At 37.0% G+C, this 137,358-nt stretch overlaps 25 protein-coding genes, 1 non-coding gene and 1 pseudogene across 44 annotated transcripts in view; 16 read left to right on the plus strand and 11 right to left on the minus strand.

Annotated features, from left to right (window-relative positions):
- On the minus strand, positions 3,717-6,586 carry LOC18774314 (zinc finger protein JACKDAW). Its single transcript, XM_007208391.2, has 3 exons — positions 6,032-6,586; positions 5,492-5,888; positions 3,717-5,300 (listed from the first exon to the last, which is right to left on the minus strand). The coding sequence occupies exons 1-3, from the start codon at positions 6,183-6,185 to the stop codon at positions 4,211-4,213; spliced, it is 1,641 nt and encodes a 546-aa protein (XP_007208453.2). The 5' UTR covers positions 6,186-6,586; the 3' UTR covers positions 3,717-4,210.
- On the plus strand, positions 12,835-15,545 carry LOC18775331 (NAC transcription factor 29). The gene is made up of 2 exons (XM_007206162.2): positions 12,835-13,822; positions 14,255-15,545. Exons 1-2 carry the CDS (start codon positions 13,358-13,360, stop codon positions 14,858-14,860), a joined length of 1,071 nt encoding a protein of 356 aa, XP_007206224.1. The 5' UTR covers positions 12,835-13,357; the 3' UTR covers positions 14,861-15,545.
- LOC18773140 (syntaxin-71) lies at positions 15,399-17,990 on the minus strand. The gene is made up of 9 exons (XM_007207284.2): positions 17,661-17,990; positions 17,330-17,455; positions 16,878-17,040; positions 16,671-16,756; positions 16,467-16,535; positions 16,339-16,383; positions 16,182-16,244; positions 15,979-16,055; positions 15,399-15,750 (listed from the first exon to the last, which is right to left on the minus strand). The coding sequence occupies exons 1-9, from the start codon at positions 17,814-17,816 to the stop codon at positions 15,735-15,737; spliced, it is 801 nt and encodes a 266-aa protein (XP_007207346.1). The 5' UTR covers positions 17,817-17,990; the 3' UTR covers positions 15,399-15,734.
- On the plus strand, positions 21,359-28,740 carry LOC18774246 (probable E3 ubiquitin-protein ligase RHG1A). Of its 17 annotated transcripts, none has more exons than XM_020566945.1 (11): positions 21,359-21,491; positions 22,179-22,290; positions 22,574-25,086; positions 25,249-25,285; positions 25,384-25,617; positions 26,171-26,339; positions 26,500-27,261; positions 27,339-27,745; positions 27,907-28,005; positions 28,092-28,229; positions 28,364-28,740. In XM_020566945.1, the coding sequence occupies exons 6-11, from the start codon at positions 26,240-26,242 to the stop codon at positions 28,505-28,507; spliced, it is 1,650 nt and encodes a 549-aa protein (XP_020422534.1). In that variant the 5' UTR covers positions 21,359-21,491; positions 22,179-22,290; positions 22,574-25,086; positions 25,249-25,285; positions 25,384-25,617; positions 26,171-26,239; the 3' UTR covers positions 28,508-28,740. The 17 variants fall into 17 exon arrangements, with proteins under 17 accessions (XP_020422534.1, XP_020422531.1, XP_020422532.1 ...); XM_020566942.1 differs by having other exon boundaries at positions 22,574-24,906; positions 24,991-25,086; positions 25,384-26,339; XM_020566943.1 differs by having other exon boundaries at positions 22,574-24,860; positions 24,991-25,086; positions 25,384-26,339.
- LOC18772021 (polyubiquitin) lies at positions 29,912-31,716 on the plus strand. Its single transcript, XM_020566058.1, has one exon. The coding sequence runs from the start codon at positions 30,123-30,125 to the stop codon at positions 31,497-31,499; it is 1,377 nt and encodes a 458-aa protein (XP_020421647.1). The 5' UTR covers positions 29,912-30,122; the 3' UTR covers positions 31,500-31,716.
- On the minus strand, positions 34,624-38,800 carry LOC18774032 (MLO-like protein 6). The gene is made up of 14 exons (XM_007208227.2): positions 38,220-38,800; positions 37,820-38,122; positions 37,397-37,513; positions 37,255-37,315; positions 36,978-37,066; positions 36,781-36,855; positions 36,589-36,683; positions 36,390-36,439; positions 36,094-36,134; positions 35,802-35,975; positions 35,663-35,698; positions 35,505-35,572; positions 35,350-35,410; positions 34,624-35,253 (listed from the first exon to the last, which is right to left on the minus strand). Exons 1-14 carry the CDS (start codon positions 38,340-38,342, stop codon positions 34,822-34,824), a joined length of 1,725 nt encoding a protein of 574 aa, XP_007208289.1. The 5' UTR covers positions 38,343-38,800; the 3' UTR covers positions 34,624-34,821.
- Positions 48,476-48,547, minus strand: TRNAP-AGG. The gene has a single exon. It is a non-coding gene; the product is annotated as a tRNA-Pro (tRNA).
- Positions 50,313-54,532, plus strand: LOC18775171 (annotated as a pseudogene).
- Positions 55,957-59,815, plus strand: LOC18774656 (MLO-like protein 3). The gene is made up of 15 exons (XM_020567544.1): positions 55,957-56,264; positions 56,373-56,430; positions 56,507-56,793; positions 56,881-56,997; positions 57,105-57,165; positions 57,725-57,813; positions 57,921-57,995; positions 58,079-58,167; positions 58,262-58,311; positions 58,420-58,460; positions 58,545-58,718; positions 58,822-58,857; positions 58,948-59,015; positions 59,124-59,184; positions 59,310-59,815. The coding sequence occupies exons 1-15, from the start codon at positions 56,142-56,144 to the stop codon at positions 59,604-59,606; spliced, it is 1,626 nt and encodes a 541-aa protein (XP_020423133.1). The 5' UTR covers positions 55,957-56,141; the 3' UTR covers positions 59,607-59,815.
- Positions 60,016-61,733, plus strand: LOC18774269. The gene is made up of 2 exons (XM_020567545.1): positions 60,016-60,672; positions 60,951-61,733. The coding sequence occupies exons 1-2, from the start codon at positions 60,403-60,405 to the stop codon at positions 61,575-61,577; spliced, it is 897 nt and encodes a 298-aa protein (XP_020423134.1). The 5' UTR covers positions 60,016-60,402; the 3' UTR covers positions 61,578-61,733.
- On the plus strand, positions 64,874-67,912 carry LOC18772634 (peroxidase 21). The gene is made up of 5 exons (XM_007207805.2): positions 64,874-65,202; positions 65,376-65,524; positions 65,637-65,825; positions 66,606-66,771; positions 67,425-67,912. The coding sequence occupies exons 1-5, from the start codon at positions 65,124-65,126 to the stop codon at positions 67,829-67,831; spliced, it is 990 nt and encodes a 329-aa protein (XP_007207867.2). The 5' UTR covers positions 64,874-65,123; the 3' UTR covers positions 67,832-67,912.
- LOC18774756 (L-type lectin-domain containing receptor kinase VIII.1) lies at positions 70,757-73,797 on the plus strand. The gene has a single exon (XM_007204901.2). It carries the CDS (start codon positions 71,145-71,147, stop codon positions 73,284-73,286), a length of 2,142 nt encoding a protein of 713 aa, XP_007204963.1. The 5' UTR covers positions 70,757-71,144; the 3' UTR covers positions 73,287-73,797.
- Positions 75,714-77,930, plus strand: LOC18771964 (DNA-binding protein S1FA). Its single transcript, XM_007207468.2, has 2 exons — positions 75,714-75,884; positions 77,480-77,930. Exons 1-2 carry the CDS (start codon positions 75,831-75,833, stop codon positions 77,675-77,677), a joined length of 252 nt encoding a protein of 83 aa, XP_007207530.1. The 5' UTR covers positions 75,714-75,830; the 3' UTR covers positions 77,678-77,930.
- LOC18774419 (protein IQ-DOMAIN 1) lies at positions 78,164-81,743 on the minus strand. The gene is made up of 6 exons (XM_007205069.2): positions 81,524-81,743; positions 80,664-80,766; positions 80,246-80,569; positions 79,891-80,112; positions 79,383-79,502; positions 78,164-79,192 (listed from the first exon to the last, which is right to left on the minus strand). The coding sequence occupies exons 2-6, from the start codon at positions 80,736-80,738 to the stop codon at positions 78,497-78,499; spliced, it is 1,437 nt and encodes a 478-aa protein (XP_007205131.1). The 5' UTR covers positions 80,739-80,766; positions 81,524-81,743; the 3' UTR covers positions 78,164-78,496.
- Positions 83,568-86,423, minus strand: LOC18772129 (probable beta-1,4-xylosyltransferase IRX9). Its single transcript, XM_007205356.2, has 3 exons — positions 85,445-86,423; positions 84,626-84,854; positions 83,568-83,975 (listed from the first exon to the last, which is right to left on the minus strand). Exons 1-3 carry the CDS (start codon positions 86,146-86,148, stop codon positions 83,823-83,825), a joined length of 1,086 nt encoding a protein of 361 aa, XP_007205418.1. The 5' UTR covers positions 86,149-86,423; the 3' UTR covers positions 83,568-83,822.
- Positions 87,260-90,144, plus strand: LOC18772400 (pentatricopeptide repeat-containing protein At3g53360, mitochondrial). The gene has a single exon (XM_020566103.1). It carries the CDS (start codon positions 87,421-87,423, stop codon positions 89,698-89,700), a length of 2,280 nt encoding a protein of 759 aa, XP_020421692.1. The 5' UTR covers positions 87,260-87,420; the 3' UTR covers positions 89,701-90,144.
- LOC109949788 (DEAD-box ATP-dependent RNA helicase 57) lies at positions 90,079-94,545 on the minus strand. Its single transcript, XM_020566104.1, has 12 exons — positions 94,364-94,545; positions 94,137-94,275; positions 93,927-94,048; positions 93,740-93,831; positions 93,443-93,539; positions 93,166-93,246; positions 92,855-93,087; positions 92,456-92,650; positions 92,288-92,378; positions 91,694-91,816; positions 91,110-91,260; positions 90,079-90,588 (listed from the first exon to the last, which is right to left on the minus strand). The coding sequence occupies exons 1-12, from the start codon at positions 94,442-94,444 to the stop codon at positions 90,254-90,256; spliced, it is 1,740 nt and encodes a 579-aa protein (XP_020421693.1). The 5' UTR covers positions 94,445-94,545; the 3' UTR covers positions 90,079-90,253.
- Positions 94,944-99,959, minus strand: LOC18773678 (importin subunit alpha-9). The gene is made up of 11 exons (XM_007204936.2): positions 99,655-99,959; positions 99,009-99,228; positions 98,639-98,792; positions 98,179-98,281; positions 97,728-97,912; positions 97,304-97,383; positions 97,031-97,181; positions 96,237-96,318; positions 96,055-96,113; positions 95,661-95,975; positions 94,944-95,384 (listed from the first exon to the last, which is right to left on the minus strand). The coding sequence occupies exons 1-11, from the start codon at positions 99,707-99,709 to the stop codon at positions 95,220-95,222; spliced, it is 1,569 nt and encodes a 522-aa protein (XP_007204998.1). The 5' UTR covers positions 99,710-99,959; the 3' UTR covers positions 94,944-95,219.
- LOC18771999 (lipid phosphate phosphatase gamma, chloroplastic) lies at positions 100,499-103,598 on the plus strand. The gene is made up of 2 exons (XM_007205792.2): positions 100,499-101,519; positions 103,248-103,598. Exon 1 carries the CDS (start codon positions 100,832-100,834, stop codon positions 101,498-101,500), a length of 669 nt encoding a protein of 222 aa, XP_007205854.1. The 5' UTR covers positions 100,499-100,831; the 3' UTR covers positions 101,501-101,519; positions 103,248-103,598.
- On the plus strand, positions 104,405-108,001 carry LOC18772796 (protein POLAR LOCALIZATION DURING ASYMMETRIC DIVISION AND REDISTRIBUTION). Its single transcript, XM_007207098.2, has 4 exons — positions 104,405-105,189; positions 106,261-106,721; positions 107,190-107,430; positions 107,549-108,001. Exons 1-4 carry the CDS (start codon positions 104,748-104,750, stop codon positions 107,656-107,658), a joined length of 1,254 nt encoding a protein of 417 aa, XP_007207160.2. The 5' UTR covers positions 104,405-104,747; the 3' UTR covers positions 107,659-108,001.
- LOC109949457 lies at positions 108,931-110,550 on the plus strand. The gene has a single exon (XM_020565038.1). It carries the CDS (start codon positions 109,393-109,395, stop codon positions 110,380-110,382), a length of 990 nt encoding a protein of 329 aa, XP_020420627.1. The 5' UTR covers positions 108,931-109,392; the 3' UTR covers positions 110,383-110,550.
- On the plus strand, positions 113,511-114,545 carry LOC18774412. 2 transcript variants are annotated; one of them, XM_020566601.1, is made up of 3 exons: positions 113,511-113,760; positions 113,844-114,019; positions 114,206-114,545. In XM_020566601.1, the coding sequence occupies exons 1-3, from the start codon at positions 113,637-113,639 to the stop codon at positions 114,224-114,226; spliced, it is 321 nt and encodes a 106-aa protein (XP_020422190.1). In that variant the 5' UTR covers positions 113,511-113,636; the 3' UTR covers positions 114,227-114,545. The 2 variants fall into 2 exon arrangements, with proteins under 2 accessions (XP_020422190.1, XP_007207782.2); XM_007207720.2 differs by having other exon boundaries at positions 113,607-113,760; positions 113,847-114,019.
- LOC109949733 lies at positions 115,163-115,855 on the minus strand. The gene has a single exon (XM_020565854.1). The coding sequence runs from the start codon at positions 115,853-115,855 to the stop codon at positions 115,163-115,165; it is 693 nt and encodes a 230-aa protein (XP_020421443.1).
- On the minus strand, positions 115,949-116,431 carry LOC18774671 (uncharacterized mitochondrial protein AtMg00310). Its single transcript, XM_020565856.1, has one exon. It carries the CDS (start codon positions 116,429-116,431, stop codon positions 115,949-115,951), a length of 483 nt encoding a protein of 160 aa, XP_020421445.1.
- On the plus strand, positions 117,911-120,510 carry LOC18773609 (cell number regulator 8). Its single transcript, XM_020566309.1, has 3 exons — positions 117,911-118,392; positions 119,483-119,685; positions 120,051-120,510. The coding sequence occupies exons 1-3, from the start codon at positions 118,080-118,082 to the stop codon at positions 120,288-120,290; spliced, it is 756 nt and encodes a 251-aa protein (XP_020421898.1). The 5' UTR covers positions 117,911-118,079; the 3' UTR covers positions 120,291-120,510.
- LOC18772543 (mitochondrial import inner membrane translocase subunit TIM14-3) lies at positions 134,253-136,637 on the plus strand. Its single transcript, XM_007207443.2, has 3 exons — positions 134,253-134,444; positions 135,020-135,198; positions 136,102-136,637. Exons 1-3 carry the CDS (start codon positions 134,442-134,444, stop codon positions 136,256-136,258), a joined length of 339 nt encoding a protein of 112 aa, XP_007207505.1. The 5' UTR covers positions 134,253-134,441; the 3' UTR covers positions 136,259-136,637.
- Positions 136,792-137,358, minus strand: part of LOC18774394 — a 4,069-nt gene continuing 3,502 nt past the window's right edge. For both annotated transcript variants that reach the window (XM_007207316.2, XM_007207315.2), the window contains exon 7: positions 136,792-137,358. This exon is cut by the window's right edge and continues 209 nt beyond it. In XM_007207316.2, the coding sequence (XP_007207378.1) occupies positions 137,337-137,358 (22 nt within the window). In that variant the 3' untranslated portion in view covers positions 136,792-137,336.

Consider the following 137,358-nt stretch of genomic DNA (forward strand, 5'->3'; position numbering starts at 1 on the left):
CTTATTGGGCCTATGTAAGGCCTCAATAGTTTGTTAAACCTGATTAAGTCAAAGTTTCCAACAAGTTATCTGAGACAGATACTGGTGTAACGGGTGTATGGAGTGTAGTGTACTTCACTCCACCCCAACATAAGTTGCTAGACCCTTGTCTGACTTGAAACGGTCACTATGATTATTGTTAGACTGTTAATCGAGATTATAAACTATCTGTAAGAGAATACTATTGGTATTAGAAGTGTAACGGATGAGAATGACGGTGTTGTTAGCTTCACCGCCAAGGGCAAAGTAAGTAATTTGATCATTTTGGTCTTAAAAGAGGAAAAAGAATCTCTATGTTCTTAGAATAACATGTTACATGTTCATCATGTATAAAGGAAATACTGGCATTATTTCAAGAATCAAGAAGTTGTTTTATAAGTTTGTGCTCAAAACTTGTTTCATAGCTCAAAACATGTTATAAAAGTAATAGAATGTTTACTTGAAATCAACACCTCAAACTTGAAAAGGGAAAAGCTCTCGACCCAGGTCTCAAAAAGCTGGTCATGACAAGTACCAATAAAAAGGTCAAACTCATTACACGATAAAGTTGTGAAATTGTTTTTAAAAATCGTTTTCTTTTTGTGTTGGTGCAAATTTACAGGACCATTGGGTTTGGGGGATTAAAAGTTGCAGCATTCTAAGCAGACTGCCCTTTCCATCTCCCTAGTCCCTACTACGAGTAGGGCTCTACCCCAAATTATTAAACAAAAGAAACGAAGATAGGGGAAAGTCAAAGGTCTTGTTTTGGTACACAGTGCCCTGCAACGGTTTCATAGATAGGGCAACACTAGTGCCCTAGGAAAGGACCTTTACCTGAAAATAAGGGTCACCATTCACTCACTCTCTCACTCAGTCTTTTCATTTCACCCGAAACAATATTGTCTGAGGAAACATTTCTTCATATCGTCAACATTTCTGTTTTGGTGTTTTGAGTTTTTAAATTTTCCACGGCAGATGATATGATGAGATGGGGAATATCAAACAGGTTTGGTTTTTGGGATATCAACGACGTTTTCATGATGCTTTTTCCGAGGATCCCACGTTGGAACCTAAAATATTCTCATCTATTATTTAATTTCCAAGGTTGTTGTTAACTATATGGACTTTCTCTTATATGTGGAAGTCTGGATATTATTATCGTGTAAGTGTCAAGTATTTTTTATTGGATTTGGATCTTCAGTTTTGATTTTTTCTGCCATAATTTGCTTTATTTTTGTTCTCCACACGCCACCTCATTAAAATTTATTCTAAAGGACTTAAAAGTTGACACATCATTCTTCAAGCAAAAATTACTCCACCAAACTAATCAAACTTAACGTCATATCCCTTTCTTCTTCTTCTTTTTCCTTCTTCCCATCACATGATTTCTTCCTGTCTATAATCACAATACATTCTAGTTGTTGCAGCGTTTGTTTAGTGGTGGAGCTTTGGTTGTTTAATATTGTTAATATTGAACTCAATGCCACCAGGTATGCTCAAGTGTGTCCTCATAGTCAATAAATATGAAGGAGCTCCTCCAATGGAATGACCTATATGGACAAGGTGGATCCATAAAGAAAAAATCTCTCAACTATTTTTTATATATATATAAAATTTCTTTCCTTTATGTGTGTAAAAGTCCTCGTTTTCTTTTTTCTTCTTCATTCTGCTTAAAGGTGTGGCAAGATGGGATCTTACATAGATATCAATGGAAATCCCATTGATCATGTTCCCATCTATCAAAAGAACAAAAAGCAAACTTATTTCCCCATATCCTTTGATGTGACGAGGGTGGTTGAAGAGGAAAAAAAAATTCCTTCGTTGTTTTCCTGGATAAAAGAGGAATTACGTTTCAAGACCTGGATATTGGAATTGCTTTGTAAGGTCTATTGACTGATGAGTTATGGTTATTTTCTCGAATCAATGGCTACTGAAAGATATATATATATATATATTATTTTTATAGAGGAAAGAGAAGGGATTGTGATTACATAATTTTTTGAGAAACGAAAGCTTGGTGAGAGATAAGATTTTGGGGGCAAAGGCACGAAGAAGATGTGCTAATAAGAAGGTAGGAAAAAAAAAAAAAAAAAAAAAGGGAGACGATGTTAAGTTTGATGTTAGTTGGGTTAAGGGTATTGTTGTTCTTTAGGAGTAATTTTTTGTTTGAAGAATGATGTGTCAACTTTTAAGTCCCTTAGATTAAATTTTAATGAGATGACATGTGGAGAACAAAAGTAAAGCAGATCATGGTAGAGAAAATCAGAACAGAGAATCTGAATCCGAAAAGTATTACCCCTTCCAATATGTGTACAGTAATAATGTTCTAGAAGAACTGATTAACTATATATCTCAATTTCTCATATACATATTGGAAAGTTTTAATAAAAATATTAGAAATAAATTAAATAAATGAACACCAACAAGATAGGAAACTAGTTTTGTAATGGCTGAAAAGTGAGACCTAAAGTCAAGCTCTCTTGTCATGGGCTTATCTTCATTCCTAAGAAAGTAGATTAAGAGACTATTAAGGAGTCCATTTTCTACTTTGAATTTCAGCAATGCCACTGTGTCAACCCATCATAATGCTAAATGGTCGACAATCATGTGTCGTTTTCCTTATGATTAACAATTACAAATCAAATTAGAAATAAATCAAACTACAATCATCTTTCACATTAGATAACTAGTTAGGTGAAATAACTTATTAAGTTGCATTCATGACTTTAAGATAAAACTTCAAACTCTAAAACACAACGTCGTTAAGTTCGGAACAATATCAATATTATATTTCTCGCACTAGAAAAGAAAATGTAATCAACAATGTGATGAAAGTAGGTTAATATATTGCAACCTTACAAGTAAGCTAGTCTCCAATCTCCCAAATAAAAAATAAAAAAATAAAAAAATCAATAACGCAAAAATGAATGGATTGCTAAGAATTTTGAATCAAATTGTCCACACATCAAGTGAATAATTGCCTAGCGTTGAAAATATATATTTTTCTCACTTGAATTCCACCAAAAATAGTAAAATTGAAGAAAATATCTGCACAATTCAATAGGAGACTTTGAAGATTACCATCCATGCCTCAAATTGTCTTCAACTGTAAATCACGTGAGAGTAAATGTTTTGAACACGAGGTAATTCTTTATAAGAATTCATTCCGTGATTCTACCCAAGCCATCAAGTGGGCAATTGACAATGCAATCACACAGCTGTCCTGGCCCCAATTTTTTGTTTTCTTTTTCCTCTTTTAATTTGGCATCATGATCAATCCGGCGGCATGATCCTAAGCTAGATTCTGCCTACACCGTCACAAACGACTTCTTTCTCTCTCTCTCTCTCTCTTTTTCTGTATATTTAACTACGTCTCAATTGTTTGGTGCACTTGCAGATGTGAGTATAGGGTAGTTGGTTAAGACGTTGTGTTTGGCCTCTGATATTCGAGTTTGATTCCCTCTCCTTAAGTTAGGGTAATTTAGTTAGTATGTCGTCTTTGTCAACCAAAACAGAGAAATTATTACGTGCCCTTGATGATCATCAAATGAATCAAACCCAAACCACCGTTGCATGCACGTTGCCTTAAACAAATTGCAACAAAGCCATCATCTTTAATAATTGTTATTAATTAGTGTCTCCTTTTAACTTTTTAAAGTAAAACCCACCAACGTTGACAAACGGTCAAACCATATATATGATCACTCACGTAGTTTTCTGTGCACTCTGTTCATTTTTAAAAAGAAGAGATTGCAGAGCCACAAAGCCACTGAACCAGCAGCAAGCAGCACCACCACCAGCAGCAGCAGCAGAAGAAGAAAGAAAAAAGGGAGAAAATCTCTCTCTCATCTCTCAAAAGGCAAACCTAAAAAAGGCAAGAATAACAAACATACACAAAAACATAATGACTTGGAGTTTGCTTTTCGTTTTGTCACTTTCAGACATGCAAAAATATGAACATTAATTGGGCCCCACCCCAGAACCCAGAAACTCAATATGATCTCTCTAGCTGTAGCTGTAGCTTTGTGACCACAATTTGCCTGTTGCATCCAGAGATAGAGGCAGCCCCAACTCTCTCTCTTATTATTGATCCATCCATCCCCTTGCGGTCCCCAGCTGAGTTTCAAACTTTTCCACTCGGTCCCGACTCAGTCTGAGTTTGCTTGAACGTGTCAAAAACATTAAAACTCCCCTAGTGGTTGCCAGTGAATTGGCTCATTGAAGATGCAAACTTGGCAAGCTCTTGTGGTGAGAACATTGGCCTGTTGTTATGAGATAATTGATCTGCTGCTGCTCCTCCTCCTCCCATGCCCAAGAAGTCTCTGGTTAGACTGTTTTGATGATCAAGATTTCCAATTGTGCTCGAACCCCGATGAGTGATGTTGTTCATGAGCTGCTCAAGAGTAGAACTTGTGTTTGAGTTTGCACCACCACCCCCTGATTGGTTTGCATTTTGAACAATTTGGTGCAGCTCGTTTGATCGATTTTGGTTCATATTGGAGCTGAAGCTCCTGATCAAAGTGTTTGAAGAAGATGGTGATGAGCTCATTACGTTTACACCCAAGCTGCTGCTGCTGCTGCTGCCTTGGTTGTTGTTGTTGTTGTTGCTGCTGCTTCTGGTTGAACCCAGTTGTGCTGCTTTTTGCAGAAGTGCTGTGGCAGACATTGGGGCTGCAGGCGGCTTTGATAAGCCCCCGCTGCCTACCAGATTACTGTTTCCCTTATGAATCCCACCTTCTTGAATTGGTGATGATAGGGAGAGATTATTTGCAGCACTTGTGGAAGTAGAACTTGAAGCACTGCCTGAGCCAAAAAGATTGATGTTTGAGCTTCCAAAAGTAGACATAGCGTTTGGCGAGCCAAAGAGCTGATTGAGATTGTTGGCTGGTGGCATTTGAGCCATCTCTGGAAAAGCAGTGGAGCTTGATGATGTTACATAAAGCTGATTGGGATTTGCTGCCATATTGTCCATGAGATTCAGCTGATGAGAATTACTATTTGCCTGCTGCTGATTCAGCCAAAGTGACAAGCTTGGCTTCTCATGCTGCTGCTGACGATGATCCAATCCATTGAAATCTTGCCTGATCAAACCTTGGCCATACTGAGAAATTTGAGACACATCATCTTGAACTGCATGACCATTATGCATCATGGTGTTGTTTAACATTGTTTCGTTTCCGAAATTGAGATTGGTTGCAGCTCCAGCAACTGAAGTAGTGAGCCTAGCACTCTCTTCAGTTAGGGCATCACAAAAAGCTCTGTGGGTGATGAAGCTATCTTTCCTGTTTAATTTCCACACCCAAAAAAAAAAAAAAAAAAATTCGAACCCCATTTATTACCCAATCATATATATGGTTGCATTAAATTCAAACCCAAAAACGCATTAAATCTATATACAAATGATGAGCATTCAATTCTTATACATTAACATAACAAAACCCAAAAATAAAATTTTGGAAAAATATATATGTACCTGGAAAAGAGGGTTCCACAGTCACACTTATACTCCCTCGTCCCACAGGTCTTGGAGTGAGCTTTCCAATCCGATTGGACTGCGTATTTCTTCGAACACTTGTCGCACTTCCACTTCTTCTCACCGTGTTTTCTGCTGAAATGCTTCTTTATTCCGGTGAGGTCGCCGAGAGCTCTCGACGGGTCGTGGTGGACGCAGCTCTTCTCAGGGCAAATATATACCTTCTTCTTCACCTCTTTGTTCAATCTTTGCTTCAGTTTCCATGGAAGGTTGTGGCCCCTCCGATGAAGCTGTAAATTCTGGTCTCTCTGGAAGCCCTTGTTGCATATCTCGCAGACGAATCGGTTTGTGGCCATTAGGGTCGTCGGAGACAAAGCAACAACCTCAGCATCTGGATCTGTTCACACAATGAAATCAAATAAAAAACTTAAAACCCATTAAAGAAAATATCAGTACTAGTAATTTGGAACTTGAAGAAGAAGATTATGAAATATTTATAATAAAAAAAAGTGTAAATGAGCAAGCTTGAATATTGCTTGCCTGGTGTTCCTGGTAGATTTCTCTTCTTCTTGGCCACAGGGTTATTGGGATTGGGTTTCTGGCTGCTAGGGTTTGCATTCAGCTGATGTTCTTGAGCAAACCCATCAATGGCAGAAGGGATAATCGAAAACCCATCACCGGACATCATTTGCATATCCCTCCCTCTCTCTCTGGGATTCAGCTCAAAACTGTGACCTCTTGTTGTCTAGTCACCACAAAAGACTAGCTTTGGAAAAGCAACAAAAAGAAAACAAAGGTTTTTCTGAAGACACACTCCGATTCTGCCAAAACCCAAGTCAAGTGTGTTGTTGAGAGGTACTGTAAATTACAAAAACCCTCACAAAAATATAAGACAGTAGAGGAGAGAGAGATGGCGATGATGGTCTGGTTTTTGTTGCCTTTGTCTGTTTGATTTCTAAGAGAAAAAACCAAAACCCATGATGGCTCAAAGAGAATATTTCTAATATATGTGTTTTATCTCTTTTCCCTATAGCTCACCTCTCTCTTTCTTCACTGCGTGTCTTCGTCTTACGCGTATAAGTCTCTCCTTTATCTAGCTCATATCCTCAAAGTCGGTCAGCCATATATTTGATGGGCCACCACCCTCTCTCTCCTCTCTCTCTCTCTCTCTCTCTCTCTTCCCTCTTTCACAGTCACACGTACACAAGAGTGGAAGTGTGTAAGAGGCAGAGTCATGAGCTAGCCTAGCTGCAAGGGAAAGCAGAATGTGTAGGGTAGTGTGCGTTTTGTTGTTTTGTGAGCTCAAACTCCAATTATGTTTACAAATAATATAATAAAGTAAGAATTTTTAAAAGGGTGTGTAAATTGAAAAAGGCATTGTGGAAGCTAACAAAGGCATAGGCAGATCAAAAAGGCTAATCTCTCAGAAAGTCACTTGCCTTTTGAATTTGATCAGCTTTAAAATGATTATTGTCATAATTAAAGCTGGAACAAAATAAGTTAATATTAATATTAACAGAGGCATATTGTGCGTGAGTTTTTGCGTTTCCCGAGATATACACTTTGAGAGGAGAAAGGACAGTCCGTGACACCTCCTCTCCTCTATCGCTCTCTCGCTGGGTTTCCCTGTGGGAGGAAATGAGGGACCCAACAAGGACGACTGTGGATGTGGATCATCTGTGATCATCTGTGATGCATGCTATACCTGCATCATCCACCATCCATTCCATCGTGATCATCATCATGGCGGTGATATATATACGTGTACATCATCATCACATGTTCCTGTCATTGATAGTACTTACTGATCATGATCATCATGCAGTGTTTTCAGATATAGTACCAGGTCACTGCTGGTGCATGGAGCTAGAACACATGTGTATGTAAGATGAACAGAAGATGTTTGACTTAATATCTTGTGATTATAACTTGAATTTGAACTGTTTCATTTGTATAATTTAGTTCCTATTTGGTTTTGAGATGTTTCATAGTTGGGACGTTGGTTATAATTATAACCTTAAATGACATGATTTCTAAATGTAGTGTTATATATTTTGCTTATTTTAAAAGGTTAGCTATGATCTAATCTTTGAGTTTTATGATCTAGATACTGCTGTGTATGGTGCTATATGATTACCTAGTGTTTCATTAGGAGTAAATTAAGTTTGTTGTTTCTTTAAAGAGAGAGATTCAATTATATGACTTAACTTGGAGGGACATATTAGTTAGGGTTCACGTTGCAATATGATCTCATGATTCAGAATTATCGATTCGTTAACAATATAATCATTAGATAAAACTAAAAATGAATTATTCGAATTACAATATCAAAAGCACGCAACGAATAAGGCACCAAAAAAGAATCCTAAGTGATGAACTTCATTAGGTTTCTTATTAACTTTGGATATGGTCAAGCTAAATTTAACCTAATTTTTTGAATTTTGTATTTGAATTCGAACAGTCGAGTTATAATGAGTTCTATCTCAAATTCTATTGGTGAATGATTAATGAGTTTAAGTTGTATGCTCAAAACTCCAAATTCGAATTCATTATTCCAATTATAAAAATAAAAAAAATAAATAATTGAATTGGGGACTTAATTAGTAGGCAAGTTTGTACTAAGCCGCCCTAATTAGTAGGCAAAGTTGACTTGTGTTTGCAATGAGCTTATAGACTGGGCGACCATTTCACCACTCTATATATACGCATTCCAGCAGCTACAAAGCTGTTATTGGCCTTTTTCTTTTCTTGCCTATCGATCATATACGACATTAGTTTAGGTACAGCTATGGAGTTCACAAATTCCTTTTACTATACAGTTTGAAACTTGACTGTGCCACAGAGAGAGAGAGAGAGAGAGAGAGAGAGAGAGAGAGAGAGAGAGAGAGAGAGAGTGAGAGTTAGATTTAGAATATTTCCCAAACAATAAGTGGCCTGGTCTTGCGTGGCAAATGGGTCATTATGTTATGTTGACGTCCTTATCTGAGCTGACTTTGAGCAGACCCACGGTTTCGTCTTAATTTTTTAAATTAAGCAATAATACAACGAAGCTAATGGAGAATAAAATTATAGAAAATCATCAATTAAAAAAAATAGGAAATAAAATACACAATACTTTTGGCTGCATGCATTCGGAGCTTCCTTCCAGACATTTGATGCCATCTCGTCCCACTCCCCATTCGGTATCCAATGTTTAAGTATCTCCAATATCTCTTTCAAATACTGCATGCACACGTATATAGTTATATATATAAATACCCAAAACCCAATGTGTTAGTTCTATATAGATCAGAAACCTAATTTCCGGAGAAATAAATTATAATTTATTTTATTAAAAAAATATAAAGTTTGGATCTACGGTAGGTGGAAGAAGAGAATGAGGTTATTATATCCATGCAGATGTGTGAGTAAGGACGCCCTTTGTATAAATTATTGGCTCATATTTGACATGTTATGTTGTTAGTTTTTATATTTAATGTATAATTTTTATTAGAAATTATCTGATAAAATATTGATTAATACAAATGCGTTATAGGGTTAGAATTTCAAACATGCTATGAATCAAGATGCCGCTTAACACATATTTTTTTGTTTTAATTACAAAAAAGACTGTATGATCATGATCGCACCAAAAAAAAACATGTCTAATGTGAAATAAGAAAACATATCTAATGTCTTGGACCAAGGACATTAAATATTGATGCCTCGATGGTCTTGAACCTATGTACTAAGTACATGTAACTAAACTAACTAAACTTTGTCAAATCAGTTTGCATTAATAATCCAATTTGAAGATTTGTGATATCTATTGAGAATTTCCCATTAATTCTTCTGAACCAACAAAGAGATATAGACAATTAAAATGTTTAATTATGGTCGTCAGTTTTAAACCAAAGATCAAGAAAGACAATGCTTACTCATAGTCATGGCAAAACATCTCATCGAAGACAACCTCCTTCTTTGGGAGTAGCCACCACCACATGGGGCTGTCTCTGGGAAAAATGAATATATATTCTATTAATATGCTTATTTGAATCAGTAGTTGAATCAGTAGCGAAGTCAGGATTTTATGTGTGAGGAGCCTCTCACAGTATATTTATAATTTGAACTCACAATATAGATGAGAAGGAGATTGTATTCGTAATTTTGAACTCACAACATATAAAAAAATCCTGGTTATGATTTTGATTTAATTTTATTTCTTAATTTTAGTTATCAAAACCTTAATGTAATGTAAGAGAGTAGAATAGGAAAGAAAAAGAATAAAAAAGAATAAAATTGATTAAAAATTATTAAAAAGTAAAAGGGAGTATAAGTGGAGAAAAGAGGAGTGGAAAAATCAGCTCCCTAAAAAAAAAAAATCAACTTTTTTCCTTTGATAATCTACACATAAATTGAAAAACCCATTAAAATAGAGAGAATAAAGCAAAAGTTCACAAACTCAAACAAACCATAGGTGGAGAGAACACAATTTAAATAATAATAATAAATAATAAAAACCCCAAACAAACCGTAAGTAGAGAAAAAACAATAAAAAATAAGAGAAAATGTGGCAAAACGTAATTAAATGAATTAACTCAATTGAAACTTGATAATATATTACATGGAGAGTAAGAAAATAAATTAAAGCCACAAACATGGTTGTAAAAGCAAGAAGGAAATATGTTGTGTCCACCAAAAAAGAGAAAAATAAATGAAAAAGACTTAGATTTTTAGAATTTGTGTTTTAAAAAATATAATAATAATAATAATAGGTATGGTAAATTTAAGAAAAGAAGTAGGCATGAAAATGAGGTTCTTGAAATATTAAAGATATCATAAAATATATTAATATACATATATTTAAAAAAAATAAGGAGCGGGGGCCTGGGACCACACTGGTCCCTTAGATTTTGAATTATTTTCAAGGCTACTAGGATCAATTTTGAAATCTTTTTTAAGTGATAATAAGCTCCTATAATCTTAATTAAAATTATTTTTAAAAAAGTAAAAAAAATAGTATTATTAATTAATTGTTACAATCTAGAGCTTAGTTTATACTAATAAAAAATAATTAATAATAATAGTTATAAATTCAGGTTGTAGAGGGAAAATTAATGATATATAAGATCAAGATTCAGGGTATTGAAATTTAATTCCCCACTTGAACCCAAAAAGAGAAAAAAAAAATAATTCCCCACCTGACCCACTTGTGTCCCTCCAAATTTGAATTAAAAATGGAAGAGGGCCAGAGGGCCAGAGATTATTATCTATTCGTATAAAAACAGATATTTGGTTTGTCGGAATTGTTGTCTAGACTCTAGAGATTTGTGGTGTTGAATTGTTTTTGTTTTTGTTAATTCTTCTTGATGCCAATTTTAAATGAAGCTTTGGAGTTGGCTGCAAGCTGTCGGTGTATAGAGAATCCGAATAATGCGAGGTGCGAGGGGAATTTTTCTGCATTCTCTATTCTCACTCATCCGTTTCACAAACATTTCAATACAATCAATAACTATTCATTAATTCCTCTAAAAAAATCATTATTCATTAGTTGCGAATGCGGGTTAGCATATCAGTTGGTCATGATAGTATGTCTGGTCCTTTATCCTCGAGTTCGAATCTCTCTCTTTAAAAAAAAAAAAAAACTATGGGACTGCCCCTCCTATGTATTGACCACAAGATCTTAGCTAATTAACCAGTGTTATTGGGAAAACAATCAACCAAAAAAAATATCTATGTAACAAACACTATCATATCACGTCATCATGCTATTGCGACCGGCTTAAATAACACGTCATCATACAATTCATAAACATTATAAGCCTTTTCTACTTTCTTCCTTTGTTAAAGAATTTTTCGTTGCTGCATGAATTGGTGTCAATATTGGACCCAGTAAAATTTTTAGTCATCTTTGAGTACTTGAAACCTTGTACGGGATGTGGGATCCACCATCTACGAATAAGAAGCAATTCAAATCATAATCAAGCTCCCCTTGGTCACTTCGTTTCAAATGCATATACCTTTACCTTATGCTTTCATCTATGATTAAGAATTAATAGGTAATTAATTAACTTCATAAACTTCTAGCACACATGGATTGAATGAATGGACTGAGGATTGAAGAAGGTAGGTCAAAGTGTGCCACGTTTGGTATCTTTGTCCCTGCCATACATAAACGTAACTCCTCTGAAAGTGATGTTGGTCTTCTTCTTCTTTTTTTTCTCCATCTGTTTTTGGAAATATTTGGCCGCCATGAAAGTGTTGAAGGTCGCCAACAAATGAAGCGCCTCAAAGTTAACGTTCTGAGCCATGAAAAAACAAACCAGAAACCTCGGTCGATCCGATCCATGTGGAAAGAATGTTCATTTCTTGTCTTGAATTGCAACCACTTTAAATTTGTTATGTATTCATAAATTCTAATCAAAGTTTGAGAATTAGGTTTGTGTCTGTATTTTTCGAAAGTTCCATCTTCCACATTTATCAAGACATATATATAAAAGTCATTGTACATAGTACAGGTACGGCTATGAGTGGTAATTTGATTGGGTATTTATATATTTATTATTATTATTATTATGGAATTCCATGAAAATTCAAAGACGAAATAATTGCGCATGCAATCTCTGAAACTTCAAAGGGAAAAACAGGGGACGTGTTGTTGAAAGAGACTCCAAAATGGGGACGAAGAAAAATGGTGACTCTGAGTTTCCAAGGAGGAAAAGACATACAATCGAATCTTGGGGATCAAGTTGGCCTTTTTCTGTCTCTCCTCCTTTCTATAATGTTCTATTTCTTGGAGTTTTGTTATGATCAAGATATGTGGTATGGAATGCAAGGGCTAAAGCCAAAGATAAGACAACATCCCATCAAAACATTTTCCATGGAACTTTAATTTCTTGCGTTAATGAGTGAATTCCTTTGACTCTACACTAATTAAGTCACCTCGATCGAGCGCCATGAATCTGGACTATTTATCATATTGATTCTTGTTTGAATGTGTGATTCAAATTCAGAGTCCGATAATATAAGTATTTATGTGAGAATATAAACATGTTAAAAAGAGAACATGACCCTTAAGAAAAGAGGCTAGAATTGCAAGCCATGTATAAACCTGTCAATGCTAGGAATGCAAGTTAAGAGGAAAAGGACACCTGGAATGCAGTCGAGTGCAAGCATGAAGAACAGTGTGGCAAGTGCTAAATGATTTGGGGGACAAGACAATCTCTCTCAGTTATATTGGCCACCCCCCCTTCCCCAAAAAGGAAATATTGTTGATAATGTTTTGTGGAATGATTGAACCATACATGCTATTTGTGCTCCACATTGCCAACATCACCACCTCAATCATATGCTCTTTGGTGTGCCAAAATAATTCAAACAAATTGAAACACATGAAACATATAATGGTAATTGAAGCAATCAAAACTAAAACTTATCTGATCAAAGATAGGAGATGAACCTTAATATTTTTTTTTTTGTTTATATTGGGAGGAAAGAAACTTTGGATTTTCGATCTTGGGTGCCAAGTAAGGGGGAAAAGGGAGGGCCACAACCACTGTGGTAACCCTGCTCCACAAGATGAAGCTTAATTTGAAGTCTCTGGCTCCTATGCATCTCTGATCAGATAAAGGATATGTGATATCCAACGGTTGTGACCAGTCAGGACAATAAGGTTGCTTTCCCTGACCAAATGTATCATATACATTAACTTCATATAATATATGTTAACAAAATTGTCCTTTTCTGCATGAGAGAAACTCCCTATAAAACAACTGCACAGTGCAATCAAACTTACAAACCATTTGGTCGATAATTTCAGGGCCTCATTGATTCCCTAGTTTCCTCCATCACCAAGGAACAAGCAAGCCTCCTTCCTCCATCCCGAAAATGGAGAGGGAACAACAAACCTCTGATAACATTCAGCTTCCTGCTGGGTTCAGATTTCACCCATCTGATGAAGAACTCATCGTCCACTATTTGAAAAACAAAGTCACTTCAAGTCCACTACCTGCAACCATCATCACTGAATTGGATCTCTACAAGTATAATCCATGGGAGCTGCCAGCCAAAGCCTCCTTCGGAGAAGAAGAGTGGTATTTTTTCACCCCGAGAGATCGGAAGTACCCGAATGGGAGCAGGCCTAACAGAGCAGCTGGTTTGGGTTACTGGAAGGCTACAGGAACTGATAAACATATTTTCAGTTCTTGTGGAACAAAAAGCATTGGGGTGAAGAAGGCACTTGTGTTCTACACAGGACACCCTCCAAAGGGTGTCAAGACAGAGTGGATCATGAATGAGTATAGATTGCTTGACACAACCATGTGGTCTTCAAAGCAAAAAGGGTCTATGAGGGTAAGTTGCTTAATCAATTACTTCATATCCTCACAGAGTACAGTATACGGTAGGTACGGGTAAGTTTCTTTTGCCGATTTGACACGTGATGTTAGATTGTGAATCAGGACCATTGGTTATGTTGAAATTATAAGTGGTGAATCAGTCATGCTGAATCAGACATCATGTGCTGATTGATAGTCTAGCAACATAATAGGCTAGTAATTGATATTCCTCATTCTCTCTCCACCTTTGTAATTGAGCTTAATTATATGGATGACATTTATAGGGTTTCTAGTTCTGAATCCTCTACTGTTGTTTTCTATGTTGATATTGTGCTTATGTTCAACAATCATCGTATTAGGTTTCATTTCATTATTATTTTTCAGCATAAGCAGAGAATTGTACTTTCTTTCGATATTGTTAATAATTCTCTCATTTTCTTCATGACAGTTGGATGATTGGGTGCTATGTCGGGTTCGACAAAAATGCAACGGCAGCAGGAGCATTTGGGAAGATCAAAACAGTCCTCCTAGCTATAAACTAGGTGCCTACACCAAGCAAGCGGATGAGAAATGTTCAAAGGACACAAACCCTAGCATCGAAATGGTCAGAAACTATCTGTACAAAGATTGTCCAATGTTGCCCTACATTTTTGCCTCCCCTGAACTTCCATACACTAAAACCACTTCAAGCATAAGCTTTCTGGGTAGTGGAGACACAAAATCTTGCACTACAATTCACGAGAACGATTCATCCAATAAGAACAACGGGCAGCTTTTAGCTTCTTCCCTTGAAAGTTTGATCAACCCTTTCAAGAGAAAGCCTGCAGCAGAAGGAAATGGACACCACCAGAGTTTTGTAACACCAAGCAAGAGGATATGTAGCAGAGAATATCAGGAGGAAGTTAGCACATCGATTGGCCGGGACGGTTGCTCAATGAATTTCTGGGGAGTAGACCACTCTGGATCAGCTGAAAATAATTTCAATGCAGATCAATGGAGCTCCATGATCCAATATCAAGAACTCAGTCAATTAATTGGCTTTCAGTGCAAGTGAGTAGCTGGCTAGAGCAGTGAAGCTAGGTGTGGATTAATTCCGTTATTATGTAGATAAAGGGATTCAAGATCACGAACAGAGGTCTCCATGATTGTGATTTTTATGTAAATTAGTGTGCAGTTCCGAATTTTCTTCTTTTGGTATACATTTGAGTGCAATTTTTATACATATAAAGAATAAGCATGTAAATTAGTTTGGCGTTTGCTGGATGTAATTAGCTGCAGCATTTCAAGATTGTATGTATATTCGCATATATTCGTTGTAATAAATATCTTGTAGATAGTGGGATGAGAATATAGAAAATTGCTTTACATTTCAACTTCTCCGTCACGTAAAGTGTTAATGTGGGTTATGGGTTTTGTGGTTGTTAGCTTGATATAAATCGTTGACTTATTCTTCATAAGAGTTCAGGTTTTTTATATTCAGTGATTTTCTATTGGCAAATAAGGCGTGGGAAAGCCTACAGAAACTAAATCAAAAGACAGTAATTTAGATACATCTGACAGATGAAAACTAAATCAGGCCCAGAAAGAATGCATTAGTTCCATAAGAAGTTTCATATAAAATCGAAAGGAAGCTGCCAATCCAATCTATTAACTATGGGTCAACAAAGGTTTAATAAATTGAAGTATGGATTCAGATACCGCCTCACAGAGTACCAACAAAAGCAAATTAGAGGACACAACCAACTGCAACGTAAAACTGACTCATGTACTTGAAAAATACATTCATGGTAGTATGAACAGACACTCTTCAACATAAAATAAACAATCAAATAACATATAGCAAGCACCAAACTGAGTCCTCAAAATGCAAAACAATACCGGACAAGCCAACGACTCTTGGAACTGGTCAAACCGCTCTTTATGCCACCTCAATTCTTCAGTACACTGCGAATAAAGATGCCGCGATCAGAATACAAAAAATGACACATCTTGAATAAAAAACGCAGACATGCAATGAAAAAATAATTCTGTGTATTTAAATCTGCATTTTAGGGTTGAAGTAGCTATAAAGTCTTATCACATATAACCATAATCTGAGCAGTGCAATGACATCTAGTTATAGATGTTTGTCTATCTCATCATATATGTTCATTGTATAGGATATGAGCTTACTTGTACAAATACGCAGCAATGCCCAAAATTACACACAGCAATATAATATCAATACAGAAATTTCGGCTGGACCTCAGCTGTAACAAAAACAAAACATGCATTAGATCCAGCAACAAAGACTTTTTTATTTTTTTATTTTTTTTATTTATAAAAAGGACTCTAATGTGCATTTGTAAACTTAAAAAAGCTGCAAATACACTCACCTGGTTGACTGTGTCTTTCAGTCTGACATTGGTATTCTTAAGGTCAGCAGATGCCTTGTCCACCTATTAAGAAGGGAGGCAGCATTTAGTAATATAATTTTGAGAATTCAAACTGAACATCTTGGAAGCAATACTAGGAGAGGACAATGTTTCTCACCTTAGAGTCAATTTCATCCATCAAAGGAACTTGCCTATCGAATTCCTACACATGGCATATGATAAATTAAGTTAACATATGTTTATATATTGCAAATGAGTAAGTAGCATCACACAGAAACAACTAACCTCATTCATATCCTGAGCCATATTTTTCAATGTATCCAAACCGTCTGATATCATATCCAAACCTTGATCCTGTGAGCATGTCAAAATAAATAAAAATGCAAACCAATATCCATAACTCCTGCATCTAACTAGCAATATGCAACTTGCATCCTTTTAAAAGAAATCTCCATTGTAAACAAACACAACACAATATCTATAACTTGCCTGCTTAATTTTCCGCATTTCAAACTCTTGCCTGAATTGACTCGACTCCTCAGATTGTTGGAAGAATTCATTATCCAACCGCCCCTCTACCAAAATACATGAAACACATAAGTAAAGTAAACTGAAAATAATCAAATGGAACTGAGCTGTCCATACATTATAATCACTAAAAAAGCACCAAACAGCCTTCATAATGCAAAAAATTACCCGAATCAAATTTGATTTCAGTACGAGAAGCTGAAGCTGCCCAGCCGCCTCCAGTTTGTTTGGGTGCAGCAGGAGTCCCATCTGGTATATCCTGGATCCTATCTGGCAATGCATGGACCAAGTCATTACGAGCAGCAAAATCTTGGGTTGAAAGCCCTTTCACCTGTAAACCAATTAGCATCAATTATGAATCACGCTGCCTATACCCCAAAGCAATCATGCCGCCTTGTGTTGTATACTAAACAAGCAAAATTGGCAACTTACACACACGCACAGGCATCTCATATACTCTTAAACAATACTAAAATCCCATATACAAGTGCAACCATTTTTCAATTTTTCAATTTTGACCAAAATGTGCTAGGCTACTATCAATTTCTCAAACAATTTGACGAAATGCACAATTACAAATGCGAACATTACCCAAAATCATTAAAACAGTAAATGCTGACCTTCTTTACAGCCAACCTCTGCAACTTGGGAACCTCCTCAAGCAATCGAGCCTTGGTCCTCCGAATCTCAGCATTCAGCGCAACAGCAGATGCCTTATTTTTCTCTTTCGAAGCAATTTCCGCTTTCTGCAAATAAAAAGAACTCCGGTTTCAGTTCAGCACACCATAGAGGTGAAAAACCCTAACTTCACTCAAAAATTCTAGTGAATTTCGTCCGACTACGTCGGGATCAGCTATTAGCCTCTTGAATTTTTCCGAGTTTTCTCAGGGACCAAACAGGGATCGCATGGAGTGAAAATTGAGAAAGAGAGAGAGAGAGAGAGAGAGGGACCTGACGAAGGGCTTCAATGTCGGCGTCTACGGAGGCGTAGAGGCGAGCAAAGGCATCGTCGCCGGAGACGTTGAGATCCTTCTGCTTTTCGACGTCGTATCTGTCGTACTTCTGGCAGATCGCCTCTACTCTTGTCAAGATTTCGATGACGCTCATCTTCTTCTCTGGTTCGTCTCCCTCCTCCTACCTTCCTTTTTCGATTGCAGAGTTGAAAATAAGTCCAAAATCCAGGACCAGAAGATTAAGTTCGATAATTTTTTTTTTTTTTGAATGTTTGTGTGTGGGTGGAGAACCAGTAAAGAAAGCGGTTTCAAAGAAGCAACAGCCAACAGCCTGTGTGAACTTCAAAAATAAATAAATAAAACATATAATTTTTTTCAGGAAACGATATTTGCCTCCATAAAGTAGTTTTTCCGCTATATATATATTTTTTTAAGGAAATATAGTTTTTTTGTTTTGTTTGACGACATTTTCTATTGAGAAGGGTGATACTAAACCCACACACACACTACACGAATGTTAAAATTCGAATCCAAAATTTTATCTGGGCGATAATTTTTTTTATTATTTTAAGAATCAAATAATCCTTCTTAAGAAATCATAATTTTAAATGTTTAATTACTAAATCATCTAATTAACCAAAAAAAACAATGCACGCCAAAGTTGTTTCATTCATGCATAAGGTTTTGAAAAGTTTACTAAAGAATGAAATTTGACTTAAATCATTGTATTGTATCACATTTCAATGTGAAAATAGGTGAAGGGGAAAGCAAAAGCAAAGTCTTGTAAGACTATCTTTCTTGCCAATACTTTTTGTCAAAGTTAGGTCATTCGGGGCCAACTTTAAATTCTGATGCTTTCATATTATAAAATTTTACTAAAAATTTAATTTTACTTGGAACCAAAGAAAAGTAATTTTAACTATACGGGGAACCTCACATAAAATATGCATGTGAGAGAGTTATTATATTTGAAATTAATACAGAGAAAAATAGGACGAGGCATTAGTGGGATAAATACATTAGAATTTTGTTTTTGGTCGAATTTTTCAAATAATTGATAAGTACTAATTTATCCTTGTTCTAGTATAAATTTTTATTTATTTATTTATTTTATAGTACAAGTTATTGGGGGATTTACATAAGTATTATTGAGTGTCAGAAGTTTCGAACCTCTACCCACAAGAATAAAAGTAGAAGAGTTAAACTAATTCAGCTATATCCCACTAATAATTCTACTAGAGGCTTTGTCAACAACAATATCTCAGATCTACAACTAAACCATCATAACCACCACCATCTCTATTTACCCAGCCCCACCCCTAGCCTTCTCCCTCCAAACCCATGTTACCCAGCCCTCTAAAACTCAGAATTTCAGGCGACACATAGAATTTCTGGCAACTCTCTCTCCTACTCCAAAGTTTTCAAATTTACAGACAAAACTTCAATTTAGCCCCCTCTCAGAGACACATCTCCATTGCCGCTGATTGTTTGAGCTTCTTCAACCAAACATTGACTCATCAATTGAGAGAGAGAGAAAGATCGGTGCTGGATAGGGCTAGTTTTTGTATTTTTATAAATGTTATTCTATTTTCTTATTATTTATTATATTTTTATTTGATTGATTGATTATTTATTTTACTTGAAATTATAAGTTTACTCTTATACTGAAACAAAACATTGAATTAAATTCATAAAATTGGCCATTGTAATTAATTCAGATATTAAATTAGTTGTCTTTTTAGTTCGGAAAGTTAAGTTCAATTAGAGTCCTAATTCGGAAAAGTACACGACAATTTACTTTTTACTATTTTGAAGTAAATGTAAAAAGGTACCGTTCTGATTATAAAAAAGAGAGTAATAAATGTAAAAAGGGGCATATCGGAACTTTATGAAAAGTAGATGACGACAAATAGCATTTTTATTAAATAATATTATAGGTGTGTCGGTCTTCCAAAAAATAATATATAGGTGTATCGAATATGTGAGATTGTTATATTATACTAAACCAGCAAGTTATTCGCTCAAATAGACTTCCAAGCAAATGCATGATTCATATTGTTAGTGTACTTTATATGGAAATGTTTTGTATTTTGGGATCACTAGATGCAACGAATTAATATATAAAAGCTGATTTATTTTCCATTTTTACTATTAAACAACAAAAATAAGGGCTGATTTAGCTCGAATAATAGAATTTGAAAATTTCGATTAGTTAAAAAAAATATAATATTCCTACTTTATTAGAGAGGTCAAATTCAACTCGCACAGATGTTAATGGCAATGAGTAAAACTCACATTCCTTTTGGATGAGAGAAAATAATTTGAAATTTAGTTAAAAGTTGGGAATTTAAGATGAGAAATTGACACTTTTCTTGTTTGACAACTTAAGTGAGGAATTTATTAAATACCGCATGGAAAAAATCGTGAAAATTTGGGCATTAAAATTCTGATTTTAATTTTCACCAAAATAGGTGTTATTTCACTCATTTACATAAATTCAAATACTGAAATTTTTAATTGCCAGAAATTGAAATGATGGAAATCTAAATTCCATTATTTTATAATTCTATTTAGTTTTTAATTCTTTCATTCATACAGAAAGGGTAATTATGAAGTTGAAGTGTTTCATAATGTTGTCATCCATATTAGCCCCGTTATTTTCAAGCACATATCTATTTCACAAATAATGCATTAAAAGATAATACTGCCATTATGATAACATTTTGATCTGTATCATTCTCTCACCATAAAAGACTGGAGGTCAAAAGTATAAAAAATTAAATAAAAATAAAGGCTGGAGGCCAGAATTAGATCATCTGGTTTTCTCCACCCCTCAAATCACTTTTTTTTTTTTATACTTGTTTTGATCAGAATATCCATCTTTGATTTCTTCACATACACTGAACACGGGTGCACCAAATTGGTTATTTAGACAAATAAAAAAGTAGGCGTTTCATATACATGCAAGTAAGGTATACGAATACATCATATGCAAAGTTTGTTTGAGATTACACACAACTAACTACCTCTTACTTAGTTGTTAAAATTTTACGCTTTTACATGCAAGCAGGATTAATCGTTCACACGTATGAGTTATTTTATCTATTAATACACATAAAAATTCATAATGCATCAACACTCTTATATGCAAACAAGATCATCCCAAGCTCGTGTGACGGGACGACTACCTCTGGCATCATTACTTTTTAGATAGGTCATTAGTGATATAAATTTAAGATTACAAAAAAGAAGAAAAAAAGAAGAAGAAAAAGAAACGTATGTACAGAGACATGCTCATGCTACACGCGTTTGGTGACCTCAAACTCAAACAAAGACAGCACCCACGACTCGCACTTGCTTGGGAGTGGAAGATTAACTAGTTGGATAAAAAGCACCCTACTCTAATTAAAACTATTATTTTATTATTAGTTAATTAATATTTAATACCTAATGAGCAATGACAAATGATTCTTATCTCCCGCGAAACGCACCTCACAATTCACCGTCGCTTGTCTCACTACGACGTCGTGTTATGTACGTCTTCTAATTTTTTAATTTTATTTAACCTTATTTTAATAATAAAGTAAAACAAAAAGAAAAAAAGAAATACAGATTATGTCGGTATCCGGTAACATTGAGCAGTCCAGACAATTTCTCCTCCTCTTATTTCTGCAAACAACGCACCCAACCGCTTTATTCATCTCTCCTTCCTTCCTCAAGAGCAGAATTCTCTCTCTCCCTCTCTCTCTCTCTCTCTCTCTCTCTCTCTCTCTCTCTACCCCTTAAAGTTTGTTCTTTTTTGCAGAACCAGCCCTTCATCGACTTCGAGGTATGCGTGCTCTTCCATTTTGTGTTACCATACTTTCAGTTTTCCAAGCTTGATCGTCATTTTTATTGTTTCTACGCAATTTTTTATTATTATTTTCTTCACATGTTTTTTGATTTTTTTGATTTTGAGGTCCGATCGTCATTTTCTCGATCAATTCATGTTCCTTGTTTCTGATCATCATTTTCGGTAGTCTTTTGTTGTTTCTGATCATCTGGCCTCTGATCGTTGAGGTTTGTTTGTTTGATGCTGGTGCATAAAATTTGGATGATTTTCTTATTTATTTTTCTGCCTGTCCTGTATTTACGTTTTTCTGATTTTTCGGTAATTTTTCCTTTGTGGTAATGTGGATTGGTGGGTTGTGTAAATATGTTTGTTCGATCAATTCTATTGTACTTGGCGATAACATGTGTATAATGAGCTGGGGCTTGTAATTTGATCATGGTCATGATGATTGATTGTTGTCATAAAATAATTTGTTCTCCTGGTAAGAGATTGAGTGGCGATAGTTTTGCTTAATAACTATTACCATCAAGGCCTCTAATACTGTTTCATAGCAAATGACTTTCAAGCTTTGGGGTTTATATTTTGACCAAGGTTTGCTTGGTGGACGAGGGTCTTTTAGATAATGCACTGTTCGGTCTGGATTACCTTAGCATCGAGTAGGTTTAGATGGTTCTTATTATGCAGGTTTTGGTTTGCCGACGGTGTATCAGTATTGCATACTTGTATTGGGTTCGAACTCGAGATGAACAATATTTAGTACCCAAGTTCTGGAATGATGATATGACTGCACCTACAGGTGAGAATTTCTTGGAGCCATACCTTTCTGAAGTAAACTTAGAAAATTATACAGTTGGACTTTAGCTGTAGCTCAGTGTAGTGGTCGTGTTTCTTCATATTTCTGAGGTCTTGTCTTATTATTCCTAAATATTTTTGAAATATTAGCTTTTATGACTTACTTTAGTTTTGTTTGCAAAGTTGCAGGTTATTTTGTTAAATAATTTTTGCGCCTAGTACTTGTTTAGGGTATAAAGGTTGGGGGGTAGTTCATTTCATGCTCTGAATTATGAATGGTGTTGCAGGGACTTTTTGGTCAATTGGACTTCTGAAAAAATGGATATCAATTGAAGCCATGTCTTATCTTCAAGATTTATTGGCACGATCTTCTGCCATTTTCTGAGAGTCCTAGTCAGCTGTAGTATTCTGAGAGCTACTTTATATGGTACTAACCACTAAAGACTCCATTTTTAACTTGCTCAGGTAGTATTGAATTGGAATTTACACTAAGAACTGGATCCATCCACCTGAGGTAGTGGAGGCCATATTTGAGATGGAAAAAAAGGTTGCCTTGATGGTGATAGTGTCATGATGTTTAGATTGATCATTCTCGACCCTTTGTTTAGTGATGGAAAATGTCAGAGTTCAATGCAGTCTAGTGTGGTCATTGATCTGAACTAAGCACAAGTATGTTCGCTTTTGTGTTTACATTGTACATACTAAGGTGACGGAGAGGCTGGCTAAGGTATAATGCCATGGGCAATTCCATTGACTTCGTAAATGTTTTGGTGGTCAATTCATTCTTCTCATTGCCCTAGTATTTGGAGTTCTGTGATGTTGCTGTATGTTGGTGTTATATAGAGCGGTGAGCTGATGGATATACTGATGATTGTGTGCTTAGGTGTTGTCAATGAAAAGTTATCACGGTGACCAGCTTTTGATACATTGACACATGCCATCTCTGGATAATCTTGTGCTTAGGTGATGGGACTGAACCATGTAGTTTGGTTTGCAATATTTGACGGGCGATGCTTAATTAACAAGTGGAGATTTGGATCTAGTGCCTCTTATCATTAGCCTTGTGGTGATTGATTGCCCGTAAGTAGAGGGCAATCAGGTGCTGATGTTTGTATCACTGAAACACAGAGATTGGTTCCCTAAGATTGGTGTAGGATACCAGGGTGGAGGGAAAAGTTTGGTGTTGCCATTGCCTGGATATTAGGCAGTGGGCTGCTTACTCATTGTTTGGTTTCTTCAGATTGGCGTAGCTGCGTAGGTTATCAGGTTTGATGGCACCCTCGACTTGTTGTACGGTCTTTTCTGTGCTTTCACACGAAGAAAAGTTTCCAGATTTCAGATTTTTGAGAATATCCTGGTTTCTTTTTTTAGGACATCTTCTTGTTGCTGACAAGTCTTACTGGAGAGAATCTTAACAATACTAATATCATGCTTCTTTCTTCTGAGCTCTCCAATCTCATCTTATAGGGTGCAAGTATACCTCTTCTTATAGGGTACAAGTATACCTCTTTATTTGTACTCTATAGCTTCAATTGCAAACTTTCTGAAGACGTGTAAGAAGACAACACCATTTAAGTCTTCAGAGGAAGATTCTCTTCATATTGAGCGAGGGATTTGTAAGTGTAGAAACTTGTTGTAGACTTAGAAGGCTCCAGGTTTAAGCAACATGTATATTTTTTTGGCTATACTAACCTGATCTTGTGGGTTTACAGTTTTCAGAATCTGTATCTAAGTCTTACTTTTTGTAATCGTTGACTTAACCTCAACTTGGTTTTACATGATAGAAAGGTATTGTAGGGCAGCAATAAAATGTAAGCAATGTTTTTATTATTATTATGGATCTATGTGCAATTCCCGGATTATCCTTTCTATTTGACGATTTATATATTCTCTTAATAATATCACAGATTTATTTTGTTGGGTTTTTTAAACATAACTACGCCTTCTCTCTTTTTTTGTTCTAGGGTTGATTACTTCTATTTGTTTCTTCTTCTAACAGAAGCCACACGTTTTATTACGATAGTTATAAATAAAAAAAATTACGTTGTCTTCATTTCAATATTATCATACTGTCGGAATAAAATACCATGTTACTCCTTTGTATCCATAATCTTTTTGACTTTTGCAGCTTCATGCATGACAAGTATTGAGTTGTATACTTGTTCTTCTCATGAATTTTCGTATTTTTCTTTGAGTCATGTTTATGCCTATCCTAGAATTGCCCGTGACTTCCAAGTTTTATATGTGCTGCATGGTGTACAGTTCATCTATGCAGTGATCATCAAAGGATTTTTTGTGTTCCACTCGTGCTCCCATGAACATTTTTCAGCCAAATGGCACACATTTCATTATATTAGTGCTCGTTTTCCTCGGTAATACATTTCAATTTATTTCAGATCCTTTTCTTAATGGTTTCACCACAACACTTGAGGAGTGTCTGGTACTTTTCTGTCTCATTTCAGCCATTGAATACACTGCCTCTGATCTTCAACTTGCCCCTTCTCAGTTTTGGAGAGAGCAATCTTTTCTTGTATGTGAACGGCAAGTCATCCATAGTTCATCTGATAATTTTGGGTAAAGAAGGGTTGAAACTGATAATTTGTGTATACTGTCTCTGAAGGTTCTCATCCATTTATTTATTTATATATCTTACATTTTTCTATTCTATGTACTAATTTTATCTTTCATTCATAAATATCTTCAGCTTTCATCTGGAACATTTCCAACCACCTTGAACGTTTGACCTTGATGTAGAATATGAGCCTTCATAAATATTTTAGAGCTGAAAGTATTAAGAACTGTGAGTTTTCAGAACTTGGAAGCTAGGGGGGATCTGGTAGTGGTTTTTCTGGTCTTAGTTTATCTATTTATGATTCTATAGCTGATATTTGAATTCAAGAAAATGCTAGTGCAAATTGTTATGGTGTGTTATTGAGATTGTTACATCTTTTACACCTGCTAGGTGATCTCTAATCCTGTGATTCAAAGTCCAAACCCAGGTAATGTCTTCAAGGAAGGTCCTGTTTCCATCTTTTTCACTCCTCACTTTCAGCTAATTGTTATGTCTTTACACTTTCCATTCTTTTTTATCCCTCAGAAAAAAAATGGCTCCCTCTATTTTCATTGGAAATGCCATCTTATTGGAGATGAAAGCGAGTGACAAGGGAGTTGGTTGACAATGACATAGGGTGCTAGTGGGTGTGCAATTAGGCTTTGACCGGTCCTCTGGAGCACTATATTTTTTTAAACAGAACAACCTGACTTTTACTTCAATTTTTGGCCTTGATTAGAATGGAGATTGGTGGATCAAAGTGTGAAAGCACATTTATAGGCACGGCTCTCTTGGTCAAGTATCTATTTGGTGATGTTGTGGCATATACTTCATACTTAGTCAAACTATTTTGAAATTTTAAATTGGTATGTGAAGCAGGAACTTGGTGGGTTAATCTTCCTTAAAGTGCATTTTGCCTTGCCATCTCTGGAAGTTAATTGTCATCTTGCATTTATATTTGTGTTGGTTGCATTTTTCCATTGTTGGAACTTGATGACAAGTTTTAATTTCTTTGAAACTTGTCTGGTTTTGGTTTGAGGGGTCTTCTCTTATCTTCTGAAGTCTGTTGAAGAATTTTTTCAATTAGAATTTGTAACAAGGTTGCTACTTTCTTTTTCCCATCCACACTCTGAATTGCACAAGAATTCTCCTTTGTTTGTTTTGAAAAAGAAAAATTAATTATTTCCGGCAATATTTATATAAATTTTTCCGTAATGGGCTACTTATCAAGATTTTATGGTTAATGGCAAAAACACAAGGAGGCCCTAGGCTTCTGTAGAAGTAAAATACAATATTAATCAATGTTTTGAGATCCCTTCCCTGTTTTGTGCAGGTTGTGGGTTTGTTTGGTAGATTCTGTTCCAGCTCATAACTTGTTCGTAGCTGTGAGTTGACGAAAGTTATGGGACATAGACATCAGTTCAGCACATCTCATGTTTTTGAGGGTGAAAATGATCAGAATTGGAATCATATGAACACGGAGCAACCTTTTGGGCATTTGGGTACTGTGTCTTGATATTCCTTGAGTATATTCTTTTCATTTCCTTTGTTCTGGTCTATAATTTGCAAAATTTCATCATTTACTTATGAATTTCAATCTTGAATATCTGATCTGCTGAATATCTTTTGTTTTCATGACTAATTAATTTTAATTATGGACAGCAGCCAGGGCTGGCACTGGAGAGAACGGTTCTTTCTTATATCCTGTAGAAAATATGTTTATAGACGGGATGCCTTTTGCGTCAAATTGGAATCCGGCGGTGAGGTCATATGGGTATTCTAACTTGAACCACAATGTTGACGTGCCACATTATCAACCTGATGCTTCTGGTCCATCGCATGATCCTTTTCAGCATCCATTGGGTGCTGGCACCTTTGGTACGGTCGGTGGAAATTATGCTCACCATGCACCCTCTTCCAGTTATGACCGGAGGGCATTCCATGGTGTTGAGGGTGGTTTTGTCGATCTCACAATGAGCAATGGAAGAGGGCCTCACAAGCGAAAAAGCCCAGGGATCCCTTCAGTATCTGAGAGGGGCAGCACAAGCAGATACTATAGTGCTGGAAGTAGTTCCTCTGAGCTCCCTAGATCTTCAGAATTACAGCAGGAGAAAGTAAACATGGATACCCCATACATGCCTTGGGATCACATGTCTATGATGCCCAGTTATAGAGGGAATGGACTCTCAATTAGGGGTGAGGGATCCATGCGAAATGTGAGAAGCCGGTCTGAACATGATTTGGAGTCCAACTTAGCTAGGACACATTTGTCGAGCAATCCTTTACATAGTTCTTATTCTACAAATCTCCCCCCTATTGACCATTCTAGTACGATGGATCTTTCTGGCCAGGGTTCTATTGGTTTGACCCATGAGTGGAATCATATTAACGTGTCTCCTTCTCATGGAAGGATTATAACTCCAGGTAAATTTTGATTAATTCCGTGTCTTCTGTCCAGGTTCCTGTTATTTGTTACTGATTAAATTGCTTTTAAATTGCAGATGCAAGTGGTTTCAGTCATGATCCCAACCACTTCCTTGTAGGAAGCAGTGTGGGTAATGCTTCTGTGGAAACAGGGTTATACCATCATGATTTCATGTCAGGCAGAGCCACTGCTGTTCCTCAAAGTTATCCTGGTGCCTTACCGCAATCTGTAAGGGGAGTTCGTAGTAGCTATTCTCAAAGATCTGCCCCAACCTTCAGGGCTTCTTCAAGCAACTTGCGAGTGGGACATGCACCACATTCAGAAGAAGGATTGCAGTTGGCGTCTGAAAGTTATCCTAGACATCCTAGGCCAGTGGCCACTGTTGGGTGGCGTAACAGTGATAGGAGTGGTAGGTCGAGGATGTCTAATGATAGATTTCGGGTCTCTGAAGAGACTGGTCTCCAGGATCGGTTTTCGTCTGAGGTATGTAGTCCTTTCTGATGCATGTTTGCTTATCTTGTCTATTCCAGAAGGGTGCAGCTCCTTTGTGATAATTGCGAAAACACTTTATCATGCTTAAGTATAGACAAACCTTGTTCAGTCCTGAATATCGGAAATAAATTGTTTTTCATTTTGTATTGCAGGGTTTTATGATTGTGGATCGCCCAGCCTTGTATGGGTCCAGAAATATGTTTGATCATCATAGAGACATGAGGCTGGACATAGACAACATGAGTTACGAGGTAACATTGATATTCCTGCCTAAATTATTATTTTCTTCCTATAACTTTAAGGTATCTGAATTTCTTGAAATGTTTGGAACAAACAGGAACTCCTAGCGCTAGGTGAAAGGATTGGGAATGTCAGCACAGGCGTGTCTGAAGATTTGATACCAAAGTGTTTGACAGAAACGATATATTGTTCGTCAGATCAAATCCAAGAGGAAGGCACATGTGTGATCTGCCTGGTAAGTATCTTCCAGTTGAAACAGAAAATCATGAAATTGAAATTCCAGTTTCAGTTAGTGTGGCTTTTTAGACCAATTGGAATGTAAATTGCTTAACTGTTGAATATCTAACTAGCACTGTTCCTAATTGACAGGAAGAGTACAAGGACAGGGATGATGTCGGGGCATTGAAAACTTGCGGCCATGATTACCATGTGAGCTGCATCAAAAAGTGGCTGTCAATGAAGAACTCTTGTCCAATCTGCAAAGGTTGTGCTCTCCCTGATAATATGAAGTAGAAATAATTTAATCACATCGCTTGTGCTTCATTACATTGGCATTCTTGTATATACATTTAGAGATAATCCTCAAAATGGAGGAAGCAGACTTGTTTTGTGTATTGTAAAGGGAATGCTAGCCAATTTCAATCCATTTGTTTCATTTCAGGCTTCCATTTAAATATTGTGAAGCCTTTTTTAAACCCTTGTTATTTTCATGGGGCTTTAGTGCAAAGAATATTTTATTTTATTCATGATCCCAAGCTTCTGCATCTTCTTCCTTTGGAAACTGATAAGCTAGTTCATGATGTAAAGGAGAAAACATCATTTTCTTTGGATTTCTCGTAGGTTTTCTAGCTCTACAAGTAAATGAAATAAGGGGAAAGAAACTTCTGATTTTTGTTATTGGCTTTTAAATTCTTTTCTCATCTCTACCTGGTTGAAATAACAATAAGTTTGGTCAAATTGGCATTATAGTGAAAATGGCACGACTCTTAACAACAATTCAATAGTCAACTGTTCTCGTTTATGAAATGAGAAAGGGTTAAGTGTCGTTTTACCCCACAAACCCATCCAACTAGACGGTCAGCCATTGGTTAGCCAATTTAGCCCAAAATAACCTGCACGATAACTTTTTCAACTGTTATTATCGATTAGTGATAACAAAATAATGTTATTTCCACTTGTTATTGTGTTATTAGTTAATGATAACAAAATAATGTTATTTCCGTTACAAGTAAATTTTTTTGCCACCAAACCTCCAACAAAACCCGCTTGACCCAATCCCCACAGAACCAAAAGCAACCACCGTCTTCTCCAGCTCAGCTACAACCCCATAACCCCATATCACCCGCCACTCGTGACCCAGCCCATCGGCCCTGCACCCAAAATTACCCAGAATTCTTTATTTATTTTTTCTTACTTAAAAAAATCATTTTTCAATTTTAATTAATTAACATCCACGTACACCGAACAATTATTCCTTTTATCCAGAGCATTCACAGTGGGCTTCTTAAATCACCTATTTAGACAAATTTTAGGGAGAAATCGTAAAAATGCAACTCCAACCACGCTCCCTCTCCACCTCCTAAAATATGGAGTCCTCTAGGAGCTCCTAAATCTGAGAAGAGAAAAATAACTTCTAGTGACTTCCTATAATTTAATGCTGTTTTATTGAATGAGTATTTCAAACTTTTATTTAATGCTAATTGTTTTTTATTTATTTTTTTAATATAGATGGACCAATAAAAAAGAGTTTTAGCATTTATAACTCTCCAAATTAAGGAGTCTGGTTGGAGTTGAAATTTTTTAGAGATCTCTTAAAATAGTTTTCTTATATTTTTAGTTAAGAAATAGAGAGTATAATTGTGGATGCTTTGATAAATTCAAAATAAAGTAAGTCACTTCTCCATGTTCCTATAAATTTCCAGACTTTTCTTTTCTACCGACTCTTGTTGGAATCATTTTCGGAGTCGGAGACAAAATATAGGATTTTATAGTCGGCTGATCTTCCGTATATAAATCACCTCCCCTCTTCATCTTCTCCACACAATTCTCTCAAAGCCTTTTTAAATCGCTCCTGAAATTCTCTCTTCTAATTTCCTATTCGATTTTTTTTCTTCTGAGATTGACAATCATGCAGGTCTTCGTCAAAACCCTAACCGGCAAGACAATCACTCTCGAGGTGGAGAGCTCTGACACAATCGACAACGTCAAGGCCAAGATCCAAGACAAGGAGGGAATTCCCCCCGATCAGCAGAGGCTCATCTTCGCCGGCAAGCAATTGGAGGACGGCAGAACCCTAGCCGACTACAACATCCAGAAGGAATCAACTCTTCACTTGGTTCTGCGATTGAGGGGTGGTATGCAGATCTTCGTCAAAACCCTAACCGGGAAGACCATAACCTTAGAAGTCGAGAGCTCTGATACCATCGACAACGTGAAGGCCAAAATCCAAGACAAGGAGGGCATCCCCCCAGACCAGCAGAGGTTGATCTTCGCCGGCAAGCAATTGGAGGACGGCCGCACCCTTGCCGACTACAATATCCAAAAGGAATCGACTTTGCACTTGGTTCTCCGATTGAGAGGTGGTATGCAAATCTTCGTCAAAACCCTAACCGGGAAGACCATAACCCTAGAAGTCGAGAGCTCTGATACCATCGACAACGTGAAGGCCAAGATCCAAGACAAGGAGGGCATCCCACCAGACCAGCAGAGGTTGATTTTTGCCGGAAAGCAATTGGAGGACGGCCGAACCCTCGCCGACTACAACATCCAAAAGGAATCGACTTTGCACTTGGTTCTCCGACTGAGAGGTGGTATGCAGATTTTCGTCAAAACCCTAACCGGGAAAACAATTACTCTGGAGGTCGAGAGCTCCGATACCATTGATAACGTGAAGGCCAAGATCCAAGACAAGGAGGGTATCCCCCCAGATCAGCAGAGGCTTATCTTCGCCGGTAAGCAATTGGAGGACGGTAGAACCCTTGCGGATTACAACATCCAAAAGGAGTCAACTTTGCACTTGGTTCTGCGTCTGAGAGGTGGTATGCAGATATTCGTGAAGACCCTTACAGGGAAGACAATAACTTTGGAGGTCGAGAGCTCTGATACGATTGACAATGTGAAGGCGAAGATTCAGGACAAGGAAGGCATTCCTCCAGATCAGCAGAGGCTGATCTTTGCTGGGAAGCAATTGGAGGATGGAAGGACTCTGGCGGATTACAACATCCAGAAAGAGTCGACTCTTCATCTGGTGCTCAGGCTTCGTGGTGGCATGCAGATTTTTGTGAAGACCCTGACTGGGAAGACCATTACTCTGGAGGTTGAGAGCTCTGACACTATTGACAATGTCAAAGCTAAGATTCAAGACAAGGAGGGGATCCCACCGGACCAGCAGAGGTTGATCTTTGCCGGGAAACAGCTTGAGGATGGTCGTACCCTTGCAGATTATAATATCCAGAAAGAGTCTACTCTCCATCTTGTCCTTCGTCTGCGTGGTGGTGATTTCTGAGTTAGTCCGTTGGTTTTAGTTAGTTTGTTGGTTATAGTTTGTGTTCTCTAGTGATGGTGGTGAGATGATTATGGTGGTGTGTTGTGTTGTGTTGATTGGCCGGAGGGCCAATTTAGTATGTAATGTTTTTGGGTTTGTGGATGGGTTCCTATATTTTCCGATTGTTTAAACTCAGTTTCGTATTAGTAAAGTAATTTTAGTTCCGTAAACTCCGTATTCAATTCCTTTCTTTTTAGATGTGTTGTGGTTGTGGATGCAAATTTGCTTTTTTTTTCTGTGTCTTTAATATCTGCCTTTCGATCAATGTTTTTGGATTCTACTTGAACTTCACCATATTTGTGTCCCTATCATGGTTGTGTGTGATTTGCTAATGAGCATTGTTGATTTTCTTATCTAGAAGAAAACCAGATCATAGAAAACAACTGACATTGCCTCTCATGGTGAGTTAGTTTTATGAATCATTGGTCCATCAGCTAAAGATCCCTTTTCTCTTTTGTCCGCATCCCATGAATGCAAATTGTCACCAGTACTCTTCATGATAGAAGGATGCCCATGAAGGTTGTCCTGGAAGTTTTGAGATTGTGATGAGGCAAATATATCACTCAAGAGTACTAGGTGCCCATTGGTAGAGGTAACTTCTTTCTGGCAATCTTCTGCGCTGTTGGTCGTCCTAAGTCTTTAACAAACAACATCAAGCTTTCTCTGTAACCAATATCCTGCTGATTCACCTACACAGAAAATTGACTGTTCTCATGGTAGTTTTTGTGACATCAATCAATGAAACATAAATGAAAAACGACATTAGTTTTCTTAGCCTTGCGGGAAATTTGGCATTAAGTTATCGAGGACCAACGAGATGTATGTGTAGATAAAAAACACGAGAAAAGAAGACTGACATGCTCAACTTGTTTCAAATTACTAGATAGTGTCAAACCAGTTGAGTCACTCTCATTGAGGTAAGATGTCCAAGGTCTATATATGTACAGTGTGGATCTGCTTCAAATGATCTAGATTTTCTACCATCGTGAGTACCTATTATTGACAAACACAAAGTTCCAAATTCTGACTGAAAATAGATAGGGCATATCTAGATTTCATGATAAATTTGAATTCAGATTGTGTATCATGGAAAACACAAAATTGAAAGTAAACATAAATCTAGGTCAAAAACCATTTGTCATGTACATAACTCAGTGTGCTGGAAGTTTGAACTTTTGATGACTTCAGAATTACAAAGTTGCCATAAAACGTAACATATATTTTACTTCTTACCAGAAAGTACTCTGCTCTCTTGCATCAATAGTGCCAGAGCACACAGTCGTTACTTGACATCTTCTGATATTTGATGAACCACAAAGTGAGCGTGGAATAGCTTTAGACGATTCAGCTACCTTCATGCTAAGGGATTTCATGTTTGTAGCAATTTTAGGATATGTGCTAGAAGCTACCCTCCCAGCTTCACCTTGTGCCCTCCTACCACTTCTTTGTCTTGTCTCTGAGAATTCTAATTCAAAGTTCTCAGGATAGGTTTTCAAAACATGAAATACCTTCTTAGTTAGCTCATGTATGGCACAAGCCTGTAAAAACGAAGAGGTTTCATTCACTTGATGGACTTTATTTAGATTTTCTAGTTGGAGAATTAGCATACCTGTCTAAAATAAATGGCAGCTATAGAATTAAAATGCATTGCATTTTCTGTTGTTAAGAAAGGCGTCATGCTGCAAACAGTTCATTAATTATCCGTTAGATGACAAATTTGGTGTGGCGTCTGTGTGTATGGGCAGGATTTGTTGGACTGTAGGCCAAGTTGTGCCTGGCAGGCCCCCTGTTTGTATGCATCTCAATATTTGACAGGATAATCTAGTTTCTAAATACTAAAGCTTTCAAATGTTATGTCTTTTTCTAGCTGTGTGCTTGTATTTCATTATTGGTGTTGAATGTCTTCTGTAATTATATTTGAATTTCAGCAATGTTGGACATGGTGGGTGGTTTGTATTCTTAGTTTTGAGATTAACTTTCCCCTCTCAAGAAGCCAAATTGCTTAGCTTGGGGCTTCTGCTGTCACTCAGATTTCGGTTGATTCTTTCAGATTTTCAAACTCTGCTCCAATTAGAAGCCTAGCAATGCATGTCAATTTAATATGTCCATGATATTTATACTGTGAAATTTTAAGGGTCTCTCTTCAACTGCTGTTTGGATGGGTTTTGGCTTGGAGAACCTTGATCTGGGGAAGCAATCAACTTGTTTTCTTATCCGATAAGAGACTATTCTGGTCTAATCTTGAAGTTATTGGTTATGTGTGAATTAGTGAGTTTCGTTAGTAACTGTTGTTGCTGGAAGTCTTTCAGTTATGTAAAATTTCTCTCTGAGCCTTCCTGGTTTCTGTTCAATTGTGTTTTATGCACTGATTTCTGTTCAGTGATGCAAAGTTAACTCTTATCTCTTTATTTTTGCCTTCTTTCAGTTTGGTCTTAAAAGTGTTCTACTTGGAGAACCTTGAACTGGTGAAGCATGCACAATCATGAGGTTATTGGTGGTGTTGAATTGCTCATGAACATTGTTGATCTTCTTGTCTTGAAGAAAGCCAGCTAATATAAAACAGATAGACTTTGCTTCGAATGGTATGATAAATTTCAGCACTTCTGTTGTGGCTTAAATATGTGCCCTCGCAAGAATCCGATTTGGCTGTTGTCACTTGGATTTCTTTCAATTCCCTTAGCTTGATTTCTGTTCTTGTTAGAAGAATTTATGCCAAACGTGAAAAAGGAGTGTGGTTGAGCAATACTCTCTGACATTATTTTTCTAGCTTAAGCACAAATGCTGATATCTGTTGACTGGGTTGAACCAGTGAATTCAATACTTAACTTCAAAGTTTTTGACATTGTGAAATTGAAGGGGGCTCTGTTCCCAACCTTGATGATCAAAATTACCTGTTCTTGATGATGCATAAAACAGTAGATTAACTTGGTTGCAGTAGATGATTACTCTTTTTAGTCCTAATGTTGAATTTAAGATTCTGTCATTCCATCTTGGTGGTGATTTGCTGAGTTCCTGTTGATGCTTTCTTGCTTTGTTTTAGTTTTTTTGGTGCATTCGTAACGTCTTCTTCAAAGGTGCTTGCATATTGGCATATGAAGTTCTTAAATTGGGACATTGATTATACAGATGGTTTATTTTCAAAAATATCAACTTTGAGTTACAATTGTACAACTAATGCTTATCTAGCAGAGTGTCATCATTTACAGTGACCTCATTGGAAAGCTCATCGAGCTTTAGTGTTCATTGCAGTGTTACATGCCGCCTATCATTTACTTTCAATCTCTCAACTCCTTTCTGATTTCTCAAATGTGAATTCTGCTGAATGAATTTGAATTTCATGTTGACTCCGAGAACCATAACCAGCTTTCAGATTGTTCATTGCGTTAGATTCATGTGCACTAATCTCTTCTTCCTGGCCATGGCTTCTACCTTGGTTAGACCAAGATAGATCATCTTGGTGAGGAGATGGCGAGGAGTTTGGACCGTCGGCATCAAAATAAGACATTCTCTGCAATGTGTGCGCACTGTCAACGTCGTGTTCGGATTGATAGTGTCGCAGCAGATGGACAGGGGACATGGAATGCAAGGGAGTGCCTGGTACACTGGTTGGACTATTCTTGTTGTGTTTTAAGTGCTTCTTCGCCGAGAGGTGCCATTTTTTGATAGCATTTGCCACTCTGTCGTTAAAGATGGTAGGCTTCATAGTTGAACCCATCTGTTTGTGCACAGCATGTATAGTTAGAACTCAGTTCATCAGTTCATATTTCCAAGTTTTTAGCATCTAATTTTGCATAATTGGCACCATTTTTACCTGTGTTACCAAGGCATAAAGAGGAAGAGTTACATAGCTGCATAGTATTTGTATGATGACCCTGCACAAAATAACATGAATCAATGGACTTTTGGTAAGTTAAATTCTCATAATAAATTGGTTTCTCTTCAAGTTACAAGTAAGGAGAAACTCACCCCATTGATACTCTCAAAATGACGTCTTCCAACTTCTCATGGAAGCAAGACTTCAAGCCAAATTCATACTGTAAAAGAAGAAAGATGAAATCAATTGTGAGCTTTTTCTGGATGAAGCAAATCAGAATGAAACTAAATATGGGTTTAAGTTTACCTACCCAAGTCCATGCAAAGAAAGCAAGTTGAAATGCATTCTGTGAGGTGAAAAAGAAAGAAAACAGAAGAGAGTCAGAAAAATAAGAGGTAAAAAAACATGCAGAAGATATATAAAGTGAACCCAAGTGGGAAGAATTGAACCTGAAAGAGAACAAAGTGGATGAGATAGAGAATGAGGCGTGGGTTGTTGAACCAGAAGAGATGGTCACCAGGCTCAACCAATGGGGTGCCCTTAACAACTTCTCCCCTTTCTTTCAACTTGAGGCCCATCTTGGTTATGATAACTTGAAGCTTTGTCCCTACTAATAAGATCATCTGCACAAGCCATATTTTTATGAATTAGTAGATATTTTAATCATATAAATATCCATCTTGTCTTGGAGGGACCTTGGAATTTGAAGAAAGGAATTGGATGGTGATAATTGGTGCTTACAATCAATGGAAGAAAGGGCAGCCACAGATAAGAACGGGAGCCTGGAAACAACAAAAACACATTATTAAGAAACCAAATATGTCATATATTTTTATAATGTGAAGCAGAATGTTTTTCCATTATAATAATTGTAAATTTCCCATTAAAGGGTTGGAGGTAAATCAATTTTTTTTAATCATGAAAAAACAGAAGGTTAGCAACTTAAATTTGAGGGCATAGTTAAGTAAAACTAGTCTCTCCGCATGTGCTCCCCATGCACGAGAGACATAGTCAAGTAAAAACAAGGGCTTACTTACCATGGGTATTAGACATCAGGAACACTACAGCAAAGAACCAGATAGTTGGGCTGCAAGTGTGGAAAGAAATTGTCAAGTCTCAGAACCATTATTTTGAAAGTTAATTAAAAGTCATTAGTCTTCCATACGTGCACACCACAGTGCGTAATTAACGGATTGGCTTGAAATTCTAAGTACAGTGAGCACTGATATAACCCACCTGATCCCAACCACAACCTTGAAATCTTCTTCAAGTGACCTGTTAATGTACTTTTGGAAATCAAACTTGGCTTGGCTCTGAGGTGCCAAATGTGCCTGCAGATAGAGCAGAAGCAATATTATATAAGTTTTTATGCAGAAACCACAACACATATAGATATATTTGACTTTGATTTGTATAGAGAGAACTTACAATGATAAATCCATGGCGCAGAGTCAGGTAATCAACCTTGGGCACAGATCTCACAAACTGTCTGAAGAAGCAAACCTGCAATTTTGTTGATTAAGAGAGGAACATGAATTAAAATCAAATAAAAGCCAAACAGTTGACATGTACATTATGGTACTTTGTTTGGTAAAGAAAAAGTCATGGGATTTTTCAGTACTTACAATCCATAAGCTGATGGGAGACCGGCTCCAAAAGCTCAAGTGTCTTCTTCCAAATGATGTGTCTCTAGCAAATCTGAATCTTTCTGGGTCTACAAACACAAATTCAAGCACATCCCCCATTAATTAATTAATTAATTACCTTTCAGTAGGTGATTCACTCTAGCTATAATTATTTTTTATTTTTTTTATAAAGGTGGTAAGGATAATTGTTAGAAGACTGCTGGCTGCTGGTCAAGTAATCAAATTGATACGTGTGGAAATAATGAAGTAAGCGTACCATGTGAGAACTGGTAATCAGCTGTCCTTGTTTCAGACTCCCATATTTTCCACCTCCTCATCTGCAGACAAAATTTGAAAATAATTATTAATCTAAGAGAGACAGAGAGAAAATGAGAGAGAGAAAGAGTCAGAGTTGATACCTTTGCTCTGCCCAAAACCAGAGTGATTATGCAGTATAGCACGTGGAAGACGGCTAGCACGAAAATGAGTATGTGAAGTTGGTGGATCCCGTAAAATGACACAAATGGAACTTTGTTCTGCAGAAAAAAAAATATATACTTCTTGAGCTAAAAGACTAAATTCATCTAAATTTTGCATGAACAAAAAGATATGCTTTCAAACTTAGTCCTATATTAATTAACATCTCCATGCCAACTAGGTTCATGTTAGATTTGAGTAACATTTTCTTGTCAAACAATTTTGTAAGAATAATTCGAATAATAATTATCTAGATTCACCATCTAACAATATAACATAACAAATTATATATATCCGTTTTCTATATACACATGTATACCAACTTGGCATATTTTATAAAAAGCAGGGAGAAATATTCAATGTACCTTGGCCGCACATTTGTCCTTTCCAGCAGCGGCTAAAACCCGCCGGGCTCCCGCACCGGCGACTGAGAGAAGCCGTCTGCGGTCGCCTCCATCTGAAGAAGAACTTTTGTCTTTATCATCGTCTATCTCTTCCTTCTTACTACATGGGTGCCAAGTGGCACCAACAGCCTTTGATATACAAATATCCGAAATAGGTCCTTGCCCTACTGTTAGGAGCAACGACAGGAACCCCAACAGCATGAGCTCTGACTTGATCTTCTCAAGTGCTTCATAGAGAGCTCGCTTGTGTTTCCTTGTCAACCACTGCAGAGGTGCAAAAACAAACCCCACCCGATCAGTCAGATTCATTCATAAACCAAAACCCAATTATATTATCTGGTTTTAATTAATATTTACGCACCTTTCCAATCAAATGAATGACATATTCGATGAGGATTGAAATCAAAACCAAAACAAAGCAAACAAGAGCAACTGCCCAAGTTGGTGTTTCCTCCAAAGATCGTCCTTCTTTTCCCCCTGCCATTCTAATTAAATTGGTATAAATGAATAAGCATGTAGATTAACGTAAATGTATATATAGGCTTGACGTTCAAATCTTCAATGGGATGGGATGGGATATAATCATATAACAAAATGGAGGACTTGAGACTTTGACTGAGTTTGGATTAACAAATGTGGCATAGAAGAAAAGTAGAAAGAGACTACTGTATATTCGAAAGTTGGAAAAGGGAGAGAGAGAGAGAGAGAGAGAGAGAGAGAAGGATCATGGAGCTTGAGATTGTCTTAATCTCTATATATCGATAAAATTGCCAAGAATATGTGACTCCAAGCATATATTGTTTGACCGTTTACCATAAGGCTTTTGTTTGCACATGGTCATAATAACATCATAATTCAGACCTCAAAAATTTAACAATGTAATTTTTTTTTTAAAAAGAAAAAAAAAAGGAAAAAAAAAAAGAAAGGAAGAAGATTAATTTGTTGGTGCGGACAACTTTGTGTTTTTCTTCTTCATGTGAATATACATCATAATCGTATTCTGGTGAGGATCTTAAAATATGCATGCGTAACCATGCAACTTGCAAATTATATATATATATATATATATATATATATATGCCGGTTTCTAGCCGTGGCCTTTGATCGACGTGCAAAGTCCATTGGGAGCGGGGGCCAGTTCTAGATGAAAACCATATCAAGATTATTATATTAATAAATACGTATTTTATATGTATATCTTTTAACTCCTATCTATTTCCATGTGATAATTAAAAGACACAGAATGCTGACTAGATAATATTTGTATTCCAGCATGTAATTTAACGTTAGTATGGAAAAGTTATGTAGGTATATAATTAGCCTCTATTATTTCATATTTGGAATCACTCCGCAAGTGGGGAATTCAAAATAATACCTCTGCTTTATGCAATATGATGTAAGCAATATTTTTAGGGTTCCACCACGTTAGTCGGTCGGAATTATTAGTTTTTAGTTTAGTGATATTTTTATGTTTTTAATATTATAATTTGTTATGGATCATTCGGACTTGGAATATAAGCACACAATCAACACAGAAAAAATAAAAATTAAAAAGAGACGCAAGAAAATTAGAGAAATTGGAAAATGAAGCAAAACGTTTGCTTGGGGAAACAAAGCGTGATGAGTGGGAACAAGACCTTGAAAATAAAATGGAGTTGCGGTTTGACGAGGGTGGGTGGTTGACTGACCCTCTGCGTGCTGTGGTAAATTGTGATCATCGTGAAGGTGACGCTTAACTGTCTCATCTCATCCACTGCCATTGATTCGTCCATTTCTCAGTCTCAGACTTCAAAATCCCACAGGAAATGCCACAAATTCAATGACAGCAATCATACATAATTGAGCTCTGCATATTTTTTTTAAAATTAATTAACTTAACTTAGTCATCAATAATTTTTTATTTTTTATATTACTAATTATAGTTATCTTATTCACAATTTTCAACCTGGGCAGAGGTGGCATCTGGGAGTAGTTTTTTTCAGTTAACGTGTACTACCAAGTACCAGCTTGTGCTTTTTTTCTTCTTCTTTTTTTGTTGTTGTAATATTTTGAGAATACTGAAGGAACTGTTGTTTTCAAGACGCCCAAATTAAAATAGTGTGTGTATTATATGATGTTTTTCAGGCATAATGTAGCAAAACATGTTGATTAATATATATAAAAACGTGTTGCAAGGCTGAAAATGTTGTTTCTAATTATTTGGCGGCCAAAGTATAAATATCAAGCACCTTTGACCACCTCTAGAAATGAGCACTTATCAAATTGATAACAATTGTTAATTTTGACAAAATATACGTCATTGTACTATAAATCTTCATATTATTACGTGGGAACTTAAAATAAAGGGAAGGAACATAGGGGGTCAACGTGAGATATGTCAACTGTTAACGTTGGTCATATTAACATCGCGACGACTCTCAACCATCAATGTAGAGGGTTCACACTGTATTAACGATTGAAATAATTTATATACATGCATGAACGATTGTTCTTAACGTATTTTATATTAACATTTGTCATTGTAACACTGTTAGGGTTATAGTTCTTAGATTGGGTGAAATAATATTTCATTGATATTTTAATGTATAACAATAGGAAGAATATATATATATATATATATAGAGCCTAGGAAATTATTCTAGGAATGTAATTATGAGCCTAATTCTTGTAGAATCAAATAGTTAACTTAAACTAATTAGGAATAGTGGTGGATCCACAGCCGGAAAACGCTTTGCAAGTGGCAGAGATTGCCCATTCTGCTCTGCCTGAAGGTGTTGGCTGCACTAAGAAGAACCTGCTGCGTGAGGAAGAAGATGATTTCTAAACTCTTTCTTTTTCTTAAACGATGTCGTTGGGTTCACCTTGGGTTTTAATAAAAGTGTGCGTTTTGATTGTTATTTTAAAACCTTTGTTTGTCATTTCCTTTTTGCAAATCTATTTCTCCCTCCTCCCAATACAATCACACTAAGCCCCAAATTCTTTTTTTCTCAATCGCATGTATCTCTAGCCCTAACCCTCCTGTCAATTTAGGAATCATCCTACTCCATTTCAATTGTATAACTAATTGGATAATATTAGGTTTTGAAATTGTTTATTATATTTATTACTTAAATTTAATCATATTTACTGATTTAGTTTCATTATATTTTATTATTTATAATTTTTCTTCGCAAAAAGCTTACTCATCATCGCTTTAAGGCTTACGCTTCATCTTACGGGACCAAAGTTACTTAGCATCTACACCTTGCCTTTCAAAACTTTGGTATTATTTAAATTCTAAGGGTAATTGGTTATATGATTTTATTTATTTATTTGCTTTTAGTCTTTTAAATATTGCCCATCCCCTGAAGAATTTTTGGATCCGCCACTGATTAGGAATTAATGTTCAACTCATTTGACACTCCCCCTCAAGTTGGAGTATGTTATCGTCAATGCCCAACTTGCTAAGTGAGCTTGAGCTGTGAATGTGACTGCTTTGGTAAGGACATCTGCAAGTTGATCTTCGGATTTAACAAATGGTACCTCAATGATCTTTGCCTCGAGTTTCTCCTTGATGAAATGTCTATCAACTTCAACATGCTTGGTTCTATCATGTTGCACTGGATTATGTACGATGTCTATTACGGATTTGTTGTCACAATTGAGTTGCATGGCATGTTTGGGTTTGAACTCCAATTCCCCCAACAAATTCCTTATCCAGAGTAGCTCATATACTCCATGTGCCATACCTCGATATTCTACTTCAACACTTGATCTTGACACCACTTTCTATTTTTTACTTTATCAGGAGACTAGATTGCTTCCTACAAAGGTGAAGTATCCAGATGTAGATGGCCTATCAGTAACAAAACCCGCCTAGTCTGGATCAGTGTGACCCTCAACATCTTGATGGCCATGTCATGAGAACATTAATCCTCTTCCAAAAGCTGACTTCAAGTATCTCAGAATTCGGTTTTCAGCATCCATATGGGCTTCACTTGGTGCATGCATGAACTGACTCACCACACTTACAGCATATACCATATTAGGTCTAATGCATCCTAAATAGATTAACTTACCCACAATGTGTTGATATCTTTCTTTGTTAGTGGGTACCTGATCAGGATATTCACCAAGCTGATGATTCAACTCCATTGAAATATCTATTGTTTTACTGGCTAACATTCCAGTGTTAGCCAAAATGTCAAGGATATTTCCGTTATGATAGAAATATTCCTTGTTCTGAATGAGCCACTTTGATGCCTAAGAAATACTTCAGAGCACCAAGATCTTTCATTTCACACTCACTTGCCAAGTGGCACTGTAATGCTACCTTTTCCTCTAGGTCATTCTCGGTAACTACCATGTCATCAACATATACAATAAGAGCAGTGACTTTACCTTTCTTATGCTTCAAGAAAAGAGTATGATCTGAGTTACTTTGCTTGTATCCAAAATTCTTCATTGATTTGCTGAACCTTCCAAACCATGCTCTAGGTGATTGCTTCACTCAATAAAGAGACTTTCTCAGTTTACACACCATGTTGCCCGTATTTGGCCCTATCTTGCATCTTGGAGGAGAATCCATATAGACTTCTTCTTTTAAGTCACCATGCAGAAAGTCATTTTTAACATCAAACTGGTGTAATGGCCAGTCCAGGTTCGCTGCTAGAGAAAGAAGTACCTGAATTGTGTTGATCTTGGCTACATAGGCAAAGGTTTCCCCATAGTCAATCCCATAAGTCTGAGTGTAACCTTTCGCCACTAGTCTTACTTTATATCGTTCAATGGTGCTATTTGCCTTGAACTTTACTGTATATATCCATCTACAACCCACTGTTCTTTTCCCTTTAGGAAGGATAGTCATCTCTTAAGTTGAATTCTTCTAAAAGGCCTCCATTTCATCATTCATCGGTTAAGTCCACTTGGGATCTTTCAGAGCTTCCTCTACATTACTTGGAATAAATACAGTGGATAATTCACATACAAATGATGCATATGACGATGATAGCCTATGTAGAGACACAATATTAGCAATATGGTATTTAACTTTTGCTTTAGGATTAGGGTCATATTGTTGTCTAGGGATTCCTCTAGTTATACGATAGGGTAACTGATAACTTGTGTTTCCTATATGACTTGATGGTAAAGTGCTTAAGTTGGAGTTTGAATGTTCAGTTACTTGTGGGGAATCTTCAGGACCTGATTGCATGACTGGTAGGGGTATTGTAGTAGACGTTGTATGAAGGAAAGTATCTAAACCACTATCTAGAATCTCAAGCCCTTGGGACTCTTGATCTTGTTGCACCACTGCAGTTGGCTGCTGAGACACTGGCTGCTTTAAAACATTTTGTTGAATTTGGATGATCTGATTCTGAGTATCTTCTGCAAAGATAGAGCTCTTCCCCTGCAAAAGATGATAGATAGGCAGAAAGATAGGAAGACATGAAAGCAGAGATAGATAGCAGGGCTTCCTTTTTATAGTAATCAATACATAGCTTTCTTAGTCGATAGGGGAAAAAAGTCTCTTCCACTTTCCTACCAAATCTCTCTTTATTCTGGCACATAATGAAGGAATCGAAGAGATTGTGGCAGATCATGTTCACCCTTTTTAAGGCATGGATTCCTAAAGGTTCTATCAATTATCCGGATCTACGCCGTATATCAACAGATTATGGTTTCGAGGGTCATTACGAAAAGATCTTCCTCTGAGTGGATATATTCGGTAAGAGCTGCTTGCCCAGTCAGAAAGCTAGGATCACAGTCTCGGTTCACTCTAAGGAAGCCCCGTCTTGCTTTCTCGCCTAACTATAAGTAAGATTCACTACTTCTTCTATCAATATAGCTAGTATAAAGCCTATTCTCGCTATCTACGAAGCTTTGCTTCCCCCCTCTCCCCATTCCCTTCGCTTCCTAGGCCCAAAGTAGTGTAGTCTCCTCAGACCTCACAAAGGCAGATGCTCCTATAGGTAGGAGCAACTTCACTTTCGCTTGGAAACTCCTCATAAGTAATAGAACTCACTTTTGTGGAATGTCACATCTACTGTAACGGGCAATGCCTGAGTGGAAGGATAGAAACACTTATAGCCTTTTTGAGTGTCAGCATACCCCAAAAGACACGATGTAGTGAGCATGGATCATGCTTGCCACGCTGATGTGGATATACACGAACATAAGCAACACAACCAAAGAGACGTGGTTCAAGATTTGATGTAGATGACATGATGATGAGAGTGGTCAATGTCTAATATAGAGTTTGATATTGAAGAGTACTAGATGGTGTTCTATTTATGAGGTAAGCAACAGAACAAAGAGCCTCCCCCCAAAAATGATGGGGCATACAAGCCTCAAATAAAGAGGCATGAACAACTTCCAAAGGATGACAATTTTTCCGCTCTACGACACTATTCTATTGTGGTGTATAGGCACATATGGTTTGATGAACAATACCATATTGGCTCAAAAAATTATGTAAGTCATGGTTGACGTACTCTCCTCCATTGTCAGACTGAAATGTTGTGATTTTCTTGTCAAACTGAGTAGCAACATATTGATGAAATTGCTTGAATTTTGTGGTGACTTCACTTTTCTGCTTTATGGGAAAAACCCAGGTCATCCGGTGCAATCATCAATAAACGTCACAAACCACTTAAAACCACTAATAGTGGGAACTTTGGAAGGTCCCCAAATGTTAGAGTGGACAATCATGAAAAGCATAGAACTTTTATTCAATCTTAATAGATAAGAAATACAATGAATTTAAGCCAAAATGCTAGTTTCACAATGAAAGCCTGATTCAATGAAATAGGAAAACAAATGTGGAAATAAAAGTTTCAGATAACCAAAAAAAGCATGCCCTAATTGCCTATGCCATAGCCAAATTTTCTTCATCCTCATGGACTCGTCTCCTCGCACATGATATGAGCGACTCAATCTCGTACTGCCGTCTTCAGTGAAGTCTAGATAATACAAATCCCCCTCCTAGTACCACATCCAATTATGGCCCTAGTGAGAAGATCTTGAAACAAACAATACAATGGCCAAAAACACACGGTACAATTAAGGGAATCAATTATTTGAGGAACAGATAACAAGTCATAATCGAGTCAAGGGACAACTAAGCCATGAGGATGTGCAAGAGGTACCTGAGGTGGCCAAGGCCTTGGAGCTAGATGTACCTAATGGAGGTTCTGATGCAGTCCCCTAGGATGACTCAGCGGATGCAAATGAAGCTCTGGTCAAATCCTTATTTTGCCATTTGTGTACCCATTCTTCTGGATAACCAATAATCTCATAACAAACCTAAATTGTGTGGTTATCTAAACCATATTTGGTACACTTTATTGGAGGCCAGTTACAAGTAGGGTTGGCACTTTGATTGTTTGGCCGAGATTGCTTGGACCTGGCAGCAACCAAGGCTATGGCATCGGAGGTTACACCAGCTTCAGACATGGTTCCTTGTTGGTTACTCTCTCTCTCTTAATATGTGCATATGCTGCCTCAAGTTCAGGTTTAGGCTCCATCCTTAAAATCTCTCCTCATATTTGATCGAAATTTTTGTCCAAACCTGCAAGAAAGATATAAACTCGGAGACGATCAATCTCTTTGCGTCTAGTTTCAATGTCTTTCAGATGCTCCATATTGCTTGGACTTAATTGATCAAGCTCTTGAAAAATCTCAGTGGACTCACTGTAATGTTTGGCAACTGATGCACCATTCTGCTTCATTGTGAATGACCTTCTGTGAAGGTCATAAATCTTGGCTATTAACACCATTTGAATAGGTTTGCTTGATTGCATCCCATACTTGCTTTGCTATGTCATAACAGATAAATTATTTAATTTAATTAGGTTGCATTGCGTCAAACAACCAACTCTTGACTTCGCAATTCAATGCACGCCATTTGTTCAATGTGAAATCTGTGGCTGCAGGTTGGGTAAGATCACCAATCAAGTGGCCATGGTTTTCTCACCCGACTATGACTTGATTCCATAGAGAATAAAGCTTACAAGTGATGAGAAAAAGACAAAAATAAAAATAAAAATATTGGACTGAGGGGAAAAGCAAAGCAAACGGTGAAAATTGATTTGTGAAGGATGAGAATAAAACAAAAAAAATGATTTGACTAGAGGGAAGGTAAAATTGAATTGGTTTGTGAGATGGAATATGGGCTAGTGCTGGGTTGTATACATGAAGAATGATCTAAATGTTTGGAGCGAAGGTTATTGTTGGGTTTGTATGACGGTTGTTGCTACAGAAGCGATTGTTAGGGTTAGGTCAAGAGACAGTCATGATTGACTGCTCTGATACCATCTCAAATTAGGTGAAATAATATTTCATCGATGTATTAATATACAACAATAGGAAGAATATATATATACAGAGCCTAGGAAACTATTCTAGAAATGTAATTATGAGCCTATAATCTTTTAGAAACAAATAGTTGACTTAGACTAATTAGGAATGTATAGCTCATTTGACAATAGTCATGTCATAATTGATTTTACACACTAAGTTACTTCTATTTTTATTTATTTATAATATTGTGTAACATGTTTCAATTTATTTTTTTTCTAGATTAACTATGAATTACATTCAAACTTACTTTGAAAGCTTGATCGATACAAAATTCTTTTCCTTGGCACAAGACTTGATTGATGAATCAGTTTTAATAAAAGAATTAGAGTTCTCTCATAAAGAAATAAAAAAATAAAAACAAGGAAAAACACAAACTTTGTGATGAGGATGTAAAAAAAGTTACGAATTTTTTGATCTTTTATAAGAAATTAGTGGTGAGGGACGTGAGGGACTCTTTCTTTAAAAACAAAAAAAAACAAAGTCTCCTTGTTCGACCAAAAAACAAGCAAAAATCCCTATTGCTAAAGGAACTCCTTTTCCGTCTACAGTGTGGATTTTTTTTCCTTGGTTCAAATTGGTTTGGCTAAAGATTTTTAAAAATATATATACAAACGCGCATAGCAAACAGCGTAGATCAACGCAGCAAATAAGGGTTCAAAGAGGACTTTTGTCAAACAGGTGATGTGTGCAGTTGCCTGAGTGAAGGGGCAACATTCCAGCACTTGCAAGGCTTGTTCTAGTAAGAGGAGGTTCATCTCCTTACGTCTCTATAGGTCCGCCTATGATTCTTAACATATTTTATATTAACACTTGTCATTGTAACACTGTTAGGGTGATTATAGTCATCTCATAATTGATTTCACACGCTATGCTACTTCTACAAAATAATGTTCGAGGAAATTCCTTCATTTGGATGACTTATTTACTCAGAGGTACGTATTAAAATACTCCTTTTTCTAATATGTACGCCAGTGGTTAAATCACAGTAGCTAAGCTCCCCATTGGGCTAATCATACTCAATATTATAATAGGGAACAAAATCATAATTATTATTTTCATGAAAGATTCTTTATTAATACATTTGGAACTATATATATATATATATATATATATATATATATAATATTGGGTGTTACTAGTCAATGTTGTTAAAATTTGGGTGGAATATGACTTAATTTTTGTTTTTGATATAGTATTAATAAACAAACATGTATTAATCCTCAAGCACTAGACCACTTCCCATGCATTCTAAACATGGGGCAGTGGAGGTAATCAAGCCTACATCACTCACTACCATTCGGGGATTTGAATGCCTATAATGTTAGGAGGTGTTCAAAAAGTTTCAGGAGAATTTAGAAATAATAGTGTACCTGTTTTTCGCTTTGGGCTACTAACTTCGAAGTGTTTTTTTACAAGTACCTTTCTTCACTCACATTAGTGGCAATCGAAATAGTGTCCGACTTCTCAACGTAGAATATAAGATTACTTGTTAAAGGACCCAAAATTTTATGTTCCAATAATAATGTAAATTGTTAACACCATTTATAATACCACCACATACGATGTTAGTCCTTTAAATAATTCATGATAATACTAAAATCTGATGTTACGTACGATTCTACCAAATAATTTATTATAATACTAAACTTGCAAATCAATCATGATTGTGGATCCAAGTTGAAAGTTTCATTTCTCTGCTACCCTGGCTGGTATTGGAATTAGGGAATATCCTATTCAATTCAACAATGGTTTGTTTTTGGCTGGAAAATCATTGTACAACCTACTAATTGGTGGGTTCTAATAGCTAGTCAAAATATTTGGATCAATTTCTTCAAACTCTTCTGTTTGGAAAGGAACATTGTCAGTTAGACCTATTATTTTCTAAAACTTGAGATGGAATTTCTTATGCAAGCATATAATAATAAAAAATAAAAAAGAATTTCTTAGAAGCAACAGAAAAGATAAAGGAAAAAAAAAAAAACCAATTCTAGGTGCCTCTCTCTCTCTCTCTCTCTCACAAAGGGACAAAATTAATCAGACGAGAGCAAATATTATCAACTAAATTTGGAAATCTTTGTCATTGATTATAAAAATTATATAGATTAGCAACCTAGAAGGAAATGGTCAGACAAAAAAAATTCCATTTTATTTGGACAGTGTAAAAAATAGTTGGTAAAATATTTAAATGAGCCCAAAATACATACACAAAATGGACGGCCCAATAGTTTTCAGCCCAAGGTGTCAATAAAGGGCGAAAAGATAAAAAATAATTGAATTTCGGGGGCATTCCGAGAATTGAACTCGGGACCTCTCGCACCCTAAGCGAGAATCATACCACTAGACCAAATGCCCAACCTGACCTTTAATGATATAACGTCTTATAAATAATCTGGAAACTGCAAAAAATGTGCAGATGACTTGCCTAGAAGCATATGCTTTACTTCTTACCCACAAAAAATGTGTATGCTTTACTTGTAGCTCACAGTATTCCTTCAGTAAAGATGTTGGATGCTAATCACTAATATTTTACTAAAAATTAACAGAAATCAAGGGTAGTTTAGTTTGGATTGGATTATGTGTCATATATCGTTGAGTGTAAGATGCGTGTAGATAACTATTATCATTTTTTTTTCCGTTGCAGGATAAATAAGAGGAAAATGATTAATTTGAACTTTAGCCTTTTTATTTATTTATTAAAAGCGATTAGTAATTTGATTGATAACACAAAAAGCATAGAGTAGCCGCAATGCCAAATATGAGTACAAAATCTCCAGTGACCAAACACAAAAATAAATTGGTTTGATTTAGAGAGAATTACGCATGCCAGAAAAACCTAAAAACTCGAATTCGGCAGACAAAAAGCACTCGTACTCATACCTACAATACAAATCCACCGCGCAACGGCGGTAAATCCGCATCGAAAAGTCGAACACTAGTAACATGGCTAAACCTCTTATTTTGCATAGGCAAAACCCGATCCCACACAAACCAGCAACAATCACTTTTCCAACTCCAAAAACTAAACTGGAGCAAATTTCATATGAGTGGACCAAAAGTTGTAACAAAATCATGGTGTCTATGGTGGATTGAAGTACTTGCTTCAAAAACATAACGAAAACCAAAGAGAAAAGTTAGATCGACAACATCACACCATAACCATCCAAGCGACAGCAAGACACATCCAAGAACAGCAAAAGTCACCAAGGACCTACAATAGAAAACACACAAACAAAAAAGACAAGATCCAAATAGATCTGGGCAAGAGAACCCAAAATCCAAACAAATCTGGGGAGAGAAGAGGAGAGGGGAAGAAAACTTGAACTTTAGCCTTAGATGTGGGCATAAATGCTTTTTATTATGGAACTACAAGCTTTACAAGTGGTTTTTTTTATTAATTTGGTTACATTTAATGTGGAAGTTGATGTGTACTTATTACATTAATTATTTCACATTTAGTGGGTTAACTATCGCATAAACTAATTTAATAGCCTCCATTGAAATGGAAGAAAATTCAAAGTACTAAAAAATGGTTTCTTGTTCAAAATATTATGGATAAAGTTGCTTCAAAGTCTGAAAAGTTGACCTCAAATATATTTGTTCCCATTTTGAGCACATCGAGTTAGAACAACCTTCCTTCTACATCTTCATTGGCATCTATCCTTCTTGTGTTTATCAAGAAAACCCATGGATGCCTAAGCATTTTCCTTTTTATATTTTTTTTATAACATTTTTCGTGACAAGATTTATTCTTACTTATAAAATATGGATTAAATGAGAGATAAGAGCTGGTTAGAAAAGCATTAAAAAAATTCATTTTGATGCTATCTTCTTACATTTTCCTTCATTGTATGTAGTGCCCCTGCATATATAAAATGTAATATTGTGTAGTTAGTTCTACTGTGAGTGGGAGAAGAAAGGATTTGCAATTATCAAAACTTCAATTCCTTGTTACATTCATCTCTTAACCATAAATTAACGAAAAATATTAGTACAGAACAAAAACAATCGCATTCAAAAACACAGAAAAAGAACAAAGTATTGTCTGTAGGAAATAATAGTGCTAAATTGCTATAAAATAAACAAATAAACACTACAAACAAAACAAATTTTTACAACAGTAGTATGTAATTAAAAGAACCTTAATTGAGTCGAGGCAAGTGTTGGACACTCTGACCTTAAGACGAATTACGCCCCACACTGGTGCTTATGGTTCACTAGCGTTCGCCTCCCAGGATACAACGACTCCCCTCCTTATGAAAGAAACATTGCAATTCACAAGGAACTTTGAACCAAAATTATGCAGGAAACTCTCTTTATGCAAACTCTAATGCTCTCTATATATGAAAGTATGTATCTAGAGAATTGATTGAATGAATAAAACTGCAGGAGGATTGCTCTATTTATAGATGATGAAATACCCTTTCCAAAAAGGTATCCCAATCTGAAAAGGCAAACAATGCATCCTTTGGTCTTGAAGAGTTGTCACCCCAAACAATGTATCCCTTAGTTTGAAGAGTTGTCACCCCCCAATTGAAGATGTCTTTACCCAAGGGTCATGTCTTTAACCCAATGAATTTTATTAATTTCCATTCAAATAGAAAATTAATATTAAATATAATATTAAATTTCTCACATTGTCATGGCAGTAGCCTCTGAAGGCACCTCTATAGAGTACAAGCCGACATGGGCACTTGCCACCGTTTACTTCTTCTTCATTTTCACCGCTGTCTTCCTCCGGTACTCCATCCATCTCCTTGCCAACGTACGTAAGCTAGCTCTTCTGATTTGTCACGTTAATATATTGTTCAAACTGTCTGTTAAGAGTATATTCATTTCTTTTATATGTACATATATGATTAATGTCATGCTAGAACACATTAACTTTGGTGCAGTGGCTCAGGAGGCATCGAAAAGCTGCCTTGACTGATGCAGTTGAGAAGCTCAAATCAGGCACCATATTAATTAAACTAAACTGATATTTCATTTCTTATGTGATACTTGGCATGGGGTTACCTGAAGTTTTTTGTTTTGTGAATTTGTTGCAGAGTTGATGTTTCTGGGATTTGCATCACTTTTATTGGCAGTAATCCAAGATTCTATATCCAAATTCTGCATACCAGCCAAGCTTGTAGACACCATGCTTCCATGTCGCAAAAGGGTTGCACCCGAATCAACCCAAAAAGAAGAAGATGCTGAGCACTTTGTGGCAAGAAATTTCTCGACAGGAGCAGGTGGTTTGTATGGTGAAATTCATAGGTTGCTTGCAGATGAAGCTGTTTCTGATTCTTGCAGTGATGTAAGTGCATAGTTTAATATATAAAAGGGGGCAGCGGGAATAATTAACCGGGAAAATTTGGATGCTTAATAATTAATTCAGATGAAATTTCGCAGGGAAAAGTACCCTTCATGAAAAAACGTTCTCTGCATCAGCTTCACATACTGATTTTCGTGCTGGCGGTTGTGCACATTGTGTATAGTGTTCTCACCATGGCTTTGGGAAGGGCCAAGGTGTTGTTTAGCTTTAGCCATTACAAAGCTGTTCTAAATTTTAAGTGCAATTGATTAAACAAATGAACTTTGGTGTTTTCATTTTTAAATCTATATGCAGATGAGGCGCTTTCAAGCTTGGGAGAAAGATGCTCAAGCTCAAACAATGGGCCAGCACCAAGTCGCCCATGGTATGTGCCAATGCATGAGCTATATATTTTCATGTAGCTACACATTTTCTCTGCTAATTGCTGACACTAGTTAGCTTGCAGATCCAAATCTATTCAGATTTACAAGGTAAACAACAGGTGGAAGACGGGACACGAATTTGACGCAGCACAAGTAACAAAGGGTTTCAAGCGAAACCTTGAGTAACAATAAGAACTGGATTCCACCAGAAAATTAAGAGAAGCTCTCTTGGAATAATGTTATTAAAAACTGAGTTGCCAGAAACGTTAGACAAACCTGTCTAAATACACAATTCTCAACAACCCTCAACCCTTCAACTACTAGGGGAGTTATTACATAAAACTGAAAAAACAGGATTAATTTGGAGTCTTAATAACGTAACTCCTAAACTGTCCAAAACAGAATTTATTGGAAAATTAACTACCAAACTTTAACTGCAGTTTTGGAAGGCCAAACGACCTCAGAATGCCAAAATCCACCTTATGTTACAACAAAGCAGTGAGTTACACTCGTGGCGTCGTTCCCTTTCCGAAATGGTATTTTGCGTCCTAATCAGAGCTTGGACGACAAATCTGCATATTCCCACTACGTCCTTTTTCTAGCTCAACCGCGATAAAATCTGTCATCTGTTCTACATCAGAATTCCTGTACAGAGAAATCAGTTCATCTATGGATTGTGAGTCCCTTTGATGATCTTGAAGGAGTTTTACTTTGTTTTAATCTTAAATAACGACAGAAGCAGACGTTTCTAATAATTTAGTTTTGGATGATTGTCAAATGGAGCAGAAATGTTTTTTCAGGCAGTTCTACAACTCAATAGAAAAAGCTCACTATCTCACCTTGAGACATGGCTTCATATCGGTAATGAACTCAAGTCCAACGAGACAGATTGTTAACTGTTTGATGGGAAAAGTCTTTTAAAACTAAATCCAGTTAAGCCTAATAGTGATGCTGAATCGTTCTGCAGACTCACCTGTCAAGCAGGCACAACAACTTCAATTTCCAACAGTACATACAGCTATCCTTGGAGGAAGATTTCAGGATTATGGTTGGCATCAGGTTGCTGATTCTTATGATGCATTGTTTCTAATGTTGCAACATGTTTGATCATCATGGTTATTATTAGTCACAAACTTAATGTGGTCTGTTTTGTCTCCACAGCCCTTTAATGTGGTTTCTAGCAGCTCCTTTTATGCTGTTGGATGTATATGGTAAGAATTCTTATTTTAGTTTGTATTGAGATTGAGATTTGTTATTCACTGCATTGTTTGAACTCTTAATTACCAGGCTGGTATGTGTATCTCTGGATATCCTATGTTCCAATCTTGGTAAGTAAATTGCTTTATGCACAAAAAATTAATGTGTTTGAAGTTTCAAATACAATCATTAAATTTTTTTTGGTAGGTCGTTCTGGTTTTAGGAACCAAACTTGAACACATTGTTGCAACAATGGCTCTTCAAATTAAAGAACAGAACAGTGCAATTTCCGAAACACCTCTTGTTCAACACGATGATCTCTTCTGGTTTAGGAAACCAAAATTTGTCTTGGTGCTGCTACATTATACTCTCTTTGTGGTACGCCCTCCCTCATATCTCATATGGAGGAAAATTTAACTAGAATTGATAACTTAATCCACCCTGCTTACCTAATGTTATTTTCTTTGGACACTTCAGAATGCATTTGAGTTTGCCTTCTTCATTTGGGTTACAGTAAGTGTACTTTTCCCATACATCCTCCATTTTCTGCAGAAGTTCTACATCAGAAATTTTGCATACCTTATGACAGAATATCTTTCTTCTGGTTTTAATTCTCCTGGCTCTTAGATCCAGTTCGGGTTGACATCTTGCTACCACGAGCACACTATGATCATTGTTACAAGGGTTTTCTTAGCCTAAGTCCACCTGAAATTCTGCATTCAGATGATCACTTCAAAATTATTTTATCATACTAAAAAAAACATTATTGTTATGAATTAATTTTATTAGCAAGCCTTGTTGGCATTATTGTTTGTAAATTCTTTTTGATTTCTCAGGGTGACAGCCCAAGTCCTCTGCAGCTACATCACTCTTCCTCTCTATGCACTTGTGGCACAGGTGAAGCATATCTGAATTGTTTGATTATAGCAACATTTACAAGAAAAACTTTAGAAATGAGTTTTAAGGATCAAACTATTAATTAATGTAGTTGATATCTGAATTAGTAGTGTTGTTTATATACAAACAGATGGGCTCACAATTCTAAAGCCATATACTAGAAGATAAAACAGCAGACATTTTAAGGAAATGGGGAGCTGAGATGAGGCATACAAGGAGGATGGAACAACAACTTTCAGAATCTGAAGCACATCTTTCTCCACAGAATGGAGCTCCATGAGAAAGAGTCTAACTAGTACAGAAGTTCCTTCTAATACAAGGCAGGCTTCCAAACCAGCTCAAAGTATCCATTTGTTGTCTAGCAGGTGGGAGATCAAAAATGAAATAGTAGAACAAGAGAGAAGCTCATCTTTTGCATCTGCAATTTTGAATGGGGAAATAGGCTAGGCTGCTCCTATTGATTGCACTAATGAATCTTAGTCTAGTTAGGGATCCCAGCTTTGTGGCTCTCCAAAAGTACCATTGAAGAAACACCTCATGCTGTAAATCTCATCATATTACTGATTTGTTGTATATGATGATGCAAGATTAAATAATCTTGAAGTTACGAGCCATTCTTTTCATTTCCATATTACAATTTGACACGAACACATAACATTTCCTTATTCATCAAAATATATGCTTCTCTTTTCTTGTAATGAGCCAAGAAGTTTTTCAAAAACAAGACAAGTGGCTAAGTATCACTGTCCCCATCTTAAAATACAAATAGTAAAATAGATCATAGGTCATACACAAATTGTTATGTTGATGACTATTCTTAACAAATAAAGTCGTCTCACGTGTGGAACAATAAAGACCTTGGAAAGTCTTCAGTTGGAGAATATACCCTCCTCCACCCCTAACTTATTATTAATCCCTTACTTTTGTTACATAATTCTTGTTACCAAAACCCACCCAAAAAAACCAAAAAAAACAAAACAAAAAAACAAAACGGGGTCGTGCATGTGTCATTTATTTCTGCGTACTTTTCTGGTTCTAGACAAGTGGGTTTGAGGGTTGAGCCACCACCAACATGGATATATTTTGTTTAATTTTTGGATTACGTCAAAATGTTACGTATTTGTCTTCTAGATCCCAATGCCAAGTCAAAATAAGGTAAAATACAAACCAATTGCTTGATTCTTCACATACAGTCAAACAATGTCCAAGTGTAACGCGTAGAAAGAAACAGTAAAAACAGTCTTTTGATTCTTTCTTTTTTTTTTTCCCTTTTTTGCTTAAACAGTCTCTTGATCCTTTGATTCCTTTTTATTTATTTATTTTGATTAAACAATCTTTGATTCTTTATAGATGTTGATTCTTATGCTTCAAGGTTATTTGAATTTTTGGATTTCAAGAATCTTGCACCTCAAGTGTTTATGAGATTTATACACGCATTTAATGTTCTTTGTTAGAATAGAATCTCGTCTTCCTCAATATCCCTTTGTATATAAAAAATAAAAAAAAAAGGTAATTGAATTTTGGATCAGCTGTTATGGAAATTTACTGTGTTTTTATTATTAAAAAGAAAAGGAAAAATCATAGTTTATAGAGTAAATATAAAATATCATAAAATATCTATCAGAAAAGAACAATAATGAACATGTTAAAAGATTTTTCTTGTCTCATTATTTATACAAATATCTTTTTTTTTCTCGTGCCAAAAATATCTATTAGAATAATATAATCAGAAAAAGTTTTAAAATTTTTATTTTGCTGTCCCACATTTATTCAGAAAATAATTTTATATTATGATCATCAGAATTGACCGATGTCTAGAAAGTCCCAAGCTCCAATTGCTACGCGGTTGTCATATGAAAGAAAAAGGGCAACGGTGGCACATCAAAAAGTTAAATTATTTTTTAATTTCTCACTTTCATTACATATTTGACGGTTGACTTACACCGTGATATAACAGAGACTTATATATATAGTAGCTTTGAATGACAAGTATCTGGGTATTTAATCTCAAGTGGGAATGGGAGAGAGACAACGATTTCCAATTATCAAAGTTTCATTTCTAGAAGTCGGAAAATTCTCAGCCATAAATTGTTGAAGAAATTAGGAATATCATATAAGACCAAGAAGAATCAAATAAGAACAATCACATCCAGTTGAGAAGAGATTACGGCCTGTCATGGCAGTGGCCTCCGGCGGCGCCTCTCTCGAATACACCCCGACATGGGCACTCGCTACCGTTTGCTTCTTCTTCATCTTCCTCTCCATCTTCCTCGAGCACTCCATCAACCTCCTTGTCAACGTAAGCTCTTCTTTTTTCTTTTTTTGGCAATAACAATATGATAACATAACATGTCATGAAAAAGTATGACGATGAATTTGATGCTAGAACACATTGAATTTGTTGCAGTTTCTCAGGAGGCATCGGAAAAATGCCTTGACGGAGGCAGTTGAGAAGCTTAAATCAGGTGCAATATCCACCAAACTATTTGATACTTGTATTGGGTTAATTAACTGAAGTTTATTGTTCTGTTTGTTTTGCAGAGCTGATGCTTATGGGGTTTGTGTCACTTTTACTGGCGGTAACCCAAGATTCAATATCTAAAATCTGCATACCAGCCAAGATAGGAGGCATCATGCTTCCATGTCGAAAAAAGGAGGCAACCAAAGAAAAAGAAACAGAGAATGTTGAGCACTTTGTGATTGTGAATAAAATTGTGACGAATTTTTCGGCCGCCGCAAATGGTCTGTATGATGAAATACTAAGACAAACAGTGCATAGGCGGCTTGCAGAGGAGGACGATGCAGCTGCTTCTGATTCTTGCGGTGACGTAAGTGCCTTGACGATCATGGAGTTAATTGAGTAATTTGGGTGCTTAATGATTTATTTAATTCACACGAGATTTTGTTTTCCGCAGGGAAAAGTAGCTTTCATGACGAAGAATGCTCTGCATCAACTTCACATACTTATTTTTGTGCTGGCGGTTATGCATATTCTGTACAGTGTTCTCACCATGGCTTTGGGGAGGGCCAAGGTATGTTCATTACAAGATCATTCCAAGCTTTAATTTAATAATGAAATTAATTATGTGAAAATGATGTTATTTTTTTATTTTTTTTAAATCTTGAATTTCATATGCAGATGAGGCGCTGGGAAAGTTGGGAGCAAGAGACTAGAACAATGGAGTACCAAGTTGAGAATGGTATGTCCCATTAAAGTACAAGTGGAGAAAAAAAAAAGCACCAATAAAAGTTGAGCTGAATTTTCAAAGGAATTGAACCAGATTCTAGACATGTTTTTATTGAATTTAAAATATGTTCTTTTTTTCTGGTAGGTGAGATGGCAGACTCATTCTTTTCTTAGAAAGGCTGCTTGGTTCATATTAAAATCCTCTAAAATATCTCAAAATGGTTGCAAAGTCTTTGTCTTTTGAACTCTTTTTCATTTGTTTTTTGGCCTGAGCCACCTGTAATTGGAAGATTTTGCACATAAGCTTTGGCTGCATTATGATTATAGCCGTTATGTTTTATTTCTATACGGCTCTAGATATCTTTGACCGCGACTCGTTCAGAAAGACTTTAAGAATGAGCCTATTTGTGAAAAGCCCTTAATCTAATCTTGTCAAAGACCTTGGAAGGGAAAAATTGTCAATCTTTGTTTATGTCACCTGAATAAGCATTTTCACTGTGTGTAGCACAAGGAAAAAGAGGCTCAAGTATGAAATTTTCTTTGCTAGCTTATTGACATTGGTTTGCATGCAGATCCAAATCGGTTCAGATTTGCGAGGCAAACAACATTTGGAAGAAGGCACATGACTTCTTGTACAGAAACAACGTTTCATCTCTGGTTGGTAAGGCCCTTTTGATCACCTTCAAACATGAGCTTTTACTTGTTTAAATTAATCTTAAGCACACTTCTAATAATGGCTTGGTTTTGGATGGTTGTGAAACGGAGCAGAAATGTTTTTTCAGGCAGTTTTATAACTCAGTGGCCAAAGTTGACTACACCACCATGAGACACGGCTTCATAGAGGTATTGAACTCAAGTCCAGCAAACCAATTTCATAACTGTTTGATGGAATCAGTTAAGTTTATTGCTAATGTATCTTTCTGCAGGCTCATCTGCCAAGCAGGCACAACTTCGATTTCCAGAAGTACATACAACGGTCATTGGAGGAAGATTTCAAGGTCATGGTTTCAATCAGGTTGCTAATTACACTAATTTCTTAATATTTGATCATCCCTTTTTTTTTTAAATTGTTAATTGATAAACTTAATGTGGTCCTTTTCTTTGCACAGCCCTCTGATGTGGTTTGTGCTAGCAGCTTTTATGCTGGTGGATGTGTATGGTAAGAATTCTTGTTGCTCATAATGTGTGTATTAATTTCTTTTTGAGTTTGTGTTGAGATTGAGAAATGTGTTATTGATAGGCATTTGTTTGAACTCTTAATAACCAGGCTGGTTTGTATATCTCTGGCTATCCTATGTTCCACTCTTGGTAAGTAAATTGCTGTATGTATATATAGAAAATAAAGGTTCATGTGTTTTCAAATACAATCATTAACTTTGTTTTCGTTTGTAGGTGGTGCTGGTTCTAGGAACCAAGCTTGAGCATATTGTTGCAAAAATGGCCCTTCAAATTAAAGAACATAACAGTGTGATTGTCGGAACACCTCTTGTTCGACTAAACGATGATCTGTTCTGGTTTGGGAAACCAAGATTTGTCTTGCTGCTGCTACATTATACTCTATTCGTGGTATGTCCTTGCTCGTATCTCAACGAAGGAACATTTATCAAGAAGTTTATAACTTAGTAGACCCTACTTAACTAATTTTATTTTCTTAATTTGGACCTTGCAGAATGCATTTGAGCTTGCCGTCTTCGTTTGGGTTACAGTGAGTTTTCTTTCCCATATATAGTCTGCAGAAGTTCAATTTAGAGATTTTGCTTAAATTATGACAGAACATACTTCTTGTGGCTCTTAGTGGCAATTCGGGTTCACATCTTGCTACCACGAGAACACCGTGATCATTGTTACAAGGATTTTCTTAGCGTAAGACTACCTGAGAACTTGCATTCTGATCAATTCTGATGATACTGATACCTAAATCAGCATATGCCTTGTTTGCATTAACGATTGCAAATTCCTTTGATTTGTCAGGGTGACAACTCAAATCCTCTGCAGCTATATTACTCTTCCTCTCTATGCACTTGTCACACAGGTGAAGTATATTGATCTCAAGTGTTGTTCATAGCTATGTTGACAAGACCTTCAACTTTGATTAATGTGAAGGATATCGATCAAACTGAGTTGATCTCTGAAGTGTTGTTTGTTATATTCACACAGATGGGTTCACAATTCAAAGGCAAGATAGTAGAAGATCAAATGGCAGACATTTTAAAGCAATGGCATGCTGAGGTGAGAAATAGGAGGAAGAAGGAACAACAACTTTCGCAATCTGCACGCTCATCTTTCTCCATAGAATGGAGCGCCATGAGGAACAGTATAAGAAGGGCTTTCAGACCAGCTGAACCAGCCGATAGTGTCCATTCTTCTAACAGATGGGATACCAGAGATGAGATAGTAGAACAAGAGGGAAGCTCGTCAAGGGGTTTCAGAAGAAATTCAGATGCTGGACCTTGAGTAGAATCAGAAAACTGTGAAGTTATATATAGGAGGGTTATTGGCTGGAGGCCTGCAAACTCAATGATTGCCACTTTGTAGCCAATTGCAGGGAAATACATACACATCATGGGATGTTGCAGCTTATGCTTCTTCCATTATTTTTGTTTGTAAATTGACAAACCACTATTACATTTATCTATACAAAAATTGTTTAGAACTTCAAATCATTAGAATGCTTAATGGCCAATTAATTAGGATTGCACTAATCAGTCCAAGATATACGACCCCGAAGTTGAACTTACACGCATTTCCTCTCTATCTTTTAATGAAAAATAGAAACCGAAAACCAAAAACGAAAGTGTTACCAAACGGGTCAAAGATTTACTCTCATACATATCTAATCTACTCAGGGATAGGGTTTAGAGTCCTGGGATCCAACTTCTGTGGCTCTCTGTGGTCGTCGGACAAATTTAAAAAAAAAATTGGACATGGCCTGAATTTTTGTTATATTCCCAAGTATATACTGACCCTCACAACATTATGTCTCATGGAAGGCTTTATCACTCTTGTCAATTTTTCTTTAAAGATGTGTGGAGTTGAGAGAATCCAAGATTTCTGACCACATCTTCTAAGACTGTTGGAGGTTCCACCACTTCTCTACACTCATTTGCTTTCACTTGTTTTTGTTCTGTCCCTGCAATCACAACCACACCCACTATATATATCTTTATATTTCTTTTGCTAACACCTCCTTCTCTCTCTCTCTCTCTCCCTCTCTTCCTCTGTGATCACCAAGTAGCTCTAGCTAGTCCCCATGGCCAACAATTACAGTTTCTTGTGTCTTTTAGGAGCTATAGATCGTCTATGGTTTCACCACACCATTCTTTTCTCTGAGCCCATGTCATTATTTGGCCCCAAAAGTACCGTTGAAGATCAAACACCTCAGGACTCAATCATCACAGATTCTTTTACATACCCATCATCCAGCGTCTCCTTCACACCTCTTGCAGATGAAGAAACAGATTTCTCACCTCTTTTGTATGAAGAAAACTCATCAGATTCACCAGAAACCGCTACTCCACAGGTAGTTTTAAAAACAAAAAAGAAGTCAAAATTCATTTTTGGAACTGGGATTTCAATTTGGTCCATGTTTTCAATTTGACCAAATTAAAAACACAGTTGCTGAAATTTAAATCTGAGCAAAACCCCAAGTACTAAAATTTATGTCTAATAACTTTAATTCGAACAAAGTACTGTAAAATATTTTGATCTCTAATTTTAGGCACACACTTGTCCTAGCTGATGTTTCTTCTATTTCTAAACTTCTCCCATGTCTCATGCATATGCTGCAATAATGATTAGGATGACTCCAACAATGAAGAGGAGGATGAGACCAACTCGACCGATTCAATCAACCACAAAAAGAAGAAGAAAATCAGACCAACAAGATTAAACCTACTGGCCAACAGAATGTTAAAACGCTCTCATTCATCTGATCAGCAAAAACGTCCCCAGAAAAACAGAACAAGCTCATCAGCATCAGCAACATCATCACCAGGCTATGCTGCAGCAGAAGCAGCAGCGAGAAAGCTACAAAAATCCATGAGCTGCAGGAGCTTGGGGGAGCTGGAGCTCGAAGAAGTTAAAGGGTTCATGGATTTAGGCTTCACGTTCAAGAGAGAACACTTGAGCCCAAGAATGATGAGCTTAGTGCCTGGCCTGCAGAGGCTTGGAATGTCCAATAATAAGAAGTTACAGAACGGTGAAGATGATGATGATTCTGTGGAAGTGGCAGCTGAAAAAGATGAAGATGGTGAGGGAGAAGTTGAAGTGACGAGGCCATATTTATCAGAGGCATGGCTGATAAAGCGACCAGATTCACCGCTGCTAAATCTGAGGCTGCCAAGAGTCTCTGCAGCTGCGGATATGAAGAAACATCTGAAGTACTGGGCTAGAACTGTTGCTTCAGAAATTCACCAGGAATCTTAAGACAGGTTTTGGTTTTATTTGCCGACAGCTTTTGCAACTGTAAAAATGTTATGTTTTTTGGCCGTCGTTAAAGAGAGATGTGATTGTGTAAATGTTCACGTAAATATAAATAAAGGAGTGCAAAGGCAAAAGGCCAGAGCACCTTTTTTTTTTTTTTTAGCTTTTTGCTTTTTGCTTTTTCATTGTCGTTATTGTTTCGAATTTGACCTTAGGAAGGCTTGAATATGAAAAGCTTTTGGCATTATAATCGTAAAGTAATATTTAGATTTTAGTGGCTATTGCCATTTTTACGTGGAATGGCGGCTGCCGGCTGACCAATCGGCGAAGAATTAGTGAACAAATTTTTCTTATGCTCGTATAAAACTTTGGTTAATTCAACCTAAACATTATCAGATTGTGGTTGTTCATCATAAAGGAAGCTTGTTTATTTGTTATACGAACGATATTAAAAGGGGAGGCACTTGAACATGAATCTCAGAAATATGTGTAATTATTCTTAACCACTTGAGTTACAAGCATTTTACGAGAGAAACGTGCATGATGTTTAATTTGAAGATTACCAAGTAAAACAAAATTTCAAGTTTCTCAAGGCTTGTTATGATTGTTTCCAACCCTGAACACAATCATTCACTCAGGATAATTATGTACCTTTAGTGTGGGACTGGCTTCATTGATAATTATGGTGCATGTTTGACCGATGCTATAGAATTCTCAAGAGGATAAGTACTGGATAGATAAAGGGATCTACCACTTGCATGATGTGAGAGTTTTGAGACAGAATAACAAGGAGCTGGCTTTCAACATCCATTTTCAGCCAAGATCCTTGTGACATATTCCACTTTGGCTTGTCTTTTTTATGTGCTTTGGCCTTTGAGGGCATCAAAACTTACCTACGCACAGGGTTATATATTCTGTTTTTTCATGTTACCTTTTTCTCTTCACGCGATCATCTTAAAGAGAAATATAGAAAAGAAGACATTTAACCGCTAAAGAGCAAAAGAAAACGATAGAATTAGGCCTAAACCCTAATAGCAAAGCCTAATAACCCCAAAAACAACTTTGTTTTGATCTAATGAACAATAGAATTCAGTCTAAAAAACTGACATTTTGCGTTGAGTTGTATTCATCTTGTCGTTCCCTTCAAAATTATGTGTCATGTGCCCAAGTCGGAACCCAAATCGGGAACAATTGAATTTTGTTATTTCTAGGCTAATGTTCTTCCCATCTATTTTGCATGAGAGAGAGAGAGTGCTTTTGAACCCTATATTTTTTTCAGTCTTAGGATACTTCCCTTGGGCCTGTGACTGTTTCCAGCATTGTGCATCAAGGTATGGACAAGTTAATTTGGGCCTTATTGATTTAATTAAAGCATGCGCCAAGCACCAAGCAACACAACAAACCCATCAAATCATGTTTTGAAGTTGTTTGTACGGAAAAAATAAATAATTTTGAAGTTTTCAAATAGATAGTCCATTTCTTATTATATCACAAGATTAGCAGCAAAGGACGACCTCCCAAGTCCATTTCTTAATTAAATATTTATTTGGAATAAAATAAAAAAGATTTCTTAATCTATTAGTGGCTTTGAAGTGGATCTAATCCACAAGCATCTGATGCCAATTACCACTCAAATCAACTGACAATCCAAAATTAGAGGCTAATATTCTTCAACTTGATTATCGTGGGGGGCTTTCATATTTAGTGGCAAACTCCCAAATTCGCCCTATGACTTCGATCTTGTCATATATTATTAATTGAAATTCTCATCATACAAGGGACTAATTATATAATGGGAAAAATTTAGCAATGCTCTTTGAATTTTCGACTTTATTCCACTTTGCCTTCTAAATTCTCAATTTGATCTCGAGCACCTTAAACTTGTAGTTTTTGCTAACATCCGCCTAATCACCAATTACGTCACATTATAAGATAGCTTCCCTTAGAGGGGAAGGGGCAAGATGATAGTGGATCAAAGTAAGTCCTAACTTGAATAGACGAAAATAATTCAATTTGACAAAATAATTAATATAACTAACGGGCAAAGGTCGAATAAGCACGAATTAAAAGTTTATGGTGGTGCTCATAACCAAATTAAAAGTTAAGAAGGAAAGTGGACCACGACCTATAACTGAAAGAGACATTACAAAGTTTTTCTTTATATGATTTATATTTGCCACTCCTAAACACACTCACATGAGCAATGAAAACTCTTTCTTCTTTTTTTGGTCATAGCAATGAAAAATCTATGAGAAATATAAGATATAGTAATCCAAGAAAACATTATCTATACGTATGCCTTCAAGTGCTTGACATATTCTCCATGGATCTTCCAAGCTACATGATTAGATTTGCCAACACCAAATACGTTTCTCAACCATCCACTTTCGTGCATTATCTTTTTAATTAAATTTGAACATCAGTGTTTGACGAAGGCATATATTAAGTCATTTCTTGGATCTCCGCTACCCTCTAGCTTGCACGATATTCCCTTTAATTATAAATTATTGAAGCCCCATTTCATTATTATTTTTTAATTGCGTTGTTTATCTATCTTCTATCTATATATATAAAGCAAAATGCAGAGAATGGTGAAACATTCAAAATACCAGAAAATGCCCTTTGTTAATTCAAACATTAAGAATTGAAATTATTAATTAAATGAAGATAATATGGTAAATTCACATTTTTTAATATTAAAAAAATTAAAATTAAAAACAAAATAAGATAATAGGTCCTACTTTTATGGAACATAACTACCCTGTTATCTTTTATTAATTCTAAAAATAAAATAAAAAAGAAAAAGAAAACCAATTGGCACATGCGTGAGTATGTATCAAGAGACTAGTAATTTATATGGGAAAACCAAGTTTATTATGAAAAATTGTTTCATACATCATCTTCTTGGTTCCCGACTTCTTCGCATGCCACGCATATTAAATCCATATCCAATAATATCTCTAGAATTCTTACTCCTCCAATGAAAATGAACTTGGTCTCTCTTCCATATAAAATCCAAGGGATCAACCAAGGACATCACTTTCATATACTTTCTTACACCTCAGTCCATTTTAATTTCCTTTTATTTTCTTCTTTACTTCTTTAAGAGATTGAGTGTTTTAGATATTGCGAGTGAATATTCAAGCACATTGTTATCTTTTTTTATTGCCTACGCCGTGAACGTAAGAGTGAATCACGTAACTTCTCTTGTGTTCTATAGTTGCATGATCTTGTATTTTTTTTTTCTTAAGGTGGATCTAATTATGGCATCATGAATGATATAATAAGGTGGTATTATTGATGGACCACAAAATTTAATTAATTTTTGTTAATATTGTGAATTTGAGAATTATATATTTGGTTTGAGTGGGCCTTCACGCGTGGGACAAAAAGGTCAAAGAAAGTGGCTTGGTGGAGAGGAGGCTTAGAAGGTTTCTGTTTCGATCCAATCCTCACAAGGCACACCCCACCACATCCCAATATAAAGGCCACCACAATAGCTCACATAGATCACACAAGCAAGCAAGCAGCCAACCAAGAACTAGAAAGATGGCTGCCTATAAGCACCATGCTTTCTCAAGCTTCATCATCCTTATGTTATTTCCATTGCTCTTGCAGTTTCAATTTGGTACATATTCACCACACTTTTCCATCTTGTTTGTGCATTTTTATTGTATACCTTGCCAGTCAATCTATCAATCTGAATTATTGATCATATAAACTCTTGTATGTCCAAGTTATTATGCCGTAACCTAATTATTTACGTTGAAAATGTTATATGTTTTAATTTGATTGGCATAGGTAAAAGTGAGCTCCAACTAAACTATTACTCCGAGAGTTGCCCAAAAGCTGAAGAAATAATCAAGCAAGAGGTCACCAAGCTATACTATGAACATGGAAATACAGCCGTCTCTTGGCTTAGAAATCTCTTCCATGATTGCTTCGTTCAGGTATGAGTTGTGCCTTTGACTTTGAGACCTAATTAGTCAATTTATTATTAGGTAAAAATGAGATCAAATAAAAAGATTATACTTTAATTAATTTGTGGCTATATATATGTAGGGATGTGATGCATCTTTATTGTTAGAGAGTGTGAATGGGATAGAGTCAGAGAAGGAATCTGGAAGGAGCTTTGGGATGAGAAATTTTAAGTACGTGAACACAATCAAAAAGGCTCTTGAGAATGAATGCCCCTCCACAGTTTCTTGTGCTGATGTTGTTGCTCTTTCTGCGAGAGATGGCATTGTCATGGTATGTATAGTAATATATATGCATGCGTTTCATTCTCCCTAACTTTTGTTCTCTCTCTTTTTATTTACGATACTTTGTTATAAGAGCATCCACAATGAACTCCCTAAACCACATCCTTAGACAAATTTTATGGAGGATTTGGAAAAATACATCTCTAACCATGCTCCTTATTCACCTCCTAAAATAGGGAGACCCTAAGAGCTCCTAAATCTAAGGAGAGAGAAAGGACTCCTAATAACTCCTTATAATTTAATGCTGCTTTATTTAATGAGTATTTCAAACTTTTAATTAATATTTATTTATTTTTAATAGAAATTGAGCAATTACAAAAGAGTTATAGCATTTATGACTCCCTAAACTAGAGAGCATGATTGGAGTTTAAATTTTATAGAGAGCTCCTAAAATAACTTTTATATATTTTTAGTTAAAATTTAACTAAAAAATAGATAGCATGATTGTGGATGCTCTAAAGCTTGTTTTTATTGACTGTTTCTATAAAAAGTAATTCTACTCATAATCGTTTTTATTAGAGCACGTTGAAAGTATTTCCTAAAAAAGAAATACTTAGCATGTGCTTCTTTCAAAAAATGCTTTTATGAGTACTTTAAAATTTTTGCGTTAAACGTTGTCAAGAAGCGCTTTCAACTCTTTGTAACCGGATAGCTAGGTGTAATTTAAAAAAAAAAATATTAAAATCCAATAGATCTCCACTTGAGGTTTTGTTAATTAAAGAGAGAGGTTAAGACAAATAAATGGTGTGAACATGATAATTAATTGCAGTTAGGAGGGCCGCACATTGAGATGAAAACGGGAAGAAGAGACAGCAAGGAGAGTTATGCGAAAATCGTGGAAGAGTTCATTCCTAATCACAATGATTCATTGTCTTCAGTGCTCTCTCGCTTCCAATCCGTTGGCATCGATGTTGAAGGAACAGTTGCCCTTTTAGGTATGTAAATGCATATTGCATTATCTTGGACTTTCTTAATTGTATGCAACTTATTAAATAAACAAATATACATGGGTGGCACTGTAGTGGAAAAGTTGTCTAAACTCTCTTTTTCACCTTAAGTGCACTCATGTTCGATTCACGTAAGATACAATCATGAGGCAAAGCAACCGAATATAATAATCCCCCTTCCTTTTCCTTTCCAATAAATGAAAAAACAAAAAAACAAAAAACAAATATGGAAGACTTTAATTTACTGTTTACATATACAATCCTTCAGAATAGCTTAATGGGTCGGCAAATATCTTATTATATATGAGGAGAGTAGGGGCCTCAACATGTGCCTAAAATATAATTCACCAATATTTTAGGTCCAAAAGATAAAATGTTGTACAAAATCACACTTCATAGTTAATCATTCTATTGGATTATAATCATAAAATAACTCATTAATCAAATGGTGATCACTAACCCAATGAGCAAAACATAATTGGGCATTTTCTAATCCGAATTCACTATAAATTCAAAATAAATGTAGCTTACATTACAATTTCGGTTCTTATAGTTTGGGTGAAGTTCCATATTTTTTTTTTTACATATAGTTTCTATTTTTCCAATTGTAGACCTGTAGTTTACTAATTGTTGTAATTCAGGAGCTCATTCCGTAGGACGAGTCCACTGTGTGAACCTTGTACACAGACTCTACCCTACCGTCGATCCAACCCTAGATCCCGACTATGCTGAGTACCTCAAAGGCCGGTGCCCAACCCCAATCCCAGACCCAAAAGCAGTCCAATACTCAAGGAACGATCGTGAAACGCCCATGATTCTCGACAACAATTACTACAAGAACTTGTTGAAGAACAAGGGTCTGCTCATAGTGGATCAAGAACTGGCTTCTGACCCAGCTACATTGCCGTTTGTGCAAAAGATGGCTTCTGATAATGACTACTTCAATGAGCAGTTTTCTAGGGCTGCCCTGCTTTTATCTGAGTACAATCCACTTAGTGGGGACCAAGGAGAAGTTAGAAAGGATTGTCAATATGTAAATACAAATTAGTCATGTAATGTTTGAGACTAATAGGCAACTTCTAGGAGGGTTGCAAATGTGATCCATTTAATAAAGAAGGGCTTGTGGACATGTGGGCTTGGATGTGTGTTTGATTCAAGTTTGGTCCATTGAAATTAATTAACCTAGGTTTAGTCCACTTAATCAAACTTCAAAATCAAAACACATCACCATTATTTCAAGGGTATAATGGTAAATTAAACCCTAGATGTTGATTGAAGGAGTGAGATCAAAATGTTGTTTTATTCTAACAGAAGGGTCTAAATTATCATTACACACAACAATTATGGTGATGTACTCAATTCATTATCATCTTAACAGAAAATCATAATGTCCATAATGTCAAAATGTGTAAAATTTACACAAAAAAATCATTTTAACAGAAAATTGAAGACATTTTGTGAAGTGTGTAAAGTGATCATGAATGGACTACATGACCATAATGTCAAAATGTAATTGTTCATGAACGTCCCATTGATTGAGTGATTTTGAAGTTTTAAAACTTTTTTGTTGAGTTTGTAGGTCATGCGCCAGTAACCATAATTGATTATTAAACAAACTCGTTTAGGTAAGTACAGTTCAATTGGTTAAGAGAATTCATTCATCATCTAAAAAGTTCCGTGTTCAAGTACTCTCAAATATTTTTTGTATAAAGAAAAAAAAGTGATGTTAGTAGAACTAGCTCCATTATTATGCCTCCCAGCTGTTATTTTAATCTAGCTTGATCAATGTTGCATATTTAATTTCAGCTGTTCAATATTATATATAATTTTATGTATCATATTTCTACCAATCAAATACTTCCACAACCTTATCTTTAATCATCATATTATATATACAAATGTATTATCTTTATATATGTACAGTGGCTTAGACTTATTTTATTAGTGGACCGTTTAGATTTTCTGGATCTAAATGATCATATACTATTCATATTGATAGCCGTCTGATGTCAAGAATTCATCATTCATGACTTCATTAGTTAATTGATTAATTGGAAAACAAGTGCAGTAACTAAAACATCTTCAACCCAGATGCTAAATTGATACGTGAAAATGAAACGATAAAAAATAAAGATCGAAAGGGATGTGTTAATAATAATATATCAAAAAGCTTGAGATGAAGAGGCTCTTAACGTAAGCACGTGCCTGAACTTGGTAAGCAGCACAATTGAAGTCATAAAATAATGGGGAAAAAGAAAAAAAAAACCTAGAATGAAAATGTGAAACGCACTCAAACTCAAAGTCTAAAACTGAAGCTGCCAAACACATGAATGGCCGACTCACATATATATTATCTCATTATCACCTAGACCTAGACCGCCCTTTTCGATGGAACCACCGGGACAAGATTAAAGTGATTAGATGTCTCTCTTGCACGTCCACCAAACTATATGGGTCCCCATCTGCCACAGCACGCCAATGCCATCCAATTTTCAAACTATTCCGTTTAGAGATGATAGCTCCACATTCTTGTACGCACTAGTAATTACCATTATACCAATTTCTGTATCATTTGGCACAACTTCTTACATAAGAGGACATATTTTCGATTACACGACATAATCTCTTATCATTTAAGTTTAAATAGCTGTAAAAATTGACATTGTGATATTACATTTACACGCGACCAAAGTTAGCCTTTAGATTTTAAAGGTTATGTTTTAACACATGTCAACAACGCACTCTGTTTTTGAAATATAAGCAACAATACCATTTGCGGCGGGGGTTAATTTTGCAACGTATTTTTTGCATATTGTATAAGTATGATGTAAGCGCATACGAATAATATATGTCATCTAAAATATAGGAGTTCTACAAATTTACGGATCCTGTACCGTGACACAATCTACACACCCTCAGGGCTGGCCTTGCGACTAACGGTAGCATAATTGTAACGGTAAATTGTTGAGCAACAATTTTATTGTGGCCTTGCGACTAACGGAAGCATGATGAAGGTGATGTGGCCAGTGTGCTGTATATGCCCTAACGGCCCGCGTATGTCATGCGTGCTCAACAGTCAACTTCACATGACGGGCTGATTTCCAGTCAAAAAACGGGAGGTGAGAAGGCAAAAAATAAATATATAAATAAAGAGAAATTAGAAAAATTATGGTACAAATATAAGGGTGTGAATGTGATTTGTACGTTTTTCGAAAAGATTGCGTTGTTGTCAAATCCTAAAACAATAGCATTATAAGAAAAAAGATTCCAATTATGGCACTATTTTTATTCGAAGGAATAAATACGTTATTATGAAGCAAAGATTACAAAAAGCCCAATGCAAAATCCCAAAAAGAAAAATAAGAGCTCAACAAAAAAGAAGAAAAGAAAGACCCGACTCTAAGTATAGACCCAAAATAACAACAAACAATAAGTCGCCACTGCTATCTTATCATAAGAAAAAAAGGTCGAAAGGAACCAACAAATGAAATCTATAGAACATTTCATTACGATATTAACATAAGACTTGAGCCATTGCCACTCTCACACTATACTAGAAATGTTGTTGCCTTATCGTTAACGCCATCACCTCGCCACTACAACTCTACCATACTTACCACCACCACCACCATCACCATCGCTACACACCGTCATCATTGTATATATCGTTGTTGTTGACACACACACACACATTAGTACCCGATATTACTACTACGTAAGTCGCATTATTAGTAAGGATTGTGCCGAGAAAATGACAATTCAAATTTTCATATACTTCTATGTTTTGGGCTAACAGCAACTATATATTATTATGTCACTATTTAACATTGGCTTAATCATCACTAATTAACAAATTTTCCATGACAAATAATGGAATTAGCAGACAGTTTTTAGCTAAGCATATTAATTAACATTACTTATTGACAATTACCTCACGTTATTGACTATCATCAAGCAACTAATTGGTTTTAAAAGCGTGACAAATTGTCATTACGTGCGAGCAGAAATTTCCCCTAAAAGCTAATGGCGCGAGCTCAACGCCAAAAAGTAAAAGAAAGCCTAGCTTTATCTACGATCACCGAAAAAATAACCGTTACGAAGGGACACGTGGCGCAATGCCCACCCACCTGTCTCCTTTGGATTCTGTATCCCCCGCACCCCTCTCCCTCTCCCCACTAGTATTCCTTGTTTGCTTCTTCAGCTTTGTTCTGTTTTAAGGCAAAGAATACAACCTCCCCATCACTCTCTCTCTCTCACGCAAAACCCCGTGATTTCATTTCACTTCATAAATTTCTTCATCTCATCTTCTTCAACCCTCCACTACCACCACAGAAAATTCTGATGGCTGCTCATCACTCATAATGTTGGATTTTCATTGCCCAACTTTCTCACTTGTTGTCTTTTTGCCCATCTTCTTCCTTGTTATTACGAATGCGGCCACTGAGTTCGACTTCGGGACCCTGACTCTGAGCAGCCTCAAGCTCATCGGCGACGCCCACCTCAACAATGGCAGCGTCCGCCTTACCCGCGACCTCGCGGTCCCCACCTCCGGCTCCGGCCGCGTCCTCTACTCCAAGCCCGTCCGCTTCCGGCAACCCTCCTCCCCCTTTCCGGCGAGCTTCTCCACATTCTTTTCCTTCTCCATCACCAACCTCAACCCCTCCTCCATCGGTGGCGGCCTCGCCTTCCTCATCGCCCCCGACGACGCCGAGCTAGGCGACGCCGGCGGCTTCCTCGGCCTCGAGTCGGGCTCGGATCCCGGGTCGGGTTTCGTCGCCGTAGAGTTCGACACACTCATGGACGTCGAGTTCAAGGACATCAACAGCAACCACGTCGGCTTGGATCTGAACTCCATGGTGTCGACACGTGTCGGCGATCTGAGCTCCATCGATGTCGATCTCAAGAGCGGCGACCTGGTGAACTCGTGGATCGAGTACGACGGGTCGAGTCGGGTCATCAACGTCTCGGTCTCGTACTCGAATCTGAAACCCAGAGACCCGGTCTTGTCCTACTCGCTCGATCTGGGCCAGTACGTCAGCGATTTCATGTACGTGGGTTTTTCCGGGTCGACCCAAGGCAGCACGGAGATTCACAGCGTCGACTGGTGGAGCTTCAGCTCGTCGTTCGATTCGATGCTTTCGCCATCTGGGTCTTCTTCACCACCTCCGCCGCCTCCGACGACCACTCTGATGAACCCAACTGCCAATTCGGTTAAATCTCCGCCGCCTTCAATGCCTCCAAGTGGGTCTAGTAACACTAGCAGTACGAATCAGAAGAACAGTAAGTCTTCTTCTTGCCGTAACCACCTCTGCAGAGAAGGTCCAGGAGCTGTAGCTGGGGTGGTGACTGCCTCGGCTTTCGTTTTGGCTCTGTTTGCTGGTGTGTTTATCTGGGTTTACTCTAAGAAATTCAAAAATGTGAGGAAATCTGATAATTCTTTTGCTTCGGATGTCATCAAAATGCCGAAGGAGTTCACTTATAGGGAGCTCAAGGCAGCCACCAAGTGCTTCAATGCCAATAGAATTATTGGGCATGGCGCTTTTGGAATTGTCTATAAAGGTATATTACCAGAAACAGGCGACATTGTTGCAGTGAAGAGATGCAGCCACAGCAGCCAGGGGAAAAACGAATTTTTGTCGGAATTATCTATAATTGGAACTCTCAGGCATCGAAATTTGGTGAGGCTTCAAGGATGGTGCCATGAGAAAGGTGAAATTTTGTTGGTGTATGATTTGATGCCCAATGGGAGTCTCGACAAGGCCTTGTTTGAGGCAAGAACGCCTCTGCCTTGGCCTCACAGGAGAAAGATTTTATTTGGAGTTGCCTCTGCTCTGGCCTATTTGCATCAAGAGTGTGAAAACCAGGTGATCCATAGAGACATTAAGACCAGCAACATAATGCTGGATGAAGGGTTCAATGCCAAGCTGGGAGATTTTGGATTGGCGAGGCAAATCGAGCACGATAAGTCGCCAGACGCCACGGTGGCGGCCGGAACAATGGGGTACCTGGCGCCGGATTACTTGCTAACCGGCAGGGCGACTGAGAAAACCGATGTGTTCAGCTTTGGGGCGGTGGTGCTTGAGGTGGGCAGTGGAAGAAGGCCAATTGAGAGAGAAGTAAGTGGGGTGGGGAAAGTGGGGGTGTGTAGTAATTTGGTAGAGTGGGTGTGGAGTTTGCACAGAGAAGGAAAGCTGTTAATGGCGGCTGATCCAAGGCTTGAGGGCCAATTTGATGAGGGAGAGATGAGGAAGGTGCTTCTGGTTGGGCTGGCTTGCTCTCACCCAGACCCTTCTGCAAGACCCACCATGAGAGGTGTGGTTCAAATGCTGGTGGGGGAAGCTGAAGTCCCAATGGTCCCCAGAACAAAACCCTCCACCACTTTCAGCACCTCACATCTCCTGATGAGCTTGCAGGACAGTGTTTCTGACTGCAATGGCATGATCACCCTCTCCACCTCCTCCTCAGAACTGAGCTTTCATGGCGGCGGTGATCACATCGTCTGATTAAATCATAATTAACGATGCATATTTAATTTGATATATATATTATATATATTTCATTTGTTCTTGTATGTAATTAGTGACACAAACTTAAGCAGCAAAATTTTTGTGTTAACTAAATTATTTGTATACATAAATAATTACACTTAAAAGTCGGAATTTTATTTATTTTTCAGTGTGACGTTCACACCGTCGCGATGAGTTTTGTGGAGAGGTGGGTGGGAATAGGATTGCTTTGTTGGACAAGCAATGTCATTTCTTATAGTCAAAAGTAGACAACCATAGAGTTTGAGTAGGGGATTGGTAAAGTATAGCATAGGAAAAGGAATGCATATTTATTATTGGCTTTTTGGAAACTCTTCTTTTTCATGGTGACTGCTGGTGGTGGTGGTGGTGGGTGTAGTGTACTAGTGTGCAAGGGAGGACCTAATTGTCTCATAATTTTATCATGCAATGAATGGACAATCTTCCCTTTCAATTCAATTCAAGTTCTAATCGCATCAAATTAAAGGCACACTTTTCTCTCTTTTGTATTCTTCTCCAACTTTTAGCTTCCTTTTCCTTTTTTTTTATTATGTTTCTATAATTGGGTTTGTTTTGTTCTTCACCCCCAACTAGTTTTTATTCATTTACTGCCTCCTACTACAAGAGAAAGTGGCTCACAATCACATATAATGCAGCTCACTTTTACCTTTTTTACTTTCCATCATGCTTTGCAGCCTCAATTTAATGAAAATAAATGCTAGTTGTAACTTGTAACAACATGGGATCATGGTAAAAGCAGTAAAAACCTCAATCCACCAACCATGAGTCCATGACGTGCAAAATTGCATGGCATTTTGTTTGCCTAAACCTCCTCCATGTGGCCCCGGTTCCAGCTCACCATGTCGGGATCATATTTATTTATAATAATAATAATAATAATAAAAAACTGCCCATTTTGATTTTTTAAATAAAAATATTTTGGTCTCAACTCTGAACTGAACAAATATGAAAGGCTTAAATTAAACTCCTCTGCGTACTTTTTCATGAATATACACTTTTGCCAAAATTCCACCTGGTTCGTGTTTTCCCACGTCATATTTGTACCTCTCTGTAATAAAAAATTACCCAACTCTACTTTTAACTTGTTTGTTTTTTGTGAGTTTAGAAAAGGAAGAGCGAAGCCAAAATCCCCCATTTGCTGAAGTGGCATTCAGCAATTGGATAAATAACCTTTAAAATTCGTACCAGTTCAGTTCATGCATTCAGAGAGCCCAGAATCTTAGATACTGTGCCTTCTACCGACCATATAATATAATTATGTATAAACATGTGTAACTAAGAATCTTTATTTATTTAATTTTTTTGGGACAAGTGTAACTAAGAATTTTGTCAGCACTGAAACTAATGAGCTAAAATACATGAAAAATTGATGGATTAGGTGCGTTAGAAAAATAAAATGCCATGTGGTGTGTGGGCCGCTATGGCAGCTAAGAGAACAATGGGCCTCACCCGAAGGACAGAGACTTACCAGAATTAAAAAGAGAGCCATTATTAAGGCTTGAGGACGAAGCATCCTTAACCACCTTTGATACTTGATTTGAAATTTCCGTGGGGTAGCCCTTGTTTCATTGTTTCCGCCATATCAACCCATGTGCTCCTAGTACCATACTCTGTTTGCCATCCTCAAGGTTAAAGAATATTTTGAGTTTGATAAGTGATGTTTGTATTTGATGGGAAGGATTTGGTGACAACCTATGAATCACGTGCCATCTAGCCAATGGTTTTGGGTGCCGTATTAGTTACAAGAATACATTTTTTTAAGATTGGGTTCGAATAAGTCCAAGATGTCTGAATTCGGTTGACTTGCTAGCCAGTGGTTTTATGTTCAAATTCCCATAACATTTTGGTAGTGTGTGTAAAAACTCATCTCCCTAGTGTTGGTCAATTCGGATTCGGTCATCCAACCTCTATCTCTTTGTGGAAATAGAACCAATGGGTTTAATGACAAAGTTGTGAGCAACTCTAATTGGGTTTTTGGCCATCTAGGCACCATGTCAACATACAAGGATTTTATGGATGAAGTTCACGGAATTGGGTAACATGGAACACATACTTACAGCTTCATGCAAACTGAGATTCAAATTCAAATTTCGGAGGCATGACAATGCATAAAAATTTATCGGCCTTTTAACAGATCCATATAGAAGCCCAAATAGTTCTGACCTGCAAATTCCAATCCTCTGTCATCCTTTTCAAAGCTCCAAGCTTTGGTTGTTAATGGACTGAGCGCAATGAGCAAATCCAAGCCCATTTCAACCCTAAATGTGAACATGAGAAAAAAAAACCCATTAATGGGCAAAGTGGCAATCACAGAAGCAAGTCAAACCAATAGGCTATCTGATCATAGGGCCAACCCCCTCACTTTCCAATTATAACTGACCCAACTCCATTCCCATACGTCACCAGATCTCACCCTTCGTATATAGTCTTTCTGGAATCTTCTCTGTGGTCCAAAGTTGAGCCGGATCTCTCGAGTCTCAGGCTCAAAGCGATAGGATAGCCATGGCTGACGAGTTCGAGTTCGCGGACAAGGTTCCTCCTTCGTTCGATGGCGTGGTATGATTTCACAGGAACCCCAATTATCTCCTGCCTATTTGTGCTGTAATTTTAGATGTTGTATTTGTGAAATCGGAATTTAGATTGCTCACTTTGAGCTGTTGTGAGGTTCGTTGATCGAATATTATGCATGCATGGGCCATGGCTAGATTGTTTGGAATATTAGCTCTCTGGCTTTGTGTTTTGGTAGATTAGATAGAAATGCATTTGCTGGGAAAAGATTTTCGTGATCTGAGAATTGGTCTTCCAAAACTCGGATAAAAATTCAGATTTTAAGCTTTTTTCATGATTGAATTTGGAAACTCGTTTGCACAGCCTTAATTCTGCAGGGACTTTTGTTAACATTGCTTATTTCCCTTGTTGATGCATTTTGTTCCCTTCTTGTAATTATCTGTGAGCTCACTGAATGAGATAAGAGATTCAGATGCTAAGGAATCTGTCTGCATAATTAGGTGGAATGATTGTAATCGTTTTATCTTGAAATGCATGTAATTAGGTGGGACCTATGTGCATGTAATTGGGTTTTTTGTTATCAATATAATAGATTTACCATTTAGATATATCATATGTATATTTTTAGCTGACCACCCAGTGGGTGGCTTTGGTGGTATTGAACTCAAAGCATTGGTTCGAGTCTCACCAACTCATGTGATGGGTCAGGCAAAGACTGAGTCGGCTTGCCTTCAGGGAGTGTCTGCGGTTCTTACATATGTAGGCGCCTCCTCTCAGCTGATAGCTGGTATTTGTGGATATTGGATGTCTACCATATCTCCCTAAATTTTCTTGGCATTTATGAGTCACTTTCTATGTCGCAACGAAGTTTGTAGGTGGGCAGGTGGGTTGCATTGCATGTTTGTGCTTGTCAATCTGAGACATTCTTCCAAGTGATATCCATATATATTTGATGACTCATATTTTAAGACTTTATTGGGATTGAATATCATTATTTCCATTCTTTATGCAAGCTTTGATTTAATCCAGCTTTTGTTTATTAATGAGGAAACTGTGAAAAAATTCAGTCCACTTGCAGTGTTTCCTAACAAATCAGTTTTTGTGCATTTGTCTGTTCTCATAATACAATTATGCATTTAATGAGGACTTGTGAGGAAGAGAAAATTCCTTCCAAATACAGGGTCCTAGCAGGCAAAGTTTATGGTCATTAGTCCCCGTTCTGAAACTGTTATATTTAACTAGGTGCTCTTTTTAAAACCCCTTTTCGTTTTTAATTGTTGAAGCAATAGCAGGACTAAGCCAATGGAATCTTCCCTAGTTTTTATGTACATATCATGGGCCGGGAGTGGGATGTACCCAGTTTGAAAGTAAGGGGAAAAAAAATTCAGCTCAAGTGGAAATAGTTCTGGATCTTGGATGCCGACGCATTTTTGCTAGGTTTTACCATGTAGGGTATGCATTTAATATCCAGTTAAATGAACAAAATGAATAACACAACAATAGGTAGGGATAACAGCATACTTGAGGCAAATGTTGATCGGTGTATTGCATTAGTCCTGGACATTTTTCCTTGTTTTTGTTAAACTTTTTCCATTTGTATGTCTGTCTGTCAGGAAATGTAATTTGCTTGGGTGATTTTGCAGGCTGCTGCAAAAGGGTTTAACCCTGGATTGATAGTGTTGCTTGTTGTTGTTGGACTACTGGTGATTTTCCTGGTTGGAAACTACGCACTTTACGTGTATGCTCAGAGAACTGTTCCCCCTAAAAAGAAGAAGCCGGTGTCAAAGAAGAAGCTGAAAAGGGAGAGACTGAAGCAAGGCGTTTCTGCTCCAGGAGAGTAAAAATGTTGAACTGTGTGTTGAGAAATTTTTCGAAACACCTTATGTGTTTGGGATTGAGAAGTTTTTCTTTATTTACCTTAATATTTTCGAACTTTAGTTGGAGCTTTGGAAGTTACAAGTTAACCCTGTATCAGCGTAGAGACCAGGGAGTGAGTGAGTGAGAATGCTGTTCTTAAAATACAGTTTTATCTCTTTAATTTTAGAACTTAGAAAGAAATCTCTTGCCAAAGCTATTTTAATTATTTTTGTTTGTTGGGTTTGTTTCTTCAATGCTCCTCATACTATCAGATGGCAATATCTGCTCATTTCTTTGTAGTCACCCAAAAATAATAAAAAACAACAACAAAAACAGAAACAAACTTAAAAAGTACATTAAAAATAATACTTCGACCTAAGGAACAATACGAATGTGGTTCATTTGTTTAATATTGTTTTTAAGACTTTAAGCTAAAAATCTTCCTTGGGACAAAAAAGCACTATAAGGGGTAGTGACCAACACCAAATAAACAATAATCCATAAATTAAATTACATATATTACTCACCAATTCCAGAAAACAAGAAATTCAACAGAACACTATCAGTTCTCTATGAATTGGGTTCTGGTATGTTGTCACAATGATAATTATAGAAGATACAAATAAACAAATATAAATAAAGAACAACAAATTCCCATAGCTTGCAGCATGGCAAAACCCTGGGACTAATTTTACCCCACACCGCCAACTTTTGAGGAATAATAAATTAAAGAAATTAACAATTCATTTCACAGATGGAATAGACCTTTATTTTTTCCACTCTTCTTCTGCTGCTGAACATAGTTAGCTTTCCACTCCAATGTTGGCCACTTTGTTTTCTGTAATTAGACTGCTGTCCACCTTTGGTGGACCAGAATGCCGCCTTGGTCTAGCCGGGGAGGCTGGGAAGGACAGCCGCTTCTTAGCAGACTCGGGCAAGTCCCTCTCAGTGATCCCATTCTTCTCTGCCGGGCTTTGCAACCTGGACTTGGCTCTTGCAGATTTAGTTGGTACCATGTAACTTGGAATTGATGGAGAACTATCAAGGCTCTCATCATCCCTCACAGATGAGCCAGCAATGCTGTGCCTCCTAAACTGAGCTGATTGTACACTCACCATGCTTTTCGTGTCATCATCCGGCACCCTACTACCCCTTGGGCTTGCAGCTGGCTTTAACTTTCGAGCTACTTTGGAAGCTGACCTGGAAGGAGTTGAAGGGGACCGGAATCCAGGATGGCTTGGCTTTTCACTGGCTGTTGGCGACTGCTTATCAGAATTGAGGAGGTAGCGAGCATAAGACTTGTTAATTTCTCCAGCAGAAATACTGCGACTTGCACTCTTTACTGATGCATGGTCGTCCTGCATTTCTTTATCCATTATGACACGACTCTCCCAAGGCCGGGCAGCCATCCACCTTTCCAACCAGCTCCAACCCCAGGTGGGATTGCTTGGATCCATGAACATTGGGTTTACAGATTTCGTAGAATTCTTCCCGTTTTTCTGTCGGGTGATCCAGGAGTTAGACCCAAAAGTATATTAAAAAACTCATGAATAATCAAAAAGCATAGTAACATAACTAGTTGAATTTTGTCCCCAAGACTTTCATCATTACGCCATAATTTGACACAGAATAAAATGCATAAGCTACTCCTCCCTCCTTTCAATTCATTTATATTATAGATTACAATACCTGATGCGAGAATGCATAGGCAAGTGCTCTTTCCCTTCTCATTGCTGCCTCGTGCTTGCTTAATAGGTTTGCTTCAACTTGCTCCTTTGACTGTATGCTATCATCCCATTCATCCCCAAGCTGTACCAATTTTCAAAATGAGTTAAACGACTAAATGAGGTTCTTCTGGATGAAAAGTGATCTCAATAAAGATCCAAATAAGAAACTGTTTGGGAATCTGAACTTTGATTTCAACCTTTGCAATTGTCCCATTTAATTACAGCGAGTCAACAATGCAAAATCTAACTTGAATTGCCACCAGCAAAAGGAATAATTTGAAACCAACTTTTAAGTTTAATTCATAAATGAAACTTTTGGAACTTGGGGTTCAAGTTAAAACCTAGCCAGTGGAATATTCAGAGGATTTCAAATACCAGGGAAATAAATTGCATGAATCCAAATGACAACAAATTAGACTTGGTAACACCCAACAAATAAAGTATAACAAAATAAGAGTAATAAAACAGACCCGCAAAGTCTCAAGCTCTTTTGCATGTTTTAGTAGGAGTTGCCTTTGGAGAGCCTGATTCTCCTCCAACATCCTAATCCTTCTGGAACGTATCTGAGATTGCACACGAGATAGAGTCTGCATGCATCGAAGGGTATTTGTGGCTTGCCGTTTAACAACAGATCCCTCAATCAATAACTTCAGCCTGACCAGCCCTCTTAAAGCCCTCAATGCTCTTCTCGCCTGAAAATTTCAGAAATCAACTCATATTGTGTCAAAATATTTCCTGCAGGTTATGTTTTAGCATCCATTCATCAACTTATATACACTGACATAAAAATGTCAAAGACCAAGATATGAATTCATAAACTCATACCAGGTATCCTCGAAATGCCGTTTGAATCTTGATTGCTGCCACTTCCTCCCTTGATTTTCCAGCATACTGAGTATTCGTAGGGAGTCTGACGACCTGCGCAACCGCTTGAGTTGCAGGAGCCACATAAACTGCGGGCTCAGCCACTGCAGTAGTGGTGGTAACTGCAACAGAGTAAGCATCATTATTCTGCTCATTCTCCACATTGGTCAATTTCACCTCTTCCGGTTGAGGAAGAGGTGGCAATGTGGCAGGTTGAAAAGAGGTAGACTCGGATTCCGGGTATTTTTGCTTTCCAGACCATTTCTCTTTTAATTTATCTGAGTTCTGAAGAAAAAGAGTTAACTAAAAACATCAGAGACTCATAACAGAAAATATAACAAAACACACTTACTGCTAGCCAAATGGGAATTATTCAAACCTGTTCTTTCTTCTCCTTGGACTTGGGGCTCAGAGCCTTCTTTACTGAAGAAAACCAATTTCCTTTCCTCCCCATCTCCTTATCATTCCTCTAATTGAACCCCCTGTCGAGTTTAAATTCCCAAAAATCAATTGCATAGAAAATTTTTAATGCCCTTTCTAATTGTACAGATTAGTGGAAGAAAAAGAGAATTTGAGAAACCGTACACGGCACGTCCCTAGAAAACCAGCATTTACAATGCTCAAATTAGTGAAGAAAATCTTGGGGAACAAGAAAAGGAAAGAAATCTCCTGTGTTTGAACATTTATAAAGCTATGGAAAATAGAATGTACAGAAATTCCTACCCTTATAAGCAAAGGAAACAAAAAGAAAACCCACTTAATTAAGCTACATAATTGCCATAGATGAGTAGAAGTTTTCTGCTCAATGCAAGTAAAATTTAAGCAATCAGAAAGGAAAATTTCTCACAATTATCAAGTCCAACTGGCAACTGGGGTTAACTTCCAAATCAAATTGGCAGAAAACCCAGATGTTAAATTATTATTTTTATTTCATCCAAAATTAGTATGCCAACAGTATAACAATTACAACGAAAAATAATGTTCAACAGCAACCCACAATGAAGTGAAAATGAAAAAACTGTAATTGTCAAGTTCAACTAGCAACTGGGTAGCTTTGAAATCAAAATGGCAGAACACCCAGATGCCAAAGTTGCTTACTTTTATCCAAAATTAGAAACCCAATGCCAAAACTAGAAGAACTACAATGAAAAAACACAGCATTCAACAACAGTCCACAATGCGTTCAAAAAGAAAAACCAGTAATTGGGGAACCAAGGAATGAGCAAATCAAGGCATTACCCTGGAGACAAAGTGGCAGATCTCAAATGGCTTGTTGCCTTGAGAGAGAGAGAGATGGCCCTCCTCCTCCTCTTACTTTTTCCCACCAAACAAAAAACAAAAAGATTTTAAGAGACTTGAAGACTCCCAAGGGTATCAGCAACAGGCAATAGGCCACCTGCCCTCCTATGTCTTTCCCTTTGTAAAGGGAAAAGAAAAATTAGATCTTGACAAGAACATTTCAAGGATTGGTGGCAAAGAATATGATATGGAGAAGACCAGCTGGGTTTTGCTAGTGTGGGCCCCACATCTTTTGGTTTGGCAAATTGGGTCCCACGGATTTAACAAAGACTTTTATCTTGCTGTAAGGTCCTGATGCTCTGCCTCCGACACATCTAATCTGTTGATCACTTCCCCACTGTAACGGGCAACGACCTTACCGCAGGTAATTCTGTCTCTCTCTTTCTCACTGTTACTTTGTTCTCACTCCTCCTTTCTTCTCACAGACCATATACCGCGCAATTCTAGCAAATTTGTAAAACTTTTTTTTATTTTTTATTTTTGGGGGTAAATAATTTTGAGAATCTTTAGGCTTGATGAATGATTAGCAAAAGGCATAATTATTTACACAAATAATTAAAAAAAATTAGAAGAGAAATGAAATTCATGCGAGGGGAGGATGGAAATCAAACATTCACCATGTCATTAAGAGATAAATACCCGTTTAGACCACTTGTTATGGTAAAAATAGACTTGAGATTATTATTATTGTATAGTATCAAAAAAACAAATTGGTAAAATTATTAATTTGAGCTAATTAAACATGTTACATGCAAAGGAGAATGCTGAATGTGTTTAATTTTATCTAGTTACGATTTTCATCAATTTTGGTAACCAAAAAAAATGAACATGCATACTTAAAGGCAGAGTCACATTTTGAGCCAAAGTGGTCGTCATTCCCTCAACTCTAACATTGCATGTAAAATTTATATTAAACTTTCTGTAACTGTTGGAAAAATATTGAAATATCTATATTGTTGGCCTTCGAAGAAATAAATATGTATTGTTGGCCTCCTTAGGAAATGGAAGCTTCCTTCCTCCATTGTGTTATTACTATTAGGAAGGCCAAATAAGAGTATCCGATTGTGTGGTTTGCATTTTAAAACTCACAACTAATCAATTAAATTAGTATTCAAGCTGGTTGAGGATTGGACCCCCCCATTTGCTTTAGAATAATTAATCCGACTTAAAAAGTGACATGTTTGTTAGCAACCCAACATGTTCATCATGCTGCATAACGCGTTAAGGATCATTTCGAATGCCTTGCATGTTGATTGAATTTGAAACGCAAAATGTAGTTAAGCATGAAGACTAAAATTGTATTTTTGGTCGCTCTTTTAAAGGAAATATAAACTTGAAAGAAATTAAAGAAGTAAGACGAACTCTTGTCACGGAAGTAAAGATAAATGTTGGTGTTTTTTCTTTCTCTAATAACTTTATTTTTTGGTGATTTTCTGAATCTGATTCCTGCATTGTTTTTTAATTAAAAGTTGAGTTGGTTTGGTGGCTTAATGATGTGAATTATTGATCTATGAGTGTTCCGATTACACTATAATTAATTTTGAGATCCAACAATATACTCCACAATGCAAAAAACAATGGCTTAAGGGTCTTTCTCTCTCCCAAGCCAATGGGTCCTCATTTTTTCTTCATTGTTTCTTATTTGTTCACTTTTTCTACTAAATTTGTAAATGCTTTTGCCATAAGACAACTTTGAGGTGTAAATGAATGTCTATTCCACTGGGTTGGGCCAAGCCTTTACTTCTTTACAACGCACAGTCATGAGCACAAAAAAGAAATATCTTTAAAAAAACACACACAACAAGAAGGAGAGGATATATATATATATATATATATATATATTTTTGAGGCAAGGACGATATTCTAAATTATTCTAATATACGGAAAGTGAGTTCAAACTCAAATGCAAGGGGCAGACACACTGTCTTGACCAACTGGTGTAACCCACGTTTGTGAAGAGAGGATATTTATATACCCGAAAGAATAAAATAAAAGAATATCCAAGTTGACAGTTTACTATAAATTGGAACAAAGGTAACTCGTATAACATGGATTCAATGGTTTTAAGCTATATTTTTTGGTAACAAGAAAGTACTGGAGGTGTAAAAACCTATTACAAAACTAAAGAAGAGAATGAATAAAATTATAACAATTACACGACAAAGAAAAACAAAATGGTCGAGTATTTTCTTTTCTTTTTTCTTTTGTTAATTTTCCCACCGACTAAAACTTGCCTTTTTCATTGATTGATTTGGTGTTTGGTGGTTGTGGCTCCTCCAGCAGCATGAAAACGAAGAGACCAAAGCATGATCTTGGAACAGTCTTCTGGTGGGATTCCCTTCAGTTTTGTCTCATCTTCAAGAACCACTTCTTTCACAAATTTGATTGAATTCTGTTTGGAAAACAGCAATCAAAAGAACATGAGCTCACAATGTTTTTTTTTCTATAAACCCAAATAAAAATAAATTAATTAATTTGGTCAGTAACATATGCTTATAGATACGACTGGTTTAGATATCTCATTCGTTCTTATAATCTTTTGTACTTTGCTTTAAGCATGATTAATTATTTGAAGAGTGTAAGCTTTCGTAACATTTCATCCAAGTCTTTGTAAAATAATGGTTCAAAAAAGGTTGGAGGTTTGCCAAACCTCTACTAAACCATTTTATTTATTCAAAGGGAAGAAATATTCTAACAGGTTGGTGTGACAGGACAGGACCCAGCTGCACCATATTAACGACACATTTCCTTTATGATAATGACCTTTTTTTTAATAAGTATATGATATCTGTTTGCGTGGTGTAGGTACCAAATGTCAAAAAGTTCCACTTTTTACAAGATAAGATAAGAAAACACATCGGCGGTTATAAGACATGTTATATTATTAGATTGTAAATTAAGATGCTATTTATATGCATGTACGATTCCATATAAATAACGATTCTAATTTGAAACCGGAGAAAACTACTCTACGAGATAACGCAACATTTAACCTCATGCATGGACTTGTTAAACTTATAAAAATTTAGATGGAATGAATACCTGAGAGGAGCTTTGAAGCGATGAAGTGCGACCCCATCTCTCAGGGTCCCAAAGAATTGAACTATTGAATGCAAAACTTGAAATGTGAATGGGAGGTCTTGGATCTGTTTGGTTGTTCATTTTCTTCAAATGCCATCCTATGACTTGTGAAGAATCACACACAGGCCCTTCAATGATCACTTTCTCTCTGTTTGCTGCAAGTAGTGCCATGGGCCATGTCCCAAAAACCCTACAAATGTACAAACGAAGCATTGTTTAATAACCCAAAGATTCTTTCTTTCAATAAGTTTCTATTACCTCACCATTGCATCAAAGGATTTTTTAATACCAATCATGTAGTTAATCTTTCCATTTTGCTTAACTAATAAACTAGAGAATTATATAGTTGAGTCAGAATCAAATGATTAGACAAATTGTCCTTCCTTAGCAATATGTCTTAGTATAGTTCGTTGAGAAGTTCCGACAACAGTCGTCCGCATGCACATGAATAATTATCAACCGTTAATGTATATAGATCCCACTATAAGAAAACTAGGCATGCATCATAGTATATTGGTAAAGTCCAAAAAAACTTAACAAATCACAACTTGTTAGTCCATAGGGATACTTTTTTTCCCTTTTCCGGCAAGCATACCCAAACATTTTTTTCTCTTAAAAGCTACTCAAAACTTTGAAACCTCCATCCCTCCAGCCATAGAACCATACGTTCTTACGTCCAAGAAAAAATAAATGTAAGATCATAAAGCTAAGCAAAATTCATAGCTAAAGAATTTTAATTGAACGAAAGAAAAAAAAAGAAGGAATTAAGAATTTACATACTCAATTTCTCTGAGCTGGTCGAAGAAGCCAAGATCATAGACATTAGAAAGGCCAGCAAAGTGAACAATCCCACTTAGTTTGTGCTGCTCAATGTGCTTAAGTGCAATGTTCCTCTGATGATCCATTTCCGCCTCTGTGTCTGTGAAATTCTCCTTGAAAACCAAATGCCTATACATAATCCCTGTTTTCCTGAGAGCTTCAGACACTCCATTTGATTCTGTTTTTGCTTCCACCACAATCCACAACAATGGCTGAGGAACCAATCTTATAGTGTTAGCCAATCTTCTCAAAAGCACACTTTTAAATTTGTTTTTTGTGCTTGTTGGAGTCACAATGATTATGAACCTTCTTGGTGTCAACTTGGGTTCTTTCTCTTCTTCTTGTTGTTCTTCTTTCTCTGATATGAATCTAGAGTTTTCGGTATGCTCTTTAGGCCTTGCAGGGGCAGCTGCCATTGCCACAATTGGTGTCTCTGCCATCAAACTTCTATTAACGTCTGCTGCTACTTGTTGAGGCGATTCTACTGGCCGCGGCGAAAGGTGGTCTGATATATTTGTGGAGATCACAGCAGGTCTAGCGAAAATCGAAGCCTTACCCGTTGGAGCAAATCCTGTGAAGAACCCCATGACAAAACACAAAGCAAAATGGACCACAGCTTTCTTCCATAGGTGGACCCTCTTCTTTGATCTTTCTGTGATCCCCATTTCTTCAAAGCTAAAACCAGACCAGCTGGTTTTCAAGGCTTAAAGCTATTAAATTTGGTACAATGGTTACTGAATTTTGGTGGGTTTTGGTCATAGGCTATATAGAAATTAGTATATCAGTAAAATATATATAAGGTGGGAATTTATATTTGAACATTTAGATCAGGTTGGTTTCTACAGAAAAGGGGTTTATTTATTAGAAAGAAAAAAAAAAAGAAGAGCTAACTTCCTTATGATTGGTACTGGCAAACACAAAGTGCATTGTTTTTGTTTTTGAGGAATTTGCTTCACATGTTGTTGTCGCTTCAAGTAAAAGAAAGTTGGAGAGAAATAGAAGTGAGGGCTTGAGTTGCTGTCTCTGCACCAAATAGTTGTTGGGATGTTACCTATCAACTAATTGGTATCAAAATTCAACCGATTGCTCTTGTTTTTGGATTTGGTTTGCAATTTGGAGCCTACCAAGAAAAAAGAAAAAGAAAAAAAAAGGATCAAAGTGACTAGGAAAGTCTGCAAGGTTAAATGATCTGATCCATGTTGTGGTAATTCAAAATTTGAGCTGTATGCATTTGGATTATGGGAAATGGTAATTAAGTTGATGAAATTCAGACATGTGGTTCCAAGCCACAGGGAACTAGTTAATAAAACTAATTAAGGTGTTTTTAAACATTGGATTATGGATACCATTTTAAACAATTGGAACAAATTTGATTTTTCTTTATTATATTGGTTTTCTGTTTGGTGTGACAGAAAAATGTTCAAGGAAAATAATAATAATAATAATATTAATCCGATGATGATCATGAGTCACAAGGTTGATGAGGATAAGGGACAGATGTCATAGACTCGCATATGACATAACATCCAAAGTAAAACGTGGTGTTATGAGTCGTAAGAATTTTGCAAGACAGAAGAATATTTCACTTCATAACATCAAGAATTTTAGGAGGATTAGGACCCTTGTTAATGATGGATTAATTGAAAGTCCAAGCTCAATTGGTCACTCATTTGAGAGACAAGATGTTAATGATGTTTTTTTGATTATGGACCTATGTCATTGTTATGGGTTTGCTGATAAAAATTCTACCACACATTCCTGACATTTGAAGAAACCATTAATTAGCGCTTACTGAGTTGGTCTGCTGAGTTGAGCTTATATGGTTCTTTTTTTTTTTATGTGTTTCAGTTTCTGATTAAATTTGGGTGCACGGAGAGTGAACCTGTTATTTTTATCAGAGCTAAAAACAGACAGAAAATCTTTGTCCTCCTTTGACCATGATGAAAAGATTCAAAGCCCCACTGCCGTTGACATTCCATTATAGTCAGCCAAGTCTACCTTCGATTCTTTTACCAAAGTTCAAGAACCAACAGTGTAGCAATGACTACATAAGCTCCCTGTGCAGGCAAAAGCTTTACAAAGAAGCTCTTCAAGCATTTGAATTTTTGGAAGGGAACACCAATTTCCAAATATTTCCCAGCACTTATGCCGATTTGGTTTCTGCTTGCTCATTTCTAAGGTCTCTTGACCATGGTAGGAAAATCCATGATCATATTTTGGCATCCAAATGTGAGCCAGACATTATTCTTTACAATCACATTCTTAACATGTATGGAAAATGCGGGTCAGTCAAGGATGCAGGAAAGGTTTTCGATGCAATGCCCGAGAGAAATGTGGTTTCTTGGACTTCACTTATTTCTGGGCACTCACAGAATAAGCAAGAGGATAAAGCCATTGAATTGTATTTTGAAATGCTGAGATCAGGTTGCAGGCCTGACCACTTCACATTTGGAAGCATAATAAAAGCTTGCTCTGGTCTGGGCAATGCATGGTTGGGGAGACAAGTGCATGCTCATGTTCTTAAATCTGAAACTGGTTCTCACTCTATTGCACAGAATGCCCTTACTTCAATGTACACAAAGTTTGGTCTAATTGCAGATGCCTTTGATGTATTTTCTCATGTTCAAACAAAGGACTTAATTTCTTGGGGCTCAATGATTGCAGGGTTTTCCCAACTTGGTTATGACAAAGAATCTTTGGGTCATTTCAAAGAGATGCTCTGTGAGGGTGCTCACCAGCCAAATGAGTTCATATTTGGAAGTGCTTTCAGTGCGTGTAGCAGCCTTCTTCAACCGGAATATGGAAAGCAGATGCATGGGATGTGCATAAAATTTGGTTTGGGGAGAGACATTTTTGCTGGATGCTCTCTTTGTGACATGTATGCAAAATGTGGGTATTTAGAATCCGCAAGAACAGTATTTTATCAGATCGAGAGGCCTGATTTAGTGTCTTGGAATGCAATTATTTCTGGATTTTCCAATGGTGGAGATGCTAATGAAGCAATATCGTTCTTTTCTCAGATGCGGCATAAGGGACTGGTCCCTGACGAAATTAGTGTTCTCTCCATACTTTCTGCTTGCACAAGCCCTTCAACACTCTATCAGGGTAGGCAGGTTCACTCCTACCTTATCAAAAGGGCATTTGACTGTATTGTTATTGTGTGCAACGCTTTGTTAACCATGTATGCAAAGTGCTCAAATCTCTATGATGCATTTATTGTGTTTGAAGATATAAGAAACCACACTGATTCAGTTTCGTGGAATGCTATTATTACCTCATGTATGCAACACAACCAGGCTGGAGAAGTTTTCAGATTGTTGAAGTTAATGTGTAGTTCTGAAATTAAGCCTGATTATATTACTTTGAAGAATGTCATTGGAGCATGCGCAAATATAGCATCTCTAGAGGTTGGGAATCAGATTCATTGCTTTACTATAAAAAGTGGCCTTGTGCTTGATGTTACTATCACCAATGGATTGATTGACATGTATACAAAATGTGGATCACTTGGAAGTGCCCAAAATCTCTTCGGTTTGATGGAGAATCCAGATGTTGTCTCGTGGAGTAGTTTGATTGTGGGTTATGCTCAGTTTGGATATGGAGAGGAAGCTCTTGAACTTTTTAAAACAATGAAAGGATTGGGTATAAAACCAAATGAAGTTACACTGGTGGGTGTCCTTACTGCATGTAGTCATATTGGGTTGGTAGAAGAAGGGTGGCAATTGTATAAGACAATGGAATCCGAACATGGAATTGTACCGACAAGAGAGCACTGTTCTTGTATGGTTGACTTACTTGCTCGTGCTGGATGCTTACATGAAGCAGAGGCATTCATCGAGCAAATGGAATTCGAACCAGATATTTTGGTATGGAAGACTCTACTAGCTGCCTGCAAAACCCGTGGGAATGTTGAGATTGGAAAACGAGCTGCAGAGAACATACTAAAAGTAGATCCCTCCAATTCTGCTGCTCTTGTGTTACTTTGCAACATCCATGCTTCTTCTGGAAGTTGGGTTGAAGTTGCCAGATTGAGGAACTTGATGAGAGAAAGGGATGTTAGGAAAGTTCCAGGTCAGAGCTGGATTGAGGTTAAGGATAGGACCCATGTATTTTTTGTTGAAGATAGTCTGCATCCTGAGAGGGGTAAAATATATGCAATGCTAGAAGAGTTGTGGTTGCAGATGCTGGATGATGGTTATGACCCACTTCAGGCGTAGGCTTCAAGTAACAAACTTGAAGTCAACTTATATCTAGTGTTTCCGAAAACGAAGGAAAGCGATACCAGGATCATCTGAAAGTTTTAGTCTAAACAAGATTGCATCAGTCGTTAAATGCTGCATATCAATAAGATTGCTTTTCTGGTTCCCAAAGTTCAAAGCTCAAAACTATGAACTTCAGAAAGATGATTGGTGGGGGGGCGACATGTGCAGGTGAGGACATTAAGGTCAGTGTCATAAGTCCACAAGGACATGCACTGTTTTACCCGGTTGAGTTGACTATCTCACTTGTGTTGGTTCTTCTACAACTGTTTAATGGATTTACTAGCCATCTAATAGTTTGCAACTATTAATGGACCCTTTTGTTTAATGGATCAATTTTGTTTGCAACTTCAATTTGTAAATAATAATCGTTATACATTATCATCCGTACAGTATCCCCAACTCTCCAATAGCCAATAACAAATATCATCATCCGTTTTGCCAATGAAATTCATCTATAACAAAAGGTTGCCTCGAAGTCAAAAAATGCAAAATCTGGTTTACAAGAAATCTATGTTTTGGAACTGTCGACTAGAGATAACTCCCTACCTCCGACAATTGCTCTATTCTTGCTCATCTTTCTTCTCTTTTTTTTGTTGATAGATTCTTGCTCATCTTTCTTCTTTTTTTTGTTGGTAGATTCTTGCTCATCTTTCGGTTGAGTTGATATTGATTCTCTTCCGGGACGGTGCTTTTTCCACTTCTGTTTGCGCAAGGCCATGGCCCAAGACGGAACCTCACAACCTGATGCGGACATCACATTAGCTATATTCCGTAAATATGGAATATCTGCCTCTGTGTAGAAAGTAATAGCTTCTCCACTCCTCCCTGCTCTTCCACATCGACCTTCATGGAAAATTACAAACTCAGATTCAATGACCCCATAAATTCTTTCCCCAAAAACCAAATCAACTAGTTTATTCAATAACATGAAGTAGCCTTGCACTACTTCTGTGGGGGAAAAAGTGTAATATGACCAAGTAACTACGTAAAGCATTTACAATAAAAGAGAAGTTGCAAAACATAGGCAACAGATATTCATGCAATAAATTTCAGAGTTAAAGATCAGGTCAGTAAAAAAGAGAAATGCTTCAATTTGATTAATAAACTCTGCAAATGATGTACTGATAGTTGAATCAACCAAAAAAATTCGAATCAAACAAACCCCAAAACCTATATCATTTTTGTTATACGGGTTTTTAAACTAATTATCAACTAAATTTTCTCCCAAGACGTTCCAGAAAGTATTCATGATATTAATTTTCAATAAATTTCTTGTCTAAAATAAATTATTTATCTTTATAAGCTTAACATTTCCCAAATTTATGTACATAGGTTACATTCAATGCGATAAAGGAGAGACATACCAATCCTGTGAATGTAAGCAGCAGCAGAATCTGGAAAGTCATAATTAATCACACAGTTGACACCTTTGAAATCCATACCACGAGCAATAACATCAGTGGCAATTAAAACCCATGTTTTTCCAGCTCTGAAGTCATCAACAGCATTTTCTCGCTGTATTCCATCCAAGAATTAGCATAAAGGAGATGGAAATTACTGTTCAAGTATATAGAAATACTAAAGTATATTAACATGGGCTAATGATATACAGTTATAAAAGACTAAACATTACACGGGCCCAAGTACTAGTAATGGAATTGGAATTCAAACGCAACATGAACATGTAAGAAACACAACGTCAAAATTCAAGTTCTTTCTTAATTCCACACAAACCTCACCAGGGCACACAGATATCTAGGTCCAGCCTTTTACATGAGGCCAGAAAAACAAGTGCTTAATCAGGTTTGACCATCAGTTAAGAGTTTTCTTTCATTTATTATACACTTATGTTGAGTGGAATGGTATGCAAATTATAACGGGGGGCCGACATAAGTAATCCATATTAGGGTTAAGGCTGGTCATCTGAAAACAGATGGTATAGAATTACCTGTGTTTGCGACAAATCAGAATGTATGGCACTAACTCTTATGTTCTCAAACAACAGTTCTCCATAGAGTTCCTTAGCTCGCTCCTTGCTTTGTACAAATATCAACACTGGTGGATTCAGACTCTACTAACAAGATAAAACAATAACAAGAAATTGGTCAACAGATCGAATTGATACAACTGAAAGTCAGGAAGTGTTATACTAACAAAAGATATATGCCTACTGCATATATATAGCATGCTAAGGAAACTTAGATAATTGGTGCACACATAGTAACTAATATTTGGTTAAATCTTGCAAAAAATTCCTAGTTTGGATGTTCCATTAGAGCCCATAGCATTTTTAAAAATTGCCTCTCTTGTACTCCATTATCAATTGTGTATTCCAGGGCAGGACCTACACCAGATAATGGCCTTATTTAAATAACACGAGGTACAAAATTGTACGAAGTACCCTTTAAAATACTATTTGATACACAATGAGGACTTGTAAAAAACTGTATTTCATATCATCAATAGGATCCTCTATTTGCTACTTAGAAAAGGTTGTGAATATAACCAAGCTTTCTCAATAGCACAAACAATAAAAGCATACCTCTGCAAAGCTTTGACGAAGTGCTAAAAGTTTCCCTTCTTCACTTCCAGCAAAAACCAGTTTTTGCTTGATAGTCTCGGAAGCAGTATTTCTGTATGAAACGTACAAAGAAATATGTAAGTCAATGGAACCACTCAAAGATTTTCAACAACATAAAGTTGAACTTACTTCCTGCCAATGATAACTCGAACAGCATCATGCATTATAGTGCGTGCAAGCTCTTCAACGAAATCAGGTAAGGTAGCACTAAACAAGGATCGTATTATTGAAGGGTTTGAACATGCTTTGACCACAGAATCAATCTGCTTTAACAAGCCAAGCTCAAATAACTTATCAGACTCATCCAACACCAGATACTCAACCCTGCACAACAACAAAAAAAAACTCATGAGGAAAAAAAAACAACGTATCCATGGTTTTTGCGATTAACTAGTCTTGTCATTCATTTCAAATTCATTTGCTCATTTTGGCACCAAAATCATTAATTGTACACATTGATTTCTTGTTTCTACCAGCCTCCTTGAGTTTGTATGAACAAAATAAGAATAAATTCATCATCAAACGCACCTGCTTAAATCAACCTTTTTTTTCCGGATAGCCAACCGTAAACGAAGTGGAGTAGAAATGAGTATATCACAAGGTCTTTTTGAAAAATCAGAATTTCTTGCAAACTCTTTAGTCATTAACTTGATGTAGAATTTATTTCCTTTTGCCATCTTTTTGCACTCTCTGGTTGTCTGATCAGCTAATTCACGTGTAGGACAAAGAATAACAGCTCGGATGCCATCCTTAGATGCATGCTGGTTATATGGAAAACTTTCATCAGAGAAACTCAGGCATCAACATTTTGCAGAAACAGTTGAATGCACGAGCAATACCTTAAGTTTCATAAGCATGGGGCAAACAAAAGCAAGGGTTTTTCCAGATCCTGTTGGAGCACAAGCAAAGCATTCCCGGCCCTAATAGAAAATGATGACAAAACCGCTATCAGTGCAGACAATAATTATTATCAACACATCTTTTAAAACCAGATGTCAACTCATGCTGAAGTTCTTCTGAAACTAAAGCCTTCATAATCAACTGGTGATTTCTTTTAAAAAAACAACAAAGTAAAATCCACAAGAGTAGCAGATAGCATAAAATAAGAGACCATACAGATAAGAGGACTGGAATAGCCTGCCTTTGGATTGGTGTTGGTTCTTTAAATCCAAGTTCAGCCAAATTGCGAAGTAAATATGATTCACATCCATATCTGTAAATAATCAAGACTAATTCTCATTTCCAGTCATATTGGTTAGTAGATCAACAACTAAAAACAAGAAAGGGTATTCAGCATTCACAACAACAAATCATCTACACAAGAATTCTCTGATGTTGAGCTCAAAAAATGGTACAATATATGCATGGCATACCTAAAAACTACAAAAAGAAAAAGAAAAAAGACAAGAATACCTTGAGCTTAGTTCCGAAAAATTCTCAAGCGGCGAAGGAATGTTATTCCCGGACACATGAATGTTATGATCCTTTCTCAATAATGAATCACGCTGAATCATGAAGAAAAGGAAAAAACCATGAACTTTAATTTAAGAACACAAAGAAATTAGCAATCCGGAAGAAGATTGAGGGAGAGAATAAGAACCTCAAGTTGCTTATTTAACTTCTTTTTCTGCTCCGAGCGTTCAATGAGAGGTTTCTCTATCTCTTTCTTCGCTGCCTTAGCTGATTTTGAGGTCTTAAACACACTGATTCCCTCCACAGGCTCTATTTTCATCACAAAACCATACAAATCATAAGCACAAATCCTAGGGCTTCAATGGCATAAAAATTCAACAAAAAAAGCGAAAATTACCGGATACTTCCGCCTTCCGCTTCCTCTTCTTAACAGGCACCACTGGCTCCTCCTCTTCCTCCTCCTCCTGCTCTGCTTCAGGTTTTGCAATTTCAAGGAAGCTCAAATCTTCTATCGTTTTCTCACTCTCTTTCTTCTTCTGAATCAAAATTGAAAATTCAAATTAACAAATGAGTAGAAAATAATAATACAAATACTTTTTGTTTTCTAGAAGAGAAGAATCGGACCTGGAATCTGGAGAAATCGACGGCGAACTTCTTCCGGTTGAAGCTGACGCCGGCGAACAAAAACGAAGTGCCTTCTTCCATGAGATTTAGCCTCTTTGATTCGTTGTAGGTAGCAGGCGGCGAGTTGGCGACAGTGAAGCAAAGGCTCTGTTAGAATTTGCGGGTTTATGAGAAGTCGTTAAACCCTTGCTCTTCTCCGCCAGTGTTATTACTAAATCGTTGCTTTTCGTAAATTACATGGACATCCTTTAACTTTGTAAAATTACAATGCTGGCCCAAATATTTACTTGAAATTGCATTAGCCATTTTAAAATTTTCTTTCCTTCTTTTATCAGGGAGAAAATAAATTCGAACTTTGAACATCTTCGAACACTAAAAAGAAAAATATCACTGGATTAATAACTATTCGAAGCTTGGTCCTAAGTATTCGCTCACATTCTTTGATGGGAATTTTTTATTTTTTTATTTTTAAAGGAATGTGAAAATTCATAAACAGTTTCTAGAAGCTCCACTGACCATGGCTATGAGCCTATGGTCACCACCATCAAAGAAAAATTCAAGATCACGAGGGCGATTAACAATAGAAAATGATAATGATACATTTATAATTCCAACTTATACACATTGAATCCTTGTTTAGAAACTTGAGAGCAGAAAATGTTGAAATTATCAAAGGATAACTGTGGAGAAAAGTTGTGGAGAAAATTGAAATCCCTCTTATCAAAAGTTAAAAGACAACAGAAATTTGAAACAAGAAAAAACAAGAAGCTTTGTATTCCTTTTTCTCGCATTTAACGAGAAACCACTTCATCATCAAAATTTTACATCACTTACAACATTACATCATCACTTCTGCCTATTCATCAAGCCCATAGTCCTCCCCAAAGTACTTATCCACCAGACTATTTGCCATATTTCTCAAGTCTTCGTTTTCGTGGAACTGAAACCTTTCCATTGCTTCAATCCCATTCTCTTTCTCAACAAGCTTTGGGCCCTCACCATGTGGCATCCCTCTCAAAACCTGCATGAACAAGTAATTTAACAACTGTTATTTGTATTCACTTCTTTTTTTAAGATGAAGTACATTTACCATGGGTAAGTTGTGAAGGACTTCTTTGGGAGTGGTAGACACTAATTTACGGTACAACACTATGACATACAACATCAAAATGAAAAGTAAACAATAAATCACCATTCGGTATTAATACAACCAATTTTCCGATGTACCATATTATATAAACTTGCCAACAAGTAAAAAGTATAATTCACCTCCAAATTTAAAAAGATGTCTCCTTACCAGTTCGGTGAATTGCAGTCCTAGTCTGGCAGCTTCAGTATCAGCAGAGTTAACCAAATCAATGAAACCAGGAAGGCATCCTCTACCAACAAGTGAAACCAGGTGCTCCAGAATCAGGTTTGGTTTTCCATCACCTTCTGTAGGTGAAATAGGAGAAACACAGAGGTTTCCTAGCACATATGCTACTTCCTTTCTTATATCAAATGGTGCTGTGGAAAGAAGGCGTAATAGCAATGGCACCGCCTCACTTGAATATATCAACCGCTTGTGTTCTATAGAACCAGCCGCAATATTAGATAGCACCCAAGCTGCTTCCTACATTAATGGTTGAACTTTGAATAAGTACGGGTCATAATAAGATCCATCTCATAACATTAAAGACAAGCTGATATACCTTCTTCAGGACCCGGTGCTCACTGTTCAAACATTTCACCAGGACTTCTATGATGTTTCCTGAAAATGCCATCATTATACGTAAGTGAATGGTCTTATTTTTTCTATTAAAAAAAAAGGTCTTAAATAAATATGTGATCAGAATAAAATTCCCCATCAAAGAAGCAGGAGTAGTTCACTGGCCTGTGACTTCATGCCCAGGAACAATAACAGCATGGGTTGTCTGTGAATCACCAGCTATAAGATTGCCCAAACTTCTTAGCACCTAGATGGAAACCATTTGTCAGTACAATCCACACCCTAGAAAATATTAAAACATCTTAAAACCATGTGCCCCAAAAAGTTATACAATGCCATGTTCTCATGAATGGATGAACCCAAGATAGTAGATCATACATTATTGATGCCATACCTTACAGTAAGAAGAACTTTTAAGGTATGAGACATGGTAACTAAAAGCACACAGTTGTAGAGAGTTCAACAACGGAACCATGCCATACTTCTCTATACTCCCTTGGCAATTCCGCATTAAAAGAGATACAAGTACACAAAAAACAATGTACAATTAGAGACATTCACCATGATTCTTGAGCGCCCATTTTTTATAATCTATTACCAGGATAAAATAAGGCAGCATCTCAAAGGTCAAGAAACACATAGAATGTGATTTTCTTCTGGGTTAGGGCAGGGTAGGGGACAATGGGTACTTCATAGACAATTCGCATAAGGTACACAATTTCCAAAGAATGGGGGGACGGGGGAAAATTTCTGCATATCAGAACAAGTGCAGCCATACAGATAAGAAATAAGAAGCAGCGAATGAATAACTTGGACTCTTACAGCAATTACTCAAATATAACATTAAAAATGCAAATCATTTAACCTGCAATATGATACAAATTGTTGCTCCACAGCCATTATCTAAAGAAAGAGAAGGTCAATACAGAGCTTATCTATTCAATTATATTCCACTTTACCGGAATAAGCAACTGCAAACTATTGGATGTTGCCAATCTTTCCACAAGCAGTTGAAGGACATCACTCTTTACTAGCATACTGGTAGCAAGATTTGAAAGGGCTGATAGATACACAACCACCCACGCTACTTCAGTTGCTAACTCATCATCTCTGAATATAAGAGAAGCTTATCAGTACACACTAGTCATAAGCAAGGAAGGTGATCCAAAAGTTAAATAGCAACAAATCATGACGACCAGAATTAACTAATATATATAAAGTGATGAAATTACGCTTTTCTCAAATGCCGAATAATTGCATCCAATACCCCATCAACTCTAATGAGCTCCGTTGCAGCCTTTGGATTGGGTCCCTGCATTTTTAGCAAACAGATGTTATATTGTAAGTCGTACTTGAAATTCGAAAGAATTTGCACCTAGAACTACACCTGGACATCCATCCCCCCGCTCACACATAATATGTAAGTCCACATTGATGGTGATACATTATTAAGAACTAACAAAAAATACAATGAAAAATAAAATGAAAAACACACACTAACGGTGGGAATACAGGGGGACCCTGAATGTCACACTAATTTGAAGATAAGAATCAGGCAAGTGGGAAAACAGGCCATTGGAAATCGAAAGAGTGTGACTTGTGAAGAACATGTGCATGTGTGTTATAAAATTGTTCATGAGGTGAATGGTTTTGAACCTTGATTAGGTTTGAGAGTGCCCAAGCAGCTGTTCTCACGGTTGAACCCTTGTCTGGAAGCATCATTCGGGCAAGAGGTGGTAAGGCACCTTGAGATAGCAAAATATTTCTCAGCTCTTCTCCTTCACCAGCAACGTTTCCCAACGCCCATGCACACTGCTCAGCAACCGGCAATGAACTCTTTTCTGCAAAAGAAGCACAACTATAGATGCAATATCAAAAGCAGCCATCTGATCAAAAACAGCTTAAACTTGTGAGCTAAGTATCACATGTCATGATCTCAACTTTGAAGTGCTACTTCAAAGATTAAGTGGTACCTTACAATCACTTAAGCAAATATCAGACTATAGCCAAAAATTTTGGTATAACCTACCAACAACGATAAGAAAATTAAATAGGAGAGATTAATTGTTTATTGGTATCTCAAAAGAGCACATAGGCCATTACAAACCTCCAAGATGAGCAACAATCAACGGCAAAGCAGGCAACAAAGCTTTCGTTTCCTCAGGTTTCCCTGCCGCTATGTTTGTAAGGCACCAAGCTGCCTCAAGCAACTGCATCAAATCAAGCAAAGTTGAAACAGTCATAATATATCCTCAATTCTTCCTTAAGACTTTACTAATTCCAAATGATTGCTGCAAGCATGCTCTGGAAGATGTGATATACTTTACTGCACAAACTCCATAGTGTATCTTATAGGTTTTAAGAAACGAATGGAGTATAGTGCAAGATTAACCCGAACTTCTGAAGTCTTCTATATAACTAGAACCTAACAGAAAATAAAATCGAAGTTCTTTCTTTCTCTTTCATTCTTGGCAAAGTTCCAAACAAGCACTACTTATCAGCACTTTATGCTGAGAATAATATTCCCATACTAGTTAGGAATAATAAAATCAACTGAGTGGCTGGACCTGTTCATCTGGAGAGCCAAATGAAAGACATTGCACTAGTAAAGGTATTGCTCCAGCTTTAAGAGCAGCTTCAACAGGAGGGAATTCTGATCTTGACAGTAAGCGTCTGAGCTCACGAAGGGCACTCACCTTCTTTTGCAATGCACCTTTCCCCCTACAAATTAAACAAAATGGTGTTAAATGGGCTTGAAGAAACCGTCAAAGAAGATTCATGCTCACATAATCCAACATCCATAGAGTTTTAATGAGGGGATCCAAATTTCCATATCACAAAATAGAGCCTCATATTCCTCTAAAATTCTCAGGAGGGTTGTCACCCTTTTCAATTTATATCCCACAATATTCATGTACAGAAATTAGATTCACGTACTGATATGCAACTGCAGACTTCAACTCTTCCACTGCTGAAGAAGTTTGAGCCTCCAAGATCGATTGATCTTCATCAATCATCATTTCACTGTCGGAGGGAACATCAGGATCACCACTAGTCCCCACTCTGCATAAGCGCTTCGCACGCACAAGAGATTCTCTTCTTTCCTTTCCTATTGTAATTGCTTGCTGCCGCCTTCGCTGTCCCGCAAGATTCACAACTATATACCATATAATCAGCACTTTGCAACATAACTCAATACAGCTCCAACAGAATTTATAAAGCATCAAAATTTGTCTGTTAGGTCTCCTATTATCTAATTCTTAAGTGGTTTAGGACGCCTAACGAACAGAACCCCAATAAAACTAATGCCTTTGTCTTCTTATTGAACATTGAATTGCTTCCTAGTCTGCTTGGACGACGAGAAAATTTTTATTTGGTTTCTCAGAAACCATAACCAACACTCCACTCAACTGCCCCAATTCCAAATATGACTTACATAAACCGAACCCATAAATCACAGAGACCTAATACAAGCATATAACATAAAGTCCAAGAATTTTTCTTCTCCTAGTTGTTTCCCTAATTTTCTCAGCAACCCAAGAGAAGGTTTACAGCAATTAAAGTAATGCGATGAAGAACGCACCTGAAGACTTGACAGGTTCCCTTCTGTGAGGAGGAGCCATATTATCATCAGCCATTATAGAAATAGAGAGAGAGCGTCGAATTTAGCTGAAGACTTCGAGCTAATGTAGGAGGAGGGTTTTGAATGTGAAGAAACAGAGATTTAGGAGGTAATGAGGTGTGCCGCGCGGTGGGGCTGATGTGGATGTTCTACCTATTCAAAAGTGTTCATATTTTAACCAACAAAATATTTCTCACAAAAATAAATGAAATGACTAATGTTTCATTTCAAATTTGACCAAAAATAAGACAACCTTTACTTCTGGTTAGGGTGTTATTTTGTTGCAATTGGAGAGAAGGTTGTTGAGATGATGCTCTATATAAAGGGCACTTCTCATCTAGAGACGGATTTGCAAATGCAATTGATGCATACAAGTATACAATTTTCGATATGATCATTCAACGTATCTGGCCATTTGAATTTTATTTAAAACTCACTAATTATCCATGCTGAATAATATGCTAGATGAACACAACATGTATTTTTGTAATTGATTTGGTATATAGACTTTAAAATATGACTTCATGAGGATGAGGAGCGGATGATGATGTTGGCTATACGGTGTGGTTGATGAACCTACTATAGAAAACAAAGAGCAATTGTTAATTATATTTCTCTCATAATGTCACGTGAAGAGAATGATAGGCACATAATTATATGTAATTGGTAGTCGAGCCGTTGTGAAATAATGAGGGCCTAAAGTTTTGAGGTAATTTTGATGGGCTGGGCCTAAGGCTTAACCACAAAGCCCTAATCCATTACGGGCCTCTCCAGTTTCCACTCTTTCCCGGGTCCACGCATGGTGGCGGTTCTTTTCCCGACCGTTTACAAAAGCAAAAGATAAAAAAGTTCGAGCGTCAACGGTTTATCGAGAAACAAACAATCCACATCAAAATCCATCGTCTTCACCAATTCTCCGCCACCACCATACCTACCATCCAATTTCTCAACTCTCTCACATCCCCTGAGCTCAGATTTTACTCAATACCCACCTCAAACCCTTTCCTTTCTCTCAAAATTCGCACTCCTTCACAACCCAGATCCGATCAAACACCTTTTCTCAATCACTCTTCCCAGAAACTTGGATTCAATTTCTACCCAAAACCCAGAATTCTGTGCCTCTTTTGGGTTCTCCGCCATGGCTTTGCCATCACACAAAGCTGTGACATTGACCCACGTGAGGTACCAGAGGGGTGACAAACTGGGTTACTTCCTGGCATGGATTTCTCTGGTCCCAGTCTTCATAAGCCTCGGTGGGTTCGTCTCTCACTTCATCTTCCGCCGCGAGCTCCAAGGCATGTTCTTCGCTCTGGGCCTCATAATTTCTCAGTTCGTCAACGAGTTCATCAAGACATCGGTCCAGCAAGCTCGGCCCGAGACCTGCGCTCTGCTTGAGATGTGTGATTCGCATGGATGGCCTTCGAGCCACTCTCAGTACATGTTCTTCTTTGCTATCTACTTCACCCTCATGACGTATAAAGGGATTGGGCTCTGGCACACGAAGAACAAGTTTACTGTGATTTTTTTGCCTTGGGCTTTGGCTTTGCTCACTATGTATTCGCGGGTGTATTTGGGTTACCACACTGTGGCTCAGGTGCTTGCTGGTTCCGCTTTGGGAGTTTTTCTTGGGGCTCTGTGGTTTTGGGTTGTGAATTCTGTGCTTTACTCTTACTTTCCGGTTATCGAAGAGAGCTGGTTTGGGAGAGCGTTTTACATCAAGGATACTTCTCATATACCCAATGTGTTGAAGTTCGAGTATGACAATGCCAGGGATGCTAGGAACAAACTGGCTGCCAAGAGTAACTGATTGATGAAAACTCATCTAGGTATGTGGAATATGAACATGTCTTTACGTTTTAAATTCCTGAATTGTGCTACTGAAAATTGTGTTGTGATTTTCACCAACAAACAAATTGTGTTATGATTGGTTCTACCTTGGGTTTAACTTCAATTCAAGATGTAATTATATGTAATATCTTTTTATAGAAATTGTTATAGCAATCCTAGTGTATGCAGAACCTCAAAGGTTATAAAGATAAGCTTCATAGAATACCTCTTTTGATATTAGATTTATCTTACTGCATTACGTTGTATATTTTTTTGTGATTCATAACCCTTTAGCTTCAGAGGGGATCTAGCAGAAAAGATGACCTGTAGTGTATTATATATATATACCACACTCATTAACAAGTTTGCATAACCTGAATAGAATAACCTAGCTATAGAGGCCACTACAATTTGGATAAACATTTGTAAATTAATTTAAGATAATCACTAAGGAAATACCTACAATAAAAACAGAAAACTTCATCAAATGATCCAACTTATTGTATCTTCTATATTGAGAAGTACCATAACTGAAATGACCTATGTTTACAGTAAGGGGGTCATTAAACATAGATTGTAGAATTAGTTTTTTTTTTTGGTCGAAGATTGTAGAATTAGTTGGGGACTAAGAAATCAGGTGAAGGCAAGATGGACCTACACCTCCTGTACGATGCTGCTAGGCTTTTCTCAGCATCCAAAGCCTTTTTATATTCCCATCTATGACCCTTTTTGCAGGCTTATTTAGAGATTGAAATTGTTACCAGTAGTTGATTAATAAGTTAGTATGCATTATTTTCATGGTATTAGTTTTGTTATTTTCTTTCTTGTTGTCCTCTGTATTTTGGGGTTTTTTCTTTGTTTTTGTGGAATATGGTTCACTTGATCATGACTCGTGATCATAGTGATAATTGTGATTCAAGAAGGATGTTCAATATAATTTGTATGCTGAAATGGGTCTTCACCTTTTCTCATGCTCTCTTCTCAAATATAATGGTGATTCTTTAGTTGAAGTGTTGAAAGTGTAAGTGTTTAAAGATTGGTTCCCAACAATTTAGCAGAATAGATAAAGAGTTTTTATTTATTAGGGTTTAGGATAAGAGTGCTGAAAGTTATGTTCCATAATCCATTAAGTACTTGCATTTTGTTTGAAATGGTGAAATGTGGTAGTGTGCCCATTTGTTCATATTATGATTTAGGTGTTTAATAAGTCTGCTGAGCTGAATGTGGCAAGTCAAGAAAGATTAGTATTAGAAACGGATGATTTTGTAACAAGTTAGTGTAGTATCAAGGACCTAATTGAGGAATTTTAGTAATTTGCTTTGTTCACCTACTATGGGGTGAAACCGTGGGAACAGAAATCCAAGTCGAATATACTGTAGGCTTTTTAGATAATGATAATGGCCTATGAGTTGAAGACACTGAGGCTCTTTGTTCATCTACTATATTATGAGTTGAGTTCTAAGAAATACATAATGGCATATCTTATATAATTTCATATATGACATATGATTATTGGGTCTCCTATCCAGTTGATTTGAAAGTTTAAACTTGCTTGTGTCATGGATGACTAAGCAATTTTTATATCTCCTTGAGATCCTTTGACAATGTTATTCATGTTTGAGAACATTACATATGTTGTTTGCTCTGTGTGGGTGTGTCTATGTTTGGTTAAATCTTTTGGTATTCACATATAACGTTAAACGCTTTTCTTTTCCTTTTCTCTCCAGGTAAGTTGCTCAAGATCTCTGTCCAAGTGTTTGGCTACTGCGTGTATCAACGAGATGATTAAATATTTATCATTCGGTTTGCATCACTTGATTCAGATAATAATTGTACTAGAAGTCAGTTAGATGGATCGCTTGGAGTTCAGATTGCTCCAGTATTAGAAAAAAGAGAGCATGTTGTGATATCTGAAGTTCTACCGTGTTGGAACAGACTGTTATAGATTGAGAAACTTTAGTTACCGTTAGTGGACAATTTTTAACATGTTTGTTCATCACACACATGGAATAGAAGTTGCATAAATTGTTTTCCAATTACATGGTTCATGAATTTGTGAATGCATTATGGTTCTCTAAGCCTCAGAATCTAGTTGCTTTACAGTTCTCTTGTGCTCGACTCCAATGCAGCAACAATTTTAGTATCCATTGATTCAGGATTTTTATTTTGTTTTTCACATGTAAAAGTTTTTCCTATGAGAGACATTGACGGAAATGCTCTTCGAACTAGGGTGCATGTGATACATTGGACGAAATTTTTACATAAACCAAAAGTGGCCCACTAATGAAGGATAAGGAGGCCATCATGTCAAAAGAATCATGTGATCGTTTGGTGCTTTTACTGGTATTCTTGGGCTTCCTTTTTTTTTTTTTAGTACAAAAGTAAATTACAACGAGAGTTTGTGACGGACTTTTAGATTTCGAGTATCATATAAAACTTTACAAATTACAAAAAAAGGAAAAATGTGAAGTCCAAATGGTTGGTTGAGGTTGAGAATGACCCAAATCTGCTGTAAAATTAGTCTCTCGATAAATATGGTGGAAATTTCGAACATGAACTTGTCCGTCAAGATAATTAATGTCCTGCAAAATTGACAAAATTAGTTGTGGAGTAGAAATTCCTTTATTAACAAGACTAATTGAGAGTTAAGAATCTCCTTCAATAATTAGATTTGTATACCCGAAACATAATGTTGAAAAAATTCCAAATTTAGATTTGTATATTAGTCCCAACTCTTGGAGAGGGAACTTGTTCTCTCTCATATGTGACACAATTGTGTAATTTAGCTAATAGTCTAAATTTCACGGAGAAAACTTGTCAAATATTAAAAATAGAAAGAAAAAACATATACCGTAAAAATAAATTTACTACATTAAGACCAAAATTTCACTGTACGGCACCACTGAGGACTATATTGAAATTTGAATAGACCGGAAAAAGATTCAAAAGAAATTTCCAAAAACAGGGATCCAATTAAATATTCCCAATCGGACAGCCCGTGAAAGCGGGAAGCACGTGGAGTGCCAAAACTACCCCCGCCACGTCTCCACGTGCTAGTCGGTAACCAGTGTGCGACTGGTGAATTGGTAAATAGCTCTTGGACTTGCAGAGAAAGAGAGAGCTTCACTTCTTCAGTTCCAGTGAGCAACACACTGAGGAGCGAAGAGCCTCCTCTTCCAAAAAGTTTACAGCTGGTTTTTGCTTTGCCTTCTTCTTCTTCTTCTTCAATGTGGCAAGCGGTTTTTGCGGCAGCAGTAGCAGCCTCCACCGGGCTGCTTGCCAAAAATCACATATTCAACTTCAAACCCGCCACCGATTCCGATCCCACCACCGATCACAATGCGGAGCCCCACCCAAACCCTAACCCTAACCTCTCCATCGCTTCCGCATTTCAGTCTGAGCTGCCTCCCTGGGAGATCAGCGACTGCGAGGAGCAACCAGAAGGGACGATCTTTAGGTTTTCGAGCGAGGGTCGGGGCGAGAGTGGGACCCGGTTTCGCTTGAGAAGGGGGGCCCGGTCGAAGAAGAAGAAAGGGGTTGGTGTTGAGGATGAGAGATCTAATGGTGCGGAACAGAGGAGGACTGCTAGGAAAGTTGGCGTTTGCTTGAAGAAGAGGAAGACTGGGAAGAGTGTAGCTGCTGCCAAATGTGGATCGTCTTCTTCCGCAGGTTAGTTTTTCAATTGTCCCTCTCTCGTTTCGTTTCTGTATGGCTGCTGGGAAAATCGTATGAGGGAAAGGGAAAAAGGATTTTACTGTTGAACATAAAAATGATCAATCTTTATGATCCTGATTGCTGAATCATGTAAATTTGATGTCAACTGTCCGAAACTTATATCTAATTAGGCTTTCAAGAGCCAAATTATTGGTCGCATTATATTCCCAATTAAATTTAACATTTCAACATCATTGTCCACCACGACGTAGGGTCGAGGTTCTTGGTAATTTTAAGTTCAATTTTTTAAATATTGAAAAGCTTTACTTTACAACAGATATCATGAGCCATGACCCAGCATTTGAAAAAGTAGAATATTCTGGACGAGTATATAAACTCTTGCAAGTATAGAATATCTTTGCTAAGCCTTGAATCTTTCATTTGACATCTTATTGCTTTTGAAAAGGATTTGGTGGACCCTGATAGGTTTTTTGCTTTGGCACAGACCCTATTTAATTAAACATATCCAATTCTCTCTTGTGGTGATATTCTAGTTAAGTATAGGGCTATGGTCTTGCAGGCTATATTTTGTAACATGTTAGTCTTTCCTACAAAAAGACGGTGATGCTGGTTGTATGTTATGTGCAATACCGTTTGTTATGTTCAGAAAATCATATTTCACAAGTTCCAGTAGGTTGAGTTCTGCAGGCAGGCAGTCTTGTATGAATTGGTACTGATGGTGCTAAAGTGGTTCCGAAAGGATAAAGAAGAATGTTGTATTAGCAGATGATTCTTTAAGAAGAAGTGAATTCCAAATTCAAATGATTAAGTGCTTAGCATAATTGTCAAGAGATCTTTAAAGTTGATCTTGAAATTCTAACAGAAATCTAAACGTGCATTTGATCTTAGTTACTGCAACTTTAACCCGTCAGCATTTTTGTAGTAGTCTTGTAGAAGATTTTCCATGGGCTCGAACCTGTGTGGATTTTGTTCGCTTGTTTTAATTTTAGTGTCATAATTCACAAACATACTATTTCTGATGCTAGGAGTTTAACATTTCAATTTAATCTTGTATATACTCTTCAGATACCTCCTTATTTAGTTGGGGACTTAATGTTGGGATCATGTACATGATGTCTGCTGGAAAAGCTGAGATCAATAAGCTGAACACAGCCATGGATGAGACTGCAAGAATTGTACATGAATTAAAATCGGAGCTTCATAAAAGAAAATCACCACAAAAGCTGCAAGCTTCAGGTTCTGCTAGTGAAGACAGTATGAACGATCAGACAACTAATTACAAGCTTACTCATCCAGGACTAAACAAGTCAAGTTCAGAAAACAGAGGCCCCAATGATATGAGAATTTCCAGTTTTCCTGTATCTGATGGCGAATGTGCAAGTAGTGTTCTTACGGAGGAGCAGGAGCCAGGGCCAGAAGTTATGGACATGGATCAATTGGAAGCAGAACTTGAGTCTGAACTTCAAAAACTTCCATGGTGCATCACAGAAGCTCCTCGCCAAGAGGGATTGAGTAATCTGGGTGAGGTCAGTCTTTTAACATCAGTATACTCTCTTTGAATAGGTTGATTTACCTTGAAGAGGTGTGCCATTATGCTGTTGCTATAATCTACAGCTAACACTTACCAATCATGTGTCGCATGCTATTTAGTAGTGTTTTTAAAATGCCCTTACTTAATAAAAGGATGCTGAACCAACAACTTTATCCTAGTTATTTACCAAGTAGAAACAACTTTATCCTAGTTGGATTGCAAAATCTTCAAAGCTGATCACCACTAAGATTTTAAGTACCACCCTTGATGTACCAAAACTGTGTTATATACCTCACTCTTTATCGTAACCTGATCACTTTGAGATGTATGGATTGTGATTTTGTTTGTTTCTTTGGCGCAAAATGAAATGGCAAATGCTACTGTAAATGCCTAAATGGTGAAATTCATGTTGTGCCTACCTAACGGACTTTTCCCTTCTAATAAAAATGCATTTCCATTTTAGGATATTGTCCCTGAGCTAGAGGGACAGGGTGTTGATACCCAGCAGTTCCATGGAGTATTGCCAGCTCAACTAGATCAGAAACTATGCCATGTGCTCATCGAACAGCAGGAAAGCCAAATTGTGGAGCTGGAATCTGAACTTCACTCAGCCCAATCAAAACTCCAAGAGAAAGAAACTGAACTTCAATCATTGAAGGACTGCGTTAGACGCCTGACCGAGTTATCTCTTTCAAATGTCTCAGGCAAGGCTTCATTATTTCCTTTTAAGACCCTTTTTCTTTAAGCAATTTTTTTTACTCTATTTGGTTCTTTGGCAATGAAAATTTTCTCCAAGACTCTAATAGAAGCATTGTTTCCCAGATGATGAAACCGAGGCACGCAATGGACAAGAGCAAGCCACTGATTGGAATTACAACATGCAGAGATCTGAGTCAACAAAACCAACGGTTGGGATGAAGAGACCCTATTGAGTCTGAATCCAATGCATGATGAAATTGCCTCGTATACAAGTAAGAAGGTAACTTAGTAATTTACTGGTAGACCATTGTGGGATGGGGGATGCAGGCAGGCAGCAGACAAAAATGTCATGGGTGGGCCCCACCGATTCAGATCACAGCAACCCTACGTTTCCTGTGTGTACAAACATGCAAGATATTACATCTTGTGGGCACCCTACATTTCCTATGTTAGCAGTGTCAAAATTTGCAGCTGTTTTTCTTGCATTATGCAGTGCTGCCACATGTAATATTAAATTCTGATATGGTTTATTTTAAAAAGTCTAGAGCTCAACACTCATTTTTCAGTCTTTACCAAGTGATCCTTAAAATCCTACTTGACTTGTTTGCCCTGCCTGTTTCTTTTTTTGAGTGCCAGAAAAAGGAGTTCTGAAACCCAAGTTGACTTTTTGTTTTCTTGTTGGGGAAAGGATATCATTCAAATTCAGTAGCCCCCAGCAGCATTTCAAGTTACCATATTGCACTGAGCACACTGTAGGTTGGTGTGAAATGAGTAAGGGCAAATATGGGAAAGAAGTGTGTGACTTTCTCTAGTGCGATGGTGGTTGTGTGGTCTGGCTGTGCAGAGAGACAATTGAATTGATGGGAAAGTGGAGCCACTAAAGTGGCGTGTTGGAGAATTGGCTTTCCCTGTCCTATGAACGATGGATTTTTGTGCACGATTTGAGTCTCTCTCACAAAAAAAGTAGAGTTGGGTGACGCCTTACCTCACAATAATTAAGCCCGTATGATTGTCAAGATGCATGTAGTCATAATTTTGACTAAATGACATCTCTCTGTTGTTTTAATTTAGAATAGTTATTACGAAGGTTAGATCAGTTGGTTTGGGCAGTGAGATTGTCTCCTTCTATTCAAGTTCGAGTTTCCCTCCTTTCATGTAGATCAGGTTAATTGAGAGTAAAAATATATTGCGTAAACACTTAAATTTGTCCAAAGCAAAAGACAGTTGTTTTTGAATTGACCCTTTCCATATTTTTCTTAAGGTGTATGTGTTTATTTTTGTTTGTTAATTGGAAAAGTCTTCTTAGATGGAAATGTTTTCTTACCACCACAAGCAAAACACATGTTCATACATGAATCCAATTGGATCTGAATGGTAAGAAAACATTTGGTTAGGCCTTTTATTGGTAGCTGATTAAGCAAGAGACTTTTTTGGTAGGTTATGATTTTGTTCCTTTAAAAACAGCGGGCTTCCATCACCATTCAATCATAGCTTTGTTGAGTGAGAGACTTCGAGTGGACAACCTCTGAAAATATAATTCCATATTTAAGACCAAGAAAGAAAAACCCAACTTTCGTGAAGATCCAACGGCTCAGATTGCATGAAGATATACAGCACACATATCATTCACATGGGCATTGTATCACCTACGCTACAACAAAGTCCCAAAAACAACAGTTAAATATTGGAAAAACTGACCTCGAGAGCCAAACACAACCCTACAAAGCCTACAGCCTTGAAAAATTGAAAAATCTTTACAGTCGATTCATCCATCCGTGCAAGGATAAAATACAAAATTCACACAGAAAAAACCCAGCAAAAAAAAAAAAAGGAAAAAAAAAAGGAAGAAACAAAATTGAAGCTAAAACAGAGCTTCAGAGTCACCCATTTACAGAGCCTTCTTCCTCAATCTCAAAAGCTGAGCAAACCCCAACCCATCATTCAGATTATTCGGTTGGGTCAAAAAAATGAAGCTATCTGCAAAACCCATATCGAGTCCGGGTCGAACCGATAAGTTCCCGCCGCCATTAGTGAGGTTTCTGAGGACCAATGTTGGGAGCAGAAGCAGAGGGCGGTTACGTTCGAGCCCAATGTTTGTGAGGAAAAAAAACACCGCCATTGAAACCCAAGAGCCCTCTTCTCCTAAAGTCACGTGCATGGGGCAGGTCCGAGTCCGACGATCCTCCAATCAAGGCGGGTCGAAACCTCTAAGAGCCCGGCGGACCGGAGCTCCGACCCTACGACGGTGTAAATGGATCCAAAACGCCATGCTTTGCCGCCATTTTCCAGGGAAAATCAAGCCCAAGTCTTTAGGACCCGTTTGGCGCAAGTGGGTACCGTTTTTTCAAGTGGGTTTTTGCAGGAAAGGCCAAATTAAAGAGGACGCGCCAAAGATTGAGTCGAAATTTGGAGATGGAATTGAAGTTTCAGATGGGGAAGAAGAAGAAGAAGACCAAGAATATGAAAGAAAGGCCAAAGCTTTTGTTTCTTCTTCTTCTTCTTCACCACCAAGGAACGCTTTGCTATTAACTCGATGCAGATCTGCGCCGTACAGGTCTTCATCTTTGGCCAGTAGATTTTGGGGCTCACCTATAAGAGCTGAAGAAACAGAGGAAGAACAGAGCACAGAGACCCAAAACGGAGGAAATTGCACCGAGAACGAGAGACCCATATCAGAACGGGAGTCCATTTTGGATCAAGAAGCGAAATTAGACTCAGAAAGTGAAGAAAAATTGAAAATTTTCATGGAATTGGAGAGTTCAATCAGAGAACGAATGGCCAAATCTGCAAGTATCGAAGATACAGACGAGGACCTTGGAGGCTCTGCTCGACCTCTAATACTCACAAGGTGTAAATCAGAACCAGCAAGAACAGCAGAGAAGCTCGACCCGGAGCTGAGCTTCTGGAGAAAGAGAAGGTTGGGTATTGTTGATTCATGCTCACCAAGTATTTTGTGATTAATTAATTCAATTGTTAATTAGTCTCATTAGTTTTTTCTCTGTTCTCTAATTCTTTTTTAAAAACTGCACATAGTTTCTGAACACAATTTTTTGTAGTGATTAAAACTTGAAAAGATTGTATTTTCACATCTGTGGCTGTACGAGGGAATCTCCATGGCTTTTTTCTCTGAGTCTTTCTTTGGTAATATAAAAAGGTTAATCTGGTCGTACAGTTGAAGCTGAAACAGTGAAAATCTGCTTCTGCTGTGTGTTTATTTTTGTTCATCTACTGAGACTCATAATCAACAACAACAGCAACAGCTCATGGTCAGGGGCAGCTTTATTTATTGCCGTCTTTGATGCCATTGAATATTGAACTCAGATTGTGTCTCGGATTTCTCAAAAACGCTTTTCATGGAACTGTTTTCGGCCTTTGATTACCATTGGATACTCCTGACCTACTTTTTTTCTATTTAGATAGCAGAAGCTATTGACTAAAATAGTAATTAACATAACCAGAAGGTGACCTAGTTGTTCATTTTAATACATGCAGCAGCTTGATGTTGTTGTGGTATTGGATTTGGGATTGTTTGAGATTAATTTGTTGAGTTTTATAATAAGATTAGTATAATAAAATTGGACTTCACAGTTGAAGAGCATTGTAAATTGGTTAATTGTAAAGATTGTCTCGGATTCTTGGAATGTAGTTGATATCTTGTGGTGGTCCTTATTTTGCAAGCATGTGGGTGTAACTATCTTTAAGACTCATCATGTTTAATTCTTTTGTGAATGATACGTGACAAGTTCCAGTTGTAGGCTGTGAGGGTCCTCTTCATTTATTTCTAACCGGGTAAGGAAGAAAATCAATCGCTTATTATCGGATAAGACTTTAATAACTCAATATTATTGATGCACTGCGTTGGGCTTTAATGAAAAGAACTTGTGCGAAACACATTATTTATAGTGAACTTCACAATTTATGTGTGACACTCTCAATTCGGTTAAAGTATCAATCATATTTGTATTTCTCGTAAAGTGCTTGGATCAATAATGTGTGCCTGATCAAAGTTCATCAAAACATTGTATGACTAATCAAAATTGAACAAAATCGTGCCCTAAGTAATATAGAGGGCTTGAATGAGTATGTAGATTAATAGAGAGTGCTAGTTTCAATCATGAAGGTAACCATAACTTTAAGTTTGGATGTTAATTAAGCCAAGTATAATAAGATGTCACATGAAGCAAGCAAAGATAAGAGCGTTAGGTCTTGGAAGCAAAGTGTGAGTGTGAGATCAAGCTCGGTTGAAGTAACGTCTTCTTCACACATTTGATCAGTACACCCATGAATAGTCCACCCAACCCTAACAGAACAAAATCCAATTTTCAATTTTTCTGGCCCATGGCTGGTGCACAATTTGAAACACCACACACCACCACCCCCACCCCCCAAAATAGACACTTAAAAAGCACAAAGCAAACATCTAGAAGCATCCTATGTTCTTACATGTAACTCAACTAGTTCATGGGTGACCAAGAAGCATCCTAAGGTACAAAGGCTTGTCACTTTGGTGAACCCAACATCAATCGGGTCATTTCTACTCCTTAATCCGTAGTTTACAAAAAGGAGTAGGTTAGGATGTGACAAATCAAATCCAATATAATCGTAAATTTGAAAAGGTCTCAATTAAGACGTAATGTATACGCGTATATCTTATGGTTACATCCATTAACTCTCTATGTTCTACCAACCTCCATTAACTCTCATCAAATCCGAATAACAATCAATTGATTTGGTGTAGTTAAGTGATAGACTTGGACCCAATTATGCAAAGTAAGATGGACGCCACAAATTAAAGTGCAAATCTCATGACTGAAAAAAGGGACACGCACTATGGTCGGAGAGAGAAGAAATACAAGAAATATGAAATATACATATGGTATCTTTATTTTTGAGAAACCTCGATAATACGAAGAATTGAGTATATAAAATTGTATTATAGGTTAAGGGTGTTTCAATTTCTACTTACGTAACTTCATTTGCCTATTCCTTTTTTTTAAATAAGTTGCAATATATATATATATATGCCGTAAATTTGATTAAAATTAAGAAAATAAAATAGTTGCATTTGATAGCCAAGCATTTGAAGTAGTGATCTGTGTCATACGATTTGAAGATTGAAGCAGACCCATCCCCCTCCAGCCATGATATGGCTGTTGACAGTGGACCCAACAAAACGCCAAGATATACAAAACCTAACTTTATTTATGAGCATGTGCTCTTCATAAATTAAACACTAATATTCTATTTTATTCATATCTATTTATATATACCACAAGTATCCAATATATTATTCTCTCGTATGCAAGTTAAGCGTAGTTTTTTTTTTGTTTTTTTTTGTTTTTATAAATATTTTTAAATCAAGAGAAAATTTTATTATTCTTTAAAATAAAGGCACAAACAGCCAGTACAATGTTACGTAATAAGATGGCAAAAAGAGCCAGTACAAATTAAGGGTTGTTCCACCAAAAAAAAGCTAAGGGTTGTCAATATAAATTTCCTTTTTTTGGCTATGAACTTCAGAAAATATCCATTCATTTACATATTTTTTTGAACCTATTTGGGCAACTAATTATTGATCATGAAATGACTTGAGCTTCCTTTGACCAAATCATTTTTCTTTTCTTATTCATTGTGTCAATATGAAAAGCCAAAATATTGTCTGCTAGCTGTGATGAGGTTGATTGGTTTGATCGACAAATGCTGCACCAAACCATTTCTCTAAGCTTCTTGCCATGAAAAAGAAACAAAAATTATTTGAGAAATTATGTGCAAAAGGTTTTTTTTAATTTACTTCCCATTTCCCAAATGAATTTTTAATGTAAGCAATTATGAGAAACATGAAGTCCAGCCAATGGGGGGCTAAATGGGATGTCCCCTATAAGGACATTTCAATTATACACACATGGACTTGTCCCAAGAAAAAAATCAAATTAAAAACAAAAAACAAAAAAAAACACCAAATTAATATAAAATAAACTGAAAAATTAAATTAAATTCTATGCATATGTGGTATGCTAGTAACAGTAGCATTAATGTTTCCAACCCTACACATCCACATCGGCACCTCACAACTTATTGCTGTGTTGGGTGGTGATGGTTTCAATTGTGAAAAGCTGATAATTAAATACAAATTAATTTATAAATAAAATAAAATAAACTACCTCTCATTCCTTGCTTCTTTCTTGAACCCTTTTGTATATATAAATGTGAAATGCTCATTTGGGTTTTTGCAGAGTCTGCTTTGAGCCTCATTGCCATGAAAATGGAGCTCAAGAACTCTACAATCCTCACTTTCCTTCTTCTCTTCTTGCTTGCCACCCCTTGTTTTTCTAGAGGTTTGAAGTTCTGCCTTCATGATTTATATTCAAAGTTGATTAAGATTAATTTTTTTTGTTAATTTTGTTTTGTTGGGTTTTAGTAGGTGGATCAGATGTAGTGGGTACTGAGGTTTATGAGATTGATTATAGAGGTCCAGAGACCCACTCATCAATCCCACCACCTGATCACTCTCATGGGAAGCCTTTGATCCACAAAGAAAGTGCCATGGCAAGTCCTAAACCTAAGAGCTCTAGGGCTTCTAGCATGGGAAGAAAGGTAAGAACATTACATGGATTGATTTGATTTGATTTTTTTATAAAATTTTAAAAAAAATCTTATTGGGGTTCAGCTGTTCTAGTGGAAAATTCCATTCAAAAGTTCTTGCTAATTTTAACTTGTATGATTAATTAGGCGTTTAATTACTTTTGCATTGATGTTTATGCTTGTAATTTTCTTTTGCAGGCCAAGCAAATGCATGGATGAAGATCTCTGGCAGTGAGAGTGATAATTTTGGTCAAAGTTTTTAGTACAGATATATCAGTTAAGAACATGCTGAGGTTGATCAATTAATATATAAATGATTGATTAGCAATCTTTAATTCATTGTATGTTTTAATTGCCTTGTGTAAATGAGGGTTGTGAGATATTTTATGTTTGGATCAATATCTATTGTAATTACCATTAGTGCTACTTTAATCAGGTTTGAGAATTAAAGAATGCAAATTGCAATAGGAAGAGTGTAATTTCTTCAAAATTTTATGTTATAAGAATAATGTTTAGCAGCTGCTATAATGATCTTAAACCTTTCTTCTTTTCCTCTATAATTTGTTTTTGTTTTAAGAAAAAGTGATAATAGTTTATTGGATCAATTGAAAAGGTACAAAGAGAGCCATCCAAATAGCAGTACAACGGACGTGAGTAAAACTTCATCACTAACTCGAGCCATTTTTGTAATTTGTTTTTTAAACAGAAATTCTATTTAACCCTAAATGCCAAGGCAGTGGGATCTTTTTTTTTTGGTCGACAGTTTGGAAGTTTTATTAATTCAAGTCATCGGTAACATCAAGAGCTAAAATACTATAGAGCCACGCTGGGCCAAATTGGTCCCATACAAGAGAACGCCCAACTACAAAAGTATGGTATATGTCGAAACACCACCTGCTGAAATCATCGAGCTAAAACTTGGATGTCAAAAAGAATACCTTCTATTTCTGCCATACTCGTACAATTAGAATAATCTCTTGTGAATCAGACTCTACTCTACATATCACGTATAGCCTGCTTCAACCGCAAATGCTGTGCCACAACAACCAATCCCTCGACCACTTGCTCGCAAGAGCTCACCCCACTCAGTCCGAATAACCCAGCCAACCCCCCTCCCCTTTTCGTTTGTGCCACCCAAGCCCCATCACAATTGGCTTAAAAAGTTCGGGAGGGGGTTTTCTGCCAAGTTCTCCTATGGGGCCCTGTTTTGTCTGGTGGTCTTAGCAGTTCACTTCTGAGCACCTTGGTTGTTGAATGAACCTCCCTATATTCATTAGTCCGCATGAACAAGCACCTTACCAAATCCATGGGGTCCAAAGACTGTCTTTCAAAAACTACCGCATTTCTCCATTTCCAAATTCTCCACAGTCCAAATGCCACAATTTGAAGAATCTCATCCATCTTTTCAACCTGAGCAAACTTCTGAAGCAAACATTCCCAACAGCTAAGGAAATCTTCTCCTTCTACCCCATGCACATCTAAATGTGAAGGACTTGCAAACCAAAATAACCTGGCTATTTCACACCGAAAAAATAAATGGACCTCTGTTTTTCCATTGTTACCGCATAGTAGACAGTCAGCCTCCACATCGACACGCCGTCGTCTGAGGTTCTCGCGGACAGCTAAAACATTTCGGTAGCACCGCCAGATGAACATCTGGATTTTAGGAGGCACTTGCAAAGCCCAAATATGTTTCCAGGGACCGCTTTGTCCACTTTGGTTGCTGCATTCACCCTTTCCCTTCTTGCCAATCACTCCATTTCTTCTCAATTTGATTGCCAAGTCGTAACCAGACTTAACGGTATACCCGCCATATTTTGTAAAGTGCCATATTTTGCTAATGACCATGGGTAGGATAAGTTGGGCCTCCTCAGTAATAAAGTATCTTTAGATTAGATCACTCTGCCATATTTTAACTTCATGATAAATAAGGTCCATCACTCAATGAGGCATATCCGGGTGTCGAGAGAGAACCTTAAAAACGTACGGCTTGGGCAACCATCCATCTTCACCAATACGCAGAGTCTCCCCATTTCCAATTCTCCATCTCAAATTGGCTTCAAGCACCTTGCGCCCTTGGAGAATTCTTTTCCAGCCCCAGGAAGAACCTCTGCTACAACCCACCTCCAAAAAATTAAAGCCATAATGATACTTATCATGTAAAACATGCGCAAGTAGTGACTCAGGATGCTGCTCAATTCGCCATCCAATTTTAGCTAACATAGCTAAATTAAAACAAATCAAGTCACGGAATCCTAGACCACCAGCATATTTCAGCAAGCTCAGCCATTGCCAACTAACCCAGTGAATACCCTTTTGTTCCTTATTACTGTGCCACCAATATCTTGCAATATCCTTCTCAATCTCCTTGCATAAGCTAACATGCCGTTTGAAGCATGACATGGCATAATTGGGTATTGCCATTGCCACTGCCTTAATAAGGATTTCTTTACCCACTTGCGATAAAAACTGTTCCAACCAGCCCATCAATTTCGAGCCTATTTTCTTATTTGCATAAACATGCATGTGAGAGACACATGTAATGTGGCAGTGTGGCTTGGCAATGTTTCTGCATGATAGTAACGCATAATTACTATGATTATACACTTGGATGCTATTGGGGAAACCAAATTTAATGCCTTATTAATTTGCTCAACCTACATATAAAATTGGGCCACATTTTCTTTTTAGAGTTTTTCTATTTAAATCTCACACTTTTCTTTGTTCATCCTAATACTTAAATTATTAAGCTCTTAAGTTTTATTATTGTGTAAAAAGACCAAAAAAAAAAAAATCATCCAACTTAATACTTAACCCTAATACACGCATCTCATCACTCTTCATATTAAATTTCTTCTCCCATCTTTTACTCAACTTTCTTCTCCCGTCACTGCTGTCCGTGTCACTATCGGTATCAGCATCAACATCAGCTTTTGCCTTGGTAGCATATTCTAGTTTCTGCTCCCATTTCAAAAGGGCTTCTTTCTTCTCAAAGCTCTTTTCTTCTTCTACTCAAACTTTATTTCCCATGATTTCTTCTCCAAAGCTCTTTTATTTCACACATTTGACAACAAAGTTTTTATCTCTTTAAGTAATGTGAGGTTGATGTGAACTTAGAATGGTGAGAGGCAAGAGAATGGGGTGTGGGTTGTGGGGTATGAGGTTGATGAGTTTTTTTAATAAAAAATTTCTCATGGTGAGTGTGTATTTAAGGGTAATTTGGGAAGATAATGAGTTTTTCTTAAAAATTGTGAAATTTTGAATTAAAAGTTAGGGTGAACTTAGAATATGAGATGAACAAAGAGAAGTGCGAGATTTAAATAGAAAAATGATTAATTTGATTACCATGGACCTACTGTTGTTGGACTTGTTAACAGGGAAATGCCAGCAGTTCTTATTTCATGGGGGGTAACAAGAGCCAAAAATGGTAAGTTTTGGCTAGGGAGACGAGTCAAATAGCAAATGTTGTTACTTATCTACATAGAGATGTGTCTTTTGATATCTATCAAGAGAGAACATATCAGATCAATTGTTTAATTGAATATCAATGGTGATGAATCAAGGTCAAATCTTAAACTACGTCAAATTCTACGTCACCATGAGCTTATAGAAAGTTTGTAAAATTTGGATTATCTAAATTAATTAATTAATTAAAAAAACCCTTTAACTTAACCAAGCGGACAACACTAGCGCTGAGAAAATTATGCCAAATCACGATTTTAATTTGTTATTATAGATCCGCCCGCAAATAGCTGGTTGCCAAGAGACGGTACACGTGGTGAGAAATTAAAGCGGCAGTAGATCTTTTACTCTAGTAGGTGCCGCGGCAGATTAGAACTACCAAACGGCGTTGACTGGAGGTGTGACGTGGCCGAGGTAAATTATTGATGGATTATGCGGTTAACGCGGTTTGCTTGTAGCTACAAACGACTCTGAGACAGAAAGAAACCTCGTTTTCTCCCCCTTTCATTTCTCTGGATCCAATTTTAGGGTTTCAAAATTCAATCCCTCTCTCTCTCTCTCTCTCTGCGATTCAAATTTTAGGGTTTCTGATTTCTCTCTGCGATCAATTATGGCGATCAACAACAGGGAGAGCAACGTCCAAGAGGAATCGAACCCTCTTCTGAGCCAGCAATTCGAGGAGCCTCAGAAGGATGCTGAAAAGCCCGCCAAGGCCTCGCCGGAGACTCAGTCGCCGGAGAAATCTCAGGCAGAGATGGGCCATGTGAATGGCGGTGGTAATGGCTGCGGGTGGACCGCCGATGGGCTGCCGTTGGGGCACGGGAGCGTGATGGGTGAGCCCATGGGCCGGGCCCAGTGGGACTCCGGCCTTCTTGCATGTCTCGGCCGTAATGATGATTTCTGTAGCAGCGATCTTGAAGTTTGTAAGTTTTTTCATTCTGATTTTCTTTTTCGGTTAAGTTTTCTTTTTGATTTTTCAATTAAGATTTTGGCATCATGCGATGTTTGAATTTCAATGTTCTATTGTGCCCTCAGTAGCTCTGATTCATTGGATTTTAGGTGACTGATTATTTAATTGCCTTTGGGCATTTGAAATGGTGTAAAATTAGCTCGATCGTGGCATTGAATAGAACTATAACATGTGTTTTATTTATAACAATTCCTCTCAATTTTACAGGATGCAAAATCGATTAATCTTGACTCTGTATTTCTATATTGTTTGGAATAGATGTATTATGTTATTATATAATACTTGTACGGTTTACGCTGCTGTGCCTTTAATCATTAATACAAAAGAAAAAGGGGGGTATTACACATTTTCTGGAATAATTATGCATCTTGTTGATTACTATACTGACCCAAGGGGTAGGGTGAACCACCCAATACCCAAAACGTGTTTTTAGATGTACCATTCTGCAATTTGGTATACGTTATTAATTGGATTGGATCACAATTGGCAATAGCTTTTTGAATATATAACGATTTACCCAACACAGGGTTCTGGATGATTTTTCATTCATCATATGCCTGTCCCTGTTGTCTTTTGAGTTTCTGTAAGGCATAGTCTTGAGAAGTGTCTTTTATTTTCTTTTGGTACTTCCCCTTCTTTTATAAATGTATGGTTTGCCTCGCGAAAAATTCGAAAGAAAATATCGAGTCATCAACAAAAACGGAAAGAGAGGGATTCGAACCCTCGGTACGAAAAACTCCACTTAGCATTTTATCAAAACTCAAATTCATATTATCCCTAAATTTCGGAAAACATGAGTGGTTAAAAACAAGACTGTTTGTTCATTCAGCTTTTGCTTTAGTGGAATTTCTAACTTTTTTTCCCACTGGAAAATATGACAATTATGTACCCGCATGAAATAGTTTGGATAAATTGTTGGTTAATACTTGAAAATCAGGTCTTCTGGATTATAAGATTGTATTTCTTTATGGATATGTTTTGTCAGTGTTCTTTCCTACATGTTATCGACATTTGTCATACTAACGTTGATGTGATCTGGCTAGGCCTTCTTGGAAGTGTGGCTCCTTGTGTGTTGTATGGAAGCAATGTTGAGAGACTTGGATCTACTCCTGGGACGTTTGCAAATCACTGTTTGTCTTACTATGGTCTATATCTGATTGGTAATACCTTTTTTGGTTGGAACTGCCTTGCACCATGGTTTTCATATCCTAGCCGTACTGCTATCCGCCGGAAGTTCAACCTAGAGGCAAGTTATATTTTGCCTCCCAAAATGTTTATGGTTTTGATTCAGATAAACTTAGCCTGTTTTCATATTGTTTTGATTTGTAGATTAAATTTTGGTTATGTTTATATGTCTGTAATATTTTGCATTGCATATGATTTTGATTCAGTTACACTTTACATGGTCCCTTTCTTTAGCATGGTTTTGCAATGAATCTAATCATCGCACACATTACTTTATTTGTCCGTCTCAAAGCCTTACATAGTGAATGTTTGGCATTGTTGTGTTAGCCTTGCATAGTGAATACTTGGCATTGTTTTATATATTCTTACAAGAGAATTGAGGAGAGGTTTTGAATGTGTGGTTTTATGGTTTTTGGTGATGAGCAGGGTAGCTGTGAGGCGCTTCATAGGTCATGTGGATGCTGTGGCAGCTTTGTGGAAGATGAGGTACAACAAGAACAGTGTGAGACCGCCTGTGATTTTGCGACTCATGTTTTCTGCCATGCATGCGCCCTTTGTCAGGAAGGTCGTGAGATCCGTCGCAGGATGCTTCATCCTGGTTTCAATGCTCAACCAGTTCTGGTTATGATTCCTCCTGGGGAGCAGGCCATGGGCCGTGGAGCTTGAGAGCGTACTTCGTGGGCACGAGATGCTTGTACTTTGTGTATACATACTTAAGTGTGTTTGGATGATATTAAGAGCTGTGTTAAAACTGCATTGAATTATCCTAATCACATCTTTTACTTTGTTTTTTTGCAGTCAAGTATAAATAAGATAAGATGAAAGTATATAGACTTGTGTGTATGTAATACTTGATATCTATGTACGTGCTTGTTCATTGATTACTCACTGCCTTAGTTACAGATTAAAACTATTTTTCTATTTTTCTATAAATATAAATCTAAATTGTGGAAGTTTGTAATTTGATAAGACAAATATGTCATTTTAAACGAACTTAGTAATATTATTAGTCAGTGTGATGATGGAGTTTTTCTATTCAAACCCATTATCCAACGTTGGCCTGAGACGTCTATGTCATCCAACCTTGGCCTCACCTTCTCTTTATGTATAGGCATCACTTACCACATCATATCATTAACCTCTGGTGGTGGCTTCTGTTGGTTTCGGTGAATTGGAAACCGCAGAGCAAATGGCAAATGGTTCAAGATATACCATACATATGATATCAAATTATAATCTATGTAAAACAACTTCAAGAAAATGACCTAATCATTCAGAGAATCAAAGACAATGGGTTTCACCCTGACGTGGCAACTTATGGCAGCCTTGCCAATGGAATTGCATGGGCCAGAAAACCAGGAGAGGCACTCTTGTTTTGGATTTGGAATGAAGTGAAGGAGAGATGTAGGGTGAAAAGGGGGGGGGGGGGGGGGGGGAACTTCCGATCCGCCAACGCCGAAACCCGATGAAGGTTAGGAAATATAAATGTGACAACAAATATTTAGTATCATCACGCAATGAAAGTTAGGAAATCGGCCCTTATCAATACAAAATGTGCGTAATACACTTGATTAAAAACAATCGACAAGTTATGCAACCTAGGAAAGACGAAATTTCTTGCATAAGCAATATACTTGTTCCATAAAACTCTGTTTATTACTACTTTCCTGGCATACTGAACTATTGCAAACATGTAATATCAAAAGAGGTTAGAAAATACTCGATTTAAACTCGAAAAAGGGAAAAATAAATCAGCCCTGCAAGCTTTCTAGGCTGTTTCTCAGCAGTCAATCAGCCCTGCACCAACAACAAAAAGGCATTTTCCCCCTTGCTTAACTTTGCCTTCTTCGGTTGTTTTTCTCTTTCCAGGAAATGTTCCTGCACCTATGTCATCCAACTTTGGCCTCACCTTCTCTTTATATATATGGGCATCACTTGCCCTTATTGATATCATAATAGTCAAAAACTTAAAACCACAAATAAATAACAATGAAAACCCTCAAATCAATATGTAATTAAAGTGACTTTTGGCCAAGAAATATTATGATCAAGGTGTGAATCTGAAACAGTCTTGACCAAATTCCTTGTAGAATAACTTTTGTATACGTTGTTTAATGTGAAGCAGGGTTTGTGAGTTTGGATTGGGGAGGTGAAGGAGTTTTCACTGATGATCTGGGTCTTGAGTGGACTCCTGATCAACTTAATTACGGCGAAACGAGCTTTATATCCGTTTCGAAAGCGACGAGGAAGCAATACTCGACATTGAGGCACTTCCCTGCTGGTTGAAGAAAATATTGTTATACAGTTTATGTCACAAGTAGGACTAGGTACCTTCTAAGAGCGACATTCTTGTATGGTAACTTTTTTGAAGCTAACGATATTCTGCTGCTTGGAAGAACCAAAGGCACCGGCTCTGCATTTTGATGGTCTTGACTTGTCCTAATGCTTCAATGGCCATTGTTTGTGTAGGTTTCACATAGCGAGTGCTAGATGTGTCATCTCTGTTTCGGATCAATTACTTTCAGTGTATATCAACGGGCAATTTATGTAGCCCTAAACTTATACATTGAGGAATTGCAAAACTAAGCCAATGGGATGGGATCTAGCCAATTCGAAAGTATGGGGAAATTTTTTTTTTAATTAAAGTGGAAATTATTTTGGAATTTTGATGCCAGTGCATCTTCTTCTTATGACAGACATTTGTGTAACATTATTGTGATCAGCTACAGTCCAGGACCAAGGAGCAGTCAGAGAAATATTATTACCATTCGCGGGCCATACCGGCATTCATTAAATCTACTAATACAATAAAATTTGAAGACGCTCAATTTGTTATAAAATTAGAGGGAGAAAATGTAGAGATAAGTGATATGCCGTATTATAAAACTAGAGAGAGAAAATGTAGAGAGAAGTGATATGCTAAAGATGAAGTTTCATTATGTTTATTCTTCCCTTAATCTTTGGTAGAACCACTTATTTATAGGCTTACAAGATAGGAGATTGAATACCATCATTTACAATATACATATAGGTTACAATCACTAATTACAAATACTTAGTGCATATGTTACATAAAATCCAACGGTGGAATACTAAGAGGTATAGTGGTCATCCACCAACTCATGCATTTACAACACTCCCCCTTGATGTCCACCATACAATGACATAGTTCCCTCATTAAAAACCTTGCTTGGAAAACCCAGTGGGACAAAACCAAAAAAACCCAGTATGACAAAACTGAAGCAAAGGGAAAAAAGAGTGAAACTTTCTTCTGGATCATTGATATGGTGTTGGATGCGCTTATGTTGCCTCGTTAAAACCTTTCTAGGAAAAATTCAGTGGGACAAAAACCTAATTGAAGGGAAAATAGTACAACACACATATGTGTTGTATGTAGTAGAACTAGGATACTCCCCCTGAGCATCACTTCCTCCAAAAAATCTCATTCCACTCTATCATTGGCCTTGTTCATATCGAGCTTGAGACCTAATTCGCAGTGCCGCCCTTTCCTTTTGAGCTTCAGGTAATGAAAAACCTCATGGGCCACAATAAGATTATCCTAAATTTGACTGTTTGGGACAAATGCGTTCTGAAAATCTGAGATGATCTCCGGAAGAAACTCCTTGAACCGGTTCGCTAGGATTTTTGAAATGATTTTGTAGGAGTTATTACACAGGCTGATAGGCCGAAAATGTGTAGTTTTATAGGGACTAGGGCATTTAGGAATAAGGGCAATCATGGTTTGGTTTAGCTCATCAAGATCAGTCCTTTGATCACAAAAATCTCCCGTTGTACCATAGACAACACCATTTACAATTTCCCAGTACTTTTGATAGAAAAGCCTAGGAAATCCATCAGGACCCGACGCCTTAAGCTCACCAAGTTGAGAAACAGCTTCCTTAACTTTATCCAAAGAGATAGGTTTGCAAAGCTCAAGGTTCATCTCCTCAGTAACCACATGGTTCACGTGATCTAGCTAATTCCTCCAACTTTTAGGGCCAGATGAGGTGAAAAGCTCCAAATAGTAGGATTCATACAAGTTTATGATGTCATCCTCATTTTCCACAATCACACCATTATCATCTTCCAACTTTGATACTCTATTTCTTCTTGTTCGTTGAGTGGTAGAGAGATGAAAGAATCTGGAATTAGCATCTCCCCCCTTAAGCCAATTGATACGCGACCTCTGTTTCCAGTAGTCTTCTTCATTTTTCCAAGCTTTAGAAAGATGGTCACAAATGGTCTTCTTAGTTTCCACACAAATAGGAGAATGACTCTCGACCGTCTCAAGCTTCTTCAATAGCTTTTAGATGCGTTTATGATTATTAGGGAAGCGATTAAAGCTCCACTTCTTGAGGTCTTTTCTACAGTTTTTTAGGCAGGAATTCCATCTAGAGATACCAGAAACACCTCTCCCCCCGTTTCCAAGCCAAGTTTACAACATCGAAGCACTCCGAGTTCTAGGTCCAAAATGACTCAAATCGGAAGTGGGGTTTAATATTCGTCACCGTAGGAGAGAGGTTGAGAATGATGGGGCAATGGTCAGATCCCAGACGTGGGCAATGGGAGACCATGGTGTTGGGCCATAACTCCAACCAAGTGGCATTCACCAGCCCCTGGTCCAGTCTCTCTTGGATAATCAGTTCCCTATTTTCCTTCTTGGCCCACAAAAACTCAAGCCCAGAGAATCCAACATCAATCAAGTTGTTGTTTTCTACAAAATCTTGGAGAAATCTGGCCCGGGAAGGGCACTAGTCAGCACCTCCCCATTTTTTGTGAGGCCAAATAAGCTCATTAAAATCTCCAATACATCACCATAGCTGAGTGACATTGTGGCTCAAGTTTCGCACTGACTCCCAAAATTGGTTTTTCATCTCGATAAGGAGGACCATAGAAATAAGACATGCCTACCTGGTGCCCACAACATCATCAAAAACAAGAACCTCAATTAGATTTTTGGAGGTAGAGAAGATCTCCACCGAACAATAGATCCTCCACCACAGGCAAAGACCTACCGCCAAACCTCAGGGGTTAATAGAAATTCCATCATGATATCCCAACTTTTTCGGAAGTTGATTCATTCTATGGCGTTTTTCCATTAAAAACACCATAGAGGGTTTGTGGGAATGAATCAATTCCCGTAATGTTTGGACTGTCAAGGCAGACCCCAAACCTTGATAGCTCCAAACCAAGTGTAACATCTTCGACGTGTGGCTGCATAAGGCCAGCCACCACAGCCCAGGAGGCAAGCTCTCTCATTTTCATTAGTGTTCCTTAACTTTTCTTTAATCACTCGCATTTGTTCATAAGCCTCCACCCATCCTTAAGAAGGCATTCAGTTGGGTCAAAAGGAGAGGGCCCGGATTTTACAGACTTTTTTCCAGCCAGTTTCTCAAATTTGGGCCTACCTCGACTCATCTTACCCATAATAGTACCATGTCGTATTAGGCCCCCCCACTTTTGGTCAAAGCACCTTAGCTTTGGGCTTTCTTGTTGACCTTGGTTTAGCTTCAATTCTTTGGCGCTTGCCTTTCTGTCGCTTACTAACAGGACTAGGAAGGACACTATCCAACAAAATCGGAGTCTCAGAGTTGACCCTAGTGGGGTTAGCGTGCAAGTTCATGTCCACAGACGAAGAGTCAATTTCAATCGCAGAATTACCCTCGGGGTCAGCAAGTAGCAGTTGGAGAAGAGTGTCATGTTGCGTGATCAAACGAGTATCCAAACTACTACCACATGCCAACATTTGACAAGATTTGAAATCTTGATAGAGCGTCATAACACGTGGGGGGTCATCCCAGAATAGCGCAAACCTAAGATTAGGTATGATCCCCAGGGCAGAGTTATAGACCAGAGGATTCGAGATGTTTGCCCCATGCCCTGTCATTTTCAAAGCTTTGAATGACAGTGAATTGTTCTGTGTCACAGTTTGTCTTTTTTGCCCCTCAATCGCACTGGGCCTGGGTGTGTGTGGCTGAGGAGGTAGAGTCCTACCAGAAAAGTCAATTCCATAAAGACCATCTCCATCTTTCTTTATCATTCTACGCCAATGACGTTCATCCGCAATGTCCTTCAACTGATGGATCTTGCTCGCTGGCTTGTCAGAAAAAATTGAGACTGGTCCCTTTACCGATCAACAGTTAGCCAGACACCGTACTTAAAGCCACTCCAAGCACCATCGGGCAGAGAGAATGGTTGCATGACCTTTTCTTCAGATGAGTGTGCCCAAGCCTCCCGCATTTGTGGCATAACCTCTTATCCCTCAACTTTAGCTTATTCATGAGTGCTCAGTTTGCCCCATCGGAAGCCAGAAGCCAAGGGGTAGGGGTTTGGAGGTGTTAATTTCAACACATAATCTTAGGAATCCCCTCATACTTATTTTTGTTTGGTCCTCCACCAGAACTTCATTTTTGATTCTGTTGGCCAGCATCTTTGCATTGCATATTGTCATCTGGCTAAAGGGGATACCATGGGCTTGGATCCAGAATGCTGCCTTGCACAGTATAATCTCATCCAAAAAGCAGTTCATCGACCATTCTTGAAGAAAGAAGACATCATCGTGAATGTACCAAGGGCCACGATCGATTAGCCTTTTTGCCACCTGGTCCGACTCCACCATGATTACATACACCTTGGGGGTTTACCCAAGCAATTTTGACATCGTTAGAGTGAATGATGTTGCGCCACTCCCGATGGAGGGCATTTTTTACACCACTAGTAAGCGGCATTTTTTTTATGCTATAAAAAAGCTTGCCAAATGGGTTCCGCTGCGGACACCAGTGAGATTGAGAGACTCTTCCAGAAGGATGGTGAGTTGCTTCTCCATAATCTCATCAGTAAACCACTCAGGGTCTTCCATAGAGGCAAGACCAAACAGGAGAGAGAGAGAGAGAGAGAGAGAGAGAGAGAGAGAGAGAGAGGACAAAGAAACGGGAGAGGGGAAGAGAGAGCTAAACTAAGAGAAAGGAGTAGGTCAAGGGAAAACCACAGAGAGGGGGAGGTCAGGGTTTCTTTGGGTTGTAAGAGTGTTTAGGGAGAGGGAGAGAGTTGTGGAGAAAGGGAATGTGAAGTATCTTTGGGGAATGAGAGGTTTCATAGAAAATCATATTTTTACTAATTAAAATGTGCAATAGCCTTGGCCTTAGTAGATGATAAACTTGCTTTTCGTTTTGAAAGACTTTGCCTTCTTTTAATGTAGTCCAGTCACACTAGGGGGAAATGAGATAAATATTTCCTCATTAAATATCCTTATTTCTCATTCTCCCCTTATAAATACCCTTCACCTATATCAGGACAAAGGTAATAAAGATTCTCACCTTACAAACCATTCATCCATTTCTCCATCTCTAAATTACTTCTAACTTAGCCATCAGAGGGGGTTCAACTGTGGTAAACCCCAGTTTTCTCATATTCTGATAACTGTTCGAAGTGCGCAGGTAATCTCAGGATGTACCTCTACCACGAGATTGAGTATAAACCATAACATTAAACCAGGTTCAAACCATTTACTCTACGAGAAGGACGACCGGTTTACAGCAGCCATTGGTATGACTGTTACGAAGCTTTCCCCCACTGGCATAAGGGAAAGGAGGAGAGACCTCTGCAAGACTTAAGGAAACTTTCTAATATCAATGTTATAATACCACGATCCATTTGCGTAAGCTAGAGAGCTAGACAAAGAAATTCAGCTCAAAATTCAAAGTTTCACAAATGCAGACCAAGTTAAATCATATGTTTTGTTTGGAACTGAGAAATTTCATAGCAGAATTAGGTGATGAATTTTACCTAGGAAATGAAAGCTTGGCTTGCTGTCCTAGAAAATAAGCCCATGAGTTGTTGCGTGAGAGAGAAGAGAGAGAATAGAGAATTTAATGGTCATGTACTGTACTGTACTTACAATACAATAATCACTAGAGAGAAAGAAGAGAGACTTTGAAACAATGGAGAAGAGAGAGAAGGGACAGAGGTGCCACCCACTTATGACCCTCACAACTCTCACTCTCACTCTAAGTCTCAGTCAGTCTTCAGACCCAAAAAAAAAAAAAAAAGAGTCTCAGCCAATCAGAGTAGGACAATAATATCATTTTAAAAACAAATCAAAAGTCCAATAAAAGAATGACACATGTAAGAAGTAAGAAATCAGAAAATAATAACATTAGAAAGGAATCAAAAGCAAAAGGGTCGAGAGCGAGCAAGGCACAAGTCAAGCATTACACAGAGAGTCACACAGGTTCACATTTAAGACTATTTCCATCTCTCTCTCTCTTCAACTTGCAAAGAGGATGAGACCCATCAATCTCAATCCTTCAAGTGCGGGTATGTATTGTTTTTGTAAGAATTAGCAAGAAAAATAGCACTCATTTATACTTGATTTTGTTTGTTTGGTATATTTTCTTCGTATCTCTCTTTAACCATAGTAGAATCAGCAAATTCATACCCATTAATTGATCATGAGAAGAAGGCTAAGGCTCAGACTGAGGACAAAAAGAAGAAGAATTTGACTAGAGCACAAGTGAAGAAACAACTCAAGCTTACTGATGAGGTGATCAATTGCTTCATAAGTTCAAAGATTCTCCCCACTTACCATTGAATGCAATCCCACCAAAAGGCACACTACTACTTTTTTAAGGAATGCACTAAATACAACATGAGGTTTCACAATAACTTTGACTACAAAGCTCATTTGAAGATGAAGATGCATTCAAGGATGTGCTCCGTATCCAACATGAAGCTACATAACAGACAACCAAATCCTTGAATTACAAGCTGAACAAAGAATCAATATATATATATTTTTGGAAATTGGCATTACAGGAATTGTTGTACCTTAGAATGGAGCAGGTGAGAAGAAGAATGGGAAGAAGAAAGGGAATAAAAAATGACTTAAAATCAAGTGAAGAAAGATAAAATGAGTTATTTTGTGGGCTGCTACGCAAGTTGTATGACATTTTACAACATCAAGGGGACAAACACATGAAGCTGATGGTTTGTTACAGTGATTGTTCCATGAGATTCAACTCAAATGTTGATTATATGGACCATTTGAGTGAGATATATATTTGTTCATTTTTGTAATGTGTTTGGCTTGGCTACATATATCAATATGCATCTTTTTGTCATATTATTTGGTTAAATTTTTTTGTAAGGCTGTCCACTCAAACTGATGCTTAAGGAGTGAGAAATTGTGCAAGAAGATGTAGAGGAAGATGAAGATGCATTCAATGATGTGCTCCATATCCAACATGAAGCTATATAACAAACAACCAAATCCTTGAATTACAAACTGAACAAAGAATCAATATATATTTTTTGTTTTGAAATTGGCATTACATGAATTGTTGTACCTTAGAATGGAGCATGTGAGAAGAAGAATGGGAAGATGAAAGGGAATAAAAAAATGACTTAAAATCAAGTGAAGAAATATAAAATGAGTTATTTTATGGGCTGCTACGCATATTGTAGGACATTTTACAACATCAAGGGGACAAACACATGAAGCTGAGAGTTTGTTGCAGTGATTGTTCCATAAGGTTCAACTCAAATGTTGATTACATGGACCATTTGAATGGAGTATATATTTGTTTCATTTTTGTAATGTGTTTGGCTTGGCTACATATATCTAGATGCCTCTTTTTGTCATATCATTTTGTTTTATTTTTTTGTAGGGCTGTCCATTCAAACTGATGCTCAAGGAGTGAGAAATTGTGCAAGAAGATGAAAAGGAAGATGAAGATGCATTCAAGAATGTGCTCCATATCCAGCCTGAAGCTACATGATAGACAACTAAATCCTTGAATTACAAGCTGAACAAAGAATCTTTTTTTTTTTTTTTGGTTTTTGTTTTTTGAAATTGGCATTATAGGAATTGTTGTGCCTCAGAAATGGAGCAGGTGAGAAGAAGAATGGGAATAAAAAATGACTTAAAATCGAGTGAAGAAAGATAAAATGTGTTATTTTGTGGGCTGCTACGCATGTTATAGGACATTTTACAATATCAGGGGGACAAGCACATGAAGCTGAGGGTTTGTTGCAGTGATTGTTCCATGAGGTTCAACTCAAATGTTGATTACATGGACCATTTGAATGGGGTATATGTTTGTTTCATTTTTGTAATGTGTTTAGCTTGGCTATATATATATATCTAGATGCATCATTTTGTTTAATTTTTTGTAGGGCTATCCACTCAAACTGATGCTCAAAGAGTGAGAAATTATGCAAGAAGATGAAGAGGATGATAAAGATGAGGATTATGAGCAAGATGAGGATCATGAGGAAGATGAAGAGGTTGTTTGAATTAATATTAGTTTGTTGTTATATAAGCTTAATGTTTAAATAATGTACATATTCTCACATACTGCTTGTTGTAAGTGAAAAATGAGGCATCAATGTTGCTGCTAAAAAATGAGGGAGCGATGTTACTGCTACCAATAAGGTAGCGATGTTATTGTTCAAAATGAGGGGTTGTCACTCCCCTTCATATCCGGCGATATATGAGAGTCAAGATTTGGAGGAAGCAACACCAAAATAAAGTTGTGTTGATGTTAAGTGGATGTTACTTGATTTGAATGATTAATTTGTAATTATATCCATGTGTATACTAATTGATTGGTTAATGCTTCTATGATGTATATACATGTGTAGGATATCGATGAAATAAAAGTACATTCATATTAAATATATCATATATCTCTGCTTTTTGATCGTATAGTTGTTTAGCTTCCTAGTTATTTCAACGGCCTATACGTAGTTGAGACCAAAAACAAGCTTTCATATTTTTTTCCTCTCTCTCTCTCTCTCTCTCTCTCTCTCTCTCTCTCTCTCTCTCTCTCTCTCTCTCTCTCATATTCAAGACAAAATGAGATCTCTACCAAATTTGTCTCCCAATGTTGGTAAGTAAAGATGAATATTTCATATAGATTTCACTAATTTTTTTTGTTGATTTCTTTTTCTCTGTTTAATATTATTAATTAATTATTAAAGGAATTGTTGTGCCTTAGAATAGAGCGGATTAGAAAAAGAATGGGAAGAAGAAAGGGAATAAAAAATGACTTAAATCAAGTGAAGAAAGATAAAATGAGGTATTTTGTGGGTTACTACGTATGTTGTAGGACATTTTACAACATCAGGGGGACAAACACATGAAGCTGAGGGTTTGTTGCAGTGATTGTTCCATGAGGTTCATCTCAAACGCTGATTACATGGACCATTTGAACGAGGTATATATTTGTTTCATTTTTGTAATGTGTTTGGCTTGGCTATATATATCTAGGTGCATCTTTTTGTCATATCATTTGGTTTAATTGTTTTTTAGGGCTATACACTCAAACTGATACGCAAGGAGTGAGCAATTGTATAAAAATATGAAAAGGAAGATGAAAATGAGGATCATGAGGAAGATGAAGAGGTTGTTTGAATTAAGGAGCGAGCAATTATGCAAGAAGATGAAGATGATGATCATGAGGAAGATGAAGAGGTTGTTTGAATTAATATTAGTTTGTTGCTATATAGGTTTAAGGTTAAATAATGTACATATTCCCACATAATGCTTGTTGCAGCTGAAAAATGAGGCAGCGATGTTGTTGCTAAAAAATGAAACAACGATGTTGCTATTGAAAAATGAGCGAGAGATGTTGCTGCTAACAATAAGGTAGCGATGTTGTTGTTCAAAATGAGGGGTTATCACTCCTCCTTATATCTGGTGATATATGAGAGTCGAGATTTGGTGGAAGCAACACCAAAATAAAGTTGTGTTGATGTTCATTAGATGTTGCTTGATTTGAATGATTAATTTGCCATTATATCTATGTGTATACTAATTGATTGGCTAATGCTTCTATGATATATATATATATATATATATATATATATACCCATTTTTGGTGCAAGGATGTCCTCCCAAAGTAAATCTCAAGGAGAGGACGGGAAGAGGGATGAGCAGAGTAGTAAACCCAAGCTCAAGTTAAAGGTCCTTTTATCCTAAGGGATATAGTACATGCTTCTGCTATATATTTATGTACGTACTTTGGGATTTGTTTGATTTTTTAATGGGCTGACTATATATCATTATATCATAAGTAAAGTTTTGTACTTTTATTTTCTCTCTCATCTTTCATCCCTTTTCAAGTTAGGGGGAAGAACTAAGAGCTCTGAAATATAAGAGGGTGACATATGAATTCAACAAAAGAAGCTAGGTTAGGCTAGCTAATTAAGTACCATGCATATGTCTATAAAAAGCTGAATTCAACCAAAGATGCTAATTTAGGCTAGCTGGTTAAATACTATGCATATGACTATAAAAGCTAAATTCAACAAAATGAGCTTGGTTAGGCTAGCTATCCCCTAACCTTCAACATTGGCTTTCTTCCTACGAATCACAGTTTGACACATATGCAAAAATAATTCATAAAAAACACACAAATTTTTTGTGTGTACATATATCACACTGCTATTGATAAGAATGGATGAGCTCCTACTTACATGATAATGAGGCAACTATTTTTCAAAAATAAATGTGATAAAACAAATTAACCGATTGAATTAAATTTGATTATTTGAGAAAATATGTGAATCGATGCAAACTCGTGCTTTCTTAAATTTAGATGTCCAATTCGAGTCGTGTATGGAGTAATTAAAAACTTTAATAATTTAGATATCATAAATCAAGTATTTTGGTTTTGAGTTTGGAGAATAAGTTTTAAATTTTCTTTTGTAATAGGCCAATAAGAAAGGAGGCCAAAATTGAATGGGCCCATTTAAATTTATAGGGAAAAAGACTTTTTTGCCGCTTTTAGGTTAAGAATGCACCACCATAACATGTACTACCGCCGCAGTCCAAACTCCCATTGACCGTTGCCCAGACCCCCACCGGCCACCCCCTTTACTTAAATTAATAATTAAAAATTTAGACAAAACACCATGCCATTTGTAGGATTCCAACCCACAACTTCCATTATGCACAAATTGTCACTTGACTAACAAAGCTAGGCCACAATTTTTGCCTATCTTGGATTTTAAATTTTTTTTTTATAGTTTAACTTTTATTGAGTGGCACATAGCATTTTTAATTAAATATTTTTTTATTTATTAAAGTACAAAATTAAACTATACTATATCTACTAGTATTTCACCTTATTCTTTTGTATTGTTATTTCTTTTCTTTCTTTTTTTTCTTCTTTCTCAATTTTCTTAGCAATTAATTTCATATCATAACTAACAGTCCTGATCTCTTGGACCACAGGAGTCTAAGAGATTGTGGTCATCCACCGTTGGATATTAATCCAATGGTTCAAAAAAGTTTCTTAAAAGGAGTGCAAGAGTGAGTGAATCGTTGAATTTACATCCAACGGTAAGTGACCACAAATCTCTTGGACCCCTGTAGTCCAAGAGATCAAGACTGTCATAACTAATGTATTAATTGATTATTTTGTTGTAAAAAACATATTTAAAAAAGTTAGCGTTTAACTTATAATTCATAAAAATACATATTGTGTTGCAAATTCTATTATATAAACATAAAAACACCAATATAATAGTAACATAAAAATACAAATTATTTTGTAGTTTCTATCTATAAAACTAAATATACCAAAATAAGAGTAACATAAAAATAGAACCTTGGGGACTGGCAACCTGCGATGGTGATGGCGGTGGGCAATTGGCAGTTGGCCGCAGCCGGAGTTGGGTCGTTGGACATGTGGCGTTGTGTGATTTGCTTGAAATAAATTTGTTAAAATATTAGAGTGTCGATGTTTGTAATTTTAAAGTTTTTTAATTACATTATTGTAAAATTGGATACTATATTATAGTCATTGATCTTATCTAAATTAGGTAAAATTAAATTATCATCTACCACAATAGTAAACTTCCTATTAATTTTCCAAGCTCCCTAATTTTAAACCCAATAAAATTTTCCAATTTTACCCTTCTTAATCTTTTAAATTCCCCACATTATCTTTCTCTTTCTCCCTTATAAAATTCCCTTCAAAATATGATAAATAACAAAAATTAATTAAACGTTAAACCAAAAAAAATAAGAAAAGAAAGTCTTTTTCCTTCTAGTGGGCACTTAAACCAGCGAACTGAAAATTCAAGCCAAACCTCACCGAATCAAACCGGAAAAAAATCGAGTTGACTAAAAAGTCAAAATTTGAACCGAACAAGTTTTTGATCCGATTCCATGTCTTCAAAAACTGGACCGGACCCAACCAAACCGGTCAAATTAAAAAATATATAATTTTAATATATATATATATATTTAATGCTAAAATTTTAATTTCACAACAAAAAAACTAATATTTTTCCAAGTTCAATTTCAAAATATCTCTCTTTTCTAACTTTAATATTTATTTTTATATGAAATTGAATAATTTGTTAATTTTCAAGTAATAATAATAATATTTCAGTTGAGAATTGTATGAAAAATTAATTTTTATAATCATGTTCAAAACCGAACTGAATCAAAATTGGATCGAAATTAGTTCAATTCGAACCGGATAGTTTTTGAAATTTTTATTATTAAAATTGAACCGAATCAAATCGGATGAATAATAATGAATCGGTTCTAATTTGGAACAAAAACCGATTCAATCCGAATCATGCCCACCCCTAGTTAAGGGGCTGGGCCGCGTATAAAACCCCCTCCTAGTTTTTTTATATTTCCCTTGGCTTGTTTTACAAGTACCTGGGTTGAGTTTATCGGCGGAGTTCTCGTTTGTAATTGAAGTATCTATTTCGTTCCGGACAATTACTTTTCGAAAAGACAATAAACCCTAGCTTGGCTGACGGAGCAGTTTCTTCGACCTCGAAAGATCTACAGATATGGTGAGTATTAATATCTCACTCTTTCTCATATATTTTTCTTTAGATGTATCAATCTCTTTCTCATTCGTTGTTGTATTTAGAGGGTTCTGATTATGTGGGAGATTCTGACATAGGGTTTTGCATCTGATTTGGGTGGAGATTAGGGCATATTTAGCTAAACCCATCTTCGATTTCCGATAAATTGCCATGGGAGCTGAAATTTTTTGAAGCTTTTGATATAATAATAATAAAAAAGAAGTCAGTTTTTGGATTATATGTTTATTACTGCGGTGGGATTTAATTAAACTCCAGTTATTTGTGCCCAATGAACCAAGGAGTTTAAGAATTTTAGTTTTAATGGGCTACAGGTACTGATCATGGAACACTTTCTATCTTTTTAAGTTTGATTAATTAGAACTGAGGTATTGTACCATCCATGTTTGAGTTCGAAATTTCTGCTTTTTGTTATGTTAAATTTATAACTGTTTGATAAATTCTCAAGAAAGAGTTAACTGCACATAGTTGCGAGTTAATTTTTTTGCTTGCACAATATTGTGGACACAACCAGTGAAGCTTATGTATAAAATTTGCAACAGGTCACACCTTTGATCGGAGGAATCGCTGTAGCTGCCGCAGCTTATGCTGGTAGATATAGCATTCAGGCTTGGCAAGCATTCAAAGCAAGACCACCTACAGCTAGGCTGCGTAAATTTTACGAAGGTGGTTTTCAATCTACCATGACACGAAGGGAAGCAGCTCTCATACTTGGAGTGAGGTACCGCCTGGCTTTTTTTTGAAATATATATATATATGTATATGCTCTCGTTGCTAGTATTTTCACAAATATGGCCTGTTATTGGGGTTAGGGCTATCTTATCTTTCAAAATGTGCCCTTGGTAGGTTTGAGCCTAGGCAAAATTGATTGTTAAAGGGATGAACATGATACTTTCACCCTTCTGTGCAAGCCTGTCTGTTATTTAGAATCGAGAATTTTGTTAATTTCTTCTCTGCAAATATGTGCCCTTATTCTTCAACGGTCTTTTAACAATAGGGTTTGTTTTAAATTTAAACTGACTATGTCATTGCTTGACCTTTGAGGCGCTGCTCAGTGACATCCAATAGATTTTAGGCTCACCTTGTGCTCAAATAGAATTTTGGAATGATTGTTGGTGCTTACACAAAGTCGATTGTCTGTGGTCGAGTTCTCTGTGACTCCTGAACAAACTCAACCTTAGTACTTTAGGCCTCGTACATGCTTCCCTGGTTCTTGACAAGAATTTTCTTAATTGGAGTAATTAAAAGACAGGAAATTACAAATTTTCAAAATTAAAAGAGTTAAATGGCATGTTTCTGACTTCCCCTTAGAGGGCTTTCTCTATAGTACTAGTAGATTTCCCAGTAGCTTAAACCATATTACATTGAGCTCAGCTTGTTAAATGAATGAGCCAAAGTGTTGATCTTAATAAGCTCATTCTTTTATCGAAAAATCGTACTTGAATATCTTTACAATTACATGAACTCAATCCATGCACAGTCAGCCCTGCTCAATTATAGCAAGTCTCAAGCAGGAAGTCTGAGACAAAATGCAAGCTGTAGGGTGCTGTTTCATCGTCTTATTGCATTTATCCTCTATGCATGATGTATTTAGTTGTATATATTTTTATATTTGCTTTCTCAGGGAAAGTACCCCCACAGACAAGGTCAGGGAAGCGCATAGGAGGGTGATGGTTGCTAATCATCCAGATGCAGGGGGTAGCCATTACCTTGCATCTAAAATTAATGAAGCTAAAGATATTCTGCTTGGAAGATCCAAGGGCATGGGCTCTGCATTTTGATGGTGTTGACTTGTCTGAATGCTCCAAAGCCATTGTTTGTTAAGGTTTCACATAGAGAGTTTCAGATGTGTCATCTCCGTTTCGGATCAATTATTTTCATTGTATATCAACAGGCGGTTTCAGTAGCCATAAACTTACACATTGAGGATTCTGTAGTTGGACCCTCTTTGAAAGTCTAGTACCTTTAATTTCATGAACTGCTTAGCGTCACGCCGAAGCTTGTGGGAAATATTGAGAGGTTGTCAATTATTTTAAAGTACGTGAACACATCTTCAAACCTAGATGTGATTAACAAACCCTTTCCTTGCGACTGTAACTAACAGACGATCATGTAATGGAATAGCCAAAAGACTCCATTTGGCTCGAGTCATTTTAGCGATTTCGGCACTACCAGTTTAGTAGTTTATAATTTCTATATAAACTCGCAATGAAAGTGCCATAAGCAAAATTGAGAGTATTAAGCTGAAAGCTGCATTGCATTTAGAGTTCTATAATTTGTATAAAAGCACTACTTTCAACAGTCAAAATCTGCATTGCATCCAAATGAAAGCTGAAAGCTTTGCTTTTTATTTTTGTCAAAGAAATGAAATACGACATTCATGGAATATGTCTAGCGAACACCACTGAATTTGAAACTTGGTATTGTTTTTACTTTTCGTGGCCTTCAAGTTTAACAGTTAGCTGATCCGGAAGATCATACTAGTTATCAACCCAAAAAAAGGAAAACAAGTCCCAACGGTAGAATCAAATTTGATTTGATATTTGCTGTTGGCTACAACATGGGTCACTCGTGAATGATGGCGGGTGAGAAAAACCGTGCCACCCTAGAAGAGAGAAAAAAACCATACACATTTGTCGCACTGTTGCTTCTCATCATCTTATCGTCCAAAGCGAAAATCCTCCAAAATTTTCCGAACTCTATTTCATGCTCCGCCTCCAAAACTATTCGAGCTCTATTTTGTTCTCCCCTGAGCAGAGGAGTAACCTGCAGTAATTCTATGCTATGTACATCAGAATTCCAAGTCAAAAGAACCAATATATCATAAACGGCCGTGACAGAATCAAGCATTTGTTGATGTCATATCTCTTCTGAATTGCCT

Source organism: Prunus persica, chromosome G6 (assembly GCF_000346465.2).
Source record: "Prunus persica cultivar Lovell chromosome G6, Prunus_persica_NCBIv2, whole genome shotgun sequence".
NCBI classification, from domain to species: domain Eukaryota; kingdom Viridiplantae; phylum Streptophyta; class Magnoliopsida; order Rosales; family Rosaceae; genus Prunus; species Prunus persica.

Bases quoted from the DNA above. Each gene is read 5' to 3' on its own strand.
- LOC18771999 (XM_007205792.2), top strand. From the start codon at position 100,832: ATGGCTTTGCCATCACACAAAGCTGTGACATTGACCCACGTGAGGTAC.
- LOC18773140 (XM_007207284.2), bottom strand. From the start codon at position 17,816: ATGAGCGTCATCGAAATCTTGACAAGAGTAGAGGCGATCTGCCAGAAG. The intron at 16,757-16,877 runs GTAATTTTTTGC...GTATTTTGGTAG, and splicing joins TGAAATCAAATTTGATTCGG to AGGGGCGGTTGGATAATGAA. The intron at 16,536-16,670 runs GCAAGTTATAGA...ACATGCTCACAG, and splicing joins AAATGCGGAAAATTAAGCAG to GATCAAGGTTTGGATATGAT.
- LOC18773678 (XM_007204936.2), bottom strand. From the start codon at position 99,709: ATGGCTGATGATAATATGGCTCCTCCTCACAGAAGGGAACCTGTCAAG. The intron at 96,114-96,236 runs GCCAGTGAACTA...TGGCATTTTCAG, and splicing joins TCCTGGGCATGAAGTCACAG to GAAACATCATAGAAGTCCTG. The intron at 95,976-96,054 runs GTATATCAGCTT...CCATTAATGTAG, and splicing joins AGCACCGGGTCCTGAAGAAG to GAAGCAGCTTGGGTGCTATC.
- LOC18772400 (XM_020566103.1), top strand. From the start codon at position 87,421: ATGATGAAAAGATTCAAAGCCCCACTGCCGTTGACATTCCATTATAGT.
- LOC109949788 (XM_020566104.1), bottom strand. From the start codon at position 94,444: ATGGAAGAAGGCACTTCGTTTTTGTTCGCCGGCGTCAGCTTCAACCGG. The intron at 94,276-94,363 runs GTCCGATTCTTC...ATTTTGATTCAG, and splicing joins TCGATTTCTCCAGATTCCAG to AAGAAGAAAGAGAGTGAGAA. The intron at 94,049-94,136 runs GTAATTTTCGCT...TGATGAAAATAG, and splicing joins GCGGAAGGCGGAAGTATCCG to AGCCTGTGGAGGGAATCAGT.
- LOC18772129 (XM_007205356.2), bottom strand. From the start codon at position 86,148: ATGGGGATCACAGAAAGATCAAAGAAGAGGGTCCACCTATGGAAGAAA. The intron at 84,855-85,444 runs GTATGTAAATTC...GTACATTTGTAG, and splicing joins GACCAGCTCAGAGAAATTGA to GGTTTTTGGGACATGGCCCA. The intron at 83,976-84,625 runs GTATTCATTCCA...TTTTCCAAACAG, and splicing joins CGCTTCAAAGCTCCTCTCAG to AATTCAATCAAATTTGTGAA.
- LOC18771964 (XM_007207468.2), top strand. From the start codon at position 75,831: ATGGCTGACGAGTTCGAGTTCGCGGACAAGGTTCCTCCTTCGTTCGAT. The intron at 75,885-77,479 runs GTATGATTTCAC...GTGATTTTGCAG, and splicing joins CTCCTTCGTTCGATGGCGTG to GCTGCTGCAAAAGGGTTTAA.
- LOC18773609 (XM_020566309.1), top strand. From the start codon at position 118,080: ATGGCGATCAACAACAGGGAGAGCAACGTCCAAGAGGAATCGAACCCT. The intron at 118,393-119,482 runs GTAAGTTTTTTC...TGATCTGGCTAG, and splicing joins TAGCAGCGATCTTGAAGTTT to GCCTTCTTGGAAGTGTGGCT. The intron at 119,686-120,050 runs GCAAGTTATATT...GGTGATGAGCAG, and splicing joins GCCGGAAGTTCAACCTAGAG to GGTAGCTGTGAGGCGCTTCA.
- LOC18774246 (XM_020566941.1), top strand. From the start codon at position 26,240: ATGGGACATAGACATCAGTTCAGCACATCTCATGTTTTTGAGGGTGAA. The intron at 27,746-27,906 runs GTATGTAGTCCT...TTTGTATTGCAG, and splicing joins AGGATCGGTTTTCGTCTGAG to GGTTTTATGATTGTGGATCG. The intron at 28,006-28,091 runs GTAACATTGATA...TGGAACAAACAG, and splicing joins TAGACAACATGAGTTACGAG to GAACTCCTAGCGCTAGGTGA.
- LOC18772796 (XM_007207098.2), top strand. From the start codon at position 104,748: ATGTGGCAAGCGGTTTTTGCGGCAGCAGTAGCAGCCTCCACCGGGCTG. The intron at 106,722-107,189 runs GTCAGTCTTTTA...TTTCCATTTTAG, and splicing joins GATTGAGTAATCTGGGTGAG to GATATTGTCCCTGAGCTAGA. The intron at 107,431-107,548 runs GCAAGGCTTCAT...ATTGTTTCCCAG, and splicing joins ATCTCTTTCAAATGTCTCAG to ATGATGAAACCGAGGCACGC.
- LOC109949733 (XM_020565854.1), bottom strand. From the start codon at position 115,855: ATGGTCATTAGCAAAATATGGCACTTTACAAAATATGGCGGGTATACC.
- LOC18774671 (XM_020565856.1), bottom strand. From the start codon at position 116,431: ATGGCAATACCCAATTATGCCATGTCATGCTTCAAACGGCATGTTAGC.
- LOC109949457 (XM_020565038.1), top strand. From the start codon at position 109,393: ATGAAGCTATCTGCAAAACCCATATCGAGTCCGGGTCGAACCGATAAG.
- LOC18774032 (XM_007208227.2), bottom strand. From the start codon at position 38,342: ATGGCAGGGGGAAAAGAAGGACGATCTTTGGAGGAAACACCAACTTGG. The intron at 38,123-38,219 runs GTGCGTAAATAT...GCACCTCTGCAG, and splicing joins TCATTCATTTGATTGGAAAG to TGGTTGACAAGGAAACACAA. The intron at 35,976-36,093 runs GTAAGCACCAAT...TGGCTTGTGCAG, and splicing joins TGCCCTTTCTTCCATTGATT to ATGATCTTATTAGTAGGGAC.
- LOC18772634 (XM_007207805.2), top strand. From the start codon at position 65,124: ATGGCTGCCTATAAGCACCATGCTTTCTCAAGCTTCATCATCCTTATG. The intron at 65,826-66,605 runs GTATGTATAGTA...AATTAATTGCAG, and splicing joins CGAGAGATGGCATTGTCATG to TTAGGAGGGCCGCACATTGA. The intron at 66,772-67,424 runs GTATGTAAATGC...GTTGTAATTCAG, and splicing joins AGGAACAGTTGCCCTTTTAG to GAGCTCATTCCGTAGGACGA.
- LOC18774656 (XM_020567544.1), top strand. From the start codon at position 56,142: ATGGCAGTGGCCTCCGGCGGCGCCTCTCTCGAATACACCCCGACATGG. The intron at 56,998-57,104 runs GTATGTTCATTA...TTTCATATGCAG, and splicing joins TGGCTTTGGGGAGGGCCAAG to ATGAGGCGCTGGGAAAGTTG. The intron at 59,185-59,309 runs GTGAAGTATATT...ATATTCACACAG, and splicing joins TCTATGCACTTGTCACACAG to ATGGGTTCACAATTCAAAGG.
- LOC18772021 (XM_020566058.1), top strand. From the start codon at position 30,123: ATGCAGGTCTTCGTCAAAACCCTAACCGGCAAGACAATCACTCTCGAG.
- LOC18774419 (XM_007205069.2), bottom strand. From the start codon at position 80,738: ATGGGGAGGAAAGGAAATTGGTTTTCTTCAGTAAAGAAGGCTCTGAGC. The intron at 80,113-80,245 runs GTATGAGTTTAT...TGAAATTTTCAG, and splicing joins CGGCATTTCGAGGATACCTG to GCGAGAAGAGCATTGAGGGC. The intron at 79,503-79,890 runs GTCTGTTTTATT...AAATTGGTACAG, and splicing joins AAGAGCTTGAGACTTTGCGG to CTTGGGGATGAATGGGATGA.
- LOC18775331 (XM_007206162.2), top strand. From the start codon at position 13,358: ATGGAGAGGGAACAACAAACCTCTGATAACATTCAGCTTCCTGCTGGG. The intron at 13,823-14,254 runs GTAAGTTGCTTA...TCTTCATGACAG, and splicing joins AGCAAAAAGGGTCTATGAGG to TTGGATGATTGGGTGCTATG.
- LOC18774269 (XM_020567545.1), top strand. From the start codon at position 60,403: ATGGCCAACAATTACAGTTTCTTGTGTCTTTTAGGAGCTATAGATCGT. The intron at 60,673-60,950 runs GTAGTTTTAAAA...AATAATGATTAG, and splicing joins CAGAAACCGCTACTCCACAG to GATGACTCCAACAATGAAGA.
- LOC18772543 (XM_007207443.2), top strand. The intron at 135,199-136,101 runs GTACCGCCTGGC...TTGCTTTCTCAG, and splicing joins GCTCTCATACTTGGAGTGAG to GGAAAGTACCCCCACAGACA.
- LOC18774412 (XM_020566601.1), top strand. From the start codon at position 113,637: ATGCTCATTTGGGTTTTTGCAGAGTCTGCTTTGAGCCTCATTGCCATG. The intron at 113,761-113,843 runs GTTTGAAGTTCT...GTTGGGTTTTAG, and splicing joins CACCCCTTGTTTTTCTAGAG to TAGGTGGATCAGATGTAGTG. The intron at 114,020-114,205 runs GTAAGAACATTA...TTTCTTTTGCAG, and splicing joins CTTCTAGCATGGGAAGAAAG to GCCAAGCAAATGCATGGATG.
- LOC18774756 (XM_007204901.2), top strand. From the start codon at position 71,145: ATGTTGGATTTTCATTGCCCAACTTTCTCACTTGTTGTCTTTTTGCCC.
- LOC18774314 (XM_007208391.2), bottom strand. From the start codon at position 6,185: ATGCAAATGATGTCCGGTGATGGGTTTTCGATTATCCCTTCTGCCATT. The intron at 5,889-6,031 runs GCAAGCAATATT...TTGTGTGAACAG, and splicing joins AAATCTACCAGGAACACCAG to ATCCAGATGCTGAGGTTGTT. The intron at 5,301-5,491 runs GTACATATATAT...GAAATTAAACAG, and splicing joins TGTGGAACCCTCTTTTCCAG to GAAAGATAGCTTCATCACCC.